Source organism: Mustela lutreola, chromosome 11, assembly GCF_030435805.1.
Source record: "Mustela lutreola isolate mMusLut2 chromosome 11, mMusLut2.pri, whole genome shotgun sequence".
Lineage (NCBI taxonomy): Eukaryota > Metazoa > Chordata > Mammalia > Carnivora > Mustelidae > Mustela > Mustela lutreola.
In genome coordinates this window covers 58,282,008-58,426,186 of record NC_081300.1, presented here as the reverse complement: position 1 = coordinate 58,426,186, position 144,179 = coordinate 58,282,008, and the positions used below count along the sequence as shown (strand labels likewise).

Sequence of the window (144,179 nt, the reverse complement as noted above, 5' to 3'; positions counted from 1 at the left end):
CAGAGCTGGTACTCTCCTTTTTCTCTTTTTTTAAGATTTATTTATTTATTTGACAGAGAGAGACAGCACAAGCAGGGGGAGCAGCAAGCAGAGGAAGAGGGAGAATCGGGCTCCCCACTGAGCAGGGAACCCAATGTGGGTCTTGATCCCAAGGCCCTGGGACCATGACCTGAGCCAAGGGCAGATGCTTAACTGAAGAGACACCCAGGCACTCCCTTTTTCTCCTTTTCTGAAGCAGTTTTGTAATTATGTAAGTAATATCTGGTCATTTATTGAAAATTAAGAAACACTATCACAAAGGAGAAATCACATTATTTTTACCATCCAAAACTCAAACACACACACACACACACACAAATACACACAACTAATAGTAAGTTATTTCTGATCATTTTTCTATATGTAAAGTTACATCCTGAAATGGTTATGACCATTCTACATATGTAACTTTGTATTTTTTTACCTATTAACATTACATCTAAAACAGTTTCATGTGCCATAATCTGATTATGTAAGAAATATGATGTTGAGGGGTTTTTTATTATAATAAAATACACAGGACATAAAATTTTCCATTAGTGACATTTAGTGTACCCCAAGATTATGTTCCTATCACCACTATCCAGTTCTAGAACATTTTCATCGCCTCAAAAAGAAACCTTCTACCATTAAGCAGTCATTGTCCACAGTCCCCTCTCCCCAGCCCCCAGCACTCACTGATCTGCTTTCTGTCTCTATGGATTTGTCAACTCACATAAATGGAATTATACAATTCATGGTCCTTTGTGACTGACTTCCTTGGCTTAGCATAGTCTTCAAGGTCCATCCACATTGTGGCATGTGTTAGCACTTCATTCCTTATTATGTGATACTGTTTTAAATTCTACTCTTTGGCTCAAAACTCTTGTATGGCTCCCGATTGCCTATCCAAATCAAGCTTGAGCTCCCTCACATGGCACTCACTATTCTACAAAATCTGGTCTGCCCCTCTTACCTGCACCAACCTACACTACTTGCTGGCCTCTGCACCTGTGCCTAAGCCCCAGTCTCTGCAGCTCTAAACCCATGGTTCTCAAAGTATGGTCTCCAGAGCAGCCGCAGGAACATCACCACTTGGGAAACTGTCATACTAACTGAGAGACCCAGTTCTATGGGTTGATTCTGATGAATATTAAGTTTGAGAGCCATGGGTCTAAATCACAACAGCCCTCAAAGTCTGGCTCATATGCTGTGTCCCTAAAACCTCGGCTTTCTCTCTCCTCTTACTTCCCATTGGACATTTTCCTACCTGTTTGAGGGGATTTTTCACTTTTTACACTACGTTGTAATCATATCTCCACCACCAGAAAGCATTGCGTTATTTAGTTTATCTTAACACTGAGAAGAGGTCTGGAGAAGATGATTTTGAAGGTTGTCTCCCACTGAGATTTCTGGAATGAACTCTCAAGGGCAGGTCTAGAACTTCCATACATCTTCCGTTGCACATTGTAGCTGAAAGTGTGGCTCCCCCACAGTATGGGACAGACTTCTGTCAACCTGCAGCAAAATGAGAAGAGAAAAAAAGATAAAGTAATAAGCTTCCTTTACACCAAATGTATCCAAGTATATTATCCTGAAGTTATAACTTTCTTGTTTTGCGGGTATTAAAATGTCCTTTCTTTTTTCAAGTAGGCTCCATGCCCAGCATGGAACCCAATGCGGGGTTTGAACTCACGATCCTAAGATCAAGACCGAAGCCAAGAGATCACGAGTTGGATGCTTAACCAACTAAGCCAACCAGATGCCCCCAAATGCTTTCTCTTATGAATAATACCAGTCATAGAGGGGATGTTTGGACTTCGGGGGTCTTATCTGGGTTTCTGTTGTATTTGCTTACAAGTCTATTATCAGATATCAGGTGTTCTCATTGTATTGCTTTGTCTGGAAACCCATGGTCTATCAAGATGTTGGGCATGGGAGGAGTCAGCCAGAGAGGTGTTTGGAAGGACCGCTCTGGAACCATCTGGGAATGCCAGGCTTCTACACAGTTTAGGAGCCCTCACTGAGCCAAATTCAGCTTCAAAACTGCTCTCCCATACAGAGTCAGTGCCTGCTGTAAATGTGTCAGAGCCATAACTCTCAGAGATCACAGAGCTCAGCTAAAAAAGAGATAAGGCAGAGGGAAACCCACTGCTGGGTGATAAGGGTCTTCAATATGCATGATGGAAAGCAGTTTGAAGGAAAGCAAACCTCCTACATTCCAGCCTTGTAGGTTTATGCATGTGCACACACACATACACACACACTAACTAGAGCTATAAAAACAGTTGATGAGTACTTAAAATCTGAACTTTGAGGAATTGCAGATGGAATGTCTATGAAAGTCCTGAGTTGTTTTTTTTTTTTAATATCCTACTCCATGATCCATATCAACAGAGATCAGCACATTAAACCCCAGCAGATATTAAGTAAGCAGGAGAAAAGTTCAGAATGAGCAGGATGAGACAGGACAGACATCATTCTCCCAGTCGTAATTGGCAAGAGAGTGATAGATAGTATTCATGTTTCAGCTGAGTGGTGATAAACTCAACCCAGCTCACTCAGAAATGAGTTCAGTTCTTCTCATTTTATTATTATTGCCATATTTATAAAGTCTTCAGTAGATTAAAGAATCCTCTACCAGACTATTTTTTAGAAATTCTGCCCAGTTTGGAAAGACACTTTCTTCTACGGAATGCTCCTTCTACCAAAAAAATAAAATAAAATGAAGTGGGCTTTAGGGGTGGGAGGGCCCAGAAGTGACTGTTTTACTACCTACCCAACTTCCTGACCAATGACTGGACCACAGGTAGGCATAGGTGGATATCCGACTGAAAACAGACCAACGAAATTCTCTCACAGGAATTTGGAATTGAGGCTCTGAGATTCTATTCAGTCTCCACATGCATCTGGAACAAAGGTGCTAGAAACCCAGGTGATATAACAGGAGTCACATAGAAGAGGGTGTATATAGATATCCGTAGATATAACATGAGCATGACATAGAAGAGGGTGTGAAGCCAGGTTGTAGAGAGACAAATGGGTTTTGACCATGTTTCAAGAGGAAGAGAGAGTCTAGGAAATGACGGACAGGGTTCCAGTCAGCCCTCCAGTTCCTGGGTCAGGCTTCTCCTGAGAGATCCACATTCCGTGACTTGGATCTCTGAACTACCCATGAAACATACCACAGTCCCCTTCTTGACTCATGTGAGCAGGAAGTGAAGTTCCATTTCTTAGAGCCCAAAGAAATTCAGTGAGGACCTTCCAGCCAAACCCAACCCCAAATAACAATGCCACTCCAGATTCTGGTGTCGCAGGAAAGCAAACCAGGCACCCTTGACGAGAAGGGAGCCTCACAGGACCACAGACACACTGGCACGACACCAATCCTAGCAACCAGGGAAAGTTCAAGAAGTAACAAATCAATCAAGTAACCAACGAACAGCTTAGAAGGGGTATTTGAAAGACTGGTACATTACAACTAGCGATGAGTTAAGACAAGACAGCCACCTTCAAATAACAAAAGCATATTCAAAAAGAGGGGGAAAGACTGGCACCCATTTTCTTTCTTTTTGGACTCATTCCTTACCTCATTGGAGGGGAAAAAGTTATCTGGCTAAATTCTGATGTCCTCCAGATGGCAAAGCAGCCATCAAAGAGGAAAAGCCACAGAGTGGCCCATTTCTGCTCATCTACAAGAGAGACTTACTCTTCAAGGAATTGTTCGAGGTGGCATATGATCTGGAGCAAGGATATAACGGTCCTCCTGTCTCTCCTGGAGACTCAAAGCAAAACCAAGTGGCAGGTGTGACTCCCTGCTGGGAAGTGGTAGGACTCCGTGGCGGTCCCCAGTGCCTATCCAGCGACTCCCAGCAGCCTGTCACGTCTTTGCTTGTCCACCCTGAACAAGAACAATGTGTGCGTTCACGTGGCTGAATGCAGCTGGTTTTTAAAAAAACTTTCCACCCTGACTGCCTTTTTTCTTTGAGGTCTTTATTTCATTAAAATGACATTTTTAGTGACACGCGTGTGATAACAGATGGGATAATGGGTGAACTTTTAATTTTTTATTCCAGTCTTCTCTAGATAAAATATGGAGTTAGCAACTTTACATCAGCTCCTCCCAATGTTTTGCTTTGTTCTTCTATGTGCACGTGTGTGCGTGTTGTTGATATGTTTGTTTATACTGCTCCAGAAATCCAAGAGACTGGAACTACTCTCCTTTCTCACCTTCTGCCATGACATATTCATGTATGAACTATATGACCTTAAGCCTCCATCCAACCATGGATCCTAGACTCTAGGATTGAACTTTGTTTGTAACAAACCTTGCAATCTGTCCTAACACTCAATGTGGACAAGCAGAAGAAAGCAACATGTCTCCCTCTAGAATCGCTCTTGACTTGCCTCAACTTTCTAGCCTGGATTTTCTAGCTAAGGAGCTGCTGCCAAATGGGGAAATTTATAGTGTTACACTGAAAGAGACATTGGAGTTTTGCCTCAAATTTTCTGTTTTTTTTTTTTTTTTTTTTTTTTTTTTTTTTTTAAATATTTTATTGATTTATTTAACAGAGAGAGACAGAGAGGCAGGCAGGGGAGGGGGGGTAAGCAGGTTCCCCGCTGAGCAGAGAGCCCGATGTGGGACTCGATCCCAGGACCCTGAGATCATGACCTGAGCTGAAGGTAGAGGTTTAACCCACTGAGCCACCCAGGTGCCCCTCAAATTTTCTGTTTTAAAAATTTTTGAGTCTACCAAAATGTTAAAAGAATTGAACAAATCATTCAGATATCCTTCACTGTCACCATATATATATAAACCATATATATAAACCATAAATATATATAACCATATACATATGTATATGGTTATATATATTTATGGTTTATATATATTATATAATATATATATTATATATATTTATCAATATATATTTTCATTTATATATTATATATGTAATAATACAAATATAAAATAAATATTAAAATATTAATAACTATAAAATTTATGTTTATAAATATATATATGTGCTGTGTATATATATATATTTTATATATATATATATATAATATATATATATGAGACACTTTTTTTGGCTGTACCATTTGAAAGTAAATGAGACTTATCACATTCACCCTTGAGTACTTCAGCATATATCTCCCCAAAACAAAAACAAAAACATTCTCATATAAAACTATAATAACATTATCATTCTCAATATATTTAACTTTGAGAAACAATTAATAATATTGTTATGTTAATAGTTATTATAATAATTTGTCATTGTATTCATTAATTAATATGAAATATATGACCCAGTTTCATGCCTTGTTCTACCTTTCATGATTTCTGACATTTTTGAAAAGCTAGTTGTCTGATAGAATGTCTTCTATATTCGGACTTATCTGATTGTTTTCCCTAAATTAGAGGCAGGTTGAGCATTTTGGCAAGAATACTACAAAGGTGGTATTGTATTCTTCTCCCTCACATCAGAGCAGGGGGCTCGGTTGCAAATGTATCCCATTACTGGTGATCTTAATTCAATTAAGATGGTGTCTACCGGATTTCTCATTGTAAGTAATTTTCCCTCTCTACTGAGTAAGTAATCTGACACAGTAAGGGTTTCAGATTCACCTTTCACTTTTCCTGCCCCAGACTGCAAGTCAGCTATTTCTCTAAGGATCCCTGATTTTTTTAAACATCAAGATTTTGGTGCTAAGTATTTCAGTGACATTGGAAAGAGCATATAGTTTCTTTCAATGGATTCGATTAAAGGAACAAAGAAAGATGAGTTCATACTAATACAACCACAGCTCTTCTTTCTCACCTCACCACCATGACTTATTTTCCCCTTCCCTGGTTCCGAACAACGCAAAACATCTATCCTACAATGTAGAGAAAACAGTTCCATGTAGGTAAACCAGTACCACTTCCTACAATAAAACTACTAAGCAAATCCAGGTTTTCTCAACAGTTCCTTTTGTCCTCAAATCCACTAAGATTTACAACCAGAGCACATAATTTAAAAGTTAATTGCATTGTTTTTTTCTCTGTGGTCTCGTAATTTGATATACAGTTAGGTTTGTTTGTTTCTATTTATATTCAATTTTAGGTAGATTTCGTTTTGTGTTATGGACTGAATTGCCCCCCTCCAAGTTCATATGTTAAAACCTTAATTCCACTTATTTGTTATTATTTAGAGATAGGGCCCATAGAAAGGGTAATTATAGTTAAACAAAGTCATAAGGGTAAGGCCCTGATCTGATAGGATTATTGTCCTTAGAAGGAGAGACCCCACAGAGCCTCCTCACTCTCTCTCTCTCTCTCTCTCTATCTCTGTGGGTGTGCACTGAAGGTGAGGATAGAGCAAGCAGGGGGTCGTCTGCAAGCCAGAAAGAGAGCCCTCCTCAGAAACTGAATTGGCCAAACCCTGGTATCACTTCTGGCCTCCAGAACTGTGAGAAGATAAATTTCTGTTGTTTCAGCCACCCAAGATTATATTTTATGATGTCAGCCTTTGCCTTGTTCTTCTACTTACTGTTGATTTCTTATAGGACTCTGGGACACCTGCCTCTCTGGAACAGTAGGATTGTGGCCAGAATGAACATACAGATGAAAAAAAATAATAATTGGCAAGTCTATATGCTTCAGATGTCTCTACGTAGATTACAGTTATTAATACAAGACTCCTAGAACAAATCAGACAGTGTCTGAGATAATTTTTTAGGGAAACAAAGCCTAAATGGGAGATTAGCCTGAAATATCATCTGGTCAATGATAAAACCAAGATTGAAAGCCATACTTTTTCTAGATCCAAAGCTTGTGTTTTAAATATCATGTTATAGAGTCTGTGACACGAGGAGCTGAGAGTGAGAACCACCCACTTACAGTGGCCGGTTCGGTGGTCAAGGCAATGCCCAAAGCCAAGGGGAAGACCAGGAGACAGAAGTTCAGTTACAATGTTAACCAGAAGTGGCTGAACCAGAATGTTCGATGGAAAGCGGCGTCATGGGTCAAGTGCTCCCACATCCAACATGCCTGGAACCACGCCAAATCCATGCAACAGAACCTGATCAAGATGGGGTTGGCTATGGACCCCAACAAGGCGGTTCCTCTCTGTAAGAGAAAGGTGAAGGCCATGGATGTGGACGTAGAGGAGAGGCCTATGGAGCTTGTGCGGAAGCCCTATGTACTAAACGACCTGGAGGCAGAACCCAGCCTTTCAGAAAAGAAAGGAAACACACTTTCTCGAGAACTCATTGACTATGTGTGCTACATGGTGGAGAAGCATGGAGACGACTACAAGGCTATGGCCCAGGATGAGAAGAATTACTATCCACATACCCTGCAAACATATTCGGAATAAGATCAACGTCTATAAGCATTTTTACCCAACGGAGTGGCAAACCTTCATTGATTCTTTGCAGAAGAGTAAGAGGGAGGTTGAGGGATTGGCTTATGCCTGCCCCAGGCTGAGGTCTCCTCCTGGATCAGCGAAGCTCAAAGCCATGGGTTAAGGCAAGGAGGGGGATGTGGCTAAATGAGGCTGGTCAAACCCCAGGGAATCAGAAGGTTACACACACATGCACACGCACGCACACATACTCCCCTTTCTGAAGGGAAGGAACGGTCTCCAAAAGGCTTCTGAGGGCCCTGAGAAAAGCCAGAACCTATTGTTTTCAGCATGAGTGGTTTGTTTACATATAGTCTGTACATAATAAAAAGACCATTTCATAAATAAATAAATAAATAAATATTGTGCTATATACTATAAGGAATAATAAAGAGTTAATAAAGGTTGGGGCACCTGGGTGACTCAGTCGTTAAGCGTCTGCCTTTGGCTCAGATCATGATTTCAGGGTCCTGGAATCGAGCCCTGCATCAGCCTCCCTGCTCAGTGGGAAGCCTGCCTTTCCCTCTCCCACTCCCCCTGCTTGTGTTCCCTCTCTTGCTGCGTCTCTCTCTGTCGAATAAATAAAATCTTTAAAATAAAGAGTTAATAAAGATTAATAAGAGTTTTGGGGATTATAATGAGCCTGTGGAAAAAACTATTCATTATGCATTTATAAATAATAGATAAATATATACATATGTAAATATTTTTCTCATGTGCATAAAGAAAAACGAACAGGTTTACTTGGATTTATCTGAATAAGAGTGGGGAGCATGACTGAATGCACTGGGATTGTGGCCAATCTCCAATACCAAGACACCCCAAATGTACCCCTAGCTTAGTCTCTCAGCAATGCATCTTTTAACATAAAACTCACCCTTAGGGAACAAAGAACTGCTGCATCCAAGTCAGTCCAAGAAAGCTCAAAGTTGCTTCCATTTCTCCCATTCCAGAGAGGTGGGAAAGAACTGTGATGACCATGCCACACCCATAGTAGAGGAAAAGAGAGATTGCATGAGGTCAAACTTTACCATTGGGAAACAGTCGGGTGGCATGAAAACTTTCAAAAGAGAGAGCATTTACAATTAAGATTTTAAACCTAGAGAGCATCATTTGGGTCCCTTTCTTGGTATGTATTTTAGAAGAGTTAGAAGTGCCAACATTGACCGAAGAGACAGAGAGATTTAGCATGTCTGAGTCCAAGGTTGTGGTTATCCCCAAGAGCAGATCATCTCTGCTTTGCCTGAACCTGGCAACAAGAGCCAATAAATCCCCTGTTGTGGTTTAGGCAAGGTGCAGTTTCACTTGCAAACCAAGACCCCTGACTAGTACATACATCACCATTAACCCTCACAATGGTCTGTAGGGAAACTAGGAACACTTTTGTAATGAGAAAACTAAATTTCACATACTGTAATTAACTTATCAAAGGTGGTATACTTAGCAAGTGGCCAGTAGGATTTGAACCAAGGTCCTCTGAGGCTGAAGCACTTTTCACTAGATTACATTATGGAAAACACTGTACATTCAACAACTCTATTAACACAAAGTTTATTTGTTAAAAAAATATAGATTGTAACATGTGTTTTTTTCCCCTTACTTCTCAGTTATCATGAAAGAAACAAGGAGAATGGTATTGAGCACGCACCAATGCTAAATTCTTTCGAATATGTGAGATCATTATCCCCCACAGCAAACCAGTGAATCATCCTCATGGACAGATGAGGATACAGAGCTGCAGAAAGTATAATTAGTAATTATCCATTTACTAATCCATTAACTAATTATCCTGTTATTCAGTAAGTAACAGGACTAAAGTACAATGTCTTCTGAACAGAATTCTGAGATTTTCTTAACGCTATCAAATTCCTTCTTCATAGTGTAGGATTTGATTGTTTTACCCCAGTTCCACAAATCAAGGTGCTAACAATCACTGAGTGGCCTTTACTCCCTCCTCCAGGGAGTAAATGAGGGTTTATGAGAAACTAACCAGGTCAATGGACGACTTTCCATGTTCAACCCAGTTTCAGTGGTTAAAAACTGGTAAAAACCATCATAGCATTTCTGGGCAATTACCTCAAGCTCAGCTGACTTTAGTATGCATCAACAATAACGAATTTACAAAACCCAGAGTGAGTGTCCAGGCAAATAAATTACCTCATTTATATGTTCTTGTCCTGGCTAGTAAAGTTTACATTGATAAGAACCAACAGTGGAAGCCAGCTTGGAAAACCAAATGTTTTCACTCATGACCATGAAATATCCTAGACCATTTCTGAAACATTTTTATCATCCTATGACCATCAGTTAAGTTTTTCTTCATAACAGTATTAGGTTCCAAGTTAAAACATCAGCACTTTAAATGTTTAACATGTTTTTATTAACAGTTTCCTTTGCTCTTATAATGGCCCAGAGACTCACTCTTTCAGGCACTGAAGAGATGGTAAAAGAGCTTTACTACTTCCTTTTGGAGGATTCCAAACAGATTTATCTTTTTCTTTCTTAATGCATTTTTTAATGTATTCGGGTATAAACGTGCATACAGAAAAGCTCAGAAACCATAAAGTGAACACTTTGGTGAATCACCCACATTGAGCGCACTCATCTAACCAACACCCAGATCAGGAAATACCAGAACCTTAGAATCATCCCCATTTTGGTCCTCCTCCAAGTAACTACCTCTCTCCAAAGGTAATGACTATCCTGGCTTTTAATGCAATAGATTTGTTTTGCCTGTTGAACTTAATGTAAATAGAATCATAAAGTCCTATGCATCATCCTGTAGGGTACTTACCCTGGAATTGTGGAATTGCTAGATCATAAAACATGAATACATTCAGTTTGGGTTGATGCCACTGGTTTTGCGAGTTGGTTGCATGAATTTACATGCTCCCCAGTAGAGTATGAGCATTCTGATGGCTACAGTTGTCCAAGTGGTTTGTTGGAATTTACTGTTCCCTTGCAGAGTATGAGCATTCCGGTTGCTCCAGATCCTTGTCAATATTTGATGTTTCTCTTTTTCAAGAATTTTAACCATTCTGGTTGATATGCAGTAGTATTTCATAGTGGTTTTAACCTGAATTTCTCCAATGACTGATGAGATTGAGCCTCTCTCATTAGGTTTTATGATGGTTTGATTAGTCTTTTCTACCAGCCATTAAATGAGGGAAATCCTCAAAATCTTGGTCTTAAGTATTCTCTTCTCATCTCATTCTCATACTATTTCAATAACTAATGTTTATCTGTAGCTTGAATTACCTGTCATTTTCTTTCATTCTTTATTCATTTAACGTACATTTACTCAGTGCTCCTGGGTGGCTCAGCCAGTTAAGCATCTGCTTTTGGTTTAGGTCATGATCTCAGGGTCCTGGGATCAAGTCCCGTGTCTGGCTCCCTGCTCTGTAAGGGGTCTGTTTCTCTCTCCACCTCTCACCCTTCCCCCCAACTTGTGCTCTCTCACTCTCAAATAAATAAATAAAATCTTTTTAAAAAAATGTACACACCTCACCTAAGAAGATGACTACATATGGAAAGATTCTCAACATCATATATTATCAGGGAATTGCAAATTAAAGTAATTAGATATTACTAAAAATAGCAGTCAAAATTCAAAGCACTGTCAATGCCAAATGCTGGCAAGGATGTGAAACAAGATGAACTCTCATTCATTGTTGGTGAAAATAGAAAATGGGACGGCCACTTTGGAAAACAGTTTGGTGACATCTTAAAAACAAAGCATTCTTTTACCATATGATCCAGCAGTTACACTCCTTAATATTTACCCAGAGGAGCTGAAAACACACCCACACAAAATCTGGGTGTTTAGAGCAATTTTATTCATACTTGTCAAAATTTGGAAGCAACTAAGATGTCCTGCAATAGGTGAATATGTAAGTAATCTCTGGCACATCCAGACAATGGAATATTATTCAGCACTAAAAAGAAATGCACTCTCAAGCCATAAAGAAACATGGAGGAATCTTAAACACACGTTGCTAAGTGAAGAAAGCCAAATGAAAAGTCTGCCCGTTGTAAAATGCCAACTGTATAACATCCTGATAAAGACAAAACTATGATGACATGGAAAACATCAGTGGTTGCCAGGGGTTGGGGAAAGAGAAGAATGAATGGGTGAGATAGAGCACAAAGGATTTTTAGGGCAGTGAAACTATTCTGCATGATATTCTGTATGATACTGTAATCGTGGATACATGTCATTACACATTGTCTAAGCCCAAAAGATGGGCAATGCCTAGAGTGAATCCTAATACAAACTATGTACTTTGGGGGATAACGATGTTCATTCAGTGATTATAACAAAGGCACCACTCAGGAGCAGGATATTGATAGTGGGAAGCATGTGTACGGTGAGGGGAGCAAGGTATGTATAGGAGCTCTTTGCACTTTCTGCTCAATTTTTCCATGAATATAAAACTGCCCCCCAAGAAATAAAGCCAATCTAATGAAAAAAGAAAAGAGAAGAAAAGAAAAGGAAAAAAAAAGGAAAGGGAAGGGAAGGAGAGGAAAGGAAAGAAAAGGACACGACAAGACCTCTTTCTGGTCTTCTATTCTAGTGACAGAAGCAGTTGTTAATCAAAAAAGAATGCAAATAAATGTAAGACCACAATTGGTAATTTCTCCAAGTGCCACAAAGGTGAGATAGATATATGGTGCTGTTGGGGGAGGGGGTTATTATAGGCATGGGGGTCAGGAAAGTTAACCCTGAGAAAGTGACAGTTAATCTGGAATCAAGAAAACGTAGGCAGTCACTATGCAAAGGGGAAGGGGAGAAGTATTGGGGACAGATGGAATAACATATGCAAAGGTATGTCACATCAAGCATGACATCTCTGAGGAAGTGAAGGCCAGGAAGGCACAGATGATTTCAAAATCATCTTCGTGGCCAAGTAAAATTCCACATACCACATCTTCTTTGCCCATTCATCAGTGGATATTTGGGCTGTCTCCAAGTTTGACTATTTTTGGTTATGCTGCTATAAGTTTGGAGTGTATGTACCCTTTCGTATCCCTTGGGTAAAAACCTGTGCAATTGCTGGATTGTAGCAAAACATTCTATTTTTAACTTTTTGAGAAACCTCCATACTGTTCTCCAGAGTGGCGGCACCAGTTTGAATTCCCACCAACAATGTAAGAAGGTTCCCCTTTCTCCTCACCCTTGCCAACACCTGTTGTTTTTTGTGTTGTAAATTTAACCATTCTGACAGGTGTGAGGCGGTAGCTCATCCTGGTTTTGGTTCGCATTTCCCTGATGTTGAGCGATGTTGAGCATCTTATCATGTGTCTGCTGGCCATCTGGATGTCTTCTTTGGAAAAGTGTCTACTCGTGTCTTCTGCCCATTTCTTAACTAGGTTATTTGTTCTTTGGGTGTTGAGCTTGGTAAATTCTTTATATTTTGGATAGTAACCCTTTATCAGATATGTCATTTGCAAATATCTTCTATTCTGTGGGCTGTCTTTTAGTTTTGTTGATTGTTTTTTTCACTGTGCCAATCATTTTGAACTTGATGAATTCCCAATAGCTCATTTTTGCCTTTGTTTCCCTTGCCTTTGACGATATTTCTAGCAAGAAGTTGCTGCAGCTGAGCTCAAAGAGGTTGCTGCCTGTGTCCTCCTCTAGGATTTTGATAGTTTCGCATCTGACATTTAGGTCTTTCACCCATTTTCAGTCTATTTTTGTGTGTGGTGTAAAAAAGTGGTCCATCCAGTTTCATTCTTCTACATGTGGTTGTCCAGTTTTCCCAACACCATTTGTTGAAGAGACTGTGTCTTTTCCATTGGACATTCTTTCCTGCTTTGTCGAGAATTAAGTGACCATATAGTTGTGGGTCCATTTCTGGGTTCTCTGTTCTGTTCCATTGATCTGTATGTCTGTTGCTGTGCCAGTACCATGTTGTCTTGATGAATACAGCTTCAAATCCAGAATCTTGATGCCTCCAGTTTTGTTTCTCGTCTTCACGATTGCTTTGGCTATTTGGGGTCTTTTGTGGTTCCATACATATTTAGCTCTGTGAAAAATGCTGGTTGTATTTTCATAGGGATTGCACTGAATGTGTAGATTGCTATACAGCCATCAAAAAGAATGAAATCTTGCCATTTGCAATGAAGTGGTTGGAGCTAGAGAGTGTTATGCAAAGTAACATAAGTCAGACAAATACCACACTATCTCACTCATATGTGAAATTTAAGAAAGAGAATACATGAACATATGGGAAGAGGGGAAGGGAAAAAAGGAGAGAGGGAAACAAACCATAAGAGATTCTTAATGATAGAGAACAAATCAAGGGTTGATGGAGGGAGGTGAGTGAGGAATGGACTAGATAGTTGATGGGTATTAAGGAGGGCACTTGTTGTGATAAGCCCTGGTATTATACATAAGTGATGAATCACGGAATTCTACTCCAGAAACTAATATTGCACTGTATGTTAACTAACTAGACTTGTAATTAAAAAAAAAAAATCATCTTCTGTGTTGACCTTTCCTCTGAGCTCCAGATTCCTTTATCTGACCAGCTACCTGAGATTTTACCTTACGTGTCTTTAGGATATCTAAACCCTACATAATCCTCTCTCCAACTCTGGTCTCCTTTATTCTTGTCCCTGCACAATGTTTGGAAGCTTTTCCTAATCCCCTCTACAAAGATCTGTCTCTTTTACCTTCTAGACATATTTCAAGGTTGTCCACTTCTCTGCATCTCTATTGTCTCTCCTGGGATGTGGGCCACCATGGTCTCCTGTTAGGATTCTTGCACTAGCATCCTGAGCCATCTACTCACAGACGCCTCTTGCCCTCCTCAGGATACTTTCCACACCGTAATTGGAATGACTTTTCAAAACTGAAACTCAATTACATCCTATCCCTTGCTTAAAACCCAACAATGATTTCCAATTGCTCTTAGGATAAAGACTGATATTTGTAACCATGGTCTAATACACCGTGTAAGATCTGGCCTTAAATCTCTGCCTCACATTGCACCACCGTCATCCATCCCACACTTCAATCCCAGAGGTCCTCTCCTACCCCAAAGTGCATACCATGCTCCTGTTGTCTTTGCACATCCTTTCTCTTCTACTGGGATGGTTCCCTCACTTTGTGGTCTGTAAACACCTACACGTCTTTCAGATCTCAGCTTAAACATCCCTGTCTGAAAGAAGCTTTCCCCAACTCCACCCTAGATCAAGTCCCAGGATCTGCTCTCATCACTCTGACCTCCTTTCCTCCAGAGCACTTATATCTGCACTATTCTGACAAATGTATCTCTCCTTCAGGAGACAGTAATATCCAAGAACCTAGAAAATGTTTGTTTTTACAACTTCAGGTCTTAGCATAGTCCTAAATAATAGAAATGCAATTGGAAATTTTTGACTCAATAAGGAGCACCCTCCTTGCTATCCTGTTACCTTCTTGGTTTTGGAAGTCCCCTCTCATTAGACAGCTAACCTTATGAAAGAGTAGAGGTGAATTCCTTTGCACTGTAGTACATAGGAAGGTTACCCTTGGGCCCCACTTCCCCTGAAATAATGTCTATGAGCTCACTATGGTATTTTATTTTATTAATATTTTATCTATATCTTTACCTGAGAAGAGCATGCAAGTGGGTAGAGAAGCAGAAGGAGAGAGACAAGCCAACTCCACGCTGACTGCAGAGTACAACTTCGGGCTCCATCTCATGAGCCCAAGATCATGACCTGAGCCTAAATGAAGAGTCAGATGCTTAACCGACTGAGCCATCCATAGAGTCATTCCCATTAGGTAAAGCCAACAGAGTGGTCCAATTACCACAGCCACGTGCAGTTGTTGAGCGTGTGAAATGTGGCTGATCAAAACGGAGATGGGCTGTAAGCATGAAATTCAATCCACAAAATTTTGAGGACTTGGTATGAGAAAAGGAGTTCAAAATATCTCATTAACTTTTTTATCAATTGCAGGTTAAATGATAATATCTTGGATATAGTGGGTTAAATAAATATATTATTAAAATTAATTTAACCTGTTTCTTTGTACTTTTTCAAACATAGCTACTAGATAATTTAAAATTACATGTGTGGTTCACATTATATATCTATTGGACAATACCTTTCTAGCACGTAACTTTCAAAATAGAAAAATCACTACATCATTCATGTCCCCCAATGAATTAGCATAATTTTTTTAAAAATTTCACTGGAGTGAAACAGATCTGGGAGCCGTTTTGTGTCATGTAACAGGAGATAGCTTTGGAGCTCACTTAGGTCTGAAAAAAATGGTAATTAGAGGGAGATATCAATTGAACAGCTTCAAGGATAGCCAACGGAAAACACATGTAAGACTCAGGAAGGGAATGAACTTGAAGAGCAACGTCATCTGGACCTTCCATTTTGCTTCTGTCAGCACATCGGACTTCTTCTTTTGGTCTACAGGCTGCTGGGTGTCTCTGCCTGGTCCACCCACGTGGCAGGTCCTGACCAACACACCATCCCTGAACTCCACCTACTAAAGTGATATTCACACACAAACCTCAACTGCCCCTGCACTGCAGGCTAACTGTGCTGGAATGGGGCATCAGCCTCTAGAATAGGGCACTTACAGCAGAGAGCACCATGACATGTAGACAATAGGAGAGGAACCCCAAACTACAACACAAAGGGAAGGGAACAGTCTGTCTACTTAACAGCTCTGTCTCAGCTTGAATTGGGTCATCGTGGAAAGAACCAAGGGAGACCAAATTTTTCTGGACATAGTTGGGAAGGAATAAGGAGCCAGATTAAGACCTTCAGGAAATCAGGCAGACCAGTGAGAACTCAAAAGTACAATCAGCAGAGGTAGGAAGAGAATTGACATTGTGACATGCGGCCTTCATGACCTCTGAAGAAGAGAAACAGATAGAGAACAAATGAACAGACATGAAATAGTTAAATTGGACTCCTAAGCCTTTCTTTTCCAGGAACTGACCTAAATTTTGTTTGTCTGCCTACATGGAGTTGTGGTTAGGAACACATTTCTGAGGGATTGGTGTGGTTTCAATGTTTTCCAGTGTCTGGTGAAAACAGAACTATGAAAGTTGAATGTTCAGGGACTTTTGTTTGGGTTTTTAAACAGGAACATTTTTGAAATGCTGAATATGTTATTCTTTCATTTTATTATTTTACTTAAAGAGGTACTCTTTATGTAAAACCAAATGTTCAGCCACTAACATAAACACATCAACTAGTTCCCCTTTTTGTTCTAAAGGCAGTTCCAGATATTATAATTTTAGTGGGAGGGAGGCAGGGTATGGGGTGGATGGAAGGACGGAGAGAAGGAGAGAGAAAGAGAAAGAGAAAGAGAGAGAACATAACAAGTGAAAAGGACATTTAGGACAATTATGGATGTTCTTCTGAATGTTCTAGCTAATCACTACATCCCTTTTCTTACTTTGACTGGGCAGATCTTTCTATGGAGTGTAACCTATTGGGAAAAGTTAGAATTTACCTGAGGCAGCCATTTGCACTTGACTTTTAATATCTTTAAATAATATGTATGACCAGATGCTTTCACTACTTACACATAAAGGAAGTTCACTATGTTTGCTTTTTTATTTTCTTATTGGAATGTAGATCTAATATAGTTTCATTTACTAGATTTAGAAAAAAATATAGAAACTAAAAAGGGGGTCCTAGATTTCTGTTTCTGGCCAAAATGGAGTAACAGATACCTGATTTATATTCCTGCCTTGAAACAACCCCTTGTCCCCACCCCCAAAAAAAGCTAGATCAAGAAAAGTTTCAAGACCCTGGATTCAGGCAGTGAATGATACCAGCTAGGCAAGAAGCTGGTTAAAATCAGATTCCCAGGCCCCAACCCAGATTCTTGTCTCTACAGTTCTGTATTATGGCTTATATGTATTTTATTTTCATAATTTTTTTACTTATTTTAATGTATATCTTACACATACTAAAAATATAAATGGTAGCAAAATGTTAGTAACCACTGAAGCTGGGTAATGGATATATGGGGATTCACTATACTGTTCTCTCTATTTTTCTATACTCTGAAATTTTTTATAATAATTTTTTTAAGGTTTAAAAAAAAAAACTCAAACTGATGCTGAGTAGAAATTTGGATCTACATAAAGGAATGAAGAATACCAGGTATGGTTTATTATATGGTAAATCTCTGATGTTTTCTTACTGTTTAAATATATTTTAAAGATCATTGGCTGCACAAAAATGGGAACAGTGTGCTATAGAGAATATAACATATATAAAAGCAAAATGTGCGATAACAACAGCACAAAAGTTGAGAAGGGAGAAATAGAAGTACAATATTATAATACTATACATCCAGTGTTATAATATCACTTAAAGGTAGATTGTGATAAGTTAAAAACATATCCTATAAACTCCAAAGCAATTACTTAAATAATACAAGAGTTACAGGTAATAAGTCAAGAAAAGGTATAAGATGGAATGATAAAAAAAAAATACTCAGTTAATTCAAAGGAAAGAAGAGAAAGGGGAAGGAACACAGAAAAATGAGTCATATAGAAAACAAATAGCAAGAAAATACATCTCACTAAAGCATTTCAGTAATCACTAAATGTGAATGGTCTAAACACTCTAATTAAAAGGCACTCTAAAGGAAACAGTTAACAAAACCAAAAGACAACTGACAGAATGGGAGAAGATATTTGCAAAAGACATATCAGATAAAGGGCTAGTATCCAAAATCTATAAAGAGTTTAGCAAACTCAACACCCAAAGAACAAATAATCCAATCAAGAAATGGGCAGAGGATATGAACACACATTTCTGCAAAGAAGACATCCAGTTGGCCAACATGAAAATATCACTCAGCATCAGAGAAATACAAATCAAAACCACAACGAGATACCACTTCACACCAGTCAGAATGGCTAAAATTAACAAGTCAGGAAATGACGGATGCTGGCGAGGATGTGGAGAAAGGGGAACCCTCCTACACTGTTGGTGGGAATGCAAGCTGGTGCAACCACTCTGGAAAACAGCATGGAGGTTCCTCAAAAAGTTAAAAGTAGAGCTACCCTATGACCCAGCAATTGCACTACTGGGTATTTACTCTAAAGATACAAAAGTAGTGATCCAAAGGGGCATGTGCACCCGAGTATTTATAGCAGCAATGTCCACCACAGCCAAACTATGGAAAGAACCTAGATGTCTACCAACAAATGAATGGATAAAGATGATGTTGTATATATACACACAATGGAATACTATGCAGCCATCAAAAGAAATGAAATCTTGCCATTTGCAATAATGTGGATGGAACTAGAGGGTATTGTGCTTAGGGAAATAAGTCACTCGGAGAAAGACAACTATCATATGATCTCCCTGATATGAGGAAATGGAGATGCAACTTGGGGAGATTGGGGAGTAGGAAAAGAATAAATGAAACAAGATGGGATCGGGAGGGAAACAAACCATAAGAGACTTTTAATCTTACAAAGTAAACTGAGGGTTGCTGGGGGGAGGGGGGGAGGGAGAGGATGGTGGGGTTATAGACATTGGGGAGGGTATGTGCTATGGTGAGAGCTGTGAAGTGTATAAACCTGGCAATTCACAGACCTGTACCCCTGGGGCTAATAATACATTATATGTTTATAAAAAAATTTAAAAATTAAGAAAAAACAGAGCTCTGAAAGGCAAAAGAATTTTTTTAAAAAAGGCACTCTAATTTTCAGGTTGGATTAAAAAAATGAAATGCAGCTGCATGCTGCCCATAACACACTTTTTTTAAAAAGATTTTATTTTCTTATTTGAGAGAGAGAACAAACAAGGGAGAGAGGCAGAGAGTGAGAGAGAAGCAGACTCTCCACTGAGCAGGGAGCCCGCTATGGGACTCAATCCCAGGACCCTGAGACCATGACCTGAACTGAAGGCAGATGCTTAACCAACTGAGCCACCCAGGTTCCCCCACAAACACACTTTAAATATAAAAACACAGAGCATTAAAAGTAAAATAATGGAAAAATATATGGTATGCTCATCAAAAGATAGAGTGGCTATATCAACATCAAAGTAGATTTAGAGCAAAGAATATTACCAGTGAAAAAAGGTCATTTCATAATGATAAAGGGGTCATTTCATAAGGAGGCCAGAATAATCTTAAATGTTTAGGCACATAATAACTGAGCTGAAAAATACATGAAAAAGAAACTGACAGAATTGCAAGGGGAAACATGAACCTATAATTATAGTCAGAGATTCCAACAATCCTCAATAATTGGTGGTAGAAGAATTAAATAGAAAATCATTAAGAATACGGAAAACCTGAGAAACATAGCCAAATCATAGTCCATATTTTTATCTCATCATAGTCCACCTTCAAATAATAATATATCATATCCATTTCTGAAAAAAACAAATTCTTGGTAAACTAGAAATAGAAGGGAAAAAAAAAACATCTACATAAACTTACAGCTAACATCATACTTAATGGTGGAAGACTGAAGTCTTTTGGCCTAAGATTAAGGACAAAACAAGGACTTATGCTTTTACTACTTTTTTTCAACAAACATATTGAGATTCAAGCCAGTGTGATAAAAGAAAAATATAAAATAAGAATAAGCATAGCCAGATTGAGAAGGAATAAGTAAAACTCTTTCTTTACAGATGATTTGATCATCTGTTTAGAAAATTACAAGAAATCTACTAAAACTGGTAAATATGTTTATCAGGATTGCAAGATGCAAAATCAATAGTATAAAATCAATTCCAAGGGCACCTGGGTGACTCAGTTGGTTAAGCGTCTGACTTCGGTTCAGGCCACAATCCCAGGCTTCTGGGATCAAGCTCCAAATCTAGCCCCCCGCATTGGGCTGCTTGCTCAGTGGGGAGACTGCTTCTTTCTCTGCCTGCCACTCCCCCTGCTTATGCTCTCTCTCTCTCTTTCAAAAAAATAAATAAATAATTTTAAAAATATATTATTTATAATAACATCAAAAATTGTGAAATTCTTAAGAATAAATTGGACAAAAGATGTGCAAGACCTATACACAAAACTATAAAACATTGCTGAAGGAAATTAAATAAGACCTAAATAAAAGGAGACATACACTTTATTTGCTGACTGACTCAATATTGTTAAGATGTCAATCCTCCATAAATTGATTTCTAGTTTTAACATAATCTGAATCCAAATCTCAACAGGCTTTTTTGTGGAAATTGACAAGATGATTCTAAAATTCACATGGAAACACAAAGAACCCACATAGACAAAACACCTTTGGAAAAGAAAAAGAAAGTTGGAGGCTGACCACTACTTGACTTGAAGACTTCTTTTATAGCTACAGTAATCCAAACAGCATAGAATTGGCATATAGACACATAGCTCAGTAGAACAAAAGAGGGGGTCCAGAAATAGACCCACACTTATATGAACACTTGATTTTTGACAAAGATACCAAGACAAGTTATAGATATTGAAACAGTTGAATATTCATATGAAAAAAAGAACTTTTTTCATACATACATGCATGTTTGCATGGTTCATACATGCAAAAATGAACTCAAAATAGGCCTTTGACCTATATATAAAAGCTAAAATTACTGAACATCTAGAAACAAACAGAAGAAAACTTTTGTGCCCTTGGGTTAATTGAAGGTTTTGTGATACCACCCCCAAAAGCATGGCCTACTAAAGAAAAATTGATTTTTTTTTCAAAATTAAAAGCTTCTGTTCTTCAAAAGACACTATGGAGCAAATGAAAAGACAAGCCATAGAATGGGGGAAAATATTTGCAAATCATGTATCTGATAAATGACTCGTATGTAGCATACATGAAGAACTCTGAAAACTCAATAATAAGAAAACAAACAATTTTAGAATGGGCAAAAGATCTGAATAAACATTCACCAAAGAGGATCTGAATAGCAAATTTTCACACTGAAAGATATGTAACATCATTACATGTTAGGGAAGTGAAAATTAAAACCCTGGTAAGATACCTCTACTCACCTAATAGACTGACTCAAATTAAGACTGATCATTTCAAGGGGCGGTGAACCCCTCATACACTACTGGTGGGAATGTAGAATGTTACAGCCCTTTGGGAGAAAAGTTTTGCAGTTTCTTAAAAACATAAACATTTATGTATCTTATGAAACAGACATTTTATTCTTAAACACCAAAAGGAATGAAAACATACGTTTATGGCACTTTGGTATTTTTTAAAAGATTTTTAAATTTATTTTAGAGAAAGAGAATGTGCAAGAGGTAGAGAGCTGCTGAGGGAGAGGGAGTAGAAAGAATCTCAAGCAGCCTCCCACTGAGCACAGAGCCCCACCTGGGGCCTGATCCCATGACTCTGAGATCATGACGTGAGCGAAAACCAAGATATTCAACAGACTGAGCCACCCAGGTGCCCCTTATAACACTTTATTGATAATTGCCTCAAATTGGAAATAGTCCTAAGTCCATCGACAGGTGAATGGATAAACAAATTGTGGTTGTGATGTTGTGATTTATAATAAGAAATATATATTTGATCTTTGTCCCTATTCTTGGCACAGAACTTCTAAAACCCTTCAAATTTCTTAAGTAATAAGAGCTATAAAGATAAGAATCTTCCGTTAGATCCTTCTGGTTGACCCTTTCCACCGCATCTGAGTTTATGTTAGTGAGGCAAATTTTGGAAAGCCCCTAGATAACCAATCACAGGATGGGGCTGGTTGCCAGGGGAACCAACCATGCCCTTAGAGGGGTGAAACATTCAGGGGCCGGAGGTTGACTTAAGAAATGGCACCGATGGCCAATGATTTAATCAACCGTGCTTTTGTAATGAAACTTCCATAAAACCTCAAAGACCAGGGTTCCTCAGAGTTTCTGCGGCAAGGCATGGTGCCTGAAGAAGGCATGGAAACTCTGTGCCTCTTCCCCCATATATTACCCTCCACCTATCTTCCATCTGGATGTTCATTTGTATCCTTTGAAATATTCTTTGTAATAAATCAGCAATACTAAGGACAGAGTTTTGCGAGCCATTTTAGTGAATGATCAAACCCCAGAGGTCATCATAGGCACCTCTGATATAGAAATGATAGGTCAGAAGCACAAAGTGACAATCTGGACTTATGGTCGGCATCCAAAGTTGGGACAATCTTACAAGACCGAGCTCGTCACCTGTGGGATCTGATGCTGTCTCCAGAAGATAGAGTCAGAATTCAGTTACACTGTAGGACACCCAGCTGGTGAGAGAAACACCCATATGTTTGGTGACCAGAAGTTGTCAGAAGCGAAGCAGCATTGAGAGTACAGAAGTATTCTGAGGGTAGAATTTCAAGGAGGCACAGTAGAGATTTTCCCACTGGGTGGTATATTTGCCAAATCCACTGCCCACGACCCCCATCCCTACTGCAAAGACCAGCAACCGAGACTGATTATCCATCTGATAGAAACAGGAGGCACAGGCAATGTCCAGTCAGACCATAAATGAGTCGCATATTATTTTAGAATTTCATCTCTGTGGAAAAAGAAGATACTCAAACAGAATCAGGTGAGCACTTTGAGTAAGCAATCTGAGGAAAAGTTAGTAGTCAAAAGCTATTTCAAGTCCCCCGGACCGCACTCCCAGTTCTCATTTCAGATGGACTTGTATCCTTTTCTGGCAACTAAAACTCCCCTTTACAGCTGGAATTTTTCGCCCCACGTATTTTCAGTAGACAGTGATCTTACCTATTATTTTGAAGGAGAAAAGTTGAGACCCAAAAATTCCACTGATCTTGATCAGGGCTTTCAAATGTTCTAAAAGTTCATCGTAGGAACCCCAAGGTAAAAACACTGTCCCCCCCAGATATTGAAAATCTTTTGCTGACCTAATATTGGCACTGGGAGAGGAGCATAGGAAATAAAATTAATGGACCACAACTCAATTTATTTAAAGCTTTGGTTAAAAATAAGTTTGCTGCATGTCCACAATAGCTAAACTATGGAAAGAACCTAGATGTCCATCAACAGATGAATGGATAAAGAAGATGTGGTATATATATATACAATGGAATATCATGCAGCTATCAAAAGAAATGAAACCTTGCCATTTGCGACAACGTGGATGGAACTAGAGGGTATTATGCTTAGCAAAATAAGTCAGTCAGAGAAAGACAACTATCATATGATCTCCCTGATATGAAGAAGTGGAGATGCAACGTGGGGGGTTTGGGGGGGTAGGAAAAGAATAAATGAAACAAGATGGGATTGGGAGTGAGACAAACCATAAGAGACTCTTAATTTCACAAAGCAAACTGAGGGTTGCTGGGGGGAGGGGGTTCGGGAAAGGGTGGTGGGGTTATGGACATTGGGGAGTGTATGTGCTATGGTGAATGCTGTGAAGTGTGTAAACCTGGCGATTCACAGACCTGTACCCCTGGGGCTAATAATACATTATACATTTATTTAAAAAAATTTTTTTTAAATAAGTTTGCTGCTTTGAATTGTTTCCAGAGAAATCACCGAGATGATGTCCAGTCGTGGAAGAAAACAGTTGCACGGGAAGGCACTAAGCCTCCTAGAATCTTCGATAACCCACAAAGTTCTATTTTTCAAATGGATCTTTGTCGCAATAGTATATACAGTGAATAAAATCTATGCCACCATAAATGATGTGCACAGAGATATGATACATAAGTAAAAAGTGGGAGTTTACCATGACATACTGCTCTGATTTCACCCAGGTGGCTAACTTCTAACATTTCTCAAGTGGAAATGCTGTGGCCAGTCCATTGGTTTCACACGATAAGTTAAAAATTCTTAAAGTTCTGCAAATCAAAACTTCTCTATTTTCTCTAACATCTAATTCTAGGAATCTAGGGACACCGCGACTGGTGAAGTGTTGAAGATCCCAGGTATTCAGGTGTCTATGATTGCTGTAAAAATTTCAGAATGGGATGCACCAGTGACTACATTCGGTGGGATATACCAGTGACTACATTCGGTGGGATATACCAGTGACCACACTCGGTGCTTTCTGTGCGTTACCCCCTCTAGTCCTCACAATGATAGTATCGCCCACTGCTCTGATCGCCCTGCTTTTGCAGAGGAGGGAATGAGACCTTACAGGAAGAGCAGGCTGGAACCACCCTCTTGCCCAAATTCCCCCGTGTCCTTGGGCAGTTCCCTGACTCTTCCTCTGCAGCAGGGTTAGACCCGCCTCTGTGTGGTTTCTAACCTCTGACATTAGATGGCAGCGACTGGAAGCTGAACGGGTCCTTCCAGGTCCGCTGTTCTCGTAGGAAGCAATGAAAGGGAAACATCTGTGTTACGGAAAGTCAGAGATGAAAGGAACATCTTTTACTGCTCTGGCATGAAATTTTATTTCTGGTTGACATCCATTTACTATGCATGAGAAAAATGATTAAATTGCTTCAAGAAGTATATACTAAATCGCATGATGCTCACACGGGGCAAGAGAGTACCATTTGGGTGAGAGGTATGTATTTGTTGACATCTAACTACCTTTTGCCGGTAGCCAGAGGATCACGTGACTTGCAGGAGTCTAAGACCGCCCCACTCACGAGGGCGTGGTTTAGAGGGGGTGGGGGCCCCCAGCCACCGGTGTGAGAGAGCCATGACTAAGGCCTCTTAGAACAATACCTGTAAAGTATTAGCTCCAGTTCTAAGAACTCTGTTATTCCATTAAAGGTAGAGACATCATAACTGGGGAACCCACCCAGGGGATGATGAATGGAACCAGAGAAAAGGCAGGGCCTGCCAGTTCAGGTTTAGAATTTCTAGAAAAGCATCCTTGTGAATCTGATGGCATTTACATGCTGGAGTATTTCTATTTCACTATAAAAAAGCTATTTCAGTTTCCTCTTGTCTAGCATCTAATTCAGAATACTGAATTTTAGGGGCGCCTGGGTGGCTCAGTGGGTTAAGCGACCACCTTAGACTCAGGTCATGATCCCAGAGTCCTGAGATCAAGTTCAGCATTGTCTCCCTGCTCAGCAGGTCTCCCCTCCCTTTGCACCCTCCCTCTACCCCTTCAACCAACCCCTCCTCCCTGCTCCTGCGCTCTCTCTCAAATAAATAAATAAAATCTTTCAAAAAATTAAATTTTATTTAGTGAATGAATGAAAAAATAATTTTTCTTTAGATTGCACAGATATTTCTCATACACGATCACTTCTTCTTCTAATTTCTTTTTCTCTAAGGAGAACAAAGGAAGGAAATAATATAGTCAAAAGCAAACATGAGTTTTGGAAAACATAAAACTATACATTTGATAGACAAATGCAAGAGCTCTGAAAGAAACAAAGAAGTTGTGGGGCATCTGGGTGGCTCAGTCAGTTAGACATCTGCCTTCCACTAGGGTCATGATCAAGTCCAGGTCCTGGGATCAAGTCCCATATCAGACTCCCTGCTCAGCAGGGAGTCTGCTTCTCCTTCTACCACTCCCCCTGCTATCTCTCTCTCAAAAAAAAGATAAAAAAAAAAAACTTAAAAAGAAAGGAATTTGTGGATGGATGTAAACAAAACATCATTTGAACATCATTTCACTAAGACAGAATCAGGGAATATAACCACGGTTAATATGTGAGATTTCTGTGAAAAAAAAATTTTTTTTACATTATGACATAATTTTATTAGAAAACATAAATGATCAAAACTTATATAAACAATAAAAATACTAACAGGATTATTTAAAAGTAAACTATCTGATTCTAAATTTCATAGGAAAGACAAACAATGATGGCTGGAAAAATCTGAAAAACTAAAAAAAAATAACTGAGAGGAGGGTGGTCCTATCAGATATTAAAATGTATTTTTAAACTATAGCAATTAAAGTTGTGTGGTACTGACACTTGAATAAAGATATCAACGGACTGGAACATCATGAAGTCCAGACTAGACTTAAAGAAATAGGAAAATTTAGTGTAGGACACTAGGGGCATTTCAAATCATGGAGGAAAGATGTGTTATTCAATACATAAGTTTTTTAAAGATTCTATATATTCATTTGAGAGAGATTGAGAGCACAAGCAGAGGAGAGATGCGGAGGAACAAGCAGACTCTCCACTGAACAGAGAGCCCGACCTGGGGTAAGATAGTAGGATATATATACATAGATGCTTATACACATATGCATATACATGTAACTACATACGTATGCTGTGTGTACTTATGTACCAGTAAGGAATCAATCAGAGAAGCAGAACCCCTAGAAATGCTGTAGAATAAAGAATTCACATCTAGGAACTGGACCTTACACAACTGTGGGAGCTGATTAACCAGCCTCAATTCAACTCTTTATTCTGCACCTGTTTTTAAACCTGATGTCACAGGACTGTGGTCAGGCAAGAAAGACACATGGGAAATGGGAGGGAATTAAGGACTCACTCCAACCCTCTTCCCCTCCCACCTGGTACCCAGACAGATTCCCCTAGGCTCCGGAGGACTCTGCCCGTTAAAGATGAGCTGGCAGATAGCAATAAACGTGCTGGAGCTCCAACAGGGCCTGTTCTATACTGAATGTCAGAGAGTAAGCATGACTACTTCAAATTTTCTTGCAAATTTCTCCTATGTCCAACCTTGGGCTGAAAGCTACTGGGAAGGGAATTCTGGGAAATGTAGTTCTGTTTAGCCACGTTGCCATATTATTAAGCCATATATGTCTATAAAGTATGTATTTGTATACATATGTATATATAACACAATTTATGTTAATTAGGAATCCAGCTGTTTGATATAAGAGGGAGAAGATACAAATATAAAAACCTAGACGTGAAGTCCATGAGGTACTTAATTTGAATTGAGAAGTAAGTATGAACTCATGATGTATTTCTCTTTTTTGGGAAAAAAAAGGAATTAGTATGCCTTTCCTAGCTCAAAACTGGGAAGGCCTTGAAGCAATGAAGACAGTAGCATTGAGGATACCTGTGGCCTCCAGAGACCATTTCTCACTAAAAGGAACAAGGGCTTCTTGGAGAAATGGCTGTTTACAGGCCCCAGGGACAGCGAAAGTACAGGGGGGAACAGCAACTGAGCAAGGAAACAATCAGCGACATGGAGGTTAATGTCAAAGACTGAGGAACCAACTTCAAGGGAAGATTGAAATATATAAGATCTACAAAAACTCATCAACTCATCATTATACTGAAAGAGGGAAAGAAAAACACACGTGTGCACACTCAACAACTCATCAATAAACCAGTGGCTGGAGAATGGTCTCTACACTGGTACTTTAACCCTGAGTTTCTGCAAAGATGGGAGACGTCACCGTTCACTCTATGAAGGTGTCCTAAGCCTGATGTGAAAAGCTGACAAAGCAGCACAGAGAAGTAAATGGCCATCAAACATCCTTTGTGATAGAAGCAGAGCATGAATAAAATATGAACAAATGGAATGCAGTCACATCAGAAGACGAATAGGAATCTACTACCCTTAGAGAATCCTGCCACATTTTTGAGGTTACAAAAACAATCCTCCCCGGTTTCTTTCAGGGCTTTTTGGTCTCAGTTTTTATAGATAAGATTTATTGATCCCAGGGTAGGATGTGAGGAATGTAACCCATTTCCCCCAAAGTCATGTTTATTGTCAAAATATTCAAACATACACAAAAGTTGACTTTACATGCAGGATAGAATGACTTCCTGTCCTCCAGCTTTAACTGTTATATTTGATGACTTCTGATTTAGCAATACCCCTCACACCCATCTCCTCCAACTCAACTATGTTATAGCTGTGAAGTCTGGATTTCATAATGTTCTAGTCCACGGATCTGTCTAGCCAAGTGCTAGCACCACATAATTTTAACTGCTGTCACTTTCAATACATTTTATTGTTTTATGGAAAACATAACCTTCTGCCTGAAATACTCCAGATTACTTTAAGAGATTAAAAATTGAATTATTTTCTTTTTTTAAACATAACCACAACATATTTAGTATCTTCTCTTTTAAAAAAAAAAAAAAGTTGCTTTAATATTATCAAATAAAAAGTCAGTGTTTAAATTTTCCCAACTGTTGGGGCCCCTTGGTGGCTCACTTGGTTAAGCATCAGGTTCTTTGTTTCAGTTCAGGTCATGATCTCAGGGTCGTGGGATCAAGTCCTGTGTGTGTCTCCACGCTCAAGCACAGAGCCTGCCTGAGATTCTTTTCCTCTCCCTCTCCCTTCTCCTTTGCCCCTCCACCCCCTGTACTCACTCACATGCACTCTCTCTCTCTCTCTAAAAAGAAATAAGTAAAATCTTAAAAAAAAAAAAAAATTCACAACTGTCTTCCCAATGTCTTTTCCCAATCAGTTTGCTCAAAGGAGGGTTCAAACTAGGTCCCAAAACAATACATTTGCTAAGTCTCAAGGCTCTTTTAGACTTCAACAATTTACCTCCCCTCTCCATTTTATTCCTACCATTTATCTGTTGAAGATGTTGGGACAATTTCCCCATAGAATTTCTCGCCATCTGATTTTGGTATATGGAACCCTTGCTGCTCATTTAGTATTTAATATACTCCCATATTACTTGTAAACTGATGGTTAGATCCAAAAACTTGTTGATATTCAGAACAGTTAGGTTGAAGGCAGAAGTACTTCCAAGGTAAGGCTGTCTATTTCCCAGAGCATCTCATGAGGAAGAACACTCAGGTCCGTTTGTCTGACCCTTAGTCACACCAAGATTGAGCCGTGATTCAGGTGTGGTCAGCCTGACCATCCACTCCCTATCAACTCTTTCCCTGCTGGCTTTAGAGGTCATTCTTCATTGCCTGCATCCATTATTTGATTAAAAGAGACACACTGATTTTCCAACTGTATCTCTCTCCCTGCGATCATTAACTTTGCTCCCTCTCTAAGGAAGAACTTGTCCCATCAACTATTATCTACTGTGAAGCAACCCACCCCGCCAAGGAAGCAGAATAAATGCTTCACCTTTTCCCTTTATGTCCCAATTTTGGAAAAAGTTGATCAGTGCCTTATCAAACCTGGAGTGGTCTCACGTCTTGTTCTCTCCAGTCCCCTCTTCACCTGAGTCAGCTTTTGTCCGTCCTTTAGAGGAATTCCTTGGGGATGTGGTCATACCCCCACTATCGGCTTTCAGGACTATTCTTCTAGAACAATTAGAACTCTTTTGGTTGCTAGTAACAGAACGCAGTTTGGAAAAGCTTAAGAAAAAAAACATGTAATTTCTTGGCAAGATACTAGTTATCGCAGAATCCTTGGAAGATCTAATCCAGGAGGAGAGGGAGTCAGGCCAAGCTTTGAACACCTCGGCAGAAGGCATTTGTAGACCTTCTCTTTAGAGAGTCATCCCTTGTGTGTCTCAGAGTCAGCAACACTGACTTCCAGAGCCTGAATGCAGGAATTTAGTCCACTGTCCAATTAGAAAGAACAGTTCCCACAAGTTCCTTCCTTCTAATATCAGTTGCAATATCAATTGCAAGTTGGAGAGGTTCCCAAAACCACCTTCAGTGTTTATAATACTGATAGTTTTGGTTTATTACAAAGAAAAAAATACAGATTAAAATCAGCCAAGGGCAGGGACACATGGGGCAGAGTCCAGGAGGGCCCAGACATAGAGCTGCTATCTGGTCATCTTCTCCAGATTTGCTGTGGTTGATGTTAACCTCTCTCAGCCACGATGGGACAATATGTATGGAGACCTGCCAACCAGGAAAGCTGACTAGAGCCTTTGGTGTCCGGGGTTTTTATTGGGGCTTGATCACATACTTCCCACATGGCTGGACTCTAGCCTCCAACCCCTGAAGATCTGGCCAATACCTTTTATCTCTAGTTCCTTCCAGAAGCAGAACTGATACCATGTAGCCCAAAGTCCCATCATAAATCACGTTGTAAGACTGTCCAGTGGACCAAGCTCCTGGGCAAACAAAGACACTCCCACCAGGCAGGACATTCCAGAGCCAGGAGATCACCTCCCAGGAGCTGAGGACAAAGGCCAGACTTCCTTTTGGGTCAGGTTAATTCTTCACTGCACATTGGGTCCATCACAAGTTTAAAATTACACATGAGTCAGAAATGGATTAGTCCAGTTTCTACAAAAATCACATAGTTCAGACATAGCCACTAGAAAAAGGCCTTCTCTATTTTATGTGTGTACTTCTTCCCCTATCCATTTAGAGATGCTCCTGTCTAAAACAACTGAGCTAATCTATCATGCATCCTTCTTTCCCCAGAGGACATGACCCAAGTTAAATTCAACAGCTGCCTGCGAAAGCCATTTCAGGGAGCCACATTCCCCAGGGTCAGAAATCTCAGGCCAGGCCCACACTTCTCTAGTTCTGCTGAGATCCCCTTTCAATGTTCTGCACCTTAGGGACATGGGCCCATTCTGGCGACAATACCACATTCAATATCAAGTAGAAGAGAGAGAGGGAAAAAAGGACAAATTATAATAACTTCTTTTAAAAAGGGAAAAGGGTGGTAATTAGTTGACACTGGCAATCAGTCATAAAATACAGACGGAAGCACTTTATTTATTTTTCTATAGCTGGTTTCAAGGTTGGGCTGGTGTCACAAGTTGAATTATGTCCCCTTCAAAAGATACAATGTATCAGAATGTGACTGGATTTGGAAAGAGGGTCTTTACAAAGGTAGTTAAGTTAAAACAGGGTCATTGGGGTGGGCCCTAATCGAATATGGCTGATGCCCTTATAAAAAGGGGAAATTTGCACACAGAGACAGGCATGTACAGAGGCAAGATGATGTGAAGAGATGCAGAAAAAGGTGGCCATCTACAAGTCAAAAAGACAGACCTGGAACGGATCCTCCCCTAGCATCCTCAGAGAGAGCATGGTTTTGCTGACAAATTGATTTCAGACTTCTGGCCTCCAGAGCTTCAAGACAATCAATCTCTGCTGTTCTGAACCAACTCAGCCTGTGGTGCTTTGTACCAGTAACCCTAGAAAACTAACCCAGCTGGCATTCATGACTTCCCTCTTCCACAGTGTCATCTATCTGGCAGCTGTGGCCCACCCTTACTCACTGGGTTACTTGTCTGGGTGAGGCGGCCCAAACCTTACTCAGGATCTAGCTCTTCAGCCAAAACTAGGATGCCCTTAGTCATAAAGAGCCTCAGAAAGCCCTGTGGCCATTTCATCTTCTAATTCAAAGGAACCATCATGGCATCCTTGCCACAAACTCCAAGCACACTGTCTGGTGGTGTAACAGTTAAGGACTTACTGCCTAGCTTCACAACTAACCTCATTCCAGGGTTGTTTTCTTTGAAAGGAGGAACCTCACTCACTGCAGATTTCAGAGCGTAGGTTTGGTACAACCTGTCTGATCTTCCAGTTCTCACGAGATGCAGAGGGAGACAAAGGGAAAGATAGCCCAAGAATGGAGTTTAGAGGAACAACATCTCACTCTTCAGGCAGGTCCATTCCATTGGCTGAAGGTCTCCAGGTCCTTGCCGCATGTCTGTGACTGGCTGTGAGCAGACACAACAGAAACAACCCTGGGTGAGTCATTGTCCTGTTGTCTCAGGCTTCCCCAAAGAGATGGCCACTGTGGGGCCCTCTTGGGTCTAGTACTGACTCTTCTTCAAGAGGAGACAAGCATTCAGAAGCCAGCATTAGGACAAATATCCCACATATATTTTAACTCTATTTTAATCATAGTGTCAAAACCCAATATTGTACTATAACTATAGGTCGCATCATGTAGTTTTATCTCTAACGCCATCAAGATTCTCATCACCAGAGGACAGTCTAGGAATCAAAGAAAGATGAGGTAAGCATCCTAGTGTGTTTCTACAAACACACAAACTTTTCAGAAAGATGCATGATTGAGTGCTAAGCAGGAGGTACTGGGATGAAGGCAAAAGATAAAGAGGAGTAAAAGACTTTTGCTTTTTATTTTATGATTTTCTCAATTGTTTGAATTTCTAAACATAAATATGTATTAGTGTTACAATTTAACAAAAGGGCTTCTCCGTGGATGGATAGATGGATGGACGGGTGGATGGGTGGGTGGATGGATGAAGAAAATGTGGTCTATACATACAGTGGACTATTAGTCAGCCTTAAAAAGAAGGGACATCCTGACACAGGGTACAACATGGATGAACCTTGAGGATATCATGCTAAGTGAAATAAACCAGTCACCAAAAAAATAAATACTATATGTTTCCACTTATATGAGGAAACTAGAGCAGTCAAATTCATACAGACGAAAGGTAGACTGATGGTTGCCATAGGTCAGGGGAGGCAGGAATGGGGAGTTATTGCTTAACAGATGAAGAATTTCAGTTTTGAATGATGGTGAGAGTTCTGGAGAGGGACAGTGGTTGTGGGTGCACAATGTGGATATAATTGATGTTGTTGGACTGTATACTTAGGAATGGTTAAAATGGTAAATTTTGTATTATACAATTTATGTATTATACATTATATCACAACTTAGTAAATTACCTTCTTTTTGTATTCTCTTAGGAATTATCTTTTGTTCTTTACCATTAGTCCATTTATTTGCATGAAGTCTTTATGCATTAGATAATATTAACCTTGTTTCATTTGCATTTACTTAGCATATATCTCAAAATTTGTCATTTATTTCCTTTTCTATTTGGAAAATTGGATTATTTTAAAGAAAAAAAGAAAGAGTGAAAAAAAGAGAGAGTGAGAGAGAGCACAAGTTGAGAAGCAGGCTCCCCACTGAAGGGGGAGACCGAGGCAGGGCTCAATCCCATAACCCTGGGAACATGACCAGAGCTTGACTGAGCCACCAAGGTGTCCCAGGAAAATGGGATTTTTGTTAATTTAGAAGTTTATCATAATTATTTAGTCACTTAAAAATCTTTTCCTTTGGGATTTCCCTTCCAACTTCAAGCTTCTGAAGCTGCCTACCCTTAGTGTTTTGATATTTTTTCAGTTTTTTCTTTTTTTACACTTAATTCTTTAACTCATCAGTTTTGAAACATAAGTAATTGAATAATTTTTCATTCCTACTAAGTTGAAATGATTATTTAATCATATATTAAAATTTAAATATAATAAATCCAGTCATTTGACTTTCTATTTTGTGCAATCGATGAGTATGTTTTATTTTACGTTGCTACAACCCTATGGAATTATTGCAGTTTTGTGTGGCAGCTTACATTTTGCAGAAAAAATGGCTGCAATGATATTTCCCATCCCGCACGGTCTTCTAGAACTTTTGCATTCCTCTATAAGATCTGGAAGCTGTGTTCCCTCGCCTTAAAACTGTATGGACCCTTGTAACTGCCTCTAAGAATATGATGCAGTGAAGCTGACCATGGGTGACACTGGCTGCGGGGGTCTTGAGTCATATCCAAGAAGTGCTGCTACCCCAAGTCTACCATGTTGGAGAGAGCATGTGGAACAGAGAGATGACCGGGAGCCCCATAGGTCCAGCCTTAGCAATTTGAGTCTTCTTTGCCCAAGTACCTACCAGGTCTGGGAGTGAGCAGCTTTGTTATTATTTTTTTTAAGAGTTTATTTATTTCGGGGTGCTGGGTGACTCAGTGGGTTAAAGCCTCTGCCTTCGGCTCAGGTCATGATCCCAGGGTTCTGGGATAAGCCCCACATCGGGCTCTCTGCTCAGTGGGGAGCCTGCCTCCTCCTCCTCTCTCTCTCTCTCTCTCTCTCTCTGCCTGCCTCTATGCCTGCCTCTCTGCCTACTTGTGATCTCTGTCAAATAAATAAATAAAATCTTTGAAAAAGAAAAAAAAAGAGTGCTTCCCTCTAAAAAAAAAAAAAAAGAGAGAGTTTATTTTCTTTTCTTTGAGAGAGAGAGAGCATACGCAGGGAGAAACAGACTCCCCAGTAAGCAGGGAGCCCAACCTGGGGCTCGATCCCAGGATCCCAGAATCATGACCTGAGCCAAAGGCAGATGCTTAACTGACTGAACCACCCAGGCACCCGTGGGAGTGACCATTTGTTTAGACATCTGCAGCCACCACCATCTGACAGTAATGCCACGTGGACTCCCAGGTAGGAACCCCATAGCTGAGTCCTGTCAATGCCCAGATTGATGAGAGATGGTGATGAAATGATTATTGTTATTTAAGCCACTGAATTTGGGGTGATTTCTTATACAGCAATAGATCACCAGAACAGTTTATAAATATGTATTAGAGTAGTGCTGCCAACTTTTCAAAATTGTCATTACTATTGGCATACATTTATTCTTCCCTTGAATTTTAAAATTATTTAGTTCCATTCCTTCTTCCTTCAAGTTTTTTTTCTTACAATCTGTTACAGTTGTAACCCTATCTATATAGAATCCCACTATCTTTTTAAATAACATGTCTAAAACCTTTTCTCCATAGCTACACAGCTTCATAATTATATTTACTCAAATTTTGTCTTTATCATTGGACATTAAAGTTATACCATTTTTTTTCATATTTATAAAGAATGCTGTAACAAATACCTTCACGCATGTGGTCTTTTCAAATAATGAACTATCTCTTTAAGGTAATTTCTTTGAGGTGTGTCAAAGAAGTTGGGGCATTTTGGGGGTTGATATAGAACACCAAACTGCTTTCCAAAAAGGCTGTAACAATCTGCACTCCTCATCAGTCATTCCTACAGGTAGCACCACAATTCCTCTAGAACTGGCTATTATATTTTGTATATTTTAATTTTGGTAAAGATAGTTTTATCATTTTTTGTTTGACTTGTATTTCTTTTTCTTTGCAATTTTACTTATTTATTTGAAAGTGAGAGAGAGAGACAGAGAGCATGAGCAGAGGGGAGAGGCAGAGGGAGAGAGAGAATCAGACACCCCGCTGAGCAGGGAGCCCTATGCGGGGCTCGATACCAGGACCCCAAGATCATGACCCGAGCTGAAGACAGATCCTTAACTGACTGAGCCACCCTGGCACCCTTGATTTGTATTTCTTTGATTCCTAGTGATGTTGGACATTTTCCCATTCATGAACTATGGATTGTCTATTCATTTCCTTTGTTAATTTCTATCTTGGAATCATAGTTTTTCCTATTAACACTGTGAGTTTTTTAGGGTTTAGCTCTATTTTATAGTGAATGCTATGGGTGTGCTAACCTTAAAAATAAAACTGCCAGTCATTTTGCCAGCAAAAATAAGTTTATACAGGAATAGCATAGAATTGCAGCTCAGAACTTGCAAACCACAGCAAAACTACAGACAAGCCCAGGGAACAAAGAAAGGGGAGGAATGCTCTTTGCTCTTTTGTAGAGGAAAGAGAGACAGGAGGAGGGGGTGTTAAAAGCAAGTCCATTGGACTAAACTGGGAGTTCAAAGTGTGGTGGCTTTTCTTTGGCTGAGCTGTGACATTCTCTCACTGGTTGGGCTGTTGTGGGGGGGAGGAGAAAACCCTTCTTCCTCCAGCTGGGGTAGTAAAACAGCATTGACTTGCAAGGTCCATCTCTTCCAGAATGTTTGGGTCTGCAATGGACAAAGAATGGTAGGGTGAGAGAGCTCCCCCTTCTGGTTTCCCAATTCCATTTTAAATGAGATTTCCCTTTATTTCACAGTTGCCACTTAGAACCCCCTTGAAGACGGGGTGCTCTCACTGCCCCACTGTCACGCAGACTAGCTGTGGACATTTCGAAACCGCTTCCCTCTCTGATAATTGTCTTCAGGGAAGGGAACACCTTGCTCAAGGTTAGACCCCCTCTCTGGGGACACCCATAGATGAGTCCCCTAGAAACTAGGCCCCTTGACTCAATCTGAAGCCTTTGCTGTGGCTGAATCACTGCTCAGCCTCTCCCTCCACCAGCTCTGCTGCCCTCCCTCACTCACGAGGCTGTTTCTAGAACCCTCTCCAATGAACTTTCAGCCTTACTAAAGTATAATTGACAATTGAATTGTAAGATATTTAAACTATGACTGTGATGATTTGATATATATCTATAAATATATACATTGTGAAAAAATGTTCCCATTGAGTTAATTAACTTATTCATCACCTCACATATTTACCTCTTTTTATTTTTTTCTCACATCCAAGTTCTACTGTTAACAAACTTCAATTATATAGTAGAGTGTTGTCAGCTATAATCGCCAAGTCATATAGCAGATTCTCAGATCTCATTCCTCATATCTGAAAGTTTATCACCTTTTACCAACCTCTCCTTATTTCTCCCATTCCCAGCCCCTCGTAACCATCATTCTACTCTCCATGAGTTCAGCTATTTCTTTTTTATTATTATTATTTTATTTATTTGAAAGAGAGAGAGGGAGAGAGGGAGGGAACACGAGCAGGGGGAGTGGCAGAGGGAGAAGCAGACTCTCCACTGAGCAGGGAACCTGTTGCGGGACTCAATCCCAGGACCCTGGGATCATATGACCTGAGCCGAAGGCAGGTGCTTAACCAACTAAGTCACCCAGGTGCCTGAGTTTGACTTTTTTAAAGATTCCACACACAAGAGATACGGTGCAATATTTGTGTCTCTTTGTCTGGCTGATTTCAGTTTGCACAATGCCCTCCAGGTTCAGCCACATTGTCACAAATGACGGGACTTCCTTCATTTTTAAGGCTGAATAATAAACATTTTGCTAGATAAATCCATCACATTTCTTGATCCAATCATCTGTTGACAGAAACTTAGAGCCAAAAAAAAAAAAAAAAAAAGTTGTATACCGAAGCTGCATCTGAGCCTGTTGCCAGGGAACCTGATCTAAGGCAACAATTAATCACTTGTTTCTTATTGACCTGTGATATTTCCCCATCTTTTAATTTTTTCACCTTTTTTGTTACTTGCAGATACCGAATTTCAAAAGATGCATTCACATCCTTTCTTTGCTATGTGATTTCTTCTAAACTTAAAAGGCTTCCTCACATCCACACGCCCAAGGGCTGATTACTATTCCGTTATTTTTTCTTTCAGTCTTCCTACCACTGCCATTTTATTCTTAGCTTCTACTTGTAATGAACTTAATTTTAGCAAAGGATTTGAAGCGAACGAGTAAATGCCATTTGTTGACTATGCCTCTCTTTCTTCATTTGTGATGCTTCCATTTTACCATAGTGGAGGCTGTGATCTTACTATATTCTGCAGCTCCAAGAAGGGTTCTGAAGAAATACTGCTTGGAAATGATTATCAATGCTGTCAACAACTTCCTCCCCGTGCCTAGACTTCTCAAAGATTCTGGTCCTATTGATGAAGTGCTCTGGCCAACCTCCCCTCTCTGCTCCCCTTCAGCAAGGCCAAGCACATTACCATGTTTAAGAAGAAGGTTGGATCCCAACACTGGCCCTCTTTCACTTTCCAAGAAACTTGCCCATGCATTAACGAACTGGTAACTTTGCTCTCAAATACCAAACGGAACTTTGTATTCAATACAGATGTGTATGGCCAAATTGCCAAAAAAACTTTCACAATTTCACTTCTTAATTAAGCCAAATATTGTAAATGGGGCGGGGGGGAACGGGTATTAAGTTAAGGTCAGAATTTTATTGTCCAGTAAGCACACTTCTTGTGTGTATTGCCAAATGAAGATAATATGCCCTTTTAATACACAGTCAGCACATTCAGGTTCTGCCAAACAGGCATGAGGCTTATTTCAAAAGATCCTAGTGTATTTTGTGCCAACCAAGAAGTTTTTATTCAGATCCGTCAGCAGAGCCTCAGCCAATGGATGTGTTTTCACTTGTGTGTTTTTTCCTCATAAGCGTTCATGAGAAACCTATTTATAACGTTTCCCAAACTAGAATTTCTGAACAAATCTGAATGGAATTCACACGTTCAAAGCTGAGGTGCAGTCAACACAGCCCCTGAAATGAAAGGAAGGGCCATGATATTCGGAGAGCTGGGTCTCCCACAAAGCCCCCTTGATGAGCTGTGCGCACCCGTGCGACCGACCCACAGAGCATCTCCTCAGCATTCTTGGGTTGGGGGGAGTAGGGAGGTGGGTGTCCCACGCATTCATACACATCACACAGGACTCCAGCTGCTCAAGGTCTCCAGCATTAGAACTGCCCAAACTTCCCTTAATAGGGATTCACTGGGTAAACCCACTTTCTTCCCATTGCCATTTGCCTTTCTGATTTCTTTTCTTCTCCCCAAATTCCTGCCTCCTCCCCTTTCTTGGCAGCACTCTATGTCTCCTCCCTTGCTCCCAGATGTTAGCAGATCCCGAACATTCTGTGGCATCTTAGAGATTTTCCCAGCCCCCTCCTTGAGTTGGAAATCAAAGCTATTCTCATTTCTGCTGTATCTGCTAAGGAGAGGAAGGGTACAAACACAGGAGCCCAAGGTTACACAGAGTGGGGAGGAAGGGGCTTTGGGTGATTCTCCACCACCCAGATGGAAGTTGGGTTTTTGCTTTTTGGTGACTGTTTCCAAGTATACATGTTTTGAATTATATATAGTTCACACTGACAGATTTAATCTCTTTATCATGGCCCTCTTTGGGTTTTCACATGGACTCAAATCTCCATCCCAAGCCTTGCTGGCATGTGTGAATTTACTGCAAAGAAAGAGTATTGGTTCCACTCATGGAGAAGCCTCGTCCATCATCATGGCTGTGGTAGGAACCAGGCCAATGTACACTTCCCTAATTCCTGAGTAACACAGCCACAAAGTTTTGGTACTATCTACATATTTCCACTGATAGACATGTTCTCACTTCTTCCCACCTCATTATCTGCTCCCCTCTGTAACTGCTGTTTTAAATGTGTGGAGTGCAGAAATTGGGGCAGCTGACTCAGAAGCCCACAGATGTCTTTGGGCAACCACTGTACCCAATCTGAGAAGTGGGTAATGCCACACTCAGGGATGACCCAAGAGGGTTGGTTGAGACACTGTGACAACTTCCTGGAAAGGTTTCAACACATTTTTTGTTAATCTTGTTGAAGATGAAGGGCCACGCAAGGTATTCACAAAGGCATGAGTCAGGCTACCTTGCATGGATACCTTCTTCCGCAAGACCTGAATAAAACTGCCCTACTCACTCTTGGGTCATGCCCTTACTCACTGACACATCTCAGGTAGCCTGTCTCATATATCCATTGTTGGACCTGATCAATCTTTGCGTTTGCCTGAAGGGCAAGCTCAGCATGAGGGCTAGAAACCAAGGCCTGATTTGACCTGAAGAGATTTCCCCAGGCCCAGCCATCTTTTGCCGGAAGTCAGGACGGGGCAGCTAGGTGATTTACCAGTTCCTCACGCTGGGGAAAAGTGTGTTTATGTGGCTGGGAAAGCCTGTCCCACCAAAAAATCGCAGGAACCATCAAACATCTTGTGGTGGAGACTGCCAGTTGTCCAAGTCCGGTATTCTTTATTCAGAGAGTTTAGACGGAGCACATGGTTGCCCAGTGAAGACTACATTTCCCAGACACCCGGGAGGCTAGGCGTGGCCCAGTGACTAAGTTAGTAAGTGACTAAGCAATGAGCAACTTCCTCATTGCTTGAAAGGAAATTGCTCCTCCTAAACTTCTGCTTTTTGTCCTTCCCTAAAGTGGGAAACAAAGTGCCCAAGGTTGAACAGACCTTTGACCAGGCTGTAGTTGGACCTCAACTGTGATCTAATACAGGGTTCTTAGAACCTTCTGTGCCGTGGAACCTTAGAGGCTGGTGACACCTGGAATACCTTCTCAGGAAAATAAGTGTGTAAAAAAAAATACATCACAAAACCCCAAAAGAGTACCTAAAGTTTCAAAGACAGATAACCCCTTATATTTGTGAGAACATGGGACAACTGGAGCTGTTATACATTGCTTGTTAACAGGAGTATAATCTCATTCAGCCATTTTGAAAAATAGTTTGGCAGTATCCCCTCAAGCTAAACACATGTTTACCCATGACCCGGCAATCCCACCCATACGATTATATCCAAGGGAAGTGAGCGTGCATATATCCTCAAAATATATATCGGGACGCCTGCATGGTAAACACCAGTTGAGCGTCTGACTCTTGTTTTTGGCTCAGGTTGAAGTCTCCTGGTTGTGTAATTGAGCCCTGAGTCAGGCTCCACATTCAGCACAGAGTCTGCTTGCATTTCTCTCTCCCTCTCCCTCTGCCTCTCACCATGCACGTGCTCTCTTTCTCTCTAAAATAAATAAATAAATCCTAAAAAATAAAAGACATGTATATAAGAATGTTCATAGTAGCTTTATTTATGTCAAAAAAACAAGAAGTAACTTATGTCTATCAACAGAAGAATAGACAAATCAATTGTTTCTATTCATAAAATGAAATGCTACATAAAATATAGGGAATGGGTTAAAATACACACAAAAACTTGGATGAATTTAAAGACATTATGTTGAGTTGAAAGAAGCCAATACAAAAGTGTATACACACTTACTAGACTCTGTGGTTATCATTTTGCAATAGATAGAAATAGCAAATCCTCATGTTACACCTTTGAAATTATATAATTTTATGGGCCAATTATGTCCCAATAAGAAAATATTCCAGAGTCACAGAGAGAGATGAATACGCAGAGCACAGGTGGTTTTTAGGGCAGTGAAACTATTCTGCATGATATTATAATAACAGATATACATCATGAGCATTTGTCCAAATCCAACACCAAGAGGGAACCCAAAAGTAGACTATGGACTGGGTGATTATGACCTGTCAATGTAAGTTCATTCTAATTTTTAAAAAGTGTACCATTCTGGAAAGTTGTTAATGAAGGGAGACTGTGCATGTGTGGGAACAGGGCCAATATGGGAAATCTCTGTACTTCCCTCTTAGTTTTATTGTAAACCAAAAACTGCTCCAAAAAAAATTAAGTCTTAAAAAAAGTATACTTTGAACATAATAAATAAATAAATAAATTTGAACATAATAAATAAATAAACATACTATATAATTTCATTTATATGAATGTTAAGAACAGATAACACTAATTAATGATAATGGAAGTCTGAATAATCATTACCTTCACAAGAGAGGCACGGCAAAAGGACCAAGGAAGTATCTGGGATAATGAAAAATTTCTATATTTTCATACCATTAAAATGTATATTTTTACCTGCTCTTACAAGGTTTGTGTTTATTTTATTCACCTTACTGTATATAGTAACACAGTGAAAAAGTAGAATACACACTTACATAAAATATACAATTCTATCTATATATATATCAAGAATATACAATTCTGGGGCACCTGGGTGGCTCAGTCAATTAAGCATCTGTCTTCAGCTCAGGTCATGATCTTAGGCTCCTGGGATCGAGCCCCACATCAGGCTCCCTGCTCAGTGGGGAATTCTGCCTCTCCCTCTCCATCTGCCTCTCTCCCTGCTCATGGTCTCTCTCTAAAATGAATAGATAAAATATTAAAAAAGAAGAAGAAGAAGAAGAATATACAATTCTTGGGGCACCTGGCTGGCTCAGTTGGTAGAGCACACAACTCTTGATCTTGGGGTCATGAGTTCCAGCCTCATGTTGGAGGTAGAGTTGACTTTAAAAAAAAAACTTAAAAATTTTAAAGAAATCATATTATAATACACTATTAAAATATCGTAAATGTTTGAAAAACTGATTTGTATATAGTAGCACATATGTTTCTTTAGCAATTCATCACAGAGTAAGTAGCAACAAATCTAATAACTACCACAATTTCAAAGTGATGAATGTGATATTTGAAGACAATTGAAATTGATGTAAAGTATTTTTTATTTGTATTGGTGATAAATTTATAAATATTGCTAATAATACTATGTTTCATTACCTATATTCGTAATTGAAAGAAATGCTGAATTAAAACAGAGACTTAATTTTTTTTCCTTTCAAATTTATGGTGCTTCTGAACTCTATCCATGGAGTCTTTGGAGGTACAAGAACCCCAGTTTAGTAGCCTTGAGGGGTGGCAGAGCAACAGTATGGGGGTACTGGGGTCCCACAGTGGCCATGTGGAACAGAGCCTCTGATGATCTGGCCCATTTTCCATAGGGCTAAAGACATATAAAGTTCTATTTTTGATGAGTCATCCTATGCTCTTTGTCACAGCAGCTTAGCCTTTGCCCCTCACTAATACACATCTCTATTCAGTGAATTCATGAACCTATGACCCTCTTTCACCAAATCCAAGTGGAAAACTACTTCTTAGACCCTGGTTATGTAGCATCTATTGTCCCTACAGGGAAATCCACAATGGAAACCCATTATGTTTAGCCTCTCCTACAAGATACATTTATCAGGTGAGAGCCCTAGTGTCCAGCCCCTCTCCCCCAGTTTCAATCCCTAGGCCTTTAAATGGAAAAGCATGTTAAAGGGCTCTGGCTTAGAATTACAATATCACTTCCCTATGTCTTAAATTATTTCCAAAAAAGATAAAATATGTATAATTTTGAAAAATTAAAACACCCTGCATACTTACTACCCTGTGGTGCCTAGATGGGGTGGTTGGGAAACACAGCCCCACTGGGAGCCTGGGTATGCAGGTCGTGGGCTTCTGGTCTCAGCAGTGGTCATTATCTCAGGCCACATGAGGGCTGCCGCCTAGGAGCTCTAGTAAAAACTCTAAACCCTAATAGGTACATAATAACTAAAACTCGTCTTCAGCCCCATCTGTTAGTATCACCTTCTAAAACTCGGACTGATAAACAAGGAGAAAATTTTCTCCCTGAGACAAGTTAGAACTGTCCAAAATGTTTAAGAAAATCAAATCGGGGCATGGAGGTGGCTCAGTCAAATAAGTGTCTGACTCTTAACTTCTGCTCAAGTCATGAACTCAAGATCCTGGGATGGAGCCCCTTATCTGGCTCCCTGTTCAGTGAGGAGTCTGCTTCTTCCTCTCCCTCTGTGCCTCCCCACTCGAGCTCTCTCTCTTTCTCTCTGGAATAAATAAATAAATCTTACTTTTCTTTTTATGTAGTTTCTTTCTTTCTTTTTTTTTTTTTAAGATTATTTATTTATTTGACAGAGACAGTGAGAGAGGGAATAGAAGCAGGAGGAGTGGGAAAGGGAGAAGCAGGCTTCCCACGGAGCAGGGAGCCCAATGTGGGGCAGGATCCCAGGACCCTGAAATCATGACCTGAGCTGAAGGCCGATGCTTAAGGACTGAGCCACCCACGTGCCCAATAAATATATCTTTAAAAAAAAAAAAAAGAAAGAAAGAAAAGAAAATCAAACCTCCAGCATTTAATAAATGGATTTTTGTGTTGTGGAATTTTTGAATTTGAAATTTATATGCTTGCAAAGTTTTTAATTATTGACTTATCAGAGTCCGAGAAGTTAGGGCAGTGATTCAAATTTAAAATGTGTAATTATTTGATTTGTGATTATTTCATTGAAATCTCATCATGCTTTTATACTGTTAGAATGCCAAAGAGAATGAAAGTTCAAGTTTTCATGTTTTATTAGCTACTTAGGAACCTGAGGGTCTTCTGAGTGATGCAGTCGGTTAAGCGCCAACTCTTGGTTTCAGCTCAGGTCGTGCAGGGTCATGAGCTCGAGCCCTGCTTCCAGCTCTGCACTCTGCAGAAAGTCTGCTTAAGTTTCTGATTCTTTCTCTCTCCCTCTGTCCCCCACCACCATTAAAATAAATCTTAAAAAGAAAAAAAAAAAAAGAACTTGAGAAAGTTTTAAAGTTTGAGATGCTTAAAAATATCAAGCATATTATAATGATAGTTTGAAACATCTAAGGGAACTTAAGTTGTAAAAATTCCTCTGAAAGGAATGGCCAGAAGGTATCAAATTAATAAATAGACTAAGAAAGCTGAATTGAGGACAAATGCTTAAGAAAGAATTAAGTTTTGACTATTTTTAGGTAATTGCGATTTATTTTCAACCTTAAAATAAACCTCTAAACAATCAAGAAAAACTCTTCTTTATAGACCAAAACCAGACTTAGACACCTGACAACCACCTAACCAGAAACCCTTGTTTGTGAGAGTCTCAGGCTGGTCCTGGGACCCCTGGTAAAATATGAACTTCTCAGCCTCCACTCCAGACTAAATCAGGAATTGGGGTGAAGTCTGGGAGCTGTGGGTTTCCCCTTCATGTGCCAGAGATGAGGACACTACTAGCGCATTGAAGTCTATTTGATATTAATGTCATGGTTCCAGTGAGGAATTTAAAATGCTTTCATACAATATCCGATAATATCTGAATGTGTGGTAATCGTTAACTCCAGGCAGAGTGGACTTAAAAATGTCTCCATGGTAACGGTTAGCGCTCTGGTCTCCATGGTGAGGCTTATAAGGGCCCTCCCATTCGCTTTATTTTAAATGCTAGATTATTTTGCTGTTGATCAGGCCCACGTAAAGAGCTGGGTTTTTCAAAATAACTCTAGCCCCATTTCAGGAGTACTATTTTTTAAAAAAGAAAATAGGAGACTATTAGCAATAAATCAGTCTCTCTCATGAAAGCTCATTTTATACAGCAATGAATTAGAATATCGAGGTCAAATGATGTGAAACTGAATTAAATAGCCTATTTTTTTTAACCTGACATCTATTTGTCAGAGATCATTTTGTATTATTTAATACATAAAAGGATTCATTGTTCAACCAGACATCATTTTAGGCATTAAAAATGTATAAATCATCTCTGTATCCTTGATGCAGGAAACATAGTTCTCGCCGTCTAAACAGCTTACCCAGATGTCTGATCACGGGAGAACCCATTGACAAATTGCTGTTGAATCAAACCTCCAGTCCGTGATTGGGAGAAGACCTCACAATTAAAGTCACCGTCTAACACAAGTTGTCCCTTCAAAACTGTCGCAAAGCGTACCCTGTTTTCCCCTTTGTTAAGGTCTGGCTTCATTTGAGAACTGAACTGCCAAATAAGGAAGCACTCTGTACATTCCAACCTCCGGGCCCCAAAGAGCAATAAACATCTATTGATTGATTGATCACCTGCCGAAGGGTAGAAACTAGTCACTGGAAGGGCTGAAATGAACAGATTGTCAGTGGTCTGTTCAACGCTGACCATGTTTTCCAGGGAAGGATGAAATAGACCCGAGCAACATAACACACGTACTTTCCTCTTTAGAAAAGAGAGCTGCCTCTGTTCTAGGGGGCCCAGCCTCTCTCGGGGTTCCCGTCTGAGGGCCTTTGCTCCGGGCTCCCATTTTGCCCACCCACACACTTCTAGCTGCGCTGCCTCCGAAGGTGCGTTCAGCTCGGTGGTGGTGGGAAAGTTTCATCCTTCCAACATCCTTCCGGTAGCTGGACGGGAGGCTCCGTGGAGTCACCCCCCGCGGGAGTGTGGGTCGCTTCATTCCCTCCGTCCCTGCTTCTCTGGCTCTCAGAGCCAAGTCTACTACCGATTTGTTGATTGAGAATGAATGAATGATCATGAATGAATGAGTGGTTCCAGAGGGCACGAGCAAGGGCACAGGGAGAGAAGTACTTCATGGCGGGGGCTGGGGGGACACTGTTGCCTTGGACCCACCCAGTCCACGAGTGCTGGGGTGCAGCGGGCCTCAGTAGGCCCCCTCACACACCCCACCCCCTTGGGTGGTAACACGCAACCCTCTCTCTGACCCCGCCTCCCAGGTCCTTCCGCGTGCGAGCTCCACGCTTATCTTCACTGCGTTCCTTTCTTCACTTTATTCCACCACATCTCATCTCACTTTAATCTCATCTCACTTTACTTTTGGAACAAAGGCCTTTCATTCTTCTCACGGCGCTCTAGTCCCTTCCCCTATTCATGCATTAAGCTTCCTGTTAAAAACAAGTATTCTTCTAAAAGTATCATAGAGGTTGCCTGTGCGGATTTAAGGGGGAAACCACGGTAGGCTCTGTTTAGCCCCTCAAAAGTCTGCTTCGGGTTCTGGTCTCCAACACTACGAAACGTCTTTTTAAAGTCACCCAGCATCCTGGGCCCCTCGTTTTCTCCATCCCTAAGATAAGCTGAAAAACACAGACCATTTCTGGGTTCCCTTTTAGGTCAGGATTCTCTTCTTTGCCTCTGTGCCCATGACAGGGTCAGGCGTGTTGGACACTGAGGTCATGTCCCCAGGACACGCCCCCTCATGTAGCACAGCTGGGGGCCCTGGGGCAGAGCAGAGACCAAGTCCAGGTCTCTGTCCTGGGCCAACAGAGATAAATGATACTTGCACGCCCTTCATTCTGCTATCCTAAAGACAGCGAATGTCCTTTCTGGAACTCTGGAGCTTATGGGAAGCTGAGTTGGAAACCGGTGGTGTTGGGAGCCTGAGTTCAGCAGTTTATTTATTTTTTAAAAATCGATTTTATTTATTTGTGGGAGAAAGAGCGAGAGAGAAAGCACAAGAAGGAGAAACAGCAGGTAGAGGGAGAAGGAGAAGCAGGTTCCCTGTCATGACCTGAGCCAAAGGCAGATGCTTGTCTGACTGAGCCACCCAAGTGTTCCAATCAGCAGTTTATTCAGACAAACTTAACAGAACAGTATCTTGGTCATCTGTATGGTTTTTATTAAATGAGCTTCTTCATTCTTGGGATAACTTTTGCCCTGGATCTCCTTAAAGTGAGGTTCAATCTCTACTCTGGTATGTAGGCAGAATAAGCACCCTCCCTCTTCCCTCCCGGCAAAGATATTCCCACACTAATCCCTGGAACCCATGTGTATGTTAGGTTACATGGCAAGGGGGAATTAAGGTTACAGATGGAATTAAGATGGTTTTAAAGAGATTTTTCTGGATCACCCAGATCCAGAGGTCCAGTATAATCGCAAATATTTTAAAACAGAAGAGGGGGCGCCTGGTTGGCTCAGTAGTTAGGTGTCTGCCTTGGGTTCAGGTCATGATCTCAGGGTCCTAGGATCAAGCCCCGCATTGGGCTCCCTGCTCAGCGGGAAGACTGCTTCTCCCTCTCCCACTCCCACTGCTGTGTTGCCTCTCTTGCTGTGTCTCTCTGTCAAACAAATAAATAAAATCTTTAAAATTTAATTAATTAATTAATTAAAAAGAGGAAGGCAGGAGGGGTCAGAGGCAAGGAGGATACTTGAGGACACCAGCTGCTGGCATTGAAGATGGAAGGAGACAAGAGCCCACAATGCAGGGAGTTCCCAGAGGTAGAAAAACTCAAGGAAACAGGTTCTCCCTTAGAGCCCCCAGACCAACACCTTGTTTTTCACTCAGTAAGAGCCTTATCAGACTTCTGACCTCCAGAAGTGTAAGAGAACAAATGTCATTTTTAAGCCGCTAATTATGTGGAAATTTATACCAGCAACCATGGGAAACTCTTAGAAGGTATGTATCTTCACACTTCAGAAATGTACTATAATGATTTCATTTAGATGGCTGAAAATGGATCCACTTAAAGCAAAAGAAAGAGTCCATTAAAAACTCCAGAATAAAACCACAAGGAAATGAAATGCACATTATTCTTCTGAGTTGAAAAAAATAGACGTGTTCCATCTTTCATTGTCATTGTGTGAGCTGCGAGTACCAACTGGTCATGGCAGTAGGAACTGAGGGGAAGGAAGGGTGGGGAATCAGCACGAGGTAGGAAACTGGGCTGGACCTGGAAGGTGCTCAAACACCAGGTTTCAGATTCAAAAGAAAAGTCAGAATGTTGGAACCCTGGATAGCAGAGATCTCAGCAGGACCACAGACTAGGTAGGTGTTGGGGACCCCAGAGGTGTGCCGACATTCAAGGCGGGGTTAGAAGCTGGAAAGAAGGTAATGACAGCAGACATAGGGCACCCCAATGGAGAAACCTTTAAAATAAGGGACAATCAACATCAGCCAAGACACATCATACACACTTCCTGATGAGCCCAGAGCCATTCTGAGGCAAGACCAGGTGAGATGTGTTTAGGTGATGCCTGTTGACAGAGCGTGGAAACACAGCAAAGGACACATTTTGACATGTGCCCAATTATAGAAGAAGTGGTTTTACTTATCTGGTCATTCTTTAAAGTTTGTACTATGAAAAATTTCATGTGCATACCCAAGAAGACAGATGGCCCATTTGATCTGCACCCCCAACTGCTTGCCTCCTGGGGAACCCAGTCCCAGACATCGTATCGCTTCACCTCGAAATGTTTCAGCACGTGTCTCTAAAAGGTAAGGACTCTACCTGCCAAGCGTTTAATAAAAATACTCATGCTAAATTGTTTTAGCTCGACCTGCTTGCCTGACCTGCTTCTCTGGTCCCCACCCTCCCACCAGTCCTTTGGAAATACTGTAATTGGCTAGCAGCTGGGAAATCTGGGAACCATCGCTGACAGCCACACTCCTATCAACACTATATCCCAGGTGCATTGGAATTTGCAATCGGTAAAGGACTGACACACGTGTACGTCCAACTGTCCAGAATGCTTCTCATTCTAGCCGACGCTGGCAACATCTCTCGCAGTCCTTTCTGCCTTTCAAGTGTAGGGACAAGTAAACTGGAATTATAGGCAGGAAAGTGGGCTTTTGCAAAGCTGTTTGAAACAGGTAGCATCACAATTCCCCCATAACTCATCCCTCCATGTTATCAGACTCTGGGGGAAAGCCAGGGAGTTGGCAAAGTATTTTAAATGTGTTGTGTCATTGAAAAACCATCCTCTGGAGTTGGCACTGTTACAAAGTATAATGGCACTTTCCCCATTTTTACAAATAAGAAATCTCAAGTATCAGGAAGGTGAGGGCGCTTGTTCAGGATCAACTCTGGAACACTCTGGAATACTGGCCCAGGTCTGTCTGGCTCCTACACTGGGCAGTGATTGGCCACACCACACCCCAGCCCTGCCCTGCCCAGCCTTCCTGCAGCCTCATTGTCACCCACTCCCTCTTCCCCAAGGGCAGCAAAGGAGTTGGCTGCTGGAACTCTAGATCCTTTACCCCCAATGCTAATTATTTCGGTATGTTTTAGTGAAGAATGGAAAATAAAGAGATCACTCGTCTCCAAGCACCTCAAATCCTAGAGTTCCACTTTCCGGAAGGTTTAATGAAACTGAAACTTCAGGGTCTCTTGCTTGCTGAGACTCCTTCAGGCGCCCTACTAATATGTTCACACAGTCTTAGGTTTTTGTAAAATTGGCAAAAGTCAGTGATTTTTATATTATTATTATTATTTAAAGACAGGCCCCAAAGTTCTGGAAGCTGTCTGCCCTATAGCTTGGATACCCGCCCCCCCACCCACCACCAATCTCCCTAATCCCAAAAGCCTTGACCACCCTTCTGATGTTGGCTTGAGACCTGGAGGGGGAAGTGGAGGAGGGAACCCTGGTCCCACGTCCCGTGGCGGGGCAGCAGGAACCTGTGTGTCTATCTCCCAACATTTGAACAGCCTGAACTTTCCCATAGGAACCCTGACACTGTATCTATGTGTAGTTGAAAGAATGTATTTGTAATATTTCTCAAGTACATTGTGGGCTACATGAGCTTTTGTGGGCAGACCAGGGACACCAAAGACCAGATAGAATATTGTTTCTATGCACAATAAGTTCCAAATACCAATGGTCAACATAAAAAGAAATTGTACACCACCAACAGAAATTTGTTAGTTGCACGTGTACGGATCCTGCCCATTCCTCAAGCCTCAATCTGAATATCTGCTTTACAAGCCTTCCTAGATTGGCTCTAACCTGAGTTACTCCTTTGTGTTCTGAAATTCCAACATCTAATAACACTTTTCACCTTCTTTCTTGAATGATAGATATTTTTGTGCCTGACTTAGCTTGTCTACTCTACTACAAGTCCAAGTGGGGGAGTGGCCCCTTTCTTACTCATCTTGAAATCCCATTAGTGTCTAAACACACGGGTCCATAAATACTCATTGATTGAATAAATGAATGCATTCATGATTGAGTGAATAGAATTTTTTAGGGGTTCATCTTTCTCTTGAATTCATCTTAAAGATCTTATTTATTGGGGAGCCTAAGTGGCTTAATTGTTAAGTGACTGTCTTCGGCTCAGGTCATGATCCCAGGGTCCTGGGATCAAGCCTGCTTCTCCCTCTTCTGCTCCCCCTGCTTGTTCTCTCTCTCTCTCTCTCTCTCTCTCTCTCTCTTTTTCCCTCCTTCTCTCTGTGAAATAAAATAAAATCTTAAAAAAAAAAACCTGAAAAACCAAAGAGCCCTCATTTTCTCCATGATATCATCTTAGACTGGAAGCTTCTCCTACAGATAATTGGTACTTTCCTTGTGGGAAATGGGTTCCCTGACTTTTTACCCCCATGGACCCAATGGGGAGTTGGCAGAATTCATTTCCTTCTCCTGACTTTTTTTTTTTTTTAATTTATTTATTTGCCAGAGACAGAGGGAGAGCAAGCGAGTGAGCACAGGCAGACAAAGAAGCAGGCAGAGGCAGAGGGAGAAGCAGGCTCCCTGCCGAGCAAGGAGACCGATGTGGGACTCGATCCCAGGACCCCGGGATCATGACCTGAGCGGAAGGCAGCCGCTTAACCAACTGAGCCACCCAGGCGTCCCCCTTCTCCTGACTTCTTAACAGCCGTAAACAGCACAAGGAGTCCTCCTCCTAGCCCAGGGTCTCCCCTTCTACAGTTTGCACAAGGACAGGTGTGGCTGAGGGATAGATATAAAAGCCAAGATAAGAGCCCCACACGGCTCCTGGCCACAGGGCTGAGTCACTTCGTCTCCAAGCCGTCACCAAAGCATGGGTTTTGTTTTCAAGTGATCTGAGATGAAATGGCACTTGTTAAAGAAGAGAAATTCCGTACATTTTTGATAACAAGATAAGAGCAGGATAAGCAACTACCCAGTTCACATTGTTTTATACGGTGCTTGGGGGATTATAACGAAGGCTCTGCAGGACATCTCTAGGAAGTCAAATCAGAACAAGGAACACTGAACCCGTGCTTTGAATACGATGGGCTTACACCTGGGCCGGCACCATCATCCTATCACGCCCATCGACAGTTGAGGAAAGTCAGGCCCAGCCAACCTGAGTGGGTAGCTCCAGATCTTTTTTTGAGCCTTATAAATTCAAGACAGGGAGAAGAGCAAATAGAGGTGAGGGAAAGGGTGCGGGACTTAGAGCTCCATCTCAACCCTGCCCATCTGATGTCTCCTCTTTTTTTCCACTCCCCTGGTCATGCTCCTCATGATTAAACTGTTAAAGGTTTCTAATCAGACACATTTGGGTAAGAATCTTACTTCCAGTTTGTGCTAACTCTGCAACCTTGGGCTACTTTCACTAGAGTTCAATTTTCCCACCACTTCCCTATCGCTGGAGATGGTACTTCCTCAGAGTATCATCACGAATGCAGTGTCTATGGAGTCTGAGTTAGGACAGACCCTTGGCCAACAATCCTCCTATCCTTTCCTATCCATATTCCAAACTAGGATTCTACCTCCTACAGCATCCAGCTCTGGATATTTGTTATTGAGTCTTTAGCCTACAGAGCTTTGGTCCTGGGGGTATCGAGAAGTGATGGACCAGCCGCAGACACCCTTCTTCTTCTGCGTTTGTACAAACTGCTTCTCTCAGGAGCCAGGAGGGGGCTGGAAACAGCCGTGGTGGCCTCCCCTTCATTTCCAGCAGCCCCTTCCACTTCTCCAGCCCACATACTGCTCCTTGCCAAGTCTGAGTCGCCTTGTTTGACGTTCTGACAAGAGATGGGGGAGCAGTAATGCTGCTTATTCATATTGTTTGCCCTAGACTTTGACACTTCACAACAACACATGGCACCGCCTAATGGTATTCAACACTGCCCCTAATAGACTGGAATTTCCTGGACCCCCTTAGTGCCAAGCCTTTATGTTCTCCTCAATGGAAGGGAGTAAATGAAGCACAAGAGATAGCCAACAACTTAATTGTCCTTGGTGCCCAAGCTTGGCGGACTTCTGCAGGCTTTGGTTATTAATGCAATTGGAGCAGAAAAAAACTGATACAATTGAGCAGAGAACCATTATCAACCAGGCTTTAAAAAAGACAAAGATGCATAAGCAAGTGCAATAGGTCAAAGAAAAAATTTAATACGGAGGGCAAAGCAGCAAAGATAGTTGCAAATGCCAAATAGTCTCACATGTTTTAAAGGGACAAGAGTCATTTTTTTTTTTTTAATGTGTGATACAGACGGCTTGTTGTTGGTGTCCCGAATGACGGCACTCAGTGTCAGTCTACCATCTGTGATAGTGTCTAGGTTTTATTTTACAACAACTGAGACGTGGTATCGCACCTAATTTTTTTTTTTATCTGTTCCTTGAGAGAATTCCCATTAGGATCTTCCATTTTTCAATGTTCTGAAAAATGGGTATCTTGAAATTACCTAGGTAACTGCCAGCAAGTACAGTTTTGACGTCGTTGGCACTGAATTCCGGAAGCACAGGGCCCGAGCTGGTCAGAGAGAAACAGTGGTTATTTGTGAAGGAGAGGACGCTGAGAGCTCCATGTCTCTGTGACCGGAGGCAAGACCCAACTCACCTCTAAGGCTTCAGACCTTTATTTGATGAAATGCAGTGTTAGGGAACACAGAGTGAGTTCGTAAGAGCTTACACATCCATCAGAACCCGAGCCACAGTGTGGGAAGAGAACCGCAAGTCATTTCCGCAAATACCTGTGGCTTTGGGTAAGTATGAACATATATCGAAGAAGTCTGTTATTTTACTCTAAAATTGTTTTTCCATTTTTAAAGGAAATCTGGTTGCCTTACAATGACCACACAAATCTGTGAGTGATTTATTAAACTTCTCAAATGCATCATTTCTCCAAACAACCGAGGAACCGTTAAGAGGAGGAAACAGTTGTATTTCCACCTAACAAATAACGTTGGTCATACTGAGTACAGGCACATTTGCTTTCTAGATATGCCCTTGAACATGTAGTGTATAATGTGATAGGAAGTCTTTATCTTAACAAAAGGACAGCAATCCACACAGTCTTAACACTAAAGGAGTATGTATTTTCTTAAAAGACGTTGGCCTTCTTAGAAGAGGGAAGGAAAGGTTTTCAGTCTTGTCAAAGAAAAAGTTTTAACAGATTTGATTTTATTTGATTGGATTTAAAATAGAAACACAAGAAAACTGCTTGACCTGTAATAGCAGGACTTTGCCTGATTCATAAAAATTCCCATGTATATAATCATTTTACTTTTCAAATCTTCCATATACAAATTTAAACTCTCTCAGGATGAGCAAGGAAAACTAATACTTGGAGAGTGTCTAAAATATGCCAGGCATTTTGTTGGGAACTCTGATACATTGTTTCAATTAATTTCCACCAGAGCCCTGGGAGATGTGTGGTTAAGAGCAGCTCTAGAGACCACCTTATTATATGGCTTCTGGTTGCATCAAGACAAGACATTCATTTGAGTCCATTCATTTCCAATATGTCTGTTAACAAAAGAAATAGAATTAGGACATTGAAATCCTTTTCTCATAGAATATGGCTTTATCACTGATAATCCATTTGTATCTTGAGTGGTCTTAAAACTAATATCATATTGTAAAATTGTATCCAAGAAAGAGAACTGAACAATTTTTCGAGTCAAAAATCCAAGTTCTTGTGCAGCATCTTGAGGTTATAACTTCAGTGACAGGAATAATGAAGTAGATACATTCATCATAGACCTTAACATTCAGCTGGGGAGCCTTAAACAATTCCAGCAGGTTTGGGTCATATTTTTCAAATTACATTTTCCCACATAAGAGTATCAGTTGAGCAAATATTCTCTCAGAATCCAACCCTACAACTGCAAATTATGTAAACATTTTGTGGTCATGTTTTCTGTGAAATATATGGTTTTAAATCTGGAAGAATGGAGGAAAGCAGAATCTAGTAGGTTTGTAAAAATGATCACCAAGTCCCTGAAGTACTTGGGCTCGTTGTTCATCTCTTAGGTCATTTTATATAAGTGTATAAACATATGGGTCAGTACCCTAGCAACCGCAAAGACCACGTCAGCAGGAAGTCATCCAACAGCATTCCACAGCCCTGACTCTTCCCACAACATCGGAAGCGAGGAACGTTGCTCTTCTCTTTCCTAAGTGTGGAAACAATGAGATTATTTCTAATGAAAAGCTAATTCAATGTACACAGGGCGTAAAGTAGGAAAACACTGAACATGAGCTCTGTGGCTCTCATGGGATTTGATTACAGTTATAAGGGCAGAATTGATTTCAGATAGTTCTGAATTGTCAAAATTGGAAAAAGCCATCACAGAGGGAAAAGAAATACGGGAATGGGACTTCTACCTACTGATGAGTTGATTAGTAGATTTAGCTGGTCTTTGCTGAGGTACTAAAACGACAGCTTTAACACAACCTTTGTGAGGTATTGATGTTGCTGGAGAATGCCAGAAAGTTAATATCCCCTCAAGATTCAAAGTACTACACCCCAAATTGTGGTACTTCAGGCCATTTTATGCCCTGAGATAACAGGAAGACATTTGGGGAAAGGCAGACCTGCTCCCAGACAGTTGCCCACCAGTAAGCCCCTGAGCATGGCTTCACTGAGAATAATCACTAGAAATTCTCACTAGAAAAAGTTAAATCACTGGGGCACTGCTTCAGTCAGTTATGTGCTTGACTCTCAAGCTCAGCTCAGGTCTTGATCTCAGGGTCAAGAGTTCAAAGCCCTGTGTTAAATAAATAAATAAAAATATAAATAAAGTTAAGTCATTTCACTGTTCTACATGTCATTCCATCTATATGAAAGATTCCATGGAAGATATAAGATATATTTGGACGTGGTCTTCATATTGTATTTTACAACTGCTACTTCAGGGGCACCTGGGTGGCTCAGTGGGTTAAGCCTCTGCCTTCGGCCCACGTCATGGTCTCAGGGTCCTGGGGTCGAGCCCCGCATCAGGCTCTCTGCTGAGCAGGGAGCCTACTTCCCCCTTCTCTCTCTATCTGCCTCTCTGCATACTTGTGATCTCTCTTTCTGTCAAATAAATAAACAAAATCTTTCAAACAAACAAACAAACGAAAAACAAACTGCTACTTCAATACACCTGATCTCTAAATGTCCAGGCAAGGAAAATGCTCCAAATAAAACTAAAATGGAATTTCTTCTATGTGTGTAGAGTGATGCTGAACTTTACCATAGACTATAGACACGTGATATACTGACCACATGTTACTAATTGCACTTCTGATATCTTTTCAGTTCTGTCATTAAGGATTCATTCATTAAAATTTCCTAAGTGCCCAACCTCTGTCAGTCATGCACTCTAATTACTAAGACTACAGCAGTAAAGGGATAGAATGACCCTAATTCTCATGGGTCTTGCATTCTTATTATGGAAATTGAGGACTTTACTGTATTTTGGTTGAGGGTACAATTTTAGATAGGAAGTTATAGGAAAGACACCAATTAAATTTAGATGCACTTTGAAAAAAAGAGGGGGGATACCTGGGTGGCTCAGTTGGTCAAGCAACTGCCTTCAGCTCTGGTCATGATCCCAGGGTCCCTGGATCATGTCCTGCATCGGGCTCCCAGTCCCATGGGGAGTCTGCTTCTCTCTCTAACCTTCTCCCCTCTCATACTCTCTCTCAAATAAATAAATAAAATCTTAAAAAAGAAAAAAAAAGAACCCTAAATATGTCATGCTGGTTGGAAAGCTATGACTTTGAATGACTCAGAATGGCACCAACATTGAAGTTCTTCTACAGAAGAACAGGTTGTTCTTCTGTAATAGCACAGAATTCTGCAGAGCAAAACACTGGATATCTCATTAATCACTTATTTATTAAACACGGGGACAGTTAATTTTATGTGTCAACTTTGTTAGGCCACAGTACCCAGATATTTGGCCAAACATCACAGATGTTACCATGAAGGATTTTTTTTTCTTTTTTTTTTTTTAGTTGAGAATTGATGTTCAAATCAATAGACTGGGTAAAGCAGATTGCTCTCCAAATGTGGGTGGGCCTTGTTCAATCAGGTGAAGGCCTTAATAGAACAAGGAGAGGAGGGAATTCTACTAGCAAGCTCCCTTCAAACTCAAACTGCAGCCTTATCTCTTCCCGGAGTCTCCAGACTGCCAGCCTTATGATTTTGGACTTGCCAGCATCCATAATCATCCATTCCTTAAATCTTTCTCTGTCTTTTTGTTCCTTTCTGTTGATCTCTGTCTCTCTGTATCTCTCTCAATATATCCTATTAGTTTTGTTTCTTTGGAGAACCTTAACTAATACAAGCATCTACATCACTTTGAGAGATGATGAACCGCCATGGAAGCCAGAGTTCAAGCTATGCATGTAAACAAGAAGGAACAAAACTTGTGAGATTTGCCTATTTAGGAAGGATGTTCACATATACATTAAATATTCATGCAAGTTTATTGTTATCACCAATTTACAAATAAGGAATCAGAGGCTCAGAGAATTTAAATGGCTTGTGCAGGTTCATACAGCTAGTAAATGAGAAAGCCAGGAAACTGTTCAAACATAAATTTGAGATCTAATATATTTTAACCATTTTGAAAATTTTCAAAACAAAAAAAAATAGAAGAATGCAGTATAATCTACTCAACTAGATTTAACGAAAAATTTTCAACACCTTTACTTCATTTTTTGCTGAAAAGTTGTCTCTTAGAGATGTGTGATTTTATCTTTAAATACTTCAAATGTTCCTCTGAAAAAAGGGGACATTTTCCTACAGAACTAGAGAAGTATGATCACCAAACTCAGGGAGCAGTAATTCCCTTCTCATCAACAAATACCCAGGCAATATTCAAATTCTCCCCATTGTGCCAAAAATCACCTTTGACAGATGATTTATTCAAACTAAATTCCAATTGAGATTACACCTCCCATTTGGCCGTTAAAATTTTTTTAAGTTTTCTTTTCAAAAAACGTTGCTGCTTTTAATTTTGACATCGACTTAATGAAGTGACCTAGTCTCCTGTTTTCTCTCTCACTTTCTGGAATTCTCCGTTTTCTACAAAGGCCGTTTCACTTGGTCTCAGGTCTCTTGTATTTCCAGTAACTTGGAAATTAGAGGTTAAAACTTGATGAGGGACACCTGGGTGGCTCAGTGGGTTAAGCCTCTGCCTCTGGCTCAGGTCATGGTCTCAGGGTCCTGGCATCGGCCTCTCTGCTCAGCAGGGAGCCTGCTTCCCCCTCTCTCTCTGCCTGCCTCTCTGCCTCCTTGTGATCTCTCTCTCTGTCAAATAAATAAATAAAATCTTTAAAAAAACAAAAAAAAACTTGACGATATTCAGGTTAAATGTGTTTTCGTTCTACCATATCACCCTGATTTCTTTGTACCCGTTGTAATTATCCCCCTAGCTTTGTCAGTGCCTTTTTCATTTGCGGAAGTGGAGAAACCAGGAAATACCTTGTCGATGAGAATTCTGGGCTCACTATAGCAGGCCTCAACCCTTCACACCAAAAGGACTTTCTACCTCTCGGTGCATTATCTCTAAGGCTGAACAGTTGATTAGTTGACTAGTTGACTAGTTGAAGACAACTCCTGTCCTCATCAATTTATATAATAAAAGAGAAGTGAGAGTGCTACCAATTTGCCAGAAAACAGAATTTGGGTCCTCTTTCCAAACATTCATGGTGGTCTACACAATTGCAGTTTTGGCCTGGCCCTTTCAGTAGCCAACAGCCACTTGGGTTCAAGGAGCATCCGTGGGCTAGCATGTCATGTGGACCCCATACAGGGATTGAACTTGTCATATGACTGATTATAGCTATTTTCCAATCAGCCCAGTTGACCATGATTATGAAAGAACTTACTGAAAAGATACGATTTCTGCAATTTAAGGATTAGCCTTTCACATCTTCCTTCTTAATGGTACCTCTACAAATTTTTTTTTCATTCCTATGGAGGTAAACTGTAATTTTACTTCTAAAGATGGAATCAGCTTAAAATGGAAGATGTTCATTCCATGCTTAATTCAAGAAACTTTTTTGTTGTTGTTTCACATGTTGGGGAGGGGAACAGGAGGAAGATATACCCCAGGAGAGAACATTCTCAGATACTTCTTTAAAAACAGTTGCAAATTCCTTCTGACAATCACAGCTCAAAAGCATTCAGTTCAAGGGTGGGTGGTTGGATTGTGTAAACAGTTGTACTTCCACTAAGTAAGGCACTTTGTTACGGGGTTTGTGGGGACTGCAAAAAGGACTTTAGTTTTGTAATGATGCCCAGCTGGTTCATTGCACAAAGCAAGAGTGAAGCTGGAAAAAGCTGATGGATGTGTCGTGCCTATCACTGCCTGTAGCATGTTCTAGATGCATGAGGTTCTTTAAAGTGGAGACATGTGGGTGGTCTCTTGTAGCTGGGGAAGCCGTTTCCAGACACTTCCACTACTTTGTTTCATCTGACTCTCAAAACAGTTCAAGTTTGGAAAATCACACAGAGGGAGGCCACACTCACCAGACGATGTATAGAATAGGCTTAGCACCCCAGGGGTGGTTCTTGCATCAGGAGACCGATAGAAGAGGTCTTGCAGATCCCAAGTCCCCGGGGTAGGGGGGTACCAGGCACATGGTCCCCAATAAAAGAGAGGTAGCTTAGCATGATCCTTATTTTACAGAAGAAACAGAGTCCTTTTTTTTAGAAGCTAGGTACCTGTCAGATAAGGAGCTTTCAATAATGACATGTATTCTAAATAAATGAGAGTAAAGGCAAGGTCACACTGTTCAAAGATGGCAGAGATAAAGTTAGGTCCCAGCCATTCTTTCAACCCCACATTTCCAATGTTCTGTATTTATTGCTAATGGGCAGATCGGTAGGCTGCTTGTTTTATTTTAAACAACAAATAGTGCAGCCCTATTCCTTGATTTATAGAACTCCAAGGAAAGGCCTTTAACGAAAGGCAAGACAACCCACCTCCCAGGGATTTTTCTCCTCTCTTGACTTAAGAACATACCCCACAAATGATTGATTCAATTCAGGTGCTGTGTGTCTTGCACTTGAACCTTTATCCAAAAGAGCAATTTCCTTGTTCCTGAAATTTATGAACATGGAGAGTCGTACAAAACCATATCCTCTATGTCACCCCAGCATTCCCAAAGACATAGATGCTTTTTAGAACTGGAATTCGGTGTCTTTTTACTGCTCTTTTTAATCTACTTTGCATTCTTAGTATACTGCCGTAACCACGGCTACCAGTTAGGGTAAGAGAAGGAGCTGGTCACACGACCCTGGTCCATCCCTGCAGCCCATCCTGTTCCTGGGCTTCCCAGCCAGGTCTTCAGGGATTGGGACCCCCAGCCTTGGTTTATTGCCCTTTTTCATTCAATACAAACATGTCTTCTATGAAAATAATCATACATTCTTATACATGAAATTTGGAAAATCTCTCTCAAGATGTACCCTTTTGATCTTTTAAACTTCTTCAGGTCTGTGTGAGAGATGTTCTATTTAAGAAGAGGACATTTGAAGGGCACCTGGGTGGCCCAGTCAGTTAAGCCTCTGCCTTTGGCTCAGGTCATGGTCCCGGGGTCCTGGGATAAGGCCCACACTGGGCTCCCTGCTTGATGGGAAGCCTGCTTCTCCCTCTCCCACTCCCCCTGCTTGTGTTCCCTCTCTCACTGCCTCTCTCTCTCTCTGTCAAATAAATAAATAAAATCTTAAAAATTAAAAAAAAAAAAGAAGAAGAGGACATTTGACAATTTTTAAAAATCTGAAAGAAGCAATCGTTATTTAATGCAAATTTTTGAGATTAGTCCATGCCTTCACCACAAGCGAAGCTTTGTGTGTGTCAGGGCCCTCTAAGTGTGGCCCCCAAACCATCAGTACGGGGATGCTATGTCAGAAATGCGAATTCTCAGGCCCGCCCCAGCCCTACTAAATCTGGGTGGAGCCCAGCAGTCTGTGCTTTGAAAAGCCTTCCAAGGTATTTCCAAGCAAACTACAGTTTGAGAACCACTGTTCCGAGGCTTCTGCAACATGCTCAGCAGATGGCTAAACTCCCTAACCCAAGCAGGTCGATGGAATTCACGGTCAACTAAAGCACGTGGATGACAGTCTGATGCTTAGACTCCATTAAATCCTTAAATAAATGTCATCTCTTTAGTCAACCAATACAATTTAAATCACTACACCACGAAAATGGGTCACGCATCCTGGTGCAGGTCCTCTGGACTCTGGTGGATGTGGCGGTGTGGTTAGTGACACAATGGCCCACAGACACGGGGCTGGACATGGAAACACAAGGCCACAAGAGGCGGTTTGTGCCTGTGGATTGCGTGGCCAGACCTGTGGACAGAGCCCACGTGTGCTACTTCCAGAGACTTCTCCCTGTAGGCTGGGATTGTGGGTCAGTGGTCACGAATTAACTCAAATGTTCTTCCACAGAATCTGTGCTTCCCGCTAAACCAGGTTCCCCAGGAGGCACACCGAGGAGCAAGCAGAGAACTCAGGCCCTCGGTGAGTTTTTACTGAGTCTCTTTCAATTAGCTTCCCTGGAAATGTTTATGTAAAATGAAAATGATAAAAATCACACAAAAATAGGCTATGCCTCCATGGGTCTGTATACACTAAATACAGACTGAAAATTAGAAATGACAATTATTTAAAAATCAGAATTATGAGGTTCCTTTTTTCTTCCCTGTTCCCTGTGCACCTAGTTTACAATGTTTAAATCTACTTTAAAATAAAGTACTTACTTTATTAAACCTACTTTAAAATAAGCCAGGGGCACCTGGGTGGTTCAGTGGATTAAGCATTTGCCTTTGGCTCGGGTCATGATCCCAGAGTCCTGGGATCGAGCCCCGAATTGGGCTCTCCGCTCAGCAGGGAGCCTGCTTCCTCCTCTCTCTCCACCTGCCTTTCTGCCTACTTGTAATCTCTGTCTATCAAATAAATAAATAAAAATCTTAAAAAAAAAGAAAGAAAGAAAGTACCTACAATAAATTTTAAAAAATTAAATAAATAAACAAATAAATAAATGAATAACAAAGTAGCTACTCTGAAACTTCTGGGTGGGAAGGCCTGGGTTTCAGCCCTCGCTCTGCCCCAGACTATCCATGCGGCCTTACCCAGCTTTCCACCCATCAGAGCTTCAGGCTCCTCATCTGTAATTTGAAACTAGCACCTGCCCTTTGATCTCACCCAACTGTTTTGATTAACAACCAAAATAATTTATAAAGGGGTTTATCAGTTGCAAAATGAAAGAAAAAAGGCCTATGTTATGGGGCACTTGGCAGTTCTGCACTCAGGCAGGCGTATTTATTAAATATCCTTGGTAGGCGGTGCCCAATAGCAGCAAAGCAGGAGCAAACAGCAACGAAACAGCAGTCTTCCGGGCCAGATTGCCACCCCCTGTGTTCTGGTTTAGCATAGGGACGCTGGTGACACGGGTATTGGGGAGGAGGTGGGAACGGAAACAAATGAATGTGGAAACCAGTACTTATTGGTAAGTCTGATTAAAATCAAGATGTGGCCCTCGGTGTCTTGCATGGTGGTCCTGGGGGCCTTTCTTGTTCCTGTCCTATTTGCTCATCGGATTCTGCTTGGCGTCCTCAGTGACCTCCATTCAGAAACGTGACTCTGAGAAACCACTTCACGGTGGTACAGCTACAGCGATCTGTGGCTCCCTGAGCTTGCGATCTTGGAGGAACCTGAAAAGTTGGTATTTTCAGTGTCTTGTCTGTTGCGATACTGGCCTGACGCTACCAGGCACTGTTCTCCCGGAAGAGGGACTAGTGCCAGCTGGGCTCTATGACGAGGAGAGTACAGCCGACAAGGCCTCAGGCTAGCTCTGCGCAGTCTCCCACCCTCACTTTCCTCATCCGCAAAATGGGGGCAATCCCAGCCCCGGCTTCATCGACCGCTCTTTAGGGTATGATCGTTTTGATTTTCAGGAGAGTCTCATGAGAAGGCTGCAGGCCACCATGCCCAATACTAGTAGGCTCACTGGTGTCCAGAGACGACATCTGAGCTGCCCCAGCCCATGGCCACAGAGGGTGAGGAACTAGAGGCAAGATTCTGGATCCCAACAAAAGGTAGGAATGGACCAGCTCACTTCAACTTTGGTGCATGAAGGTCATAAACCCCACCGCCTACAGATGGCTGAGGCAAGCGCTGGACCCGCTTTCCCAGTTCCATTCCCCTCCCTTGAATTGATTCTTGTAACGGACTAGCATCCACAAGGAAGCAGCCTGCCAGAGCTCAGTTGTAGGGGCTGCCGGAGGAGCAGGCCTCATGTAGGACCCCCAGCCAAATACTTTGCTTGCCCAGGCTCTTCAGATTCACCCTGACTGTTCCCAGAGCACCCTCTGTCCCCTTCCCTCAAAGCACTCAACACATTTCATTATGATAGTTTTACTCTCTACTGTCCCTAGACTGTGAGCTCGTTGAACACATTTTTTCCTACACAACCCTAATCCTGAAACATATGGAAGGCACTAAGTAAATATTTTTCTGAATGAATGAATGAATAATACTTGTGTAGTAGGCCTAGTTCTTGGACATCTGCCTCCATCTGAAGTGGGATTTCCTGAGAATAAATTGAGATAAAAAGGGAAGGTTTATTTGTCCTTCGGCATCTCCAGAGAGCCCTGGTGCTATCTGAACAGAAAAATGACACTAAATCTCACCCTAGAAGGGTAAGTGGGGTCCTGGCCATGCTGATCCGGATTGGCATATGACGTCTCAGAGGGCCATCCTTGAGAAGTGACTTATGAAGCCATGGAGACTAGCCTGAGGGTTATCCATCCAGAGAGATAAGTAGGGAAGAATATTCCAGGTTTAAGCTGGGTGGATGAAAACCAGAGAAGCCTAATAGCGAAGAAGCTTCAAGCAGGGCATGAGGGAAAGGCCCTTTCCATGCTCTGCTTCCATGTGGGGGGATTCATACAGCCTCTGGGCCAGGACTGCACCCTAAATGTGCTGACTGTATTTAACCATCTCTTGCCGGCAGCCGTTAGGTGCCCCACATGCTTTTCCAGTTGGATTAACTCTCTGGGTCTCTACCCATCACTAAGCTGGACTGCTTTTGAATATAGGAATCTAGGTAATAAGAAAGGGTCTGTCTGACATGTCTAACCATTTGAAGAATTGATGAGATCCCTTTTACTCACAGCACTCCAGCTGCATTCCAAAGATTGATATCAGTATCTTTCTCATTTTTAGGATTATGAAAAAGTCAGGCGATACAGCGACATACACCACAGACATGGGCTTGTTACCTCTCAGTTTGTCATTATCTCCTCCAGTTATGCACTTTTTTTTTTAAAGGTTTTATTTATTTATTTGACAGAGAGAGTGATCACAAGTAGGCAGAGAAGCAAGGGGAAGCAGGCCCTCCACTGAGCAGAGAGCACGATGCGGGGCTCGATCCCAGGACCCTGGGATCATGGCCTGAGCTGAAGGCAGAGGCTTTAACCCCCTGAGCCACCCAGGTGCCCCTCCAGTTCTTGACTTAAGTCCCTCCTCCTCCATCCAGGCAAGGCCCACTTGGACTTGGCATGTGTCCAGCTTTTCACCTGGAGACTCCCTTGAAAGCTCTGGTGTGTATCCCCCAAGCCCTCCCAATTCTGGACCACAGAAAGTAGTATATTTGTCCCATCTTGACTCTCAATCTTGGGTCCTAATCCACTGGCTAGCAGGGACATTAAATCACCCAAAGAAATGCCTCTGTCTTCTCTATCTTCCCAGTGCACTAGTAAAATGCTTTACCTGCGAAGTCAAAGCACCTTGATCGAGGTTCTTTTCTCCCTTCACTTGTTCAGGAGAACCTTATCCTCCCCATGCCCATTGTAGTCAAATAAGCATGTCTCACATAGAAATATTTAAAATATAAAATGGTTATTTTTATTCTGGTACAATATATATATAACATAAAATACACCATTTTTTAAAAGATTTTATTTATTTATTTGACAGCGTTCACAAGTAGGCAGAGAGGCAGGCAGAGAGAGAGGAAGGGAAGCAGGCTCCCTGCCGAGCAGAGAGCCCAATTTGGCGCTCGATCCCAACACCCCAGGATTATGACCTGAGCCAAAGACAGAGGCTTTAACCCACTGAGCCACCCAGGCACCTCCAAAATACGCCATTTTTAAGTAGACAATTTGCTGGCATTAAGTAGATTCACGCTGTTGTGCAACAATCATGACCATCCATCTCCAGAATTTTCTCACCTTCCCAAACTAAAACTCTCTACCCAGGAAACACTAATGCCCTTTCCCCTCCCCACCTCCCAGGCAACAACCACCGAAAGAGGGACCTGAGCTGAACTGTTAAGCAGTCGTTTAACCCACTGAGCACCCAGGCGACCCAACCCACTCTATTTTTTAATAAAGCCACTTGAGTGGCTTTGTGAAGCAATATATGTTGTGGTTTTGATTTGTATTTCCCTAACAAATAGTGATAATGAATACATCTTCATGTGCTTATTGGCCATTTGTATCTTTTGGGGGAAAATGTCTATTCAAGTCCTCTGCCCATTAAATATAGAAAATAATTTTTACTGTAATTCAGAGGAACTCATTTCTTACAGTTCTTTTATATATATGAATATTCATATCTTATTACAGGCTTGTGTCCCTTATCAACCCATACTGATTTGGGACATAGCGAGGGAAAATATAAAGAAACTGTAGGCAAGTTGTATGACATGAATGTAAATATGCATGTATATGCCATACTTACTCATTACCTACATTTGAGCAGTGCGCCAGATGCTTTTCATGGTAAGACACCAAATAACCAAATCTTAAACACCATACATACTCAGCCAAAGCCGGAAGAGCTCCATATTCCCTCAAAGCTGAAGCTGAAGCTGAAACTCGCCATCACAGATTAAAACTCAGCAGTATGAAAATAAAGTGACAAGCTGTCAAAAACTTAATTAGGATTTTAATTTGATCCTTAAATATTTTAGTAAGCAATATTTTAAAGTTTGACATTATTGCGCAGGAACAAAATTTGTCATTTTGTCGCCATCTGTGAGACCACTTTTGCAGGCACTTCCCTGCCCATTCACCAGACTCAACTGTCACCAGCATTTTGAACAAATGGCATTAACCTTTTATGCATGACAACATAAGTTGGTTTTCAGGACTGACTTTTCTTAAAGGAACTGCACACCTAGGAACATCTCAAAAATATCTTTTATATTCAATTACCAAAAAATGGTTAGCAGACCACAGCAAACATTTGGCAGTCTTTTTTTTTTTTTTTTTTTAAGATTCATTTACTTATTTGACAGAGAGCACAAGTAAAAGCTGAGGAAGACAGAGACCCAAGCAAACTCCCCCTCCTCCCCCTGAGTGGGCAGTGTCAGACAGAGGTTCCATCTCAGCACCCTGAGATCAGGACCCCACCTGAAACCAAGAGTTGGACGCATAACCAACAGAACCACCCAGGCAGCCCAGCAAGCTTTATATTTTAATGTTGAATTTCTATTGGCTCAACTGGATAAAGAATTGTTTTCTTCTAAGTGTTCTTAAAGCATCTATTTTAAAGTTTATTAGAAGGAACAAAGTGTATTTGGGATACCTAGTTTTTCTCTAACACATTTTTTAAAAAGATTTTATTTATTTCGGGACGCCTGGATGGCTCAGTTGGTAAAGCATCTGCCTTCGGCTCAGGTCATGATCCTGGGGTCCTGGGATCAAGTCCCACATGGGGCTCCTTGATCGGCAGGGAGCCTGCTTCTCTTTCTGCCTGCTGCTCCCCCTGCTTGGCTCCTTCTCTCTGACAAATTAATAAATAAAATCTTTTTTTGAAAAAAAGGATTTTATTTATTTATCTGAGAGAGAATGAAAGAGAGAGAGAGCGAGAGCATGAGAGTGGGGAGGGTCAGAGGGAGAAGCAGACTCCCAGCCAAGCAGGGAGCCTGATGGGGGACTCGATTCCAGGGCTCCAGGATCATGATCTGCGTCGAAAGCAGTCGCTTAACCAATTGAGACACCCAGCTCCCTCTCTAACATATTTTTTTTTTTTTTTAATTTATTTGACAGAGGTCACAAGTAGGCAGAGAGGCAGGCAGAGAGAGAGAGGAGGAAGCAAGCTCCCTGCTCCAGCAGAGAGCCCGATGCGGGGCTCGATCCCACAACCCTGGGATCACGACCTGAGCCGAAGGCAGAGGCTTTAACCCACTGAGCCACCCAGGCGCCCCTCTAACATATTTTTTTAAAGATTTTATTAATTTATTTTACAGAAAGAGCGCACACGCGAGAGCTGGGGCTCAGGCAGAGGGAGAGGGAGAGAGAGACTCTCAAAACAGACTCCATGCTGTGCATGGATTGGGATCTATGGGGCTCCATTCCACAATCCTGAAATCATGAACTGAGCCAAAACCAAGAGTCAGTCACTTAAACTGACTGAGCCACCCAGGTACCCCACCAATAATTCTTTTTTCCAACTACTGACACACTTTAGTGTATCTGTTGGGATTAAAGATAACTCATCATGGATTTACTGTACATATTTTGGAATTTTTTTTTCCTTAAGGAATTGAGATGGCAAAGTTGACATTGAGAGTTTAATAATACTCTCATGAGATATAAAGAATTTTTAAACGGAACGGTTTTTTTTAAGACTCTTGGCTTAAAGAGAATTTTTTAAAACCTAAATCAAATGCAGTTGTTACAGATTATTTTGATTAGTGATAGAATTTCGAGTACAACAAACAATTCTGAAAAGATTGGAATCATGATATAATCACTATTCTATTACCTTATGTTAGTAATTAAATCTTTATTAAAATTTTTGGCTCCAAAAATAGATAATGTTCTTTCTAAAGTTAACTATCTAAAACACTTTCATTTAAAGATTTCATAATATTCGTGAATACTGCAGCATTTACTCAGGCAATTATAAATTTATGTAGCACTTTTCATTGGCAGAATTTCAACACAGGAAGTAGGTAAGGAGATTTTCCTCCAAGTTATATTTAGAATGCCTAATTGTATTTTAAAGGGTATCTTCAAGTAAGAACAACAAATCCACACCAGAGTTATTGCCATTGTTGACACTGTCACACCGATTAGTTTCTGCTTTGGGAAACTGTGTGCAGCTTGAGCATTCAGCAGTAGCATATCAGGGATTCTAGAAATGTCGCTCCAGAAGCGCTGGGCTGTTTGGCCTTCCAAAGGCTGAAAACAAAGCTGAAGTTAAATCGCAGAGCTGGGCTGAGCACCAAGGCTGAAGTCCAACGCCATTACGTCCCTAAGATATGCATTATTTATCTCTAAAGCAGCTGAAAGATAGAAATGAGAGGTCCCTGAGCATGGGAAATCCCAGGCCATCTTGAGCACCATTAAATTTGGGGGGCCGTCTTTTGCATTTTCTGAAGAGCAGCGACAGTTAAAAATAGAACGCAATCAGAGGCAAAGTTTCTTGGCATCCAGCCAGATCTACTACATAACATTACTCCTTATGTCAGTAATTTCAGATGCTGAGAATGGAGGACTATTAGTAAGTTCTCTGTTGAGTTTACTTACTGAGCCATTACCATGTGCCAGCCGTTGTCTCAGCACTTCACAGTGCTAAGGCCTCCAGTCTTCACCAGGGGCACTTTTAGTTTATGATTGTCCTTCCACAAACAGGAAAGCCAAGTCAGAAAGAGGTGAGGCAATTGCTCAAAATCCACAGACATGGGACGGCAAAGCCAGGGTCTAAATCTGACTCCACCATGCTTGGCCGGGTGTGTGCGAGTCATGCGGACAGGGAGGGACTGTCCCATGATTGGCTTCAGAAGCCACTTTTTTCTGAGTAATTGTTTTAAATCGTGGTAAGAAAAAAAAAGGCCACATAATATTAAATTTACCATCTTAACCTTTTTTTTTTTTCTTTTAAAAAAAAGAAAAGGGCATGGAGGTGCAGGAAGAAACGGATCACCCAAAATTGCAGCTGAGGACAACACAGTTGAAGACCTGCCAGGGAACGGAAGAGGTGAGGGGTAAGGGAGAAAAGATAGGTAGGAATAAAATAAAGGATGCACACTGGTTTCTTTAATTGGCCTGGAGAAAGGTAAAATTTACCTTGCTCAAACACTTTGTTTGAAAAGACAAAATAATTGGTAAATAATTAAATTGAGTCAGGTAAACTTTTTTTTTCCCTCTTCTGCCTCCTCGTCCCTCTTCCTCCTCCCTCTCGTGTCTTCCCCCTCCTTTTCCACCTCCCCGGGCTCCTCCTCTCCCAGCCCTTCTCCCCTTCTTTCCCTCCCTGCCTCCTCCTCTCCTTGCCCTTCCCCCTCCGCCCCTTTCCCTCCTCAGCCTGCTCTTCTCCTTCCCCTCCTCTCCTTCCCCCTTCCCCCATGCCTGTCCCCTCCCCCTCCTTCTTTTGCTCCTCTTCATTTCTACCTAAAGATGATATAAAAAAATCAGTGTTTGAAATTCTCAGGGGATGGATTGGATTTTGTCACACAGGCTTTTCTGGAAGAGGCAAATCACTTTTTTCTGAGTAATGGTTTTAAATCGTGATAAGAAAAAAAAAGGCCACATAATATTAAATTTACCATCTTAACCTTTTTTTTTTTTCTTTTAAAGATTTTATTTACTTATTTGACAGACAGAGATCACAAGTAGGCAGAGAGGCAGGGAGAGAGAGAGAGCAGAGAGCCCGACGCGGGGCTCGATCCCAGGACCCTGCGACCCTGACCCAAGCGGAAGGCAGAGGCCCCAACCCACTGAGCCACCCAGGTGCCTTCCCATCTTAACCATTTTTAAGCATACAATGTAGTAGTGTTAAGTAGAGTCACATTGCTGGCATGCTTAATAAAACTTTATAAAAGTAAAACATGCAAATAAAAAAAGAAATGCCCAAATCATAAGATACAGCATGAAGAATTATTACAAAGTTCACACAAATGCAACCTTCACTCAGGTTAAGAGATGGAGTGTTTCCAACACCCAGAAGCCCTGCTCAAGTCTTCTTTTAATCCTTTCCACCCCCCCCCAACCCTCCCACCCCCAATTAATCTCTAAACTGACTTCTAACACCCAAGATTAGTTTTGCCTGCTCTTAAATTTTGAACAGATGGAATCATATAGAATGTATTCCTCGCTGTCTGGCTTCTATCAGTTGATGTTACATCTGTGACTCATTCATGTTACAGTATGTGACACTTGCTCATTCATTTCTGTCGCTATGTAGTATTCCATAATACGAATATACTGCAACCTTATCTACCCATCCTGAATGCTGATGGACACTTGAATTTTTCCAGTTTGGGAGTTTTTACAAATAACAGTGTACATAAGGTGTACCTGTCTTTTGGATTTGGGATTGCTGGGTCATAGGTTCTGCGTGTGTTTTGCGTTAGAAATTATTGCCAACTATTTTCTAAAGTGGTTGAACCAAATGTATGAATTGTATGACAGTTGAGTCACTCTATGTGGTAGACAGATAAAGCTCCCCCTGCAAAAGCGTCCACTGTCCTACTTCCCAGAATCTGTAAACATATTATCTTACACGGCAAAAGGGGCTTTGCAGCTGGGAATAAATTAAGGATCTTGACAGAGAGGGATTACTCTGGATGATACAGTGGGCCCAATGTCATCACGTGAGTCCTTAAATGTAGGGGAGAGAGGAAGAGAGTCGGAGGAGATGTGACCATAGAGGGATGGTCATAGAGAGGTAATGTTGCTGGCTCTGAAGACGAAGGAAGAAGGACAAGAACCAAGAAACATGGAGGTCCTTAGAAGCCAGAAAAAGCAGGGAAACGAATTTTCCTACAGATCCTCTAGAAAAGAACGCAGCCCTGTTAAAACATTGATATAGCCCAGGGAGACTTGTGTCAGACTTCAGACCCACAGAATTGTAAGAGAATACATTTGAGTTGCTTTTAGTCACTGAATTAGTGGTGGTTTGTGATAGTATCAATAGAAAACTAATAGACTCCACGTCCCCAACAATATTTGGTATTTCAAGCTTCTTGCTCTTCTGGTGGGTGTATTATAGTATCTCACCATAGTTTTGATTTATATTTCCCTGATGAGAGGTTTATATTAAGCACCTTTTTGTAAGTTTTTCAGCCATGCGCATATGTTCTTTTTTGATGTCTGTATGTATTGCCTGTTTTCCTATTGATTGTCCTTTCCCTATTGATTTGTGTAGTTCTTCGTATATCTTTGTATGTATATTATCTTCCACTTTATAGCATGTGTTTTCCCTCTCCTAATAGTGTCTTTGCCCAACAGAACTTCTGGGATACCTAGTTTATCTTTTTCCCTCATGACTAGTGTTATTGTGTCTAAGAAATCATCCCCTACACAAAGGCAAAGGAGATATTCTTCAAGAAGATCTTTTGAAACTTTATTGTTTTACATTTCATATTTGTATCACAACCCCTCTGGAATTGGTTTTTGTGCATGGAGTGAGGTAGGGTGTGGGGTGCCCTCACATGGCACCCCAGTTGACCCAGCATCAGGGTTCTGTTACAGCTCTACAGTGCTACTTCTGTCCTTCTCTTACTACTCTACATCGGTGCTGCTGTCACAAACCAGGTGATTCACACGTGCGCAGGTCTGTTTCTGGACTCTTTATTGGTATATTTGTTATCTCCTTTCCAACACCACATATTCTTTATCTTTGTGGCTTTAGTATAAGTCTGGATGTCCAACAAAGGAAATTCCTCTTCTTTCTTTGTTGTCCTTCAAAATTATTGGCAATTCTTGCCTTGGCCCTTTGCAGTTCCTTAGACATTTCAAATCAGATGGTCAACATGCACACACAAACAAATTGCTCAGATTTTTAATAGGAATGAGTTGAATCTTATGCAGTTGACATCTTAACAAAATTGAGTTTCCTAATCCATGGTCTTGATGGAGCCTTACATTTTACTTAAGAATTTAATAAATTTCCCTCCATAATGTCTTTCTAGTTTTGTATGTAATGGTCCTGCATATCTTTCATTAGATTCATTTCTAGGATTTGACTTTTTAAACATTATTGTAAATGGTATTATATTTTTAGATCTATGTATAATTATTGAATACTGACATACATAGACCGGACAAACCTTGTATCCAGTGACTTGGCTAAATTTACTTCTTAACAATTTATTTATGGATTCTTGTATTTTCCACATAAACAATCACATCATTTATGAATAATGACAGCTTTACTTTGGAAGAGGAACATTTGGAACCCCCATACATTACTGGTGAGAATATAAAATGGCATGGCTGCTTTGGACACCAGCTGGCAATTCCTCAAAACACCAAAGATAGAGTTACCATGGGATCCAGCAATCCCAATCCTAGGTATATATCAGATGAACGGAAAGCATGAATCCACATACAAACTTGCATAGAAATGTTTACAGTGGCATTATTCACAATAGCTAAAAAGTAGAAACAATCTAAAGGTCCATTAACTATTGAGTGAATAAATAAAACATCTATCTGTATAAGAAGGTATTATTCATCCGTACAAAGGAATACTGATAGATGCTACAACATAGATGAAACTTGAAACGTGATGCCGAATGAAAGAAGACAGTCACAAAAGATCATATATCTTATGAATCCATTTATATACAACGTCCAGTACAGGCAAATCCATCCAGAGATAAATTAGTGATTTCCTGGGGACCGAAGTATGTGTGGGTTAGGTAACGGGGAGTGACTATTAATGGTACGTTTCTTTTGAGGGTGATGAAATGTTCTCAAACTAGATGGGGCGATGGTAGGACAACTCTGTGAATATTCTGGAAACCATTGAACTCTACACTTTATTTGGGTCACTTTTTTTTTTTTAAGATTTTATTTATTTATTTGACAGATAGAGATCACAAATAGGCAGAGAGGCAGGCAGAGAGAGAGGGGGAAAGCAGGCTCCCTGCTGAGCAGAGAGCCTGATGCAGGGCTCAATCCCAGGACCCTGGGATCATGCCCGGAGCCAGAGGCAAAGGCTTTAACCCACTGAGCCACCCAGGTGCCCCTATTTGGGTCACGTTTATAGTATGTGATTTATATCTCGATAAAGCATTTTTAAAAATTTTTATGGAGGACCTTGAAAGCTTAAAAATGGAGGTAAAGGGACAATAATTGTTCTGTAGTATAATGGCTGAACTGGGAGATTTTTGGCATTTCCTATTTTTCCTTTATACTGTTTTGGAATTTTATACATATGTTTTTTAAAAAAAGATTTTATTGATTTATTTTAGAGAGAAAGAGAGAGTGTGTGTGAGCGGAGGGGAGAGAGAATCCTGAGCAGGCTCCACACCCAGCACAGAGCCTGACGCGGGGCTGGATCTCATGACCCCAAGATTGTGACCTGAGCAAAGCCAAGAGCTTGATACACAACAAGATGAGCCCCTTTACATTATTTTTGTAACTGGAAAAATAAAAAAGAGTATATGTCACAAAGAGGTAGAATCTCTCCCTCCTTTTCTCCCCCCAGTAGAGACAATAACAAAAACAAACAAACAGAAACAACAAGAACATAGTTTGAAGGAGCAATGAGTTAGCACCCAAATTCAAGATTGTCTTAACCCGGGATAACTTGGCTTAAACCAGAAGAGTTAAGAGTTAAGCAGCTAAGGAAGCAAAGGGCGTTTGGTGGAAAGGCTATATATATATATATTTTTTATTATATATTATATTATTATATCAGATTACATCACATTATTTTATCAGTTTATATCACAATATTATATCAGTTTCAGGTGTACCTCACAGGGATTAGACACTTGTCATGCTGCAAACTGATCACCACAGTGAGTCTCATTACTGGGACTAAGGCACATGTTTGGGATTTTCATGGGATTGGTGTGAGCAAAATACAGAAAGACAGTTTTTATATCCTTGGCCAGAATGAATTTAAAAAGCCTAGTTAGAAAGTTGCTAGGTTTGAAGTGGTTAATACTCTGGTCAGGATGTTATGCGAGAAAAGAGTGAAAAGGTGATCTTGAAGGTTTCAGTGGTTCAGTCAGCAGGGGATAGTGATGGCCTAGTTGGCAAGACCATACACCTAAAAGGACAGAGGCTTTCTCGATGCCAGAGAAATTGGCTGGGAAGTTTTGATGGAAAAGTTGTAGACGTGATATACAAATGCTATCAGAATGAGGATTCCAAAAAACAAAAACAAAGACAAAAAAAAGAAAGAAAGAAAGAAAGAAAGAAAGAAAGAAAGAAAGGAAGAAGGAAAGAATGAGGATTCCAGTGTCTGAATTCCAACTCCCCTATTTGTGATCTGACTTCTGACAAATTACTTAACCTCTTTGAGTTTTGGTTTCCCTTATTCCCTGAGTGGCTCAGTCAGTTAAGCGTCTGCCTTCCCTCAGGTCATGGGTCATGATCCTGGGAGTCCTCGGATCAGCCTCTGTCCTGCTCCCTGCTCAGTGGGGGCCTGCTTTTCCTTCTGCCCCTCCCCCTGCTAACACCTTCCCCCTCTCCTACAACCCTTCTCCCCCTGCTCATGTTCTCTCCCTCTCTTTCTCAAATAAATAAAATTTTTAAAAAGAAAGGGTAATACAGCATTGTTTTAAGGGTTAAATCATGAAGTACATAAAAGCACTCAGCATACTATCTGACACATAGAACTCAAAAATGTTGCCAAATGCACCATATTACCATTGGAGGAAATGGAGCGGAGGGTACACAGGACATCCCTGTCCATGTTTTGCAACCTCCTGTAAATCTGAAATTATTTCAAAATAAACAGTTTAAAAAACGGATTGGCTCTTTTGTGTACGAGTCGCATTGTATCACTGCACTAATTTTTTAATTTTTTTAATCAAATGAAGGCATCAAAGACCAGGAACACGAGCAATTGGTTCCAAAGAGTTACACAGAAGCCAAATGAGAATGGAAGCAATTTGTTCTGAACCATAGACCCACAGAGCAGCATTACTGTGAAGTGACCTTAAAATCAAGGTATGGTTTATTCGAGGAGTTTATCTGGGTTTCAGTATGTGGTTTACCTATGGTCTTCTCCTGATTCAGCTGGACTCATGCGTCCGGGTTTAGAAGAATAAACATTTTGTCAGCACATCCTCTGTGGGGTAGACTCTTCCAGATTGCTTTGAACCACAGCTAACGTTTTCAGCATTTTAAGAGAGAGGCACAAAGGAAATTAACGCTGCTATTCTAATGTACTCGTTGCTCGCCATTTTCACATTTTAGGATTTACCATAAATTTAAACATTGGGAAGCAAATTGTAGAGGCTCCTCTACCTTGGCTGAAATAACTACATTCTCAGGGAAGAATCCCTTGGGCTCTACTAACGTTTTCTACTTATTTTACGGTAGTGGTTCCAACAGGATGCTCTATTCTATTCAGAACAAGCCTGTGCTCAGACTTGCAGTAGCTGCTGACCCTGAGAAGGAGCTTCTGTTCTGCCACATTCCATAGGCAGCCTCCAACTCTTGTAAATAGAGAAAGAGCTTGAATAGGGATGACTCCGATGGGGCTCATTTTATATTATGGCTGACTGTTGACTTCCTCCTCTATTCTTTCTTTTTCAGCATGGTCTGAGAAAATGTATCGTTAGCTGATGTGAGTAAAAAGAGATCCGTTGTCTTTGAAAAACAAAACCAAATTATGAAAGATCTAGGAAAGGCTAAGTTTTCACGTTTTGGAAGGTCACCTTGACACAGAACTTTAAAAGAGGCTAGAAAAGGCAAGGGAACAAAGAGATAAGAAAAATTGTACACAAATATTTACCTTTATACAACTTACCAGAATGTATAAAGGAGGCTTTCGATAAGAGATTAATTGGGGCAATTAGAAAAAAAAAGAAGAAAATGTTTGGTCTTTTTACTGGGGAATGGCAGTCTATGAGGGACATCTCATCATCCTGGCTCCCAAAAACACAGAGATGAATAAAAATGAGTATTAAACATTTGTTTAAAAAGTACTTTCTCTTATAAGTATTTCTCCATTTTCATACTGATCCTTTTTTTTTTTACTGTTCAAAACAATAACTAATAAATCTGCCTGTTATACCTTCTCGGCTTTGGGAATGAACATTTTGAAGAAAACAGTAAACGGTTCAATTATCGATACAAAAATTAATGGGATAGCCTCACGCAATGCCAGGTAGGTTTTTTAAACTGGTAATATTTTCCCCTGATATTTATTGTGTTTGTTTTTGAAGAGCCAAATATACCCATTTCCAAGGCTCCTTGGCAACTAATAGAAGTTTTCATGAGTATTTAAAAGAGTACTTACTCTGAAAAATCCAGGGCTTTGTAGCCACAAACTCAGATAATACTTTTTTAAAGACTTTATTTGTTTATTTGACACAGAGATAGAGAGAGAGAGAGAGAGAGAGAGACAGTGAGAGAGTGGACACAAGCAGGGAGAGTGGGAGGGGAAGAAGCAGGCTTCCACCAAGCAGGGAGCCCGATGAGAGACTCACTCCCAGTACCCCGGGATCATGACCTGAGCTGAAGGCAAACAATCCACTGAGCCACCCAGGTGCTCCTCAGATAACACTTTTTTAAAAATGGACTTGTGGGGCGCCTGGGTGGCTCAGTGGGTTAAAGCCTCTACCTTCGGTTCCGGTCATGATCCCGGGGTCCTGGGATCGAGCCCTGTGCATCATCGGGCTCTCTGTTCAGCAGGGAGCCTGCTTCCCCCTCTCTCTCTGCCTGCCTTTCTGCCTCCTTGTGATCTCTATCGGTCAAATAAATAAATAAATAAATAAATTTTTTTTAATGGACTTGTAGGATGCTGGCTAGCTCAGTTGGAGAAACACATGACTCTTGATCTCCAGGTTGTATGTTTGAGCCCCATGTTTGGGCTAGAGATAACTTAAAAAAGAAAAAAAAAAAAACCTTTTAAAGAAAATTGATTTGTGACATTCCCTCTATTTTACAGATTTCAGTGGAAAATAGGCTCAGAGTTGACACTTCCTGTTGTGCTCTTACCACCAATAACAGCTTCTGGGACCCACAGGCTACATTATAAGTGAAATTGGGGTAAGGGTATACAGGAAAATAACTGCATTCTTTGTTTAGATACCATTTTTTATAAGGAGGGGATAGAGTGAATTTTGTTAAGTTCCAGTTTAAAAACCATTTATCTTGGGGTGCCCAGGTGGCTCAGTCAGTTGGGCATCTACCTTCAGCTCAGGTCATGATCCCAGGGTACTGGGATCAAGTCCTACATCAGGCTCTCTGCTCTGCAGGGAGCCTGCTTCTCCCTCTCCTTCTGCTGCTCCTCTTGCTTATGCTCTCTCTGTGTGTCGAATAAATTAATAAAATCTTTTAAAAAATAACCATTTATCTTATCTTTATGACAGAAGTAGAGAAAGAAAATCAAATGTAAAACATATGTACTTACGCTGAACTGTGAATAAGGAAATCCTCACCGAAATGTCTAAAAACCACACTGCCTAAAAGGGTCTGTAGTAACATGTAAAGCAGGTGGGATAACAAATGCATAGTTCTTGAAGAAAATGGACAGAATTACACACAGACGTCTCCTTTGCTGCCTTCCCAGACAATAGTGAGATGAAGTTTACTGAGGCCTACCAAAAGCAGAGTTCCTTCGTCTTGGTACCCCAGGTTAGCAATTGGTACATAATCTGTTTTCCCATCATCGCTGAGCATTATAATAAACCTGACTTCTGGGTAGATTGCCCAGTTTTCGTTGTCTTTGTATAAGCAGTGGCTGAAGTATAGTAGATACTCTGTAGGTTTTGTGTTCTTGCAAAATCACCAGCTTAGTGCCAAGAGCCAAATCCTCTCCCCTCCTCCTTTCTACACAGAACTGCTAAAAACAGTAGGTGGTCAACAAGACAAATATTCGAAAGCAGGGCAGAACTCTCATGGACTGAATCAACTGAGGCTGGTTTCTCTTAATAGTTTGTGAATTTCCAGCTGTCATTTGAGAATTGGTGTCAGCTGAATTCACAAAAGGGCATTCTGCAAGGGAAAGAAAAAAATAGGCTATGAGTTTGGCCTTTAGTTTTTATTATTCTGTATTTGAGAAAATTAGACACACATCTGGAGTAATAGATTCTATTCTGATTTTTATTTGCTTTTAGAAATCTGTGGTCCACCTTGTCATAGCTGAGGGAAGTTTTTAGAATAGCGATGTGGGACCCATTTTATTACACAGAATTATGAATTTCAGAGAATCGATCTGATCCTTAGTCGGATTCTCAATGGCATTAAATGCCAATACAATGGGATAAGATGCCCACCCCCTTGCGGTCAAAAATCTATGTGAAACTTCTGACTCCCCAAAACTTAACTGTTTATAGCCTACTGTTGACTCGAAGCCTTAACCAATAACCCAGTTAGTTGATCTGTGTCTAATATGTGTATCCTGCATTCTTAAAATAATACCTAACTTTTTCTTTTTCCGCTATTTCTAGGCTATGCTGTTTTAGTTTTTTCAAATCGTTGCAAATCTCCCCAAATTTTTCTAATGAATTTGTTTTTAAAAATCTACGTACGGTTCAAACCTGCATAGTTCAAGGATCAGTCGATAGTGTCCTTGGTGAAGACCACAATACAGAAAGGGACAAGCTGATGATTCAGAATTCCCTGTCCTTTTCCAGAAGCCAGACCTGTCAATACGGCGTCAATTAAACAACTGGATGTTTTGTTCTCCACTTCGGGAGGTTAACATTTTGGAGGCCTCAGGTGGAGCTGGAATAGATTAGAGTCTTGGAGGCAGGGCAGTACGAAATGGAGTCAGAAAACCTGGATTCAGCCTCCGCTTTGCTTTTGGGCTTAACACATGTTTAAAAAAAAAAAAAAAAAAGCGGGAGTAATAAAATTAGTAATAGTGATTTCAGCCGTGCCCATCAGGTGCTCACGAAATTATTTCAACTAAGAAGTAACATGCTGGGTTCCTCATTCTTCATCGATCCCAGGAATCCTGAGCCAGGTGTCAGCCTTCATTTACAAACGGGTTACACACCTAAGTAAACGGCAGAATCGGGATCTGAACCCGGGGCCGCCGGCGCACTTGCCCGAGCATTTCCCGCTTTGCCAGCGCACGAAGGGCAGGCCACGGGGGCAATAATCCGTGCCTCGGACTTAGACACGCGCCGGGTGGGAAAGTGGGCTACACTAGGATGACTTTGTCACTCAACCGCGGTACAGCCGAGCCCTGGGCTTTGTTACCAGCCACTTCGCGAGGGCCCCCGGCGCGCGGGGAGGCGGCGCTTCCTCCACCCGGAGGGTGGGACCCTCGGCCTCCGCCGGGCCTCGGATCGCCGACGACGTACGTGCAAGCCCTGGGAAGGGGGCGCGGGGCGGCGAACGGCGAGCCCGCGAAGAAGGGCCGCGGCCGACGAGGCGGTGGGCGAGGCCGGTGACCCAATAAAGCCTGCCGGGCCGCGGGAGGCCCCACCCGGGCCCGGTTCCGGGCACACGCCGCAGGGTCCCGGGCCGGCGGCAGCTCGCGCGCGCCCGTCGCAGCGCTCGGCGTGAGGGCGCCTCCGGCCGAGGGTGTGAGCGCGCGCCGCCGGGCCGGGCCGGGAGCGAGGGAGGCGGGAGGAGGGAGCGCCCGCCGCCCGGGAGCCGCGCGGAGCGGCGGGGCGAGGCGGGGCGAGGCGGGGCGAGGCCCGGGCCCCGCGGCGCCCGCCCGCCCTTCGGCGTCCGGGAGCCGCTCCGTCCGCGGCCCAGGCCCGGGCTCTCGGCCCGCCCCGCGCGTGCCCGCGCGTGCGCGTCCCCGCCGACCCGTCCCTCCTCCTTGCCGCCCCTCCCGCGCGCGCTCCCCGACTCCCCGGCTCGCGCCGCTCCATGTAGCCCCGGATCCCCGGGAGACCGAGGAGGAGGGGGCGACCACAAGATGGCGGGTACGTGGCCCCCTGTCCTCCGGGCGGCGGCGGCGGCGCCTCCTCCCCGCGTCCGCCCGCCAGCCGCCCGCCGCCCGCCGCCGCCGCCCCAACTCGCGGCCGGCGCGGGGTCTTGGCGCGGGGAGGCGCCGCGGGGCCGGGAGGGCGGGCGGCGGGGGCGGCGCGCCGGGTCCCGGGGGCGCTGACCGGGCCTTTCTTCTCTCCCCTCGGCGCAGACCTCTCGCTGCTCCAGGAGGACCTGCAGGAGGACGCGGACGGATGTGAGTGCGCCCGCCGCGCTGTCGCGGCTCCGGCGGCCCGCGGGGAGCGGCCGGGAAGGAAGGGCGGGCGGCGGCGGCCTGGGCCCGGCCGGCGGGGACCGGGCTCGGCGAGGCGTGGCCCTGGGCCGGCGGGGGCCGTGAACCGGAGGGAGCTTTGCTCTTCGGGAAGGGAACGGCGCGCCCGGGTCCGCGGGCGGCGAGAGATGCCCTGTCTGACGCCCGAGCTCGGGCCCCGCCGCGTCGCCCACCCTCGCATCACCCCCCGGGTGCCTGTGGGCTCGGGGCCCGCTCGGCGTCTGTTTCGGGAGGAGAGAGTAGCGGGGCTGAAATGTGAAATGGGCATTTGGGGTGTGCTTGTTCCCGGTGGGGGGCCCTTCGCGGACCACCACCCCCCCCTCCCCGCCTCTCCCCTCAGGAAGAGGCTCCGAGAAGGAAGGTGTGTTTTCTTAGAGTTGCTCGCAAGTATCACTCGGCGGCCAGCTGTAGGGGAGCCTGGTCCCGGTTCCGCCGCCTCGGGTCAGTTACCCGGGCTCTCCCTGTGTGGAGACGACGTACCTGTAATTTCCCTTTAGCCCCGAGCAGTTTTTAGATTGCCTCGACACCCCTCTGTGATTTGTGGATTACGGGAAGGATAGAAGGTGTGGCCTCATCAGGAGTTACTAGGTTGGGAGAGAGTATTTCTTTAACGCATGTACGTTCGCCAGTCACCCAGACCTCCCTAAATATTACAGTTTCAGCTTTTCTTTGAGAAAGGGAAGTTTTAAGAGAGTCGATCTTTTGTTTAAAAAAGCAAAAAAAAAAAAAAACAAAAAAACAACAACAAAAAAAAAACCACACAAACTTTGACATTGTGTCCAGAATAGTGTCAGGAAGGAACTGATAATTTAGATAGGAATTTGTTTATTTCGTGTGTGCTTTTCTAAGCATCAGAAGATAATTTGGAAATGGTTCTGCGTTGAAATGATAACCACGGTAGAATTTGTGGTGTATTTAGGGGAAAGCCTGCCCGATGCTGAGATTTACTGTGGCTAATACTTAGGTAAGTAATTCAGAGATGGTTGCAGTTTGAAATTGCTCTTTTAAATACCGGGTCGTTAATCCTTAGTGTCGTCTAATGTGGTTTTTTCCTTGGCCAAATTAAGCTTAATTTTTAAATTCCTAGATGTTTTGAGTGAAGTAAGGGGGAATTTACTATTCAGAAGGGTTCTCTGAAAAGAGTAATCATTTTTAAAGCAAATTAACCATATGCAGAATTAACTTTTGCTAACTCGGGCTTGTTTATTTAAAAAAAAAAATTCTCTTAAAGGGAGCAGTGCTAATGTAGTGAAGGACAGCTTCTACATTTCACCTGATGTCATATGTTGTGCCTGCTAGCAAGTTTGAAAGGTTATTCAAGGCAGCCATCGATTGCTTGCAGAATTAGGATTGGAAAGGTGGCTTTGATTGTTATCTCCAACAGGGGCTTCTCATTCCTATAATTATGTTCAAGACTTTATAAATAGAAGAAACGTCACTCAGCAGGTGTTTAGGAATGTGTGAAGGAAGGACTTCTGCCTATTCTTTTATTTTCACCGAGATGCCATGCATGTAGAGCATGACCTGTGGTGTGAGTTTCCTCATTGACCCTAAAGGAGCACAGTCTAGAGGGGAAAGCACACCTGTGAAGAACTCAACAATGGTTTATTCATAAGCCTCAAGACTTCTGTGTACTGAGGATATAGCTCTGCAAAGGATGGCCACAGTCTATGCCCTCTAGTGGTTTACAAGCAGTTTTAGTGTAAGTGTGATAATGAGGCTATCAGAGGCAGTGAACCTCAGTAGTTAATAGACAAAACTCCGAAGCCAGATTGTTTTGTTCCAGTTTTGGTATTGTCATTTTGGACAGACTCGTACAGCTTACTTAACCTGGTCCAGATGCTGAAGTTGTCATTTGTCGATAGGCATAATAGGTATTGCCTGTTTAGAGTTGTTTAGAGGCTTCTGTAAATGAACGCACAGAAAGCACTTAGAACAGTACTTGGTAAATAGTACTATTATATGGTGGTGCTTAGGACTGAAGAGGAAGGGAAGCTTAAAGAACCGAAAAGGAAATACTGATGTTGAAAATTACACTACAGAATTAATGTAATTATAGATTCTGCTGATGCTTGCAGTTAACTTATTAAAGGTTTAATTTAGGATAAAACAGACATCTGAAGGCATAGTTTATTTGCATATTTATAAATTGGTTGAAGACTTTTAGAATAATTGTTTTGTTTTGTTTTTTTCAGTTGCTATGGTTTCACAGGTACCTTTACCCGGAATATTTAGAAACAAAGGATCTTTGAACATGTGGCCAGTTGAAGGACCACTTGCTGTTTATTGTGAAGGGAGAAAGAATGAGGGGGAAATCTGGCTATGGTGCCTAGGCCAAGGGTGAGAGAGAATGAGAAAGCTTGTCACATCCTGGAGAAGATGGAGGACCAGGGATGTCGGAAAGAATGGATCTTGGGCTACCCTTACAATGGGAACGTTATCATATGAGCCGATTTTCTGTCTCACGCCGTTCTGGTATGGAGGCCTGCTTCCGGAGTAGTTGTGTACCAGTTCCTGCTGCTTCAGCCAAGCTAGGTCTAAGTCAGCCCTTGTGATGGGAAGACATCACTTTCTGGCCAAACTCCAGAGTCTTGGTTGTCTTTCCTAAATGCAGAACCTAGACAAAAAGAGAGTAAATATAATAGTACAGGTGATTTGTTGCTATGGAGACTAGGAGAGGACCTGGGTGTGGTCTGGATTTTGAAGTGAGGGGGGCATTGCCAGACCTTGATAAGAATCTTAGGTCTTTTGTTTTGGTTTAAGTCCCAAAGTCTCTGTACAGAGCCCATAGAAAAGTGGGCAGAATGGAGAAAAGGTTGGTCAAAGACTGACTTGGCTGATAGCCAAGAAATGAAATCCTAGTATGTGAAAAATGGTGCTTTGTATGTACATAGCAGAAGGTCATAAAGGTAAGTAAATGAAATGACTAGGTACTGTTAAGTTTGTCATAGGTTAAAAGTGGTACTTTCCATACTGTACCATGAAACATACTTTGAATTTCAAAGTGAAAGAAAGCCAGTGACATCCATTTGAATAGGTATCTCAGCAGAGTGACTTCAGAGTCCGGGGGAAATCCTGTTTCTTGAATCATGGGAGGCCATGCAAAATTTCAGGTAGACTTTCAAAGAGAGAGATTTTAAATTTCTATTATCAGTTTTCAAGGATGCATTTTAGATTTACATTCCATTTGCAGGATTTCTAAAATAGGTGAGATAGGGCTTATAGTAATCTTCTGTAAGATTGGATGAGTTAGAAGGCTGTTGTATTCTGATAAGTTAGCTGACGTGCAAGGGACTAAATTATTTTCTCAGGAAATGAAACTCCATAACTACCAGTCAGAATTTTAAGGTAGGCCTCCTGGTTCTAAATATTTATTGGAAATACTTTCTTTTCTTAAATCGCTTAGTTTACAGCATTGAGCAGCAGCCCAAGCCTGTTGTATAGGCAGTTTGTTTGAACCCATGCTTAAAATACCCTTGAGGATTAATCTAGCATGCTGTATGTGGTTTGATTTAACCGAGAGGTCATTCGGATGAAGCTTGGGTGTAATATAGCTTATTTAGTGTTTATGTTAACTTTTCTTTCAGCTGTAACTAGCGTGACGTTGAAGAGCCTTTGGAGCTATGTTATGTCATATGCCATACCGCAGAATTGTTCATATTTGAAGAAGTTTTGGAAAATGTTTATACTATATTCTTTTTCAGGTTTGAGGGCACTATTGGATTAGAGTGAATTAAGGATGGATCCGGGACTAACTGGGTATATTTGCTCGGACTGTACTTCTTTCAAAGAGTCTCTGGGCCCTCGGACTACTTTTGAAAACTAGTTTTGATAAGATTCTTAATGTCCTTGCCACCTAAGGGAAGTAAGGAGGAAAAAATTAGGGCTGTGTGTAGTAGCGGCCGGGGAATCAATTAAAAAGCTGTAGGAAGGTGCCCTTGAAAGCCATAATATTTAGAACTGTTGTTAAATGGGGATTTGGAAGAGTGAGTCATGAGACTTGATAGCATATTTTGATTGCTACCAACAAGACTACACAGGAAAAGTCTTTATTTAGAGATAATATAATTAATATCCTAGAAAAGCATGTTTAAAATTGGTTTTAGTGGTACCCCCATGTATATAGAATCAGTTAATGATGTGTTGGGTAACCATTCTCTGCAGAATTTTTTTTCTTTTTTCTTTTCTTTCTTTCTTTTTTTTTGTTTTTTGTTTTTTGTTTTTTGTCTTAAGATAAAAGGAGAAAACCTTTTTTGTAAATATGTACATCAGCTGCCTGGACTTGTATCTGCATGACTTGGGGGAAAGATGAACAGCCCTTGCTGGGTAAAGTTGATTAGTCTGCCACATTTGATCACTGGTTTATTATTTCTGGCACTTTTGCCTCAGTTCCTCATCCCATCAATACAAAGAACTTATATTTTAAACTATTCACTCCTCTGTTCGCCTTTTATTTTGCTTTGAGATTTTTCTCTCCTGATGGCAAAGAATTTTTGCCATTAGCTACATGATGGAGTGGGCTGAATTAAAGTGTTACTTTGCCTCTGCCTTCAGCTCAGGTCATGGTCTCAGGGTCCTGGGATTGAGCCCCACATCGGGCTCTCTGCTCATCAGGGAACCTGCTTCCTCCCTCTCTCTCTGCCTGCCTCTCTGCCTCCTTGTGATCTCTTTGTCAAATAAATAAATAGAATCTTTAGAAAAAAAAATGTTACTTTGCATTTAACTTGGATCTGAAAATAAACCTAATTGAATGTTTTGGAGGAGGAGTGGTGGCACATCTGTGGGGTTTGGGCTAAGGTTAAGAGGTTAAGAGGCCTTTATTCACTCTAAGTTCTGAAGCAGGCACTTCTGCACTGATCTTTCAGCTGGCAGGTCACCTAAGGTCCCCCTTCTCCAGATCCATCCTTCGATCCTCCTGACTGTTCAGTCAAGTGTTCTTAGCTCTTTACCCTCCTAGACTTGGTAGCAGACTTGTTCTCTGGCCTACTTGGTGTCAAGTTGGTGTTTGAGCATTTATCATGCTGTAATTCTGGAACACATCTCAGTGTAGTTCTTTTTTTAAGATTTTATTAGTTGAGGGGCGCCTGGGTGGCTCAGTGGGTTAAGCCGCTGCCTTCGGCTCGGGTCATGATCTCAGGGTCCTGGGATCGAGGCCCGCATCGGGCTCTCTGCTCAGCAGGGAGCCTGCTTCCTCCCCTCTCTCTCCCTGCTTGTAATCTCTCTCTGTCAAATAAATAAATAAAATCTTAAAAAAAAAAAAAAAAAAAAAGATTTTATTGAGAGTGTGCGTGCACAAGTGGGCAGAGAGGGAGACGGAGAAGCAGACTCACTGCTCAGCGGGGAGCCCCGCGTGGGGCCTAGATCCTGGGATCATGACTTGAGTGAGCCACTCAGTTGCCCCAATTTCAGTCTAGTTCTGTGCAGAGGAAAGAGCACTTGGTTTTGTAAACATTAGGCCTGCATTCAGATTCTGCCCATTGCTGTTTATTCACTTATTATCTTGAGTAGATAACTTCTTGAGCAGAAAAACTTCTTTTTTCTCAGCTCTTCTCTGCCCTCAAAACGTTGATGGACACTTGGAATGATTCCAGTTTTGGGTTGTTAGAAATAAAGCTCTGGTGAGCATTCATGTACAAGTCTTTGTGTGGACACATATGGTCTTTCTCTTGGGTATGTATCTAGGAGTAGAATGGCTGTCTCCCTTTTTTTTTTTTTTAAAGATTTTTTATTTATTTATCAGAGAGAGAGGGGGAGAGAGCGAGCACAGGCAGACAGAATGGCAGGCAGAGGCAGAGGGAGAAGCAGGCTCCCCACTGAGCAAGGAGCCCGATGTGGGACTCGATCCCAGGACGCTGGGATCATGACCTGAGCCGAAGGCAGCTGCTCAACCAACTGAGCCACCCAGGCGTCCCGCTGTCTCCCTTTTTAAGGAACTGCCAAACTGTTTTCCAAAGTGGTTGTACCATTTTACACTCCCACCAGCGGTGTGTAAGAGTTCCCGGTGCTCCATACCCTTGCCAGCGTTTGGTGTGGGCAGTCTTCATTCTAGCTGTCCTCTTAAGTATGTATAGTGGTTTGGGTTGTTTTGGTTTTTTTGTTTTTTTTGTAGTTTGAATTTGTATTTCCTTAATGACTAATAATGCTCATATTTTCCTGTGCTCATTTGCCATCTATATGTCTTTGATGAAGTGCCTGTTCAAATCTTTTGCTCATTCTTTCATTGGGTATTTGTTCTCTTACTAAATTTTGGGAGTTCTTTATATATTCCAGGCACAGGTTCTTTCTCAGGTATGTGATTTGCAAATACTATCTTCTGTGTATAACTTGTCTTATTTTTAGCAGTGTCTTTAGAGGAGTAGAAGTTTTGAATTTTGAGGTTCAGTTTATTATTTTTTCACAAATGCCCTTTATCAGGTTGAGAAACTTCCCTGAGTTTACTGAGAGCTTTTTTGAAATTAGGAGTGGATGTTGGATTTTGTCACATTCTTTTTCTACAAATATGGTTTTCTTTATTTTTTTAAAATACGAATTACATTGATTTTTTTTAACTGAATGCCATTTAATTTTTTGAATGGAAAATTTCATTCAGATAAGATGACAGCAGATGAGTCATCATATCCCTCCTTACCCTCAACTTTCATTTACACACCTCTAACATCTGGGCTTTTGGGGGGGGAGTAGAGAGGAGGCAGCCAGAGTACTTTAGTGACATCCCAGGTGTTATTTTATTTTAACTATAAATATTTCACAAGGCATATACCTGAAGTATGTGTAATCTGTGAGTGGAAGGGTATCTAAGATCCAGTAAATAATGTAACTAAGGTATAGTAAATAATGAAACTTTGAATAATTTAATTACATTCTTTTCTTTCTTTCTTTCTTTTTTTTTTTTTTTAAGATTTATTTACTTCAGAGGGCATGCCTGGAGGGGAGGGGCAAAGGGAGAAAAGAGAATCTCAAGCAGGCTCCACATCCATAATAGGGCTGGACAGGGGGCTGCATCTCAGAACCCTGAGATCATGACCTGAGCCGAAATCGAGTCGGACTCTGAACTAACTAGGCCACCCAGACACCCTAAATGATTGTTCTTTAGACATTGGCCTTGTTGGTACTACTGCAATAAAGCATATTTGAATAATTACTAAATTTACTTTCATATTGATCACCGGTTTAAGAGAAGCAATATCTTCTTTATTTTTATCATGCTAAGCACATTTTGCCCTTGTGGGCTAACCTTTATGGAAGCAAAAGAATACTGGTGAACTAAAGTTGAGTTTTCTATTTTAAATTGGTTTGCCGGGGGGTTGGGAGGTTGCATGAGCCTGCTGGTGGGTGTTAAGAAGGGCAGGTATTGCATGGAGCACTAGGTGTGGTGTATAAACAATGAATTTTGGAACACTGAAAAGAAAATAAAAATTGTTTGCCAATATCATCTAGAATCACATAAACTTCTAAAATTGTGAGCTGTGCTGTACCTCTAGTGAGCCAGTGATCCCAGAATTACTGAAATCAAGAGCTAGAGGGCAGATTATATAATTGTTCTTTAAGCAGAAGAAAGTAATAAGCCCAAGGTCTCCCAGATAAGGGTGGCAAGGTGGCTAGAATACAATTCAGATCTTGAAGGTGTTGATGTCCTTTTCCTAGAGCTCATCTAACATAGCTCTTTAGTTGAAAAATAGAGGTGGGAGAAATTTCTGGATTTCATTTTTTTAATTACCATTTATTATCATACTGTGTGTTGGGCAATGTGCTATAATCTTATAGTACTCCCCATGAGGTCTGTGGTAAGCACAAATTTTTACAAAAGTGGTATCAGATGAGGCTTATCTGATGGTTAAATAATTTGCTCAGTCCCCTAACTTGAAAGTGTTAGGTTAATGAACCTCTGTGACACAGTCTTTCTTACTTTATTACCTTTGACTACTGTGTTCTTCCTGCCTTCCAATTTGACTTCCCTTAATTTATCACTTACTTAGGTCATTAACCTCGTAAAGGTTCTGAAGGACACAAAGGTACTAACATGCTCTAAGTATTTGGTAGGTAAAATCATTTTTGTCCTGAGTTACTCCTATTTGTCATGGAAATGTTAGGAGCAAAATACACACTTTCCCTTTGTGTTTAAACACTCATGTATGGGGGAGACAGTCATTGCAGTAAAAGTGGCATGGGATCTGATATATCTGATCATCACATCAAGTGATCATTCTAAAATCTGAATTTATATTTAAACTAACTATACTGTTTTAAATTTATAGTCAGAAAGACTTGATAAAAATCATTTTTACATTTAGTTATTAACTTAGTGTTTGCTAGAAATAACTTCAAAACTTGGAATAAAATCAAGACTCCACTTAATGGAGTATTAGAGATTGGTGGTAATTTGGATCTGGATTAGCTCTAATTTTATATTTGGATTACCTATGGAGAAAAGGATTACTTACCAACTTAGTAGGGTTAATAGGACTATGAGGAAAATGTTTACTCACTGAAGGGAAAAAACAACACATCTATAATGTATAGGAAATCCACACTTGCACACACTTGCAAGGGCTTTAGTGTGCTGCATGTTCCTCTGGCAAATACTGTTTAGGAAGCGTGATCTTGGTAACTAATTTGACAGAAGGTAAACACACTGATGCCTCTTCTATTTATATGTAGACTTTAGGGAAATGTTTTTAGAATATTCACATAGAATGAACTTTAGGAAATTATTCTTGCTTAACTTCAATTAGAAGATTAAACATGCTATAGGATGCCTTTATATGTCCCAGTAAAGATCATTTCTGAGGATTTAGTGAACTTTTAATATATTTAAAGGAAGGCTATCTGGTGAACATTGTCACAAAGTGTAAATTGAAACAACATACCTGTTGCTTGATGTTATACAGTCCTTCAGATCTGTTGTTTCTCTTAATCATTTTTTTCCCCAAACAGTGCCTTAATTACATTTCTGCTACATTCCTAGACCAGGGATTGGAAAGTCAGTGAAGGAACAGGCTGTAAATATTTTAGGTTTTTTGGGCCACGCTGTCTCTGTTGCAGCTACTCAGGTCTGCCTGCGTAGGATGAAAACAGCCCAAGACAGTACAGAAATGAATAAGGATAGCTGGCTGCTCCATGCACAGATCAGACTGGGGCCAGTTTCGCCTGCTGGCGGTGATTTGCTACCCTTGCAACTGTACTGTTCAGTCCAAGGTCTGTAACATTTTTACTCTTTACCTATAATAGTACCCATCACACCGTAGACCTTCAGCACATACTTACTAAGGTGAGTTGTGGTTTTTCTGGCTAAGCTAAATTCGGTCATAAAACCTTAATTGTAGTCAAATAGTGAAGTAATTTATTTTCAGAGTAAATGTGAAAAATTGATTTAATTGAATTGAAAATTTTTAGACCCACAGAGAAGTTGCACAGGTGTTCTAGTTAATTCCCCATATTCTTCACCTACCTCCAACTAATGTTAACATTTTGCCAGACAGCTCTATTTTTTCTATACATTACACACACACACACACACACACACACACACAGTGTAATATATACATTGTTCTTAATCTTCTTTGCATTTTTTTTTAAGATTTTATTTATTTATTTATTTGACAGATCACAAGCAGGCAGAGAGACAGGCAGAGAGAGAGGAGGAAGCAGGCTCTCCGCTGAGCAGAGAGCCCGATGTAGGGCTCAATCTCAGGACCCTGGGATCATGACCCAATCCAAAGGCAGAGGCTTAATGCACTGAGCCACCCAGGCACCCCTTCTTTGCATCTTTTAAGAATAAGTTTAGAAATCAGACCCTTTAGCCTGGATCTCCTAAAGAGCAAGGCCATTCTCTCATAATCAGCGATCAGATTCACAAAATGTAACATTGATACAATTCAAATATGTAAGAAGTAGTCATTTTCAAATTTCATCAGTTGTTTGATAATGTTTTTTATGGCAACCATTTTACCAGTCCAGCTCCAGCATTGCATTTAGTTGTAATGCCTCTTTGAAAGCCTTTAGCTTTCATGATACTGATATTTTTGAAGAATCTGGTTTTATATAGTTTCCTCATGATTAGATTAAGGTTTTGCACTTTTTTTTTTCTTTGGGCTTTTCTTTCTTTCTTTCTTTTTTCTTTCTTTCTTTTTTTTTTTTAAACAGGAATACTATGTAAGCAGTTCTGTAATTTTTCTCAGTGCTTCATCTCAAGAGGCACCTGATGTCAGTTGTCCATTATTGGTGGTGGTAATTTTAACCACTTGATTAAGGTAATGTCTGCAAGATTTCTCCACCTAAAGATTCTGTTCTTTCCTTTAATAATTAGTAAGGGGAATAGTTGGACACCAAGGAAATACCTCATTCCCAAACAGACTTCTACCCATTAGTATTAGAATGTGTCTGTGATTCTTACTTGAATCCATTTACATTTCCTGTTCGGCAATCTGCTTTACTGAAGAGCATCCCCTTCCTCCCTATTCATTTGTTGGCTTATTTATTAAAATACCATCTTAAAGCCCATATCTTAAGGTAAGACTTTTATAAAAATGATTAAATCTCCAAGGTACATCTTGTTTTCATTTTCTAAAAAGAATGTAAAGAATTGGGAGACAAAATTTGGGAAATTTTATTGTGGTCTAAGTAGTATCAAGGGAAGAAAAATGGGAGGAGGGAGGACGCATTGTCTGTTTTTTGTGGGTTTCTTTTTTCCCCCTATTTTAGAGGCTATTATTAGAGACTACATGGTGAATGAAAGGATGCTGTATCGTGATCAAGCTTGGTGAAAGTCAGGTTCCAGAAATTAACCATTCTTTTTGGTGTGGTACCTCTCAGAGGCATTAATATGCTAATGAGCTTGTCACTATCTTAGCAGAGGATGAAGTACTCTAGTTCCCTCAAGTATCGCTGTGGGCTACCTTTCACTAACATGTTAATTAAGTGCATTATTCAGGAGAAGCATTAGACTTTTTTTTTTTTTTTAAGGTAATAAAAGAATGAACAGGACAGTCTATGCCTTCAGGGAATTTATCTATGTTGGAACTGGGGACAGGCAAAAGAAAATGAAAGAAGGAAAAACAGCTCAAACACTGTGATTGCTGGCGGAATAAAAGCTAGGGCACCCAGACTGGGGGATTCAAAGGAGGAAGAGATCTTAATTAGAAGAGGAGGGGTGCTTGGGTAGCTAAGTTGGTTAAGCAACTGCCTTTGGCTGGCCCCAGGATCCCGGAGTTTCAGGATGGAGTCCTGCATCAGGCTCCCTGCTTTCGCTCTGACCCTCTCCCCTTTCATGCTCGCTCGCTCTCAAATAAATAAAATCTTAAGAAAAAGGAAACTGAATGGTGTTTGTAAATAGGTAAGTTTAAACTGAGATGAGGGTAAAAGGGCAGAAATGGGACAGATGTAATAAGGACATAGGACAGGAGGGTTGTGGGAATTGTGACTGGAAATGGGCTCCAGTCTGGTCGTGCAAAAGAGGGAAAGATGCTGTGCCAGATCACGGAGTCCCTTCAATTACAGCATGAGAAAGTGAGTCCCTTAACCCTGGCTGTCTGGGAGTTTTGGGGTCGGGGAGGGAGGGGGGAGGAAGGGCAGGGAGTGTATTGAACAGAGTAGAGCTTTAGGAAGATAGAAGTGGTTGTGATGTGTAAACTGGGGTAGAATGAGGGGAGACGAAGTTGGTGATGGAGGGTAGTGGTCTTCAAAGTTACTCACTGTATACTTCCTAAAATAGTTTCAAAAACACTGTTTCATGCATTTTTAAGTTTATAGCTATTTTTAAAAACAAAACTTATAAATGTAACTGTTACAAAGTTTTAAAAAATCTACATAGCATAGCACTTTGATGACTTTTGTCATCCATTTTCAAGAATAAACTTTTAAGTTGTGAATGTTAGCCTGTTCTTTTTATCTTGATATCTTTCCATTTCCTACACAATTTTACTGGGTAGGTATCTCAACAGAATGGATGGGGTTTTTTTAAAATATTTTTTTTTTAAGTTTTTTGTTTGTTTGTTTTTGTTTTTGAGAGAGAGCATGAGCAGCGTGGGGAGGGACAGAGGGAGACCTAGAGGGAGAAGCCGATTCTCCTGCTCAGTGGGGAGCCTGAAGCATGAGCCAAAGTCACTTAACCAACTGGGCCATCCAGGTCCCCTGCATAGGGCTTTTTAAAAAGTGATGTATGGGTTGCCTGGGTGGCTCAGATATTAAGCATCTGCCTTAGGCTCAGGTCATGATCTTAGGGTCCTGGGATGCTGTTCTGCATCAGGCTCCCTGCCTGGTGAGAAGCCTGCCTCTCCCTCTCCCACTCCCCCTCGTTGTGTTCCCTCTCTTGCTGTCTTTCCCTCTCCCTGTCAAATAAGTAAAATCGTAAAAAATAAAAATAAGTCACGTGTGTATTCATGATGAATATAGTTTGCCAGAATGAGACAATACTTAGCATCCATTTCTACCTTTTATTATTTTAAGACCTGTGCGCACTGAGAAATTTTGTTGATACAGATAAGTTGATGGAAATGGTTTTGTTAGCAGCACTAATTTCCTTGAATTTCTTCGAGCTTATATGCTAAAATTTTTAAAGACATGTTTTTAATGGGCTATCAGTCTTTTCAGTTTTTTGAAAGCAAAGAATTAAAACATATCTGACTTGTAAATGTCTTTGTTACAGTCTTTAGAGAGTTGATCTCTTAACAATTCCAGTAGTATCTCCGGGGCTCTGTTTCACAGTGGAGGTTTTTCCAGCCTTGGGGCAGTGTAACATGGTGGTCTTGGAGCTGAGAGAGATGTCTTTACTTGTCCTGTGGAGGCTGGAGATTGTAAAAGGGAAAACCTTAGGATCCAAACTCCTAGACACATTTTTGCAATGAGTACTGGAAGTTGGGGGTCTAAGATATCCCTTCAAGTCATCCATCTGATTTATTCCCAGGATAATCTTTGTGTCCCTCGTGGGCTTCAGGTGCCCTGGTTTGCTCTCAGCAAAAGACATTAGAACCTCTGAATGAGGGTGTTGGGAACTGAGAGGTGGGAATACAGAATATTTTATAAAAGTCATCCCCCCTAAAAGTAGAATTTATAGTTTTTAGCAACTGATTAAATGATGGGGGCCAGAAAGGTATATTAAGAAGGAAACTGTATGGGCATCTGGGTGGCTCAGTGGGTTAAAGCCTCTGCCTTCAGCTCAGGTCGTGATCCCAGGGTCCTGGGATGGAGCCCCACATCAGGCTCTCTGCTCAGCATGGAGCCTGCTTCCCTCCCCCACCCCTGCCACCTGCCTCTCTGCCTACTTGTGATCTCTGTCTGTCAAATAAATAAATAAAATCTTAAAGTCTACAGTTACTTTTTTTTTTTTTTTTAATGTTTGAGAACTCAAGATCACAGGATAAAGCCCTTGAAGAAGAGCTGATTTTTATAAGATCTGTTTGGACAGTTTAATTTTTAGAACAAATGTGACATTGAGGTGGAGATTCTATGATGTACCTGCAAATATGGATCTGGCATCAGGGCAGGAGACTTTTGGAGGTTATTTCATTATAGGTGATTATAGAAGCCATGCATTTTCAAGGTGGAGAGGAGGGTGTGTGTGTGTAAAATGTGAGGACAAAAGTAGAAGGAAACTGCCTACATAAAACGATGAGAAAAAAATAAGACTAGTCCAGAAAGGTTGAAAAATACTCAGGATGGTGTACTTCCAGAGAACCCAAGAAAAGAGAATTTAAGAAGAGGGCATTGGAATAGTGAAAATCAGCTTTGTCAAGTGCTGTAGAGGAGTAGCACAATTGATCTAAGAAGGGCCCTCTAGTTTTGGCAAATTACTGCTGATCCTTAAGATGAGAATCCCAAGAGTGAAGGAGAAATAGGCCAGATTGCTTGTCTTGAGGAGGAGGTGAAGGCTGTGCAGGGAACTACCTCTTCAACAAATTTGATGAAAAATCGTTTTAGAGAATAGCAAGCTTAAGTTCTGGATTGAGTGTGTCAGGAAAAAAATCCAAGTACTCAGAATTGACCTTAATGACCTTTGTATTGCTCATAGAGTATAGTGTACAGGACTTCTCTTCCCTCCACCATTGTAATGTTACTGTTTCCGTAGTAGTTGAGTCTTCGTTGAGGTGGTTGGTGTTTAAAGGCAGTGTTGTTGGGAAAATATACCTTGCAACAGCAGTAACATGAGAAGCACTTGTGTATCTTCTCGTGCTTTTAAACATATCTGTGGTCAAGAGTAGAACAGTGGTCAGGAGTGCTACTCAGACTGTTCTTCCTTGCTTTTGTTCTGGCTGCCCGCACTCTTTGCCCCTGACTTAGTGCTGCAGAGTTCATCAGATACCTTTATGACGGTAAAGTAGGAACAGGGTTGATTTTTTTGAGGGTAGTTCTGGGAACTTAGGGATTTGGCACATCTTCTGAGAATTTAAGGTTTAAGAATAGTAGATTCAGAATTCTTACTGAAAGAGCATGAAATTAGCATGAATTTGTAGTATGTCTAAGCACTGTTAACAAGGAATAGAAAAGAGACTTACGGTGATGCAGCTAGAAACAGGATTGTCTCCACTGAATTAGAATGTACTCTTAAAGGGGACTAAGGCTCCTATATACTTCTTTCCTCCTCTTCTTAAGGGTGTCAGATAATCGGGAGAGGAGTAATGTGATACCTGGGGTTCTCTTAGAATGCTGTGTAAAGGCAAAAGGTCTTTGGCTTGGAAAAGAAGGCTTCTTGCTTAACTTCTAAAAAAAAAAATGTGGTTTTAATTAATAATTGAGAATTTTAATAAAGTGTTAGCGTAGCACAGTTGAATAAGTATATTTTCTGCCCAGAATTGTCGCCCAAAAGAGGTAACAACTGTTGAATTTAACTAAGTTGTTGCTTAGCATCCCTGTGCCATTCCTAATTACAGGGTGGCAGTGTGACTTCTCTAGCCAGGTAAGAGGTTATTGCAAGATGTAATAAGGTTACTTTTTTAAAATTAGAAGGCTAGGTTGATTTTGGTTGGCCACATTCTCCTACTCTTCTGTCTCCCTTCTTTGGAAACCCTGTGTCCCGCCTTGTGCTACAGTCCTTGGGCAGTTTGCCAGACATGGCATGGTTTGCCTTTACTCCCTCCCCATCCTTAGATCTTTCTGCTGGGAATGCCCTCTTCCTGCCCTCTGTCCTGCTTGGCAACTCCACTGTATCTTCCAAGAACTGCCTGATTTTTTGAAGTCTTCTTCTCAGCAGGGCAAATTTAGACCTACAACAACTAAAAGCATATAATAGTTAACAACATACTGTGTATATTCTTATACTGTCTGTCTTTCTTAGTATGTATGTGTACACATATCTGGACATACATACTTACATGCATGTACTTTGTCTAGTGTTTATATCTGTGTTCCTTATTGAGTGCTTGGCACTCCGAGTATGTGGGCTCCCCTACTTACTGGTTGAAATGGATGAAAACATTTAAAAATAAATGGAAACCACATTGAGATTCTCTGTATCTAGAAACAGACCTAAATGCACAGGGGAGGAAACATTTACTCATTTGCCTGACTCCATGTTAGAGACTTTATAGACGTTATCTTAGAATGCGTGTCTTAAAAGTCTTTCCCTTTATTTTGTAGATGAGGAAGCAGACCCAAATTAATTAGGTATTTGTGTTACGTTCATATAATTCATGAGTAGCAAAACATGAGATTTGAACCCAGATCTGTCTTACTTTGAAGAGCCTCTATCCTTTTCACACCACTGTTCGCTGTCACTATGTAGAGGTTAAATTAATCATTTTGAAACTTCCACATGGGTCGAACTTTAAACTTTTACATTTTCCTTAAATTTAAAATAGCTAAAAATTGGACCATTGCTTTCTGCTCCTTTGGATATCCTTTGGTTCTGGAGCAAGGAGCTGAGAATAGGTAGAGGATACATCCTGAACTGTAAGGATATTTTCTCCTTTCCACTATATGACCTCTTAGCTTATTACAAAGGGAACTATTCTGTTTTATATGTTAACAAAGAGAAGTGTCATTTTTCTGTTGTTACGTTCTCATCATTTTTTTCCTTGATCTCTTAGTGTGTATTGTAACACATTTGGTTCTTATAATTTGGGAGTAGAAGGATCTGTTGAGTCTAATTTATGTTTTGGGTCTTTGTCATATGATGCCTTAAATATAAGGCTTCAGTTTGTCCTCTGGGGTTCTATTCCTATTAGGAATTCTCTTCTATTAGGGTTCTGTTAGAATTCACTAAAACCCACAAGTTTTCATTGTAAGATTGAAGAGTGCACTTACAATGACGAGCACTAAGTAACGTATAGAATTATTGAATCAATTATATTGTGCACCTGAAATTAATATAACACTGTATGTTAACTCTACTGGAAGTAAAGTAAATACTTAAGTAAGTAAAAAAATTTTTTTAAAAAGATGTCATATATGGGGGGAGGGGGGTTGGGAGAAGGGGGTGGGATTATGGACATTAGGGAGGGTATGTGCTTTGGTGAGTGCTGTGAAGTGTGTAAACCTGGTGATTCACAGACCTGTACCCCTGGGGATAAAAATATATGTTTATAAAAAATAAAAAATTAAAAAAAAAGATGTCATATAGCTTTTTCATGGAAGCATTTATTTTATAATTAAATGTGGGGTTTTGAAAAAGTGAAGATTGCCCACTTAAGTGTTTATTGGAATCCTGTCTCTCATGCAGAGCTTGCAAGTCCTCTTCCTTTTCCCACTCCATCCTGGTTGCCCTTCAGCTAAGACAGTAAGTTTCCCGGGGTAGAAGAAGTATAGGAATTTGGGGAGGTCAGGTAATTTGAAAAAGTATTTTAGAGTGATCATTGTCTTTAATATGCTTTTTGGTCACTTTGAAATTTCAAATAACATGAAAAGATGACCTGGTTTTTCTTACTTCATCAGTGGAGGAGCCTAAGTTTTTAAGGCTGTGACGCCCTAAGGGCTGCTGCTGCCATAGTGTCAAAGCCTCTGTAAACTGAAATTAGTTAACCAGGAAGAAGGTGCTCAGGTGGGGTATGGAGGCATGAAACGTCTCTCTTCATCTGCAGTAATGGTCCTCGTCTTTGTCTTTTGTGTAATGCTGGTATCACCACTTTGGCTTTCTTAGGCTTACTGTTTCATGTTTTATCTTTGATGTAAAAGAAGAAAAAATTCTTTTCAACCTATTGGTTGAAATTTTGGCTTTAAAACTATGTCTCTGGTGGATAGGTTATAGTTGGGTGTTACTTTTTTATTAGTTGGGGATCTCTGCTTTTAAGTGTATAGTCCGCTTATATGTAATGTAATTACTGGTCTGGTTGGATTAGGTCTGTTTTGTTTTTTTTTCTGTCTCTCTCTTTTATCCTCTGTTGCTTTTTTCATGACTTCCTTTTGGGTTAACGATATTTTTTAGTATTGCCTTTTAATTCCCCTATTGGCTTTCTAGCTATTCTTTTTTGTGTATTTTAGAGAGTACTCACAAGGATTGTAACCCTTTAATTTATCACCATCTAGTTAGTGTTCTTGCATAAACTATAGGATCCTTATTAACTTGTTCAGCTACATTTACTACCTCTGTGTTGTCTGTTTTATCAGAGAATGTTATTTACTGTACCATCACTCAGTATATACTGTAAGGTTTTTTCGTTAGTGGTAATAGTCTTTTTTTATTCATTATTTTTATGTTTCTCTTCTTGCAACCTGTGGCAGACATTTGCAAGATAACTGAGTAAGACTTAAGTGTGCACTCTGTCGTGTGGGAACCAAATTCTCCTGGTCTCCATAAAGATGAGATCCAGAGCGTTATTAGTCCAATCAAAAACTGATGAAGAAATCTTATTAGTTCAGAAAGGAGAGTTCAGGCCAGGATGAATCCACAGATACTGGCAGGAGGCAACAGTTCTGGGAGATTGTCACCATTGCCTGTGCCAGAGTGGAACATCTTTTGTAGAGAACTCATTCATTGTCAACCGTGGTGGTTAGAGTGGTGTCCAAATTTGAAGCAAAATACAGTTTTGTTGCCCTCTAACAGTATGTTTCTTAAATATGGTTGTTCCACAATTTGCATTTGGATTAGTAGGGGTATTTATTAAAAATGAGTGTTCCTGGAGATTACCCCAAACCTCCATAATCAATATTTGACTGTGGCACCTGCTGTCTGCATTTCAAGTTAAGTGCTCCAAGCTTGCCTTATACACGGCAATGTTGGACAATCGCCATTCTAGGAGTCCTGGCTTTCTAAGGACCAAGTATCATGATTTTAATGGTTATCTTTAAGATTAACAAGTATGAGGCTGATGAAACAGTTTGGTCATAGTCATAGAATTCTAGAGCCTGCATAAAGGTACCTTTGAGGTCATGCTAGCTCAACAGTCCTGTACTAGAAGGAGAAAAACAGAGGCCAAATAAGAGTATCTGAGTGGTTTTTACAACTTTCTGGTTCAAAATAAATACTGTGCTATGAATTATAGATCAGCATAAACTATAAAAGTTGTCTGTACTATGTAAGTAATTATTTTAATGTTAGGTGCTATTTTTAATCCAGTTTGAAAATCTCTGCCTTTTAATTGGGGGTATTGATACTATTTGTGCTCAGCAAGGTTATTGACATGATTGGGTTTAAATCTCACAGCTTTCTGTGTGTCCTGTCTCCTCTTTTATCCTCTTTTTCTGCCTTTTGGATGGAATATTTCTTTTATGATTCCATTTTATGGCCTTATTGGCTTACTAGCTATATATCTTTGGTGGGTTTGGGGTTTTTTTTTTTTTTTTTTTTGGATGTGTAATGGCTACTGTAGAGTTTCTGATTAGTGTACATCTTTAAACAGTCTGCCTTCAAGTAACATGTTATCTCCTCACAGTGTAAGAACAGTATACTTTGCCCTTCCTGCCTTTGTGCTGTTATAGTCACACATTTTAACTTCTATATATGTTAGAAACCCGAAGTACATTTTTTTAAAGTTTTTATTTAAATTCCAGTTAGCATACAGTGTAATTAGTTTCAGATGTACGATACAGTGATTCAGCACATCAACACATTCAGTATTCAACACCTGGTGCTCATCACAAGTGCCCCCCGAATCCCCACCACCTATTTCACCGACCTCCACTCTGTTCATTCTAGTTAAGAGTAGATTTTTTTATCTTTTTTTTTTTTGCATTACATATTTTTACTTTAAATAATTATCTTTCAAAGAGATTTTTAAATAAGAAAAGTCTTTTGTACAATTGGTGTAATTTTCTTTTTGCTTGAAGGACTTTAATAATTCTTGTAATTCTTGTAATAATTCTTGTTTGCTAGTGATGATGTCTGTCAGCTTTTGTGTGTTTGAAATCTGTATTTGAAAGATAAAGAATTTCAGAGATACTTTAAGGATGTTTGTTGGCTACAGAGTTGTAGGTTGACTTTTTGTTTTGTTTTGTTTTTGGTTTTGGGGTTTTTTTTTCTTTTTTCTTTTAGTACTTCAAGGAATGCTTTACTCTCTCCTGGCTTATATTGTTTCTGATGAGAAGTCTGCTATAATTCTTACATTTGTTCTTTTGCTTAAAACGTGAGTTATTCTGACTGCATTGCAGAATTTACTTTACCAGTGTTTGACATTTTATTTAGAAGTTGTTAGTGTTCTGATTGAACATGTAAGTTCTCAGTGATCACACTGTGCTGAGTTTTCATAGCCTCTGTTCCCTCTGTTTCTAGAGACAACTAGACATACCTATAGAAAAAGGAGAGGGAGCATCCTTGAGTCTTTCATGGCTTGAATGTAAGAGTTGATGTAAGAATCTCTTGTGATCTTTTATGTCACTCCAGAAACATTAAAGATAGTCTTACTTATGCTGCTTCAGACAGGCAAGGGGTACTTTTTAGTTTCAGAGTGTTATAAGGAGTATTTCTGATGTCTCTGATAGTTGGTGTGGATGACTACAGCTCAGAGTCTGATGTGATTATTATACCTTCAGCCCTGGACTTTGTCTCACAAGATGAAATGTTGACGCCACTGGGGAGACTGGACAAGTATGCTGCAAGTGAGAACGTGTTTAACAGGTATGTGCCTATTCTTTTCCTTGTGGAAGTGGAAGGATTAATTACTACATTCATTTCAATAGGGAAAATCCAGTTTTTCAGTTTAAAGTAGTATTAACATGTGTAGTCTCGGCCAGCATGTTTTGTTAATAATCACAGCCAAGGCCTCTTTTATAATTGTTTATTCCTTGATCCTAGTAAGCATGTGACACTCTGTTAGCATTTTGGCCAAAAAAACCCCAAAACAAATAAAAACACCATTACCTTTTTGGTGTTCGGCATAATTTTAATATTTGTGTAAAGTGATTACTGAGGGGAGTATATTATTCTTTCAACAGATGATGCTGTAAACCTACTATGTGCCAGGTGATGTTCAAGGGGATTGGGATGCTTCCTAATGCATTGTTTCTCCAACTGTGGTCCCCAGGATACCTGTATCAGTTTTCTGGGAAACCTGAAAGTCTTAAATTTTTTGAGTATAGATGTATAAATCTCAGTAAAAATGTGTGAAGGTAATATTTTACATAATGAGGAATGTGTGTATTTTCCTATAATTTGATAGTTGAAGATAACTGAAATTTTATAGAATTTTCAGTGACCTTAGAAATTTGTCACTTCAGTTAAAGATGAAAAATATTTTGGTAAATATTCAGTCTCTTGTTAACAATAAAATCCATGCTGGCATTTGTCACTTAGGAGATTAGTGACTTAATATATGTTATAAAATATCTTAAAAAAATTTTTTTAAATCATGTAGAGTCTACCTTTTGGAATTCTAAATATTACTTATTAACACTGCTAAGCACTATATCATTTTCTTTTTCTTTTAGACAAATGGTGGCCCGGAGTTTGCTGGACACATTGAGGGAAGTCTGCGATGATGAAAGAGATTGCATTGCTGTTTTGGAAAGAATTAGCAGATTAGCTGATGATTCAGGTATATGTTAATGAAGAGAAAGGTTTCTTTAACCAAATTTGAGTTTTTATGAACTAATGAAAAACTTAGTGTATTATGAGACTTGTTTAAAAGATTTCCTAAATAAATTACCAAATACATCAGTAAGAAATAGAAAAAAAACTTTCTAATAGCCACATTTTGTGGTTGGTTTGTTTAATTTTGGAAATTTCTCATCAGAAAAATCTACAAGTTGTTTTTGCATCATGTATGTTAATATTTTAGGATTGCTGAAAACTTAAAAATAATTTTGAATACATTTTAAAAGGGATGGAGTGAGCTATAACTTTAAGGCAAATATAAAATGCTTCTATCAGTCATGATAAAACTAGAGCGTTTTGTCTCCAAAGAGAAGATAAGATGGTCTGCTTAAGAAAGAGGTAAACCTGGGGTGCCTGGGTGGTTCAGTGGGTTAGTCTCTGCCTTCCACTCAGGTCATGATCCCAGAGTTCTGGGATCGCAGGCTGGCTCTCCGCTCAGCAGGGAGCCTGCTTCCCTTCCTCTCTCTTTGCCTGCCTCTCTGCCTACTTGTGATCTCAGTCTGTCAAATAAATAAATAGAAAAATGTTTTTAAATGTTTAAAAAAAAAAAAAAGAAGTAAACCTGACTTCAATATGGTTATATTAAGTTTCTTAAAAATATTTTTTCTTGAGGCAAAATATGCATAACATAAACCTTACCATTTTAACTTAATCTTAAGTCATATCCATATCTTTATTTTTTATTTTAGAAACAATTCAAAAATAAATAATATTTATTTCTTAAACCCATTATCTCTTTATTAAAATGTGTTATTTTTCACTTTCTAACAAACTTTTTGGCATGTAAGCACTCTGATTTTTAATTTTTAGATGGGCTCATCTTTTGGTGAGCAATTTGTTTTAAGGGACTATGTTTTACTATTTACATAAGCCTTAAGTGTTTTTTTATTTTCCTATAGGAAAAAATTCATAAGTTTACAAATAATCTAATGGTGACATCTAATGATGATATATGTACTTGCTCATATATGGATGCTTGTTCCAGAATGGTTTTAGGAGAATCTCATCAATTATAATTTTCACTTACTTATTTTTTGCATTGTGGCTATTCCTTTCTTAGTTATTAGAATAGATATTCTTTAGGGAGAAATTTGTGTTTATTTTCTTTTACCTGTTTGTCACCCATAGTACTTGTTTTTATAAATATATTTATCTATATATAGTTGACCCTTGAACATGGGTTTGAACTGTTCAGGTCCATTGATAGATTTTTTTCGATGAGTATAGTACTTTAAATGTATTTTCCTTATGATTTTCTTAATAACATATTCTTTTCCCTAGCTTACTTTATTGTGAGAATACAGCATACAATATAAAACATAAAAAGTACATGTTAATCGACTTGTTATTGGTAAGGCTTTCAGTCAACAGTAGGCTAATAGTAGTCAGGTTTTGGGGGTGTCAAAAGTTTTATGTGGATTTTCTACACAGGGAGGGGTCAGTGCTCCAGCCCCTTAGTTGTTCAAGGGTCAACTGTATATATATATTTTTAAATATACTCTCAAGTTGTTGAGTTCATGGTAAATATGACTATTGACTTTCTATTGACTAAGACTATTGACTTTTCTATTGACTTTCACATTTTTTTGTTCATTTGATAAGCATAATACAGTGCACAGTCCTAGGCCAGATTCTAGAATAAATGCTAGAGCAGTTACTAAGGTGAATAAGAATTCCTGTCATCAAATTAACAGTTTAATGAATGCAAATAACTTAAAAATAATACTTTATAACAGGGAGAGTTGGTGCTGGTTTCAGAAAGTTAGTGACATTTAGTGAAATTTATTAGAATGATGAGGTACAGAGAAGGGAAACCGCATACTCAGGAGAAGGAAAGACTGGTTTAGAGGATTAAGGAGTTCAAAATAGTGGCCCATTTGGTCAACAGGTAGTTTATTGAGTCTATGGCTTAAAATAATGAGGCTGTTCAATAAGGCAGTCGAGGGCTAGATTGTAGGGGTTCATACCGTGACATCCTAGAGTGTGTTTTTATGATATAGAACAGTAATGTACCAGTACAGACACTTGGTGACATAGATGGGCAACAGGAACACTTGCTGGGGGGCTCTGTTACTTTAATATTCAATAAAACTCACTACAAAAAGTACATGGACTGGGGTGCCTGGCTGGCTCAGTGGGTAAAGCCTCTGCCTTTGGCTCAGGTCATGATCTCAGGGTCCTGGGATGGAGCCCTGCATCTGGCTTTCTGCCCAGCAGGGAGCCTCTTCTCTTCCTCTCTCTCTGCCTGCCTCTCTATCTACTTGTCATCTCTCTCTGTCAAATAAATAAATAAAATCTTTCAAAAACAAAAAAAAGTACATGGACTATAAATTTCCGGCCCCATGAAGAAAAGCAAAATGAAGGCCCATGTAATTACTACTCAGATCAAGAGATAAAACTAGCATCCCGGAAACCATTTCAGAGCACCTTCTCATTTCTGTCCTGTTCTTCTTTCCCAAGGTAAATCCATGTTTGACCCCTAAGTGTATAGATTAATTTTCCCCTCTGAACTTTTATATGGAATCATACTGAAAATGTCTTTTTGTGTCTAGCTTCTTTATACTTCTGAAGCTTATCATGTTGGTGTGTAACTGTATGTATAGATTTTTAAAAATTGAAACAGAAAAGAGTTGGATGGAAAAAAAACTTACTAAATTAGTAGTAAATTTAAACAAGCATTTGCTCTATAAAAATCCTAAAACTATGAGTAATAACTTCAGGGAAATAAAAAAATCAAGATAGAACTTGATAAGGATAAGGCAGATGAAAGACTTAAAGGTTCTAAGCTCCTTGTTTGCTTAAGAGAATGGAATATATGCATTAATTTTACAACTGTATTTTTCAGTAGTCATGATCAGCCCAGCTTATCAAGTTAGAGACCTTGGACTCAACTCCCTTTTCTTCGTTCTCTTCAGCCATCATAGTAGCTCTGAAATCCCTCCCCAGCACTTCAGTTCCTCCCATATGACTCACAGTGTGTTCATTTCTTTTTTTTTTTTTTTTTTTTTTTTTTTTTATTTTTTTTTTTTTTTTTTTAAAGATTTTATTTATTTATTTGACAGAGAGAAATCACAAGTAGATGGAGAGGCAGGCAGAGAGAGAGAGAGAGGGAAGCAGGCTCTCAGCAGAGAGCCCGATGTGGGACTCGATCCCAGGACTCTGAGATCATGACCCGAGCCGAAGGCACTGGCTTAACCCACTGAGCCACCCAGGCGCCCCATGTGTGTTCATTTCTTGACTCTGTTTTGTTCCATTGGTCTGTTTGCCTAACCAGGTCTTTGAAGAAAGAAAAGTTACTGATCACATTCTTTTTTTCTTTTTTTTAAGATTTTATTTATTTATTTAAGAGAGGGACTGAGCAGTGGGGAGGGACCAAGGAAGAGGGAGAAGCAGACTCTTGGCTGAACAAGGAGCCTGATGTGGGTGAGAGCATGACTTGAGCCAAAGGCAGACGCCCAACCAACTGAGCCACCCAGGCACCCCTATTGATTTCATTCTTAACCAGAACTGTAACTTGTATCCTTCTTTTGCTTCAAAAATATGTATAATTATTAGGTCCATGTAAGCAAATACAGGGTCAGTGAGGAAAAGGAGAGGCCTATGTCCTTTTTTTTAACTAAAAAATAAAACAGAAGCACTATTTTGTTCAGTTACTGTCTAACTTCAAATGGCAGAACCATGTAATAGAAATTCCAAATATTGGTTTGTTGATAAAGATTCTTAGCTTTGTAAGATGCTAGTGCATTATCTCCTGATACTTTCATTAATTTCTGTTTGTTGAAATCTAAAGTTCCTCTGGACCCATGCATGCATTTTTACCTTAAAGTAACTGTAATGATATAATCATTAATACCAAAGTTCTAATTAGGTCTGATGTAATGAATTGTATTGATAATCTGTCATGTCTCTATGTGTCTTGGTCATTTGCATTTCTTCTGAGAACTACCTGTCCTTATCCTTATTTTCTTCCTTGTGTTCATTTGAACAATGGGTTCTTTGTATATTTAGTTATTAATACTTTATTATATGTGTATTTTCTCCCAGACCAGCTTGCCTTTTAACTCAGTATGGTACCTGTTGTCTATAATCGAGGCTTTATAAAGTGAAATTAATTGGTCTCAAAGTTGGTGTGGGGGTTTTGTTTACCTTGGAATGGCTTCTCACCTCAAGATTTAACATTTTTTTTTTAAATGTTGTCTTTTAGTGCTTTTGATCTTTAAAAAAAAGTTTGGAACTTTAATTATAATTCATGTATGATATGCAGGATAGGAATCACCCTTTTTTCTCACATAACTGATTCTCCTGCCATTACTTTTAGGCAGTTCCTCCTTTTGAAACCCAGAGATTTGAAATACTATATTTGTCATTCTTAAATTTGCTGTACGTACTTGGGTCTTTTCAGATCCTTTGTTTCTTTAAATTGATTGGTCTACTTTATTTTAGTCTTTAGTTATTTTTAACTGTAAATTCTGTATTCATTGATTAAATTTAGGTTAGGAACCAGTCCTTATGACTTGTCCTAGGAGGCTCTTAAATAGTTCATAGATATTACATATTTTGTAGATGTGAATATTGGATATTTAACCCCTAGCATATGTGACACAATGTAGGTGATGGATAAATTTGGTCATAATAGGAAATGATTGCATACTTAGTGCACAGTAGGAAGATAGAAGCCTGGCGATGGGAGTAGGATCTTCCTTTTACTTGAGGGGTTGACCTGCATATGCATATGATTGTGAAAAAGGATCCTAGAGTTAGAGAACACTGTGTAAGTCCCTTTTATGCTGAGGATGGAAGTCCAGAGCTTTCCTGAATAGTCTTACACCCAGGCAAAGATTTTGTGAATTTGGGATAATGTGTTTGTTCACATTTCTGTTATTTCAATAGAACCGACGGTGAGAGCAGAGCTGATGGAACAGGTGCCTCATATTGCATTGTTTTGTCAAGAAAACCGGCCTTCAATCCCATATGCTTTTTCCAAATACTTACTACCTATTGTGGTTAGATATCTTGCAGATCAGAATAATCAGGTAAGAGTGCCATTTACATATTCTTACATTTACCATGTTGTATGTAGAATGGCCTCCCCTAGCTGGTCTCATTTGAGTGCTTTTTCCTCCTCAGCTTCATTATTCTGTTTTTCAAAATGACTTTGTGTCTTAGACAAGATATGTTGAGAGTCTGGCAAATCTAGAAAGTCCCCTTAATGCCATGATAAGACAGTGCCCTGTAGCTGCATTCTTACATGGTACCCTCATGGGTGCCCCTCAGAAAGTTTGCTAATTAGAGAGTCACCGTTCACAGGGGTGGCTTCCCTTTTGCACATGTGATAGCATGTGAGCTGGGAGGAGGGGCAGAGGGAGAGGGAGAGAAGCCGACTTCCTGCTGAGTAGGATACCCAATGCAGGGCTCAGTCCCAGGGTCTGGGATCAAGAGTCGGACTCCCAACCAGCTGAGCCACCTGGGCACCCCACAAGGATGGCTTTCCTGTTCCAGTTCATTTTTTGCATCATAGTCTGCCAAGTTCTGTCTTGGCAATAGCTGGAGAAAATAGCAACAAGTTTTTTATTTGCAAAGTTTTGCCAGTTATGAATCCCTTTAAGTCGAGATGAAAAGTCTTCACTTTCGTGAAAAACAAGTAGTAGGGTCTTGTTACATCATGTATGTACTTGGTTTATTCTAATTTTTTCCTAGGTAAGAAAAACAAGTCAGGCAGCTTTGCTGGCTCTGCTGGAGCAGGAGTTAATTGAGCGATTTGATGTGGAGACCAAAGTGTGCCCCGTCCTCATAGAGCTAACTGCCCCAGATAGCAACGATGATGTGAAAACAGAAGCTGTGGCTGTAAGTAGAAGACACTTTTTCTTTAACAGGCAAAAGTTCATCACTGTTTTGACAAATAGGAAGTGCTCAAATATTGTAGTATGTACTGTGGAGTTTATTAGGTATCACAGTAGCCCCAGAGCATTAGAAAGGGCTAGAGAGGGACATAGGCATATAAAAGAGGTCTGTGTTCTGCGGGCCCCATGTTGTGCTTTGCATCTGTGAATTAGATGAGCTCTATCGCAGGGCTCTGAGAAAGCAAGATTTGCAGCAAGAGAATAGTAAGTAACTGTAAATTCATTATTACAGAAAAAGAAGATGGGAGAACTAATCAGTGCAGTTAAAACAAAAAACACAAAAACCCAGTATTGAATAAAGTAACATTGGTTACACTTTTTTAGGCACGATGTAAGCACAGGAAAAAAAAAAAAAAATAGCTCCTGCCCTGACAGTGTGGTCCTTGGGGGAAGGATAGTCAGGCAAGTAATTTTATAATGATATATAATATGTGATAGAAATTGTGAAGATAAGAAAAACACATGGATTAAATCATGTACATAACAAAGTCCGGTTTAACAAGTCCATCTAAAATTTCAGATCTACTTGGAAAGTGAGAGTTTACTGTTTAAACCTAAAATAGGGACATCTGGCTGGCTCAGTTGGTGGCATGTGTGATTCTTCGTCTTAGGGCTATGCGTTCAAACCCCATGTTGGGTGTAGAGATTACCTAAAAATAAAATAAAAAATAAAACCCTAAAATAATAGCATCTTTGTAGATATGAAAAGAATTACACAAAAATTGGGTAATGTTTCTGGATCATTAGGATGAATTAAGTTATCTCTATAGTCCCCTTTCCCTTGGAAATGTCTTGATTCCATTATTTTATTTTTTAGATACTCCATGCCAGTTAATAGTAAATTTAGATACTTTTCAGTAATATCACTTTTATTGAAATGAAATTCACATAATGAAAAACCATTTTAAAGTGTACAATTAAGTTAGAATTCCAAAGTGTAGAATTTTTTTTTTTAATTTCACAAGTTCCTCAATGAAGAAAATCAGGTTTTGCATTAACTGAGGAGAGTTTAACTTGCTCTTTTATTTTTATGGGACTTAATAATAGTGACACATTATAACTAATGGACTATATCCAGCACTAGAATGAAACCCAGGATTCTTCTACAGTCGGTTTATTTATTTTATCATGTTCTGCACATCCTAGCTTTCTAGTTGTTCTCTATCTTGGAGACAGTTCATTCTGATTAATTTAATTATGTTAGATCAGTGATACAGGATGTAACTTCAGATCTTTAGGGATTGAAAATGCTTAGAAACAGTATAGAGTCAAAGAACAAAACTGGCTTTGGAATTTGGGAAATACAGATGTTACCACCAGTTGTGAGGATGCTGGGATTTTGATAGGAATTGTGTTGAATCTATAAATCAGTTTGGAGATAATCACCCACCTAACAATCCATGAGTATGGTCGATTTCCCCATTTAATTACGTGTTTGATGTTTTTCCTCAATGTTTTGTAGTTTTCAGTAAGACAGCATTTCTGTATTTTGTTGAACCGTGTTTCTTAACATTGTTGTGAATGATACTGTTTTTAAATGTTTTCATTTCCTTGGTTCATTTTTGGTTCTGGTATATGCCCTGCAAATTTCCTAAGCCCACTTATTTGTTCTAGTGGCTTTTCTGTAGAGTCCTTGGGATTTTTCTATGTAGAGAATCATGTCCTGTATGAATAATGTTTTCTTTCTCTTACTTCTCATCATGTTTGTATGGGCTAGGAGTCGGTATAGTAATAACAGACTATCAGATGTCTTTCTGTACTAACTGGAGGGTGGAGTGGGGTATTCCTTTAAATAACACTGGGCCAATTTTCAAACATAGTTCATCCTCATTTGCCTGAAACTGCATGTTGGAACTGGGTCCTTGTCTTCATTAGAACCAAGGGACACAGTTCTCTTTTGCACGAGTTTCTGTTAACTTGGTACTTTGCAAGGTAAGGACTGCCTCTAGAGAGTCTTCTCTTAGCAGTACAAGTATACTGAGCCCAAAATTCTTGTGGATCATCTTTCCTTTGAACAGTGACCATTTGTTTTCTTACTGTTAAAGTTACCAGGCAAAATAATATGATTGAAACTATACTCAGAAATGAAATTTTTCAGATTATCTCTGGGTTTACTGTGCATTTGGTAATTATTGATAGTAGTAAATATCTATTTTTCTCCCTTGAACCTGGATAAATAAGACGAATGTTGTTCGTGATATATGCGGGAAAATGATGCCACAACCTATTATATTTTCTAAAGTATATACTTTTGATAAGTTAGCAGACTTTACGGGAAAAGTCTTAGTTTAAAGATGTTTTCAGTGTGCTTTTGTTCTTATCCATTTTAGATAATGTGCAAAATGGCTCCCATGGTTGGGAAGGACATTACAGAGCGTCTTATCCTCCCTAGGTTTTGTGAGATGTGCTGTGATTGCAGAATGTTTCATGTTCGAAAGGTATTTTTTAGGCATTTTGTTTGTTTAAGAACACATGGTTATACTGGTTACTGTATTGATATGTGAAACTTAAAAGATTGTTTTAAAAGCCCTGTGTTTGGATGATTTTGAAATGTCAGTCATGCTTCTGTTGTCAGGTCTGTGCTGCCAATTTTGGAGATATCTGCAGTGTAGTTGGCCAGCAAGCTACTGAGGAGATGTTGGTGAGTAGTGCAGAGATAAAGGGGTAACAGAGGGGTAAGCAGTCCATTACAGAGTAATACATAAAGTTTAAAATGCATACATTTACCCCCACATTTTATTAACACAGTCTCATGAATGTGAATCAGAAAGATAATGACTCTGAGTTTGGGAGTTCACATTTCTATAATCTAGGCACTTGAATTGTGTTTTGATTATAGTTTGTTAAAAATGCAGATATATGATATGTAAGGACCATTGATTTATTTTTACCTCTCCCATTTCTACTAAAGAAATCAATTGTACTCGAAGAAATCTGTAATTTTATTGCAAATCTCAAGTATTCTAGTGACAAATCTACAGCTTGTTATTTTTAAATGCTTAGTGCCTGGGATATACATGCTTCGTGTACCAGTTAACCTACTTAAAGAGTTTCTGAAACCATCCATTAAGCAAAACAGCTTAGGTACAAGCTTTTGCATGAAACTGAAGCTATCTTTGTTGTTTCTGCTTTTCCAGTCAGCAGGGCTATGAATGAGGTGTGATTTATTTCATATTGCTGAGTTTTAATACAAAACAAGTCTTCTAAATTGTTACAGGAAAATCTAGTATTTTGAAACACTGTGAAAGCAGAAAATGAAATAAAATGAATCGCTAAAACCCACGTTGTCTGCCTAACATACCACTGTCCTTGCATAGCTGCCCAGGTTTTTCCAGCTTTGTTCTGATAACGTGTGGGGAGTCCGGAAGGCTTGTGCCGAATGCTTCATGGCGGTTTCCTGTGCGACATGTCAAGAAATCCGACGGACTAAGCTGTCAGCACTGTTTATTAATTTGATCAGTGATCCTTCACGTTGGGTAGGGTTTTGTCTAATTCTCATTTCTGTAGAATAATACATTTTACACAAAACGTGATTTTGATTTCATGATTTAAGAAATAATTATGTTATTGGTAATTGTTTTAGGAGTAGACAGACAAACTACTATATTAACTTTTTTAACTGGAAAAAACTTCTGTACATAGAAATCACATTCATTCTAAGGATATGATGTGGTATATTGATTTTCAAGCATTAAACCTTTGGTAAGTCTCACCTGGCCAGAGTGTAATAATTTTTGATATCTTGCTAGACTATTTGATACTATTTTGTTAGGGGTTTTTATTTCCATATTATAAGAAATAATGGTCTATAGTTTCTTGTGGCTTTTGGGGGGGGGGGTTGTTTTGTTAACAGGGTAATAATGGCCTCATAAAACAAGTTGGGCTCCCTCCTCTTTGTTTTCGGAGAATTTGTGAAGAATCAGTGTTCTCATTTAAATGTTGAGTAGAATTCAGCTATGATACCGGCTCAGTTTGGACTTTTCCTTTGTATGTAGTTTTGTTTGTTTTGTGTTTCCTAATCTCTTTACTTGTTATAGGGTTATTCAGATAATCTTCACTTGTTAGAGACTTATTCAGATTATTTTTTCTTGAGTCAGTTTTAGTAGTTTGTCTAGGAATTTGTTTTATGTAAGTTATCTAATTTGCTGGTATATGATCTGTAGTATTTTCTTCATAATCTTGGTATTTCTGTAATGTCAGTAGTAATGTCCCTTCTTTCTGATTCTAGTGTCTTTGTCTCTTGGCCATACTGCTGAAGGTTTGTCTGTTCTGTTAATCTTTTTAAAGCTTTAGTTTCATCAGTGTTCTCTTTATTTCTGTTCTTTATTTCATTAGCTTCCACTCTAATCTATATTATACCCTCTCTTCTGCTGCTCTTTATTTTTCCAATGTCTTGAGGCAGAAGATTAAGTTAGTAGTTTGAGATCATCCTTCCTTCTTTGAGTTACCATCCAGGGTAACTGGCTTTTAACCTGAAGAGCTTCCTTTTGTGTTTATTGTCCTGTAAATGTGGTAGCAACAAATTCTGTTTCTGCTTATCTGGGTATGTCTGTATTTTGCTTTCATTTTTGAAAGTTAGCTTTGTTGGGTACAGGGCTCTTGGTTAACAGGGTGTTTTTGTTTTGTTTTGTTTTGTTTTGTTTTGTTTTCAGTTTCTTCGAACACTTTGTGTCTTACCCCCTGCCCTCTGATCTCTCTTGTTTTCGCAGGAAGTTAGGTTTATTTTATTGAGGTTCTCTTGTAAGTGGTATGTTACTTTCCTTTTGCCACTTTCAATATCTTCTTGCTTTTGACTTTTGGCATTTTCACTATGATGTGTTTGTAGATCTCTTAATTTATCCTACATGTTGAGCTGCTTTCATGTGTAAATTACTGATTTTTAATAAATTTGGGAACATTTTGAGCCATCATTTCTTCAAATATTGTGTCTTTTCTCTTCTGGTATTCCCATTACACATATAATGGTGCACTTAATGGAGTCCCACATTTTCTGAGATTCTGTTCATTTTTCCTCATTTTCTTTTTTCTCTCTGTTCATTGCTAAACTTTATTAATATACCTTGAGTTTCCTCATTCTTTTTTTTCCTACCAGTTCAGAACTACTTAAATTTATGTGGTGAGTTTTTATTTCAGTCATTATACCTTTCAGCTCCAGAATTTCCATCTGGTTCTCTTCATGTCCTCATACCTTCCTTTACTTCTTTACTCATGCTTTCCTTTCATTCTGTGAACAATTTATAATGGTCACTTCGAAGTTTTTTTCTAAGTCCAACATCTTAGTGTTCTCACACATACTTTCTGTCCCTTAATTTTTTCCCCAGTGTATGGATTATACTTCTTTGTTCCTTTGCATGCTTTATAATTTTTTTTAACCTGGTCATTTTAGATAATACAGCAGATTTGGGTACTTCTGTCCCTCTCTGGGGCTTGTTACTGTTACTTGTTTGTTTAGTGACTGGCTGGAATGTGTTAGTGAATTCTTATTCCCCCCTCCAGGAAGCACAGCTTTGGACATGTCTACATGCCTCCCTCCCATCCTGGGATGACCTCATTTTGATGAGAGTGGGAGGGACAGCAGCCCCAGGCTCTCTTGGCTCATCTATCCTGGTCTTATAAGCTGGGGCAGAGACTATATTCTGAGTATTCTCAGAGCCCAGGGTTCTGAGCCATGTCCAAGGTAGAGCTTCCATTCTACCAATGGGCATTGTGCAGAAGAAGGTATGCCCAACAGGTAGCGGGGGACAGGATGATAAACCTTAAAAGTCCTCTGGCTGGAGGCTAGAAGAGGGGGAGGCCATTGCTGCTGGCCATAACAGTCTGCAGTAGAGGTTCTGCCTCCCTGATTCAAATACCACTGACTGGCTTTAGTGAATATTTATAGATATTCCCTCTTTTGTTGTCTGCCCTAAGGGCTATTTCCAGAGGTTTTACTTGGTGGGGTTTTGGGTGGGTTGTTTTTGGGTTTTTTCTCCCCCATTTTCAACGATTTCACTGGAGAGTGGGTGAGTGGCTCTCCTTATGCTGTTGTGCCTGAAATAGTTCTCAGGACCTTACCATATGCATTTTCCAGACAGACTCCACAAAGAAGAAAGACTGTTAAGCCTTAGCACGACTTTAATGTTTAAAATGTATAAGATTGTTAGAAAAAATTATGTGGCTTATTTGAAATTTTCATTTTTACTTTATCATTGTCTTGGCTTAGTGATATACAGTATTTCCTGCTAATTTGGGAATATGTTTATATTAAAATGAAGGACTCCTGGGGGTGCCTGGGTGCCTCAGTTGGTTAAGCCTCTGCCTTTGGCTCAAGTCATGATCCCAGTGTCCTAGGATGGAGCCCCGCATTGGGCTCTCTGCTTAGCAGGGGGCCTGCTTCCTCTTCCCCCTCTGCCTGCTTCTCTGCCTTGTGATCTTTCTCTCTCTGTCAAATAAATAAATAAAACTTAAAAAAAAAATGGACTCCTGAAAATCTGTCATTTGAAGTGTATATAAATCTGGTAAGGGTTTGAGGCAAGTTCAGAGTTTTAACAGGATCCAGAGTAGACTAAACTCTTGCATATAATTTTGAAAGTTACCTTTTATGTTTTTATAGAAGTAACATTTTATTGACTCTAAAGGAGAAAAGGACCTGTAAGTTCACACATACGCTTCTCTTTGCTGTCTTGTATATAATTCTAGCCTTTTTTAAAAAATCAATTGAATCATTTTTTATCTGCTTCCCCCAGAAGGTAAATACTAATAATAGGCAAACTTCACATGTATTTGCCTTTGCAGAATTTACACATGTCATGTAATCATCGTTTTTTTTTTTTCTTAAGATTTTATTTATTTGACAGAGATCACAAGTAAGCAGAGAGGCAGGCAGAGAGGGGGGGGGAAGCAGGCTCCCTGCTGAGCAGAGTGCCTGACGCGGGGCTTGATCCCAGGACCCTGGGATCATGACCTGAGCCAAAAGCAGAGTCTTAACCCACTGAGCCACCCAGGCACCCCTGTAATCCTCATTTTAAACCATGGAAAAGGTATTGTTATTCCTCAAGGGCAAGGTCTTAGAGAAATTGGTTTGCGGTTTCTCCCATCATAGTTGCCTCTTTCAGATTGTCTCCTCCTTCTGCTTCCTTTCATAAAACCTCTCTCCCCCAGTTTTTTTTTTTTTAAATCAAGATTACAAAAATAATACAGGAATATAATATGAAATAAAATTCTTAACCCTTTTTTCTGCTCTCCTACTTGAGACATTCATGGATAACAGTAATATGTGCATCCAGATTTTCGTGAAATATATTTTAAGTCAATATTCTGTTTCTGATAAGTGCGTCCATAGTTCTGACACATCTGTCTTGTTTCCTTGTAGAAAGCAGATTATAGTCTTGCCTAGCAGAAAACATGAAATGGATTTATCACGTTCTGTCAACTTTATTGCTCTATATTTTCTGTTTGGCAGTCTTCATTTTCTTCTGTTTTCCTGGAAAATGCTGCAGGATGTCCTTTAGTTCCATGGAGATACTCTGGGGGATCTCATATTTATATTCTCATGGTATAAATATTCAAGCTAGATTTTAAAAAATTGAAAGTAAAAAAACAGTTTATGAAGAATTTCTAAATCCTAGCAGAAGAATGATATATAGTTCTGAATGTGGGAAGGCTTTGTAGAAATTACCTTATTACTATTTTAACCATACTTAGTATATGGTAAGTAGACTGTTAATAATCCCTTAATTTTAAGTTTTATTACTGTCCTCTTTTTCTTTGTAGGTTCGCCAAGCGGCTTTTCAGTCTCTGGGACCTTTCATATCTACTTTTGCTAATCCATCTAGCTCAGGCCAGTATTTTAAAGAAGAAAGCAAAAGCTCAGAAGATACATCAGTAGAAGACAAAAATAGGTATGATTTTTTTTAACTTCACTTTCCAGCTTTATTGCTTGTGAATGTATTTTTCATTTCTTCTATAATAAATGTTCTTTTTGGAGACTTTGTTATTTCTCTTGATTGTAAAAATGGGTAGATACTTTTAAAGAGCTATATTTTAAATACATTTGTTAAATGTCTCTTTGGTTAGTTGCATCTTAAGTGAGAAGGTGAAGACACGCATAGCACACTGAGCTTGGTCCCGGCCATAGAGAAAAGTATAAATGACAGATGTGATGATAATTTTTGAATGTTTATTTAATAAATTAGTTACCTAGTAAACCATTTATTGACATTTGGAATAGATGAAGTAATTGTTCTACAGTTTAAAGTGTTTAGTGTTTTAAGGGGTAAAACCTAATTTAGGAATATGTTTTAGTATGTAGTCCATTTTTTACTATTATTTTTCCTTTCAGTCAATTAATTTAATTGTGGATCTTGAACTCTGCCTGCAGAATGAGGATTATACTCTCTCAATCTAGGGGGAAAGTATTATAATGATCAGCTGATGTACTGATTAACTAGAATATCAACTTTAAGTGTAATAGGGCAACTAATTTTAAAATAAAAATGACAACTCTGATTTTTATTTTTAAATTTTTTTACATTAAAAAATTCTGAGTTTCAGCTTTTAAAATTTATACTATATACTCGGGAAAAAAGAAATCAAGCCTAATTTAGCACATGGGAAATACACACTTTTACAGGTGTGCACTTGAAATAATTTAGAACCTGTTTTTGAAACAGTCCCTACTATAATGCTTGAGTTACCATAGTGTCTTGTCCCTCCCTTGTCATGATGCTAATGGACATTTTCTTCTGTAGGTCTTGATACTGTGATATTTGCTTTCTTGGTGTTTTGATTTGGCAGTTCTTCCTTTCTTCTCTGCTGCCTTGTTTTACCTTTTTGCCCGTTCTCCTACTGTCCTGCTGAATAGCCAAACAAACCTGAGGTACTGTTTTTTGTAAAGGAAGAAAATCACTCTAAACCTGTCTTCCTAGCAAGCAAATTCTGTCAGTTCTTTTGAAAAACAGCTGCTGCAAGGAGTTTGACAAAAATGATGATGGGGGGAAATGTTATGTTTTTCATTTTTAAAGTCAGTGTACTTTGTTCACCACCTAATTGTGCAAAGACTATTACTTTATTTTTAAATCTGGAGAGTCTAGTAAGTGAAAATATAAATTTACAGAGAATTTTTTAGGTCAGGGGTCAGCAAACTTTCTGTAAAAGGCCAAATAATAAATATTTTCAGTCTGGCACAACTGCTAACCTCTGCCTTTGTAGGATGAAAGCAGCCATAGACCGCATGTAAGTGGATGGGCTTGGCTGCGTACCAGTAAAACTTTATTGACAAAAATAGTTGGAGTGATTACCATGGCCAGTGGTTGTACTGACTGCCTGTGTAGGACATTACTGGAAGAGATATTTAAAGGTAGTTATCTTTTACCTACAAACCTTAATTCCTCTTCCATTGTAATGAGGTATGTCTTAATGTCAAGTCAGTACTTTTTGTAGCATTGTATTTTCACTATATTGTTAGACTTTATTGAAATGTGTTAATGGTAGAAGGGAGGGAAGAGAGAATTTCTGGCTAAGGAAGGAGTTGTATTAAATACCGTAAAAGCTTTTTTTGTAGTTTTACTTCCTAACTTCAAAAAACAAACAAACAAACAAACAAAAACCAGTCCTATGTATTATTAGTTTCAGAACCATTAGTTTGTTTACTCTCTTAAATACTGCACTAGCTTTTGTTCTAAGCTGTCTTAAAACTTGTTTCTTTATTTAAGATTGATTGGTTGGTTGATTATACGGAAATTAATTGAGCACCTACTATGAACCAGCTCCTATAGATAGAAATCAAGAACTCAGTTCCTGTTCTCAAGGTCCTCTCAGTTTTCCTAAAATTCAGATTTCCCAAACAAATATCTTACAAAGTTAGCAAGGTTTTGACAGTCTGTTTCCCCTACTATTGATTATATAGTTTTCATTCTGATCCTAGAAACATTTAATATCACTTAATACTCTCTGAAGCCTTTATTGATTTTAGATCTCTGACTTTGTATACCAGATTTATCTTTCACCCTAGATCGGGTTACTAATGCTTCTTGGAAGGTGTTAATAAAGGCTACTTCCAGAAGCAGAGTTAAAAATTTGTATTTGCATTTTTAAATTATGTAAAATAAGCATTCCCTTGTTTTCTTAGTTGAGCAAACTGTTACATTGTTCTCTGAATACACTTAAATTCTTTTGGTTCTCTTTGCTTTCTGTTTGAGAAGCTGTTCTGTTCCATCCGACCCATTTAACAAAGTGAACTGTCAGCGTGTTTGCTGTCTGTAGACTCACTACTTCCACGAATCTTTTCTTGAGGTTTTTTGGAAATTCAGAGCTTTTGCATCTTGGCTGTCAGCACTGGAGTGAGAGCACTGATTTCTGATCCCTATCTTTTCAGTTGTGTATTCACGTGTATCCTACAGCAGACTGCAGGTCCGTCTGCTGTGGCAGTCGAGTTCTGAGTTTTTGCGTGTAGAGCACCTTCACTGGGCCTGGCACAGAGTTGGCATAGAATAAACCTTGAATGAATCATAAGGGAATCTTTAATCTCAGAAGCCTTAAGTAGGTATACTACTTCTGTCGCTTTTTATCAATCCAGCTTAATGCCAGCTGTGTGACAGTAAAATTGATGGTTGCTGGTACAAATTTGGAAGTATTTCAGTGATGTGAAAACTTCATTCGGCTAATTCACGGTACAGGAAAGACGTATGTTCTTTGCTTTTGTGTCAGGACACACTGCTGCTTGACCAGCTGTGCCACTGGTCATTTTCTCCTGGAAATAACGTGCACTGATTTTTCTAGGCCCACAATCGGTAGTCCAGAACTCAGAGGGGTATTAATAGAAAACTTAGGTAGACACTACAGGAAAATTAACGTTCTGGTAGAGAAATTTCTGGCTTACCCTGATATTCTCGTTACTTGTTTCTCTTAGGAAATGGGCTAATTCTCTCATTTGGCAGAATCAGAGTTCTTCTCAGCTTTTGAAATGATTTTTACTTGTATAATAGCACTTGGAAATCTGACAACTAAGAATATCAGAATTTTAGTATTTAGTAGCTGGATCTTGCATTGACTAACTCCCAGCTCTGGGAAAAATTAGTGTTCAGATAACTTATATTTTTGCCAATTCATACGTGTAGTAGTTCTTCCCAGAATTTAACAGTAGGGAAATTTTTTTTTGTCTCCTTAAAACCATGCTAGGAGTTTTAAGTTTGGACAGACTAGTAATTGTAACATTAGACAAATAGAATGACTTCGCCCTTCTTTTTTTTCCCCCATAAGAATATTAAAGTTTAATCGTAATGGCATGGTGAGAATAGTAATCAAGAAATTTTAGGCCCAAGGAATAGTTTTGCATACTGAATGGCTTTTGTTGTTGTTTGAGAGAGGGAGGGAGAGGGGCAAAGGGAGAGAGAGAATCTTAAGCAGGCTCCACTCCCAGTGCAGAGCCCAAAATGGGGCTCCATCTCACAACCCTGAGATCATGACCTGAGCTGAACTCAAGAGTCAAATGCTTAACCCACTGAGCCACCCAGGTACCCTCTGAATGGCCTTTTTAATTAGGTTCTTTTGTGTATTTTAAATGCAGGATTTTTAAAAAATTTATCAGATAATAGATGAAGACTTACAAGTTTTAACCCATTTGGTCTCCACTCCCACCAAACAATATCTTGTTACTCTAATTTTTTACATTTAGTTTTCATATCAGAAAAATGGCAAAAATAGCACAAAGAATCCATATGCCCTTCAGATTCTTGAAATGTTAACCTTCTACCATATTTGCTTTATTGATCTTTTTTCTGAATACTTTGATGTTTTAGACATGATATTCTTTTTTGCCTTTCTTTAGTATTTCACTGTGTATTTCCTCAAAATGCAGGCATTTATACATAACCATGGTTCGATTACCAAAATTAAGAAATTAACATAGGTATAATATGTCATCTAATCTAGAGACTATTCAAATTTTAGCAGTTATCCCACTAAATTTTTAAAACAGAATATGTCTTTTAAGGACCATGTGATTGGCAAATACGTAATTCATGTAGAAGACATTTATTTGGCATAACAGCATTAGCTTCAAGAACTGTTCTGGAGAGGGAAGGAATCTTAAAGGTTGCCTAAGCCTGTGTCTCATCCTTACTACTAAGGAGTAAATGTGGAATCATGGGGGCCTTGAAAGGCTCACAGGTTTAGGGCAATGCAGTGTTGGCCCTGGGACAAGGACCTGGGAACTCGGGGCCCAGCTTGCACGCAGATGTAACAACTCTGTTGTACATGCACACTGTCTATTTTGCAGTCCTAAGAATAGAAGGGAAACACCAGAAGTAAAATGCTGTCATTGTTCGGTACATTTTCAGATGACTTCTTACATATTTTTTCTATAATTTTTTCAAGTTTCATTAAAATAATCATGTGTTTTTAAAAAAACATATTTTTGAAAATAATGTGAACATTACCCTGAGATAAAGTGCAATCAGAGGGCAATTGATAATTTCATGGGAATGTGTATGGTGGCTACTAACTAGGAGAGGACATGGGTGTTCGTGTCGCCTTCCGTTTGCTCGGTCCTGGTGAGCCTCTTCTTTAGTACCTTTTGCTGTGTGTACGTAAAGGCACACGCTGTTTCCAGGAGCACCTTTCATTTTTTTCCTCACGCTCTCAAATTTACCTACACATCCATCCTTAGTTCCCTCTCACGTTTCTTATCAAAGAGGTGTGTCTTGGCCCCTTGAATCTGTGCACCTCTGTTCTTGAGCTCACGTTCTTCTTTCTTAGATAGTGCTCTTATCAGGGATAGGGTCTCCTGTGCCTGCAGTTCCTACAACTCTTTCGCTATGGCACCCCGAAAAGAATGCCTTCACTCTGATACTCATTGTGTCTTTCATGTTTCCATTCCTCTTTCTTGCCTCACGCCCATCTAAGTCCTACACCTGGCCTTCTGAACTGATGACCTTCAACTTGGTCCTTGGTGTCTGACCGGTTTCCTGTGGACGTCCCCCTCCCCCAGAATGCAACCCAGGTACCTCACTCAGCCTGTCCAAACCAGAACCCATTAGCCTTCTCGTTAGACTGTTCTTGTGTTTTCTACTTTCAGTTGGTGCTGCTGCGATTTGTTCTGTCACCCTAGCAGAAATTTGGCAGTCTTTCCAGATCCCTCTCGTTGTTTCCCATCTCCAGCCTGCGATAAATCAGTAAACAGATCCTGTTGGTCTGGTCATCATTTGAATGCGTTTACTTCTTCATAGCCCCAGATGTACTGCCTTCATTCACCAAGTCCTTGCTGGTTCCCACTTCCTACTCACCTCCGCCCCATTTTCCACCCTGCTTCCAGGATGTTTTCTCAAAAATTAACGCATCTAAAAATGCAGTTCTCCTAATTCCTGCCTTACCCCATGTAGCCCATAGGATCCATTCCAGAGGTGTTGGGTATGCAATACGGTGGCTCTGGCAAAGTTCTTCACCCTGGTCACATTGTTTCCTTCTTGGAGCCATAAGAGACAGGGCTGTTTTCAGAGTGTGTTACATATTTTAGGTCATGCTTGCCTCTGCATATGCTTTTCCTCCCTTGAATACATGCTCTTCCCCTTAGCCTTGTAAATGTTTACTGGTTCTTCTAAGCACTGCTCCTGTCATTTCTTCTAGGCCTTTTCATCTCACCTGCATCCCGCTTCCTGTGCCCAGTGTGCTTCTGTATTTTCCACTCTGTCTGGTGGTGCAACTTGCTTACGTGTTTGGTTCTCTTGTTTGCCTGTAATTTAATCTCGCTGACCAGACCTGCTTCTTTTTCACATTTGAATCCTCAATACTGGCTTCGTTCCGTGGCTCTTAGTAGGTGCTCAATACATGTTTGTTAAATTTAACAGAGTCAAATAAAAGATAGGAGATAAACATTAAAACTTACTGTAGTGCTTTAGTTTAGATAATGGATGGTGGTAAACGTGGACTTTAATTGAGGAGCTTGTACCCATCTACCTTTATCAACTAAGTCATGACTATTTTGGAAAACTTTTGGGAGTAGAGCTGGAAAGTATGGAAGAAATTTTTTTAAAACTTCATTTACACTAAAATGGATTTTAATACTTTGTGAGATAGTAAATAAGGATCTTTTCTAATACTGCACAGAGGTTTTTTTCCTTTTCTTTTTTATAAAAGCAAATGGGTTTTAATTCTCAGCTTTTCAGTACATCATTGGAGCAGTGGCAATACCATGATCCTAAGAATCAGACCATTTTTTAAGTGCGTTGTAGGAATTTACCTTCCTACAATTTTTCTTTAGTTTATTATTGAAATTAGCCTGGTATTTAAGAATTCTGGGATTCTACAATGTTATTTTTTCCAACTCGTGTAATGCTTAAATATCTAGACTTATGCTTAACAGATGTTCACATCTCTGAGTACAGAACAGCTGATGGAAAAAGAAGCATTACCAGTATATACACTACTCGATTTGTATGGATAATCTGTAAATTTAATATTGAACTTGTCTAAATATTTTATGTAGTGTCTCTCATTGAGTTTTTTTCAGTAATTATTTTTACACTTTCATTTTTTTTCCCCCCAAATGAAACAATAAAAGGATCAGAGATCAAGAAGTTCCAGAGGATGTACAGATCAGGCCAGAGGATGTTTCTTCAGATCCCAGTATTAGTAATTCCAGTGTCAAACTGGAAAACATGGTGGAAGATCATGCTGAAACATCTAGGAAATCTCCAGGTGAAATAAGTGTCCCAATGGACAGCTCTTTACTTTGTACTTTGTCCTCAGAATCTCATCAGGAAGCAGCTAGTAATGAGAATGATAAAAAACCTGCTAACTACAAATCTGCATTACGGCCAGAGGGTGGCGCCAGTTCACCAGATTCAGCTCTCTTAGATCAGGAATTGTACAACTCCTTCCATTTCTGGAGGACTCCTCTTCCTGAAATAGATCTAGACATAGAGCTTGAGCAGGGCTGTGGGAATACTCTCAGCCCAGAGAGACCAGAAGAAACCTCTGAAGTCACCGCACCAGGTTCTTCAAATATCACTATGGCCACCAGAAAGGAACTTGAAGAAATGATAGAAAACCTAGAGCCGCACATTGATGATCCAGACGTTAAAGGTATGGAAGAGTCTATCAAGTTCTTTACTCTAAAGCAGATATAAAATATTATTTGCCAACTCTTTTTCCAGAAAAATTGCCTTTTTAAAAATTTATTTTCACCATCATCATCGTTTTGATAAATACAATTAATCTGGTACCTAGGAAGTTTTGTTTAGATGAGCTCATCACTGTGTTGCTAACTGGAGCGCACACACACAGATTTGTTGATTTACAGATCACTCTCCCTGAAATCGTCACAGTTGTTCAAACAGTGCTTTCCAGTTTTAGTCTGGAACCCTGCCTTAACTATTTCATTCTGGGCCCTATTAACTTTTTTATAAAATAGCAGATACAGTGTATTTTAAGGAAGGACTGTGGTCTATTAACAGTAGACAGAGCTGTCTGTTCATGGAATATGTTTTAAGAGCTATGAACATTTATAACCGTCATTTGGATTTTGGTTTCTCAGTTTCGACTTTTTTCCATGGGATTACACATCTATTACCCAGATTCTTTCGTGGTGGACAATGGCCTTAAAGGCTGTTCTGTGTTAAAAAGGGCCCTCTTACAAAGGGGAAATGTGTTCTAAGTCAGTGGGTAGGAAATGAGTCAACCTGAGGCATTGTTCTGCCTGCTGGGGCTTGGGACCTGGTTTAAGGTCCGTGGGGCCGGGACCAGATAGATGCAGGTGTTGTCTTTTCCTTTGAAGAGTAAAGCCCTGCTTGTGACTCTCTATAACCATCCAGTGACATCTGAATTTCACAAAGCCGATTTTGGAAAATCTCCCATAACTACAAATCTTCAGATCGTCTATCGCTTTGTGGACTGAATAACTTTCCCTCTTTTTCTCTTCCTCGCTCTCTCTTTCTCTTTATTTTCCTTTCCTTTCCTTTCCATTTTCCTTTTTTTACCTTGTTAGTTTCAGAAGCTAAAATTTCTAAACTGTCAGTTTGCTAAGTGTTGGGAAATGCCCGTTTTTAAAGCAGATAACATGATAGATAGCTTCAGTATTCTTATAAAAACATACAAAATCTGTTGTGTTTAAACTTTGAAAATTGCATCCGTGGTGGTTAAATTCTCAGTTATCTTTATTGGCTTTAATTTGTCATTTTTAAAGATTTCCTGTTACAATTTTAAACTTGGAGAAAAATGACTTGAGTGAAGGGCAAGTTCATGTCCGTGATTGTTGAACATTAATTTAACTGGCAAATGGTCAGTTTCATTATTTTTAGCCTCTTTTGGGGGGGATTTAGTTTATATCAGTAGAATCCAGCTTTCTGATTGGACACTTGTGTGAGATTAGACACACAGCCAGTTGTAACCACCCCACTGTCAAGATACAGAACCATTCCATCGCCCCAGAACATTCCTTCACACACCTTTAGTCAGTCCTTTCTTCCCAGCCACTAGCAACCACCAACCTGCCTTCTGTCCCTGTGATTTTGCCTGTTCCAGAATACAACATAAATAGAATCAGATAATAAAAGCCTTTTTTGAGTCTGATTTCTGTCTCTTAGCATCATGTATTTGAAATTTATCCTTGTCATTCTGTGTATCACTAGTTCATTCCCTTTTGTATAATTATTTTTATCATTGCTGTTTAATATATTCTGCAGCAAGGGCAAGAACAGGGGATGGACTATTTCCAATAGAATATTGTATTTTTTAAATCTCTCATGGTAGATTATTTTTTATGAAAACCTTACAGCCTTGCTTTCTTTGCTCATTCTTCAGTGTGGCTCCTGTCACTGTTGTTTACCCCGTGACCCAATAGTCTGCATTCTAGGACGGCTTGACGAGGTAGAGGGCACTGCGGTTTCCGTTTCCTAGCACCTTCATCAGAATCTTACTGGGGCGTTTGTCTCCTCCACCCCAGATGGGACGCGTGGAGACCCGGAAAATTCCACCTGAAACCCAGACTGTTCACAGCGGAGGGTACTCAACGCTCGATAAACATTGGTCTTTACAGGTTTTAGCTTTAAAAAAAGCTTTTAGCTTTAACAGCCCTACTATTTGTCAGTTTATTCAGTTTGTCAGACTTCAGTAACACATATTTTGAATCAATCAATCTTATGCTCCATTTTTATGAGAAAGAGATCACTAGCTGGGCTTTTTAGGGCTGTTGTGGGAGTGCTCACTGCATTCCAGTACCCGCCAGATCTCTACGTGTTAGAGCACGTAACAGATGGTAATTGAAATGTTTGAATGAGCTATGTTAAAAACATTTTTAACAAATAAGCTAAAAGTGAGAGCGTGCCTTTTCAAAAAGACCTGTGTGTACATGCGAGTTAGAGGATCCGACTTTGTTTCAGAAGGCGGCTAATCCTGTTTCACTTAAGATAGGACTGTGAATGTGTAGGCCACAGGCGAGTGATTTCAGTACAAGTACTGAATGGCAGTTTAATCCAGTCTTCCTGGTTCAGCTCTTACACCCGCTATAATCGACATCTGCTGCCCTGTTCTTGCTGCGCATAGTGACCACCCTCTCGGGACATAAGCCTTGACTCATCAATGCACTCAGCGTTACTCAGCACCTACTGCTGTGCGAGGTCTTTTTCTCAGCACTAAACACACAGCAGCAGCAAAGAGACCAAAATCCCGGCCTTGCAGAGCCCAGGAAGCGGACTTCTCACACACAAACCGCTGTGCGTCTTGGGTGCTGCAGTAAAACGTAGACGGGCAGTGTTGGGCATTTTCTCCTTGGGCTACAGAATTTCTTTTTTTTTTTTTTTAAGATTTTATTTATTTGTCAGAGAGAGCGAGCGAGAGCGAGCACAGGCAGACAGAGTGGAAGGCAGAGTCAGATGGAGAAGCAGGCTCCCTGCGGAGCAAGGAGCCCGATATGGGACTCGATCCCAGGACGCTGGGATCATGACCTGAGCCGAAGGCAGCTGCCCAACCAACTGAGCCACCCAGGCGTCCCTGGCTACAGAATTTCTGAACTTTTTATTTCATTGCCATCTGAGGGCATGTTTAACTTGTGTTAAAATTTCAGTAACTATGCCTTAATTCTCCCTAGTATCGGAAGGTGTTTTGAAGGGCTGTACCTTAATTTTGGACACGTCCTCATTTCTAATTCTGCCATTGTGGGCAGCCACAAAGTGTCAGGAAATGTCCACCTTTTGAGTTAGTTCTGTTGCGTGTGTAAGTTTTTCTTGTCCACTGGCCTGTGGAGTGGTAAAGCCGCACTGCCCAGAGAAGGCATTTTCGGGCATATGCTCAAGTCGAGTTTCGGCACTCCCAGGCCTCTGCGTCACTTGTCCCCTTCCCTCGTCACTAGCGGCTAGTGGGCATTGTTGGGAAGCCGTGACAGGGCTGGGGCCGCTGCTTATAAGGCACCTTTTGCTTCCCAGTCTTGCTCATTTAACTCTTCCCTTCGTCAAAACATTCATGGGGTTTTTTTCTTGGTGGATTTTTGGTCAGAAAAACTTGTATTTCCAGCAACTAGAGAGATGCTCTTCTCAGAGAAAGAGAGCCCTTTCTCAGTCCTAGAACAGAAACAGCCTGTATGGAGGGCCAAAGGGGGAAGTAGGAAAACATGAAGAAGGTGTAAGTGATCTTCTTTTCTGAAATACCTACCTAGGGAATTTGAGGTTTTTCTGGCTTTGTCTAGGGCAGTTTCAAAATCTCTAGCATTTGGGATCACCAGGCTGATTCAGGGTTGAACTCTGAGTAGCATTACTGATGCCATGTTGGCTTACTCTAGCTAGACTCATAGACTACAAAAGGAAAAAATGCCCAACCTCACCAAATGCAGATTTTTACCCAGTATAGACCCCATAGAAGAATTGGGCCATTTTGGCAGCCATGGTCAGAAAAAATCCTCTTATTCCCTGATTGAAATCAATAAATTGTTAGGAATTTGTGACCAACCACCAGTATGTTGTATAAAAGTGAGAGATTGTTATAAAGTTTTAGCTTAACTGTACTAACTTCTTTAGGGAAGGAATAAAATTCCAAGTTTCTAGGTTGTCTCTACTTCTGAGCATGACTCACTGGGGACTCTGTTTCTTCACGAGTCCATGATGAAACCAGCCTTGGTTCCTGGGATTTCAGTCTATATTTTAAGTAAAATGCAGATTTTGCTGAAGACCCATGCATTCGGTTTTCTTAAACTTGTGGTGTATCCTGCTGAAATTTCAGCATTTAGCCCGGCATTGGATTCTACTTCATTCTCTGGGTGGAGAGTTGAAGCATTAGGTTTCCTCAGGAGTCAGTGCTAGGCTCTGTCTTTATCTTTATATATCAGTTTGTTGGGGAAGGTAACTTCACAGTATAACTCATTTAAACGTTTATGAATGTACAAATCTTAAAGTAGACAAAGAGAAATATGTAGTCCATTTCAAGAGAAATGACTCATATAAGGCATTTTCCGTGAAAGGCTTTTGATTAGTTACATCCTGGGAAACAAAAGGCATTAGGGCTCTTTCTCACACCCTGTGCACTTTATGTGGGACAAAACATTCTAACCTTTATGTATCGTGCTGTCTCCTTTGGGACTGTTTTGATTTTGTTTTGGAAACTTCAAAAGATTCCAGAAGGGAGCCTAAACTGATTGAAAGGATTAGTACAAATTGCAGCTAGAATTCTCAAAAGAATGTGCATACTTTTCATGAGTAACTCTTTATGATTAAACACCTTCAGTTTACTTAGTTAAGCAGCCAATGACCTCAATAGAATAGAAGCTCATCACGCGTGTCTCCTGTGTCTCTGTTGCCAGGGGCCTGATGTGTTTGGCCTTGAGTTTCCTGAATGCTACAGCCGCATAACAGGCGCTCAGTGAGAGCCCTCGGATTGCTTTTTTTTTTTTTAAATAATCTCTGAGTGAAGTGGGGACACACTTTCTAATCTTTCTACTAATTAATTTCGAAGTTAAAATTGATGAGTTTTTATATTTTGAGCATCTTGGTGGATTGTTACTCAAACAAGCATTTTTGGAGGGCAGGGGGCTACATGTCTCAATTGTTTGGGAGAAGGAAGAATGCCTTACTTTAGTTTGGATCACGTTTAGAAAGAAGGTATAACTCCAAACATAGGTAGTGGTGTTTGCCAGATTTAAGAATCACTTGTGGTAATTTGTCGTTTTGGTTTGCTACAAGCAAGACAGCGCTCACATGGGGGGGGGGGGTGTCTAAGCCACTAATTTCATTTTCAAAAGGAATTAAAGGAAAATAAAATAAACGGGAATAAGATATGAGATATTGAAATGTAACTGCACCAAAAATATTTGTAATTACCGTTGTTTTATGTTGGCAGGGTTGTGTGACTGCTCTTCTGCTAAATAGCTTAGTAAGTAAGCCTTGTCAGTTCGATTCTTGCACTACCAAAACATAGTTAACTTACACTGAACTTGACTCCTTTTAATAAACTGGAGGTACCTCCAAAACTAGATAGCATTTCTCTTTCATACTAACGCAGAATAATGTACAGTAGTGGATAAACATTTTTAATCTCATGAAAGCATATTAGTTTTTTCCTTTTTCTCTCGAAGGACTAATGATTTACCGCAGTAGTTTTTTTTTCAGCTTTTTGATGGCAGGGTCAAAAAAGTATACATTTCATTGATAACCTGTAGTGCGAACGGAGAAGAGACTTGCCCGCACGCTGCCGGTTCTGCTGCTCACACGCCCTTTCCCTGTTCCGCCCACAGCGCAAGTGGACGTGCTGTCCGCCGCGCTGCGCGCTTCCAGCCTGGACGCTCGCGAGGAGGCCAGCGATGCAGAAAGGAGAAGCGATGTGCAGGACGGGCTGGGTGTGAACGAGCCACCAAACTGTAAAATAAATCACGACGCCTCCGTGCCTTTAATCCGCGATGCTGTTGAGGTAATGCACTCAGTCACTCGTTTCTCCAGTGAGCTCCATTCCAATCCGGAGTCTTGTTGGGGAATAGTTGTAGCCGATCACTTTCTAATGAGGGCATTCTGTTTGTTGCCGATTTTCTCAGCTCGCTCTTGGCATAAAGGGAAGGTAACTGTCACCACATCCTGTCTTTGTGACATTAGTGTCATGTTCGGTGCTTGGAAGTGTAAATCCCAATCCTGTCTACATGACCATTGGAGTAGCCTCAATGTGTTAACGTAGCTCACTGCAGTGAAATAGTCTTACTGGAAACAAAGCCCTTTGTCAAGAATCATTAACTCTTCCCTTTTCTTTTTGGAGAGGTGCTTTGTTTCTGATGGGACCATTTCACTGCAGCAAGCAACACAGCATTCTGAGCGGAAGATCGGGACTTGAGGCCATGTTGCGGAGGGCCAGTGGCATTATCTGGACTCTGGAGTGTGAGGGTGGGTACTGTTATGAGCATCATCTTCCCTGTGTACTTGGAGCTGTTCTGTGTGATCCTACCCCGATCTCCTGCCGCACCCCCGCCCCCAGCCAGCATCACATGGGATCGGTATTTCTAACCCTTGTTGAGAGAAACACAGGGAAGGGATAGAACCACTGGTTGCCAGGATTGGTCGGTCCCAGATCAGAGCAGCCAAGCGATGGACTCAGGGAAGAATGCTGGCGTACACACCAGGGATGGAGAGGGCTCTTAGAGTGGCAGTGGATTTCTGTTTTGCTTCTTGTTAGGTGACAGCTGGTAGAATTAGAAATCTTAAAGGATACTTGTACTTCAGAATGAAGCCCTGGCCACCTGTCATCACTGGAGATTTGAATGCTATGGTATCTCTGCATTTTAGAAGGTGTTTTGTTTGTTTTGGAGTTTTTTGGAGCTGGTGAAAAATAACATTTGTGAAATTAGAAATAGCCAACAGTAGAAGAACAACTACATAGGACATCCCGTGACCTATAAAGCACTGACCAGAAGCACCCTCCATGATATAATAATACTATCTTACAAGTAAGCTAATTTTAGATCTTGGAGCCATTTCAGAATTACTTCTCAATTTACATATTTTCATGAGTTTATTCTGGAATTCATTTGCATACATTTAGCAACGTATTATGCAAGTTAGACTCAAGTTGGGGGGGCAGTTCTTACGAGGTCTTGGGTATGGTTATAAGCTTTTAAAAGCTTGAAGAATTTGTATGTATTTATATCTTTGGGTAGTCATGAAAGGTAAGTAACTTAGTAAGATGGTTTAAGTGAAGGACACTTACAGAAGAGACAGTTCTTCACGTAAATATTTTTTTCCTAACAGAATATGGAGTCTACGCTTTGCTATATTCATAATGATTCGGACTTGAGCACCAACAGTAGTTTTAGCCCTGATGAGGAGAGGAGATCCAAAGTGCAAGTAAGTGACAGCACGTCTCTCTGTGGTGAGTGCCTTGTTCATTCCTCTTCGAAACCCATATCCCACCAAATGTGGTCCTCCTTACAATGAGTTCTTTTATTGTATTTTTATTAATTTATTATTAATAAATTATTAATAATTAATAAATTATCAATAATTATTTGTAATACTAGTATATAATACGGTAAGAAAACTCATAGAGTAGAATACAAGCAGAAATCTTCCTCTTCTCACAGCTGTGATCACATTCTTCAGAGGAACCATGGATCACAACTTCCTCCCTTCCTTCCTTTCTTTCCTTCCTTCCTTCCTACCTTTCTGAGGGGGAGGGACAGAGGGGGAGAGACTTTTAAGCAGATTCCTCACCCAAAGCAGAGCCTCACCACGGGGCTCGATCTAATGACCCTGAGATCACAACCTGAGCCAAAATCAAGTCGCACGCTTATCCAGCTGAGCCACCCAGGTGTTTCTTCATAAACATTTTATGGGTTCAGAAACAAGAACACGGACCCCTTTTTGTCTGTCAAAGACAGAACCATGCTATCATACCTAGGTATTTCACGGTGCCTAATTTGCCAAGCATTACAAGATACAGCTCAATTTCAGAGATGAAAATACAAAAAATGTCCCAAAGCTATATAAAGCACCATCAATGGCGAGTTACATGCCAGTTTCAGAAATTTTAAATGTGGGGAAAATATTCTTATGGAATATTTGGAATATACTAGTTTGTACCTTGCCTCTGTATGTGTGTATGCGCGTGTGCGCTCCCTGCACCCCCAACCAGTGTTGTTTATTTTGTATGTTCTCCCAGAGCTGTGTAATGTGTACATTAACAAGATTGTGTGGACATTCTTCTTTTCCTAATGTTTATATGAATAGTTAGAAATTTATTCACTCTTAAATTTTATAGGTAATTGCTCAATTTCCATTGAAAGGTGGGTGGTGGTTTTATAAAATCCAGGTTGGTAATAGTGCCCCTGTTCTGTCCCATTCACGAGATGACGTCAGACTTGACCAACCTGGCCAGTGTTGAGAGGTGCTAGTCCTACTGTTGATGCAGCTTTTTAATACAGTAATCAGTTCTAATCAACCCCTACACTGTATTCTGTTTTAAGATCTTCCTGTTTTTCTTCTAGAGTGACTGCTTTTATTTACATGTATATTTTCCTTAGCATGTTTTTCTTACCTCTTCTCAGTAGATCCCTGAAACTTTGAGACTGGGTTTTTCTCTGCTCGTTGAGATGCTCTGTTATTCTTCATCTATTTAAAAATAAGTTTACTCAGGGCGCCTGGGTGGCTCAGTGGGTTAAGCCTCTGCTTTCGGCTCAGGTCATGATCCCCGCATCGGGCTCTCTGCTCAGCAGGGAGCCTGCTTTCCTTCCTCTCTCTCTGCCTGCCTCTCTGACTACTTGTGATCTCTATCAAATAAATTAAAAAAAAAAAAATTTTTTTTTTAAAAGAAATAAATAAATAGAAATAAAATAAAATAAAAATAAGTTTACTCAATTTATGCCTGGCCTGCTACACTAAGTCCGGGCTGTGTTTCTCTCTCCATCAGGATGTTGTGCCTCAGGCTCTGTTAGATCAGTATTTATCTATGACGGACCCGTCTCGTGCACAGACAGTCGACACTGAGATCGCGAAGCACTGTGCATACAGCCTTCCCGGCGTGGCCCTGACCCTGGGCAGGCAGAACTGGCACTGCCTGAGAGAGACCTATGAGACGCTGGCGTCAGACATGCAGGTGTGTGTGTGTGGACGTGCCCCGCAGAGCCCCATAGGGCTTTTGTTCATGTTCCAGCAAATACTTGGTATTACAGGAAGTCACATGCAGAAGAGCTCAAAAGTAATACCAGAGAGCTTGCTTTTGTGTGGTCCAAGTTCTACCCTTTGGAAATTATTGCATCTGACCTGCCCAAGTTCTTAACTTACAAATGTGTTACTGTCTTAAGTTTTGTGTAGATTGTTTCTATGCACAGTGTTATAAATGCTTCTTTTATTTTCTTAAAACCTTGATAGAACTGTAGTAGTTTTAGCTCTGCTGAGCTCTGGGCCCTGGGTCGGTGAGCGTTGCAGTAAAGGCCAGGGAAGCTGTATGTATGTGTGTTTGTGTGTATGTGTGTGTGTACACAAGCACACATGAGCATGCTCTCCTCGAGACCTACACATTACCAACACCATCCCCTCCGAAAGAAAAGAAAATGTGAAATACTGACCCTAGGCCATCTTGCCTGGATATCCGTGTGATTTTGTGGCTCTTTTCCTAGATCTTGTTGACTTAACTTCCCCTCCTGTTAGGTCTGCTTTCTTTCTGTATCATACACCAAAATTTTGCCCCTCTTCCAGAAGATCTATTTGGTGAAATTCATCTCTTGGTTATTAAGAAAACAGTCTGGTTAGACTAATTTATACTGAGATATGAATAATTTTCCCTTAAATGTGTTGGTAATGCATTTTTTCAAGTTGTGCTGTTGACTCAGCAAGGTAGCAGTTGAAAGTAATCTTGAGAGAACATAGTTTAAGTTCCTTCTCTGACCTATGAGGTTAGCCAGGGTCCGGGTGAAGTGAATTTATCCTGTGTTCACACGCTTCTTCACCAGTGGAACTGGGTAGGGGACTGCAAAGGCCCACTCTGCAGAGTGCAGTACCCTCCACACTGGCAGTTTTCCGTCTTCGTTCCACAGGCCTTTTCACCATTCCTGTGGGGTGTGCACCTCAGGGCCCCTGGTGACTAGGAAGGCCCCGGATGGGCAGGGGCTTCATGCCTCTGTCCCTTCCTCTCCCCTCCCCTCCATCAGAACATCTCTGCCTTCATCTGCTTGAATGTGGGTATGAAATTTTATTTCAAGAGTGGGGTCTAGTGTTTGGGATTGGGGATAAAACTCTTGCTGTAAATTCTCAGCAAGTAGAGTGTTCTAAGCTGAGTAGCAAAGTACAAAATTTTTAAACTAAAGCAACATAAAAAATGTTTTTAATGTAAACTTTCCTACATTTTCCCATTCTTACATTTCTTTAATTGTTTAATTTCATTGTTTTTTTTAACCATAAGATAGACTGTACAAGAATCAGAAGGGGAACAGTCAAGCAAGGACAATACTCACCAGCCTGTGGGACACCTGTAATTCAGGCGTCCAGTGTTCAGAGAACTACAAAGACTATGCTAGTAGTGATTTCAGACTTTTTTCCCTTTGTAAATGAAAGGAGATTAATACGTACTGTGTAGGGCTTTGAAATTTCTCTGCCAGTTTTTGAGACAGCAGGCATTTAAAGCCGAGCTTCTGTTCTTAACCATTACTTCTGTTCCGATTTAATTGTTTGAGCTTGGGAACATCCAGATCTGTTCGCCTTCACACGCCGGCTGAGAGGTAAAGTGCTCACTACTGTGTGCGTCACTTATGAATGCGGTCATCTTTATCTCTGCAGTGGAAAGTTCGAAGAACGTTAGCCTTCTCCATCCACGAGCTTGCAGTTATTCTCGGAGACCAACTGACAGCTGCAGATCTCGTTCCGATCTTTAATGGATTTTTAAAAGACCTCGACGAAGTCAGGATAGGTGTTCTTAAACATTTGCATGATTTTCTGAAGGTAACTTTTAAAATTTTTCTGCATAAAAACAGACTAAAGTTCCACTGTGGAATTTTTGGTTTTCTCTATCCACCAAGATGAAGTTTCCCTATGTGTTCTATGTAAGAAGACAGAGTCATGAGCTGATAGTGAGATGTGACTTAAAAAAAAAAAAAAAAAAAATGAGGGGCGCCTGGGTGGCTCAGTGGGTTAAGCCTCTGCCTTCAGCTCAGGTCATGATCCCAGGGTCCTGGGATCGAGCTCCACATCATCGGGCTCTCTGCTCAGTGGGGAGCCTGCTTCCCTCTCTCTCTCTCTGCCTGCCTCTCTGCCTACTTGTGATTTCTCTCTCTCTGTCAAATAAAATCTTTAAAAAAAAAAAGTTTTAAAATTAAAAAAAAAAAATGAGGTAGTCCCATTCTGATCACTTTAGCTGGTGTCCTTTCAATTTTTAATTTTATGAGACTGATGCGCTGCCTACTGCACTAAGGAGGCACCTTAATTTTTAATTTTAAAGTCATTACACTAAATTTCATTTTTAAACACTGTTAGATCATGATTACAAGCACTTTTGAAAATTATTGAATTAAATATATGTACAAAAATTCCATGAACATTAAGTTCGGAGGCGCTATGTGATGTTTTAAAAGTCCATATTTTAGGAGTCGGTATGGATCTCTGGTCTTGGAGGTAAACACCTGTGATCTTACAACTTGTTAGTCCTGGAATATTGTTGTTCCTTAAACTATAACCTTGAAGTTGGCTCTTATAGTTTGAAGTTTGGAGGTACAGAAGTGATATAATCCTACTTTCAAAAAACATTGGTACTGTGTTTGACACTGTATTGTTTTATACAGATCATACTGAAATTTCTCAGCCTGTTCCTTTGATGTGTCATTAGAGCTCCCTGCCACCACCCCCAATTCAGAATCCAATCAGGAATTGCATATTGAATTTAAATATAGTCTCTTTAGCCCTCTTAACCCCAGAACAGTTTCCTGACTTGTGTCTTTAATGTCACAAGCATCTTTGAAGAGTCTGAGCTGCTTGTGTTGCAGATGGCCATCAGTCTACACGTGTTATGCATTGAGAGTCGGTTCCGCGGCTTTGGCGGGCTGGCACGTGACCTGTCCGCATGTCCCGTGGGGGTAGGGCACGATCACTGCCTCACAGGCGATGCTGACTCTGGACAGGCGACTGTGGTGGTGTGGGCCCACTCCCTCCACTGTAAAACCACCTGTCACCTCCCTGATTAGTCATCACTTGGAGTCGGGGGGAGACCTTCAAACTGCAAACACTTCCCCCCCACCCCTAGTCTGTCACCCAGAGCTTTGATCCGTACATCTATACACGGGTCTCACCTCAATCAGTCGTTACTGTGCTGGTTGTAAAATGCCAATTTTCTATTTTTATAATTCCTTCTCCATTTATTAGTTGGCATTCTCATGTAAAATTCATCTTTTCCTTCTCTCCCTCCCCCTCCTTGGAAGTTTTTTTGTGTGTTAGGTGTGAACTCTGGAATTTTTCCTCTTCAGAGTAATCCATTTCTGTCCTTGGTTCTGAACATGAGTTTGGCTAACAGGAGCCCCCGAAAGCTGCCTCCCGTGCCCCTCTGATCTATCCCCTCACGTTAAGCACATCCTTGCTTCCGGGCCCACCTTCTCCTTTCTGTGCCCCAGCCCCGAGTCCGCTGTTTCTCCAAGGAGCCTGGGTTTTCCAGCGGAGTGCGGGAGTTAGAACTGCGACCCAGGCCGATGTGCACGCTGCTCCCTGGGGGTCATTTCCTCTCTGTAGGAACAGGACCTAGGAGTGGTTTTTTGGTTTGGGTTTTTTTTTTTTTTTTTTTTTTTTTTTTTTTTTTTTTTTTAAATTACTGAGTTCATATTGATAACTCCTCTTCCAGTCCCACACCATTTCCTTTCCTTTTTCACAAAAACACTTTGTGTTTTTCCTTTTCTTTCATGGTAAAAACTCTGTTCTTAACATGAACATACTCAGTCGTTTAGTCTGTTCCACAGTATACGTCAGGTAGTTCAGAATTACTCCACCGATATTATGTCCAACATCAAGTTAACCAAAAAAAGTCCAAGATTTCCTAAAGTACCTTGTTCTTGGAACATACCCTATGAACCTGTACTCTCAGAGTGCTTTTATTTCTGCGTGATTCTTAACTGTTCAATACAAAGTTAAGTTTGTTTGCTTCTGTATATATCAAATTTTAGGGTTTTCCCCCTTAGCAACCAGAAACCTACTTTAAAATGGCCGTAGAGCAATTATTGGGATAAATCTTCTTTCACTCAGCAAATATTTATTGAGTACCTGCCACGTGCTATCACGGTGCCAGGCACTGGGCTCACTCATGTGAGTGAGAGCACATGACTGTCCTCACAGAGTTCACGGTAACAAGGGTGCCCTAGGAATACAGTGGGTCAGTCCTACCATATGTCTGTGACCAAGGCACTGTAGGGTTCAGAGGAGATCATGCATGGCTCAGGGAACAAATATTTCCAAAAAAGATCAGACTCTTAATGGTGAATGGGATTATCAGAGAAAATGACCTTAATGTCAATTTTTAAAACAATTAGATGTACCTACTACATATGTTCTCAGAAGAATTAACTATATTATAGTTGTTGTCAAGCAGTCTAGTAAAAGTAAAAGTAATAATACCTATATCTTAGCAAATATTTTTTATTTTGTCACTTCAGCTTCTTCATATTGACAAAAGAAGAGAATATCTTTATCAGCTTCAGGAGTTTTTGGTGACAGATAATAGTAGAAATTGGCGCTTTCGAGCTGAACTGGCTGAGTAAGTTCTCAAAATTTACTGGACTATGTTTCGGAGGGGTATTTACTTAGTTCATCTTCACCTTTTTGCTATTTGTTCATCACTTTGTGTAGATACAAGTTTCTGTCTGGTGTACTATAAAACATTGCTTGAAGTGCAGGTCTTGCTAGCAGTGAATATATTTAGGGCTTTTTGTTTTTTTGTTTTTTACCTATTTTGCCTTTTTTTCTTACTCTGGTAAGATACACATAACCAAAATTGCCATTGGTGGAAATTTAGTATACCCGTAGTGTTGTGCAACCATTACCATTGTCTAGTTCTAGAACATTCCAATCCCCCAAAGGAATACCATGCCTTTCCACAGTCATTCCTCATCCTTCTGTGCCCTCACCTTCTAGCAACTGTTAACCTACTCTCCGGATTTGCCTATTCTGAACATAAAAGTGGAATTTTATGACATGTGGCCTTTTGTGTCTGACTTCTTCACTTAGCATAATGTTTTCAAGATTCATTCATGCTGTAGCATGTGTCAGAACTTTATTTTTGTAACTGAATAATACTCTGTCGTATACCACTTCTCAAGATTCATTCATCCATCGATGCATGTTTGGTTGTTTCTACATATTTTATTGCTGTGACTATTGCTGCTATGAACATTCATGTACAGATTTTTCTTTGAACACCTATCTTCAGTTATTTTGTGGTGGATTTGCTGGGTTATTGGATAATTCTGTTTAATTTGTTGAGGAAGCATCAAAATATTTTCCACAGCAGTTGTCCCGTTTTGCATTCCCACAAGCAGTGCACAAGGATTCCAGTTTCACCACATCCTCCCCTACACTTGGTGTTTTCCTTTATTTTTACCAAATTATAGCCATCATTCTAGTGGTTGTGAAGCAGTGTTTTTTTGTGATACTGATTTGCATTTCCTTAATGACTGGTGGTGGTTAACACCTTTTCATATGCTTGTTGACCATTTGCATATAATCCGGAGAAATGCCTGTGCAAGTCCGATGCCCATTTTTTAAGTGGGTATTTGTCTTAAATTGGGTTGAGTTGTGTTTTTCTCTGTATTCTGGATTCCAGACCTCACTTAGCATTTTTAAAAGATGTCTTTGCTGGGTTTAGATTGGGACTGATAGTCTTGGTGGTTTTTTGTTGTTGTTTTCTTCGTTCACTGAGTCCTGGCTTGCTGGGTTTCTGACTAAATGTAGGCACCTCTCTTCTGCCATTAGGGTGGAGGGTTGGGTCTGTCTAATTAGGAGCAAGCTGGGTTTGGGCTTTGTTGTTGCTGTGACTGCTCTCAGTGCCCGGTAAGCTTTGCTGCTTTTCACCATGGCCTGCCAGTGGCCTTTGCTGAGGGTGGGAGCTGGGGTCCCAGGGGGCCTTCTGATGTGTTAGTGTCCCACCCTTGGCTTGCAGCTGGCACGAACCCTTGGTAACTGGGGTGTCTCTTCTCCTCCCCTAGCTGGAGACTGTTGGTAAGACATGGTAGGCTTGTGCTGGGAAAGGGGAGAATCTCTGTTATTTTGGTTCAACCTCAGTCTCTGGGAAGCCCTGGGTCCCTGGGCTTTCTCAGAGACTTACCCTCTCCCCTGTAGCATCCAGTCTCTGCTTTGAATCTGCAGTCTGTGGTGGGCAGAGGTTCCTGCCCCTCGCCCCAGCAGGAGGAGACTTGTGTAGTTATCAGTGTAGGGTCTTCGCTTAAGAAGGTTGGCTGCCCTCCTCTGTGGGAGAGAGTTCTTCTCCTCTGCCACCAGCCACAGCATGTTCGCCTGTGTCCATGGGTGGGTGGGCTTTGCTGCTATAAGGCTCAGGCTCGGTAAAGAGAAGGGCCCCAGAGTGCATGGGGCTTTACGCCTGTCCCCCAGCATGTGTCCCTCAAATCCTGCCTGCTGAGCGGCCCCTCTCCAGTTTGCTTTCCTGACCCCAGATTTTCTCATATGGTATACACCGCGGGGAGGCCAGCAAGAAAGTTTGCAGTGTCAGAAAATGGAGTCAATAAGCGTGCTTCTCATCTCTGAGTATTGTGTGTGTGTGTGTGTGTGTGTGTACATAAACAGACACATTGGTCATTGCTGTATTACATATATTCATGCTTATAATTTACTCTCTGCTGATTATGCATATAAATAGTCTTAAATGTAAAATCTGAAAAGCAAAAATCTCATTCCTATCGGAGGTATTTTTTCAAGGGCATTGTTGTGTCTACTCAGAGTAGCCTGGTGTACACTGTCAGTCTTCACGTGTCCCCGGTTGTAAAAGGAACAGTCTCCAGGCAACCTCTTCACTTCTGTTATCCCTAGTAAACGTATCATTCCCTTAGAAGCTGCTCAGAGCCTTGACAAATAGACATCAGGTTACCTGATACTGCTGGAACGTCTTGTCTGGAAACTGATTTGTAGATGGAAGTTTCTTAGCATTCTGAACAGTTACTGTGGAAAAAATGTGTTCGTGTCCCAGTTGAATAGGAAATGCATTGCTCTGTCTCAGTTCCTGTAGACAGTTCGACAGTTCTGCAGCATTTGTTTTCCTTACGTTTGAGTGGAGGAGAGACTTCTTGAACTTGCATAGTGTTTAAATGCGTTTCTAGATACGTACAGATTAGAGACAGCTATGCATGAGAGACCCTTAATTTCCAGTCTTTGCATGTGTTCATCTTACAAATAGTATCCAGAATTACAAATTACTCAGATGATTAACCTATTTTCATTTATTTTAAAATTTTAATTATATTTTTATAATTCATTTTTATAGACAGCTGATTTTACTTCTAGAATTATATAGTCCCAGAGATGTTTATGACTATTTACGTCCCATTGCTCTGAATCTATGTGCGGATAAAGTTTCTTCTGTTCGTTGGATTTCCTACAAGTTGGTATGTGTTACAATTTTTACAGTTTTTGAGCAGCACACTGTTCAGTAAGCTCCTAGAGCAGAAGCTATTCCTTATATCTCTGTGCTGCGTCTTGTAGGTCAGCGAGATGGTGAAGAAGCTGCACATGGCCACGCCCCCCACGTTCGGAGTGGACCTCATCAATGAGCTTGTGGAGAACTTTGGTAGATGTCCCAAGTGGTCTGGTCGGCAAGCCTTTGTCTTTGTCTGCCAGGTACGTGAAGACTTACCCATTTGTGACCCATTTTTCTATCTGAAACTTTCACTCTTTGCCTCTCGACACCCTCTTTCTCACCTTTAAGGACCAGAGTTTTGCCTCTGGCTCTTCCCAGGTTCACCGGTTCCCTAGAGTCTCCCTAGAGTCGGCGTCTGCCATTGCACAGCCGTCCACTAGGGGGTGCCCGGGGTCCACGGCACGGGCAGGTAAATGCGGGTGACTGCGTACACTCCAGGAATCAGTGGAACTGTTAAAAAACTATCTGTGGGGACTTAAAATTATGTCCTCTTAGCTTTGAGTTCCCAAGGGCCTGGAATATTGGTTTAAAAAGAAGTAACTAAAATCTGGAGCACTTCAGTCATCTCTCAGCACTAACATTCGCCAGTATTCTGGTTTGGTGGATTAACGGGCAGATGTGAAGCTGCTGTTTGTCTTTCCTAGACCGTCATTGAGGACGACTGCCTTCCCATGGAGCAGTTCGCTGTGCATCTGATGCCGCATCTGCTGACCTTGGCGAATGACAGGGTTCCCAACGTTCGAGTGCTGCTCGCCAAGACACTAAGACAGACCCTGCTGGAGAAAGGTGGGTGGCTCGTTAGGAAAACTGAGTGTGGCGGAGAGCATGCGTGGGGACTCCACGGAGGGAGAAGTATTGTATGTCTGCAGATGTAATCTGATAGATTTGTCCTCTCCCCTGAGAGGGGACACAGGTTGGAGGACAGGGACTTGTTCACCTTCCCGCCCCAGAGCATTTCTTTTATAATTGCAGACTTAGTTTGAGAGATTGGATAGTCGCTCTAAGACAGGAGGAAAAACTCTTGCCTTCGGTCAGCCCCACGTGACAGGTGTTACTGCTGTTCGAGGCCGGGAGGCATGTTTGTGTTTCCTCCTCCTCTTCATTCCTTAGGCAGAAGACAGGCGCCCCTGAGGATTTGCTTTGCTGCACATCCTAATAAGCTGCTTGAGATTTAGCTCGTTTCATTTATTGTCCTCCCCCCAAAATGCCTAATAAATACCATTTAATGCATAAACTCGTGAGTGCAGCACAGAAAGGTTTGCAGTAGATGTCTAAGAATATGGGTAAATGAATACTGCTTTTTTCTCCTTTAGAATTAATTTATCGTTTTAATAGCAATTATAAGGAAATGGCTAGAGAAGACTGGTTTTCACTCGTGTGTGTGATTGGTATTTGGGGCATTTTTACTGAGTAAATTAATAGCTATCCCAAATAAAAGTTTTATTGTGTCAGCTTCGCTGCCATTTGGTCTGTTCTAGAAATAATCAAGATAAATCTTCAAATTCTCTCATGTTTGGGGATGTTTTTGTATTACACAAATCTGGATTACTGTTTATAATTCAACATAGCTTGTGTTTACACTTTGTGACTAAGATCTTAGTATACTTACACCTGCTAAAACTATGAATTATTAAACTAATTTTATATGTAATCTGCACTTTGTGTCTCCAGAATATTTCTTAACCTCTGCCAGCTGTCATCAGGAAGCCGTGGAACAGACCATCATGGCTCTTCAGATGGATCGGGACAGTGACGTCAAGTATTTTGCAAGCACCCACCCCGCCAGCACCAAAGTCTCGGACGATGCCATGAGCACAGCTTCCTCGACCTACTAGAGCGCTGGAACCTCGTTGTCCTTCTGCTTCCTCGGGAGCCAGGGGCTGACAAGTGCTCCACGAGAGTCATCTGGGACAGCCTTCGGGAGGAGGAGACACCTTCCTCTCGCGCAGACTCCATTGCAGGTGCAAGTTGCCTACACTGATACCAGGGATTTTAAGAGTCAAGAGAAAGTACAGTAAACACTATTATCTTATCTTGACTATAAGGGAAAATAATTTCTCAGAGGATTATAATTGTCACCGAAGCCTTAAATCCTTCCGTCTTCCTGAATGAAACTTGAATTGGCAGAGCATTTTCCTTCTGGAAGGGAGGAGATTCCCAGAGACCTGCATTGCTTTCTCCTGGTTTTCTTTAACGACAGATAGATGGAGTGGCAGCCAGAAGGCGGCTGTGAGCCAGGATGTAAAGAGACCTTCAGTATTAGCCCGCACTGTCCCCACGCAGGCAAGGACCTGTTGGTTCTGTGGCCAGCTGCCCAGCCCCGCCCTAAGTGTGAATAGTTTTTGGCGTGTGTAAATGCAAAAGGAGATGGGGAGGGGGGGTTCTCCTAAGGGCTTGATGCTAACACTACAGTAGAATCTGATTTTAATTCTTAAATGCAGCATATTGCTGTGCACATTTACAGAACATTGGCTGAAATCTGTGTCCTGATTTTCTTCATGCTGGTCATGACCTGAAGGAGTTTATTGGCACGTGTGCTGTATGTGAGGTGTTTTTAACTTGATCATGATCGGCTCTGAGGTGCAGCTTTCCTTCCCACACTGTACATACCTGTGACCACTCTCGGGAGTGCTGCGGTCTTTAATCATGCTGTTTAAACTGTTGTGGCACAAGTTCTCTTGTCCGAATAAAATTTATTAATAAGATCTATAGAGAGAGATATATACACACTTCTGGTTGTTTTCTAGATGTCTGCAGAAATGCAGTTTGTGACCTGTATTAATGATTTAGTATGAAGTGGGAAAACTAGATTAAAATATTTGTCTTTTAATTAGTTCAGTAATTTCTTTGCCATCAGCACGTGCCACCCAGGGCTAGGTTCCGTTGTGGACATGTAGGGTGTGTGCCCACTGGAGCCGGTCCGGGGCGGCTGGCTGCTGCGACATAGGAGCCCTTGGTCCGGCTGTACCTTGAAGACCTGCTCCATGCTCATTGCCCGCGGCACCCCTATGAGCTCTGGTTTCCATGACTCATGACTCGGCTGGCAGAGCTGCAGGAGCAGGACAGAGCCCCACGAGGCTTGGGGTGCAGACTGGGGAGACTGAGGCAGCTTTCTGTAGGTACTGCTACCAAGAAGGGCTCGGTCCCTTCCTGTCTCCCCATAACCGTGCGAAGGGAAGACCCCGGGCCAGAGGAAGCCACAAGGACCTGGTGGTCTGCGTCTGCACAAGGTGGGGCCAAGAGCCGAATGGGCTACTGGGGCCTCCCCGCGGAGGCGCAGGCGCTACTCAACCACGTTCTGATGGTTCCCGCCACGCCCCGGGGTTCCCGGGGTTTCAGCTACAGGATGTGTACTTACATGCTTCATGTCCATGCGGCTGCGCGTCCTTGGGAGCAGGGGCCACAGCCCTCGACTTGGAGATAAAGAATTTGAATGTAGGGTCTGCTTAAAAAGGCTCCGCCACTGATCCCTGCCTTGGGGGGCTGGGAGCACCCGCCGCTGCAACCGAGGGGCCCTCCCTGGCTCCCGGTGGCACTGTTCCCAGCTCCGCCCGGGGAAAGCAGACCCAGATTGCGCCGTCGCCGGTGGATGTCACAGGGAGGGGCAAGGTGGGAGTGGCGCCGCTTGGATTCTAGGCTGGGTAGTCCGCGCCGAGGGCTGGCCGGACTGGGGCTGGTCGGGCCAACAGGGCCCCCAGGCTGGCAGGGGCCAGTGGGTGCCTGCGTGCGACAGGATCGTCTAAGGGAGAAAAGGAGGGACACTGAAGATTCAGCAGTTCTTAGACCAACTCCAGGAGCCAAACCAGTTAGGACGTAAGCTGAATTCATAATCAGAAAATGAGTAAAATGGTAATTCAGGTATTTAATATGGGGTAGCTGATCTTAGAAGATATTCTGTGATTTGGGGACTTCTGAGTGAGGTCGACGAAGGTGAAGAGGAAAACTATCTTTTTTCCAAAGCTAGAGCTCCTTCCCCAAGTGGTCATGGTCGGGCATTCGGCCTTCTGCCCTCACCTCTGCCCCAGCAGCCTGCCTGGCTTGGAGTTGCGCTGTTCTAAAGGATCTCAGCTGCTCCTCGCCTTGTCTGAGACAAATCTCTTTGCCAGCTTTTGTGAGTTTTCAGTGTCCCTTTACCCAGCCACCAGGCCACCAGACACCTCCTACTTGCTTAGTGGAGTGGCTGGGCGTGGGGGCACCTTTCGGCTGTGATCTTTGCCCTTAAGTCTTGGAGGTAGTTCTGTGATGCCAGACCACTAGTTTTTCTGGAACTCTCCAGCTGAATTGGCAAGTGCTGATCTCCCGACTACCACGCACATGCCCTCAGAGCCATCCAGGCTGTTGGCACGCCGATTGTTAGTTTGCGGGGCCGGAAGGTGGGCGCCCAGTGTGTTACTGATTCTTCTCACACCTGGTCAGTCCGGGCCCCACTTTGCATCGGGGGAGTCTGTTTCCTGGCAGGCTGGAAGCTGAATTCGCTGAAGGAGGCGTGTGGACCATCCGCCCACTGCAGCGTCGAGAGCGTAGATGTCTGACACACCAGGCGTGGTGTACTTGGGGAGCAGCGGGGAGCAGTGCTTCCTCACAGATGCATCTCCAGGGAGGCGGGACTGTGAGCGGGGGCGGCAGGGTTTGAAACGGACCATCTATAGGAAAAAGCTCAGGCTCCGGGACACATGCGATGATCTCCTTGTTCGGTCGTGTTCTGTGCAAGACTCCAGGAGACCGCGGGGATGAGTGATGGGTGGAAGAGAAGGAAGCTCCCGGCAACCCGAAACCAAGCAAACGCTCTCTCCACAGTGAATAATCTTGTGACTCAAACCAGAAGAAAAAAAGTTGAGTCTGGAAATAAATGTGAGTAAGCAAGACTCTGTGCTTCTGTATTCAGCCTTTCAAAACTCTCATGCTAGGTGGAGAAGGTTACAAAGAGCGGGGCAGGTTCTTTTCCTAGAAAACTGGACAGCAAGTGTCGCATGCTGTGATCAGATTGCACCCTATGCGGCATCAGACATTGCTCTTCTAGGTTAATTTCTGTTGTTTTTTCTTTTTTAAGGTTTTATTTATTTATTTGACAGATCACAAGTAGGCAGAGAGGCAGGCAGAGAGGGGGAGGGAAGTAGGCTCCCTGCTGAGCAGAGAGCCCAATGCAGGGCTCATTCCAGGACCCTGGGATCATGACCCGAGCCAAAGGCAGAGGCTTTAACCCACTGAGCCACCCAGGCACCCCTGTTGTAGGTTAACTTCCACCAAATCTGATTTAAGTCAAGGTTTGCCAAAAGAAATTCGGCAAGATTTGGTACTTTGGGTTTCTAGTCGGAGATTTCATCCTAGAACTCATTCTGCCTGGCTGTCTCCAGAGTTAATTGATACCTACAGTTGTTACTAACTGGATTTGAGGCAGCATGGGGGTCGTGTTTCTAGATGTGCCGGGAGGAAGCTGTGAGCAGTGGTATCCTGCTGCCTGGTCCTGTCCCTGGCCTGGTCCTGTCCCTGTGGGCTGTCCTAGCCTAGAGTTCACTGGCAGGCCAGCACTCAGTATGGAAGTTTGGGAACAGAAATACTGGAGGAGATGAATTTGCCTGGGGAACATCGCCTAGGCGGTCACTGACGGGGGGTGGGGGGTGTGGACAGAGCCTCAGCTCCCCAGAGGCCACCCCAATGCCATCTAACTTCCGGTCTGCTACAGCGGGGGTGTGCCCTCATGGCGGGTCCCCCCAGTCCCCGAGAAAGTTCTCCGTGGCTCCCACAGAGGAAGAATAGTGCTGTATGGTGGGCTATGTGCTGCCGGCCACCTGACTTGTTCTGGATGGCCATTAATTCTGAGTTTTTTCTGGGGGCTTTTGTAGTTGTTTTGGCTCTTAAATATTGCTACCAAAATGTGGCTCGTTCCGAATGCTGCCCCTCAAATGTTCACAGACATCTCATTCACCTGCAATCTTGTTAAAGGAGAGATTCCAATCCGGAACTCCTAATCCGGAACGCCAATTCAGGTGACGTTTTTAAATACTAAGATCCTAGAAGAAGCTGTTCCTGTGGGATCTTATTTTTTCCAGATTAATACTCTCACTGCAATTTTGACATCTTAACTGCAGTGGCACAGTAATCAAAAAGATGAAGTGTTTAATATCTGTATTTTGTTTTCTCAGTTGCCAACCGTTGCTTTAAGGCATGTGGTGGCGGCACCCACGTGGTGACCGGCCGTCGGGACAGGTGGCCATGGCCACAGTGGCTGTGGTGGCAGCACCAGCCCTCCCACGGCAGAAGGGAAGAGCGAGGGTCAGCCAGGTACAGGCTCATGGAATTTGGAGTGGGGGCGGCCTGCATCCTCCAGCTGTCCAGAATGTTCTGTTTGGCTCGACCATCATCTCCCATCCGAGAGCTGCCTCCTTCTGTACACAAATGCCATGCTGCCCGCTGGGGTCCATACCGGCCTGCGCGCCCACTCGGCGAGTGTCCCCACGGTCTCCACATCAGAGGCAAAGTGCCAAACCTGGTCAATCCTCAGTCCAGCCCTCCCTCCCCAGCTCCACCTACTTGACAGCTTTCATGCCTTTTCTCCTGCGTTCAATTACCCTGTGGTCTCTTCTCTTTCCCTCAAGTAGTAGGAGCTCTCAACTGCGCAGCACTTAGCATCGCTGGAACCTTCTGCAGAGGTAGGATCAGCCTTG

The 144,179-nt window shown here is 40.9% G+C and overlaps 2 protein-coding genes across 6 annotated transcripts; both read left to right on the top strand.

Annotated features, from left to right (window-relative positions):
- The first annotated feature begins 6,929 nt into the window (after window positions 1-6,929).
- On the top strand, window positions 6,930-7,382 carry LOC131811740 (nucleolar protein 16-like). Its single transcript, XM_059140540.1, has one exon. It carries the CDS (start codon window positions 6,930-6,932, stop codon window positions 7,380-7,382), a length of 453 nt encoding a protein of 150 aa, XP_058996523.1.
- Window positions 7,383-78,179: 70,797 nt separating this feature from the next.
- On the top strand, window positions 78,180-140,344 carry PPP4R1 (protein phosphatase 4 regulatory subunit 1). 5 transcript variants are annotated; one of them, XM_059140117.1, is made up of 20 exons: window positions 78,180-78,198; window positions 78,991-79,035; window positions 99,007-99,091; window positions 99,901-100,007; window positions 104,957-105,099; window positions 105,764-105,910; window positions 108,297-108,404; window positions 108,542-108,607; window positions 109,284-109,442; window positions 113,719-113,846; window positions 120,503-121,026; window positions 126,659-126,831; window positions 128,154-128,249; window positions 129,811-129,996; window positions 131,676-131,837; window positions 134,525-134,625; window positions 137,362-137,482; window positions 137,580-137,714; window positions 138,159-138,300; window positions 139,186-140,344. In XM_059140117.1, the coding sequence occupies exons 3-20, from the start codon at window positions 99,033-99,035 to the stop codon at window positions 139,347-139,349; spliced, it is 2,721 nt and encodes a 906-aa protein (XP_058996100.1). In that variant the 5' UTR covers window positions 78,180-78,198; window positions 78,991-79,035; window positions 99,007-99,032; the 3' UTR covers window positions 139,350-140,344. The 5 variants fall into 5 exon arrangements, with proteins under 5 accessions (XP_058996100.1, XP_058996101.1, XP_058996098.1 ...); XM_059140118.1 differs by lacking the exon at window positions 78,180-78,198 and adding an exon at window positions 78,388-78,425; XM_059140115.1 differs by lacking the exon at window positions 78,180-78,198 and adding an exon at window positions 78,440-78,775.
- The last annotated feature ends 3,835 nt before the right edge of the window (window positions 140,345-144,179 follow it).

What these genes read in the sequence shown, in the direction of transcription:
- LOC131811740 (XM_059140540.1), top strand. Translation starts at nt 6,930, where the DNA reads ATGCCCAAAGCCAAGGGGAAGACCAGGAGACAGAAGTTCAGTTACAAT.
- PPP4R1 (XM_059140114.1), top strand. An exon ending in AGTGAGAACGTGTTTAACAG is followed by an intron (nt 99,092 to 99,900) that starts GTATGTGCCTAT and finishes TTTTTCTTTTAG; the next exon opens with ACAAATGGTGGCCCGGAGTT. An exon ending in GAATGTTTCATGTTCGAAAG is followed by an intron (nt 108,405 to 108,541) that starts GTATTTTTTAGG and finishes TTCTGTTGTCAG; the next exon opens with GTCTGTGCTGCCAATTTTGG.